The sequence below is a fragment of the Micropterus dolomieu genome, linkage group LG07 (genome assembly GCF_021292245.1).
Source record: "Micropterus dolomieu isolate WLL.071019.BEF.003 ecotype Adirondacks linkage group LG07, ASM2129224v1, whole genome shotgun sequence".
Lineage (NCBI taxonomy): Eukaryota > Metazoa > Chordata > Actinopteri > Centrarchiformes > Centrarchidae > Micropterus > Micropterus dolomieu.
Window position 1 is genome coordinate 30,691,891 of NC_060156.1, and position 140,963 is coordinate 30,832,853.

Below are 140,963 nucleotides of genomic sequence, written 5' to 3' on the forward strand. Positions count from 1 at the left end.
ATACATGTCATCACTGGTCAGATTTGGCAGGGGTCCAGAGAAAACTACGGTGTCCGATATTGTTTTTGCATATGTACACACCGACTCAACATTAATCTCAGTGACCTCCGATTGGCGTAACCGGGAGTCATTACCGCCGACGTGAATAACAATCTTACTGTATTTACGTTTATCCTTAGCCAGCAGGTTCAAATAAGACTCAATGTCGCCCGCTCTGGCCCCAGGGATGCACTTAACTATGGCCGCTGGCTTCGCTAAATTCACGTTTCTCAAAATGGAGCTGCCAATGATCAGAGTTGGTTTCTCAGCGGGTGTGTCGTTGAGTGGGGAAAATCTGTTGGAAACGTGAACAGGTTGATGATGCCCCGTGGACTTTGAATGCTTACGATTATTCCTCCTTCGGACAGTCACCCAGCCCCCCCCCTTTCCTGGCTGCACAGGGGATGCCGGGGGACGGCTACATGAGGCTAACTCAGGCCGTTCCGCACCGACTACCGGGGACTGGCTAGCTACAGTAGCTAAAGACTGATCTACCAAGGTGCGGAGCCGGGATTCTAAATCACTGAGCCTCGCCTCCATGTCTATAAATACACTACACTTATTACATGTACCATTACCACTAAAGGAGGCAGAGGAGTAACTGAACATCTGACACACCGAGCAGGAGAAAGTAGGAGAGAGAGAGGGAGAAGGAGAAGCCATCGCTTGCTGCTAAGCTAAAGTCGCTAACGGCTAAGCTAAAGTACTGTAGCGTCAGCTACCAAAACTTTAGAACAACTATGAGATTGAACAGCAGTCACTAAAAGATGGAAAGAACTGTGAGTGCTTAGGCAAAATTACTGTAAAGAATAAGTGTTTAGCGGACAGTTGGCTGCTGTAATCAAACAAATGTAACTGTTATTTAGCGAGAGCAGAACAACACGGTACCAACACACAAGCACCGGAAACGGAAATGAGTCGACACGCTTACCGCAATATGTCAGCAGTACGTCAGTCTCTCAGCAGTACATCAGCAGTACGTCCAAAGAGCAGCTGGCGGGAACAAGATACATAGTGTAAATAAGAAACAAAGGTGAGAGGTGTTTGTAGGTATTTTTTCACTTTTTACAAAGCCAGACCAGCTGTTCCTAACCACACCTGAATCAAACTGTACATGCATACATAAGATTTCTATAAATCTTCTTCATTTCATTTTCTTAAAAAAGTGAACAATCATTTTTTAAAAACTGTTTCTGTAACATGGATAAACCCATCACATGTGAGAAATCAGCTTCCCTTTCCTTCCAAAGGTTGTTGTCTCAAAGTAATAATCTCTAATTTCTGAGATGCTACTTTCTGTTTCCACACAAAAATCAGGAAGTGTTTCTCTGAGAGGGGAGGGTAAAAGCGGTGGAAGGTCTACCTCTCAGTGCTATCCCACACTGGTTCCAATCCAATGCCCTGGTCTTTTTTTGTTATCTTCCCTCTCTGCAGATGCCAGTCTTTCATCTTGAGAGTCTCTCTTTTAGTTCCCCACAAGACTTCAGCCCCCTTCCTCCTTTCTTCTTTTCCTCTCCCACTGTTCTCTTCTTTTTGACCAACATCCAGATACCCAGACGTGCACATCACCCACCTACCCATCCCCCAATGCTTCCCTACTTCTTCTGGGCTAGTTACAGTCTTCTACAGTTTGCTTTCAAGGGTTGCTACATAGCTAGCCAGAGAAAGATGGGATTTAGAAATATGGAACATATTCTTGATCTAGCATTTGTGGCTAAGATCAGAAAGACAGCAAATATCCAAGACAATTGACATAAGAAAAAAACGGCATAAGCCACAACATATATTCATGTATTTTGTGGAATAGTTAGCAACTAACAAGGTACAATGTGCTATTAACTAAGCAACTGTTACTTACAAATATTATTAATTTATACACAGAAATAAACTTTTATTCATATATATAATAAATTTTGCATTGTGCAGGGCAGTGGATACTTCTGTTTTGCTGTATTGCAGCAGGGTGAACAGGCTGTGTGGGGTGGTTACTGCTTCTTATCATCTCTAATGTCAGCTAACAATTAGAAAAACAGCAAGCTAACACTACCAACCTCGCAAACTTTACCGTTATTGAAATTGTTCAACAATATATTATAATGATTGGAAAAAGTTAGCCTAATGTTAGACAATTAAAAGGTATATACATACTGTTACTTTTACCAACTATTTTATGTGTTATAATAACCATCTTTATGGATACTGGTGACCTTGAACTGTTATGGCGGCGTGGCCCAGGTGCTAACTGACAGACACAGCACACTGTACGGATCTCTGGGAAGTGGAGTTAAAAAACACACCTTGCCATAGGTGCTTTTAAAAAAAGATCTTCAAGATTATAAACACCACTAACACCCCGTCTTGTTTTGGGTATAGATACTAGCAGATCAGCCTCTCAACACCACTGTCACATCATGTGACAGTAGATCACATTCTGTTCATGTGAGAGAGACGAGGGACACGCAGAATCAGCTCTCAGATGGGAGCCAGCAGAAATAATGAAATAATAAATAAGTAATAGTTGCCTATTAATGATACATTTACCAAAATATAAATTGTGAGTCATTGCTCCACATACACATGCTACATAATAATACTGGCCACTTCGTAACAGCAACGGTGATGCAGGCCTTGGTATTACTTGGTATTGCAGAACTGTTACCAGAATGCAATACATCACAACCACAGTAACATAAGTCAGTGCCTTGAAACATTTCCTTACTTCCTCTCTCATTCTCTCTCCACACTTCTCTTTTTCTTTCTTTATCTCACTTTCTCTTTGTCTTTCTCCAACTCTTTCACAACAAAGTCACACTGTTGTGTTTTGCTGAGAGGCTGCTTGATGGCAAAGTTCAAAGAGAGATCAGGGCAGTAGGCGGTAGCAGAACACCCCTAGGCACTATAGCTTTCCACAGCCACCATGCTCCATTTACTGCACACACACACACACACACACACACACACACACACACATATGCACTTTGAACTTGACCCATCTGTTGGACACTGTATATATTTGTTGAAGTGTCTAAATGGTTGCATGTGGTTACATTGTTTTCTCTTGAGTGTGTGTGTGCGTGTGTTTCTATGGGTCTGAATGCATCACCACAAATGCGGTTACAATAAATGTGCGTGTGTCCACATGTGCGTCTTATTCCCGTTGTATTCTTTCATTCAAGTGTATCACCATATATCTGCAAGTGTGTGTGCGTGTGCGTGAGTCTTTTTGTGTGCATGTGAGAGTGTTTATGCGAGACTTAATGCATCACTGCATTTGTGGGCTTAAATAAGCGCTTTTACTGTATAAGCCTGATGACAATTCCATTGAAAACAGGTGGCCATACTTTAGGCCACTACACTTAACTTGCTATAATGTATTTTCAGGCTTTGTGACAAAATGTTGTACAAAAAAAGCAGAGACCCCAAAGTCCAGATTCCCATTCACCATTCCAGATTGAATCTTTTCAAGAAAGTCAGATAAAAATAAGACATGCCAAAGGCTCAGAGAGTATAATGTCTCAAAGGATTATTTTTGGGCCCTACAGCTGTGATGGTATTCTATTTAAGACTTGAATCAAAAATGTGAAAAGTCTTGTTCTCAAGCCAGCACAAGTAAACACTGGTATATAGGGATCAATTGTTTTGTGAAATTGTATACAGTTTCAGTCTCTTTATGACATTTCGGTCATAAAATTAGTAAACAGATGTTGCAATGAAACTCAAGTGTAAAAAAAAATATGTCAGGTCTAACCTGTCAGGTTTAAAGTGCTTTACAGGAACAGTTTCCATTAATGTTATTCGATTAGTATTTATTTTGTTGTTGAAATAACGTAACATTTACGGACAGAAAGTCATCTGTCAAAGGTGAAGTTGTAATTTAATATTATGAGTTCCACACGCTCTGTACTAAATCCATCTGAACTAGATTCACCTATTCTAGTTTATTTCAGTTGGGGATGTTTAAGTTTACTATAAAAGTTTTTTGAACAAAAAGATCTGCATTTATTTCCCCCTCCCCTCTTACCTTACCCCATCCCCTCCTCCACCTTTTCTGCCTTTTCTTTACATTCCACCCCTCTCCCAGACACACAAATAACACACATGCAGGATCAAAACGGCTGATTTCTCTGGTAGGACATCTAGAAATAGCTCACCCTGTGGGTGATTTGTTCCAGTTCAGTGACTGATGGTAATAAGGGACTTTGAGTTTTTGCCTTTGCTTTCAACTTCAAAACTGTAATTAACACAGGCAATGCATCTTATAATTTGACATACTGGGCACAGGATTACATACAACCCCCCACCAACCACCCAAGCCAATTCTGGATTTTAATTTCAAAATGACATACATACATTAATATAAATGAAAAACAGTTATTTCACATTCACTACTTGTAAGAGAGACATATTTTCTAAATAGCTATTTAATAAGTTTCATGACTTCATCTTCATTTTTTACTTCAACAAAGTATATGGCAACTCTTCACTCCACCACAAATAAATTACATGGTTTTGCACCATATGTTTGTTCTGTGTCTGCAACGTGAAGGTGGCTACAACTTTATTTTCATTGGGCTGTGTACTGTAGAATGACAAATACCTTGAACCTTGAACATCATCCCTCATCAGAAATTAGAAAAGCAATGTAGATGACCTGTGCTCAGTATTGGAATAAAGCGGCACTACAGGAAAACTGTCAGGGCACCAACAAAGCCATTAGGATTCATCCCTCAACAAAATCTCATGATAATCCATCATCCATAATTGTTGAGATATTTCAGTCTTTTATATTCAGTCAGTATTGTTAGACCAACACCAACCATCGTTGCCATCCATGGAGACACGCGGCTAGCATGGCTAAAAAGCACCAACCTTTTTATGCCCTGCCGCTGTAGGAAGAACCAAAATCCTTACACCCGTCCTTTTCTGCCAGACCAGCCCTGGCCTCCAGTGTACGGAAGGGGCTACTGGCTCTTGTTAGCAGGTCTGGAGCCACTTTGTTTCGCTCAGTTTGGGACACGACAGGCTTTTCATGCTCCAGGGGGCTGCAGCAGATCGTCTTGCACCGGCTGAGAGCCGTTCTGGCTCACAAAGGGCACCTTTGTCTAAAGAGACCTTTATCTGTCCACCAGCATAAACTTACTCCTATGGCACAGAACCGACCATATAAACCCCCACTTTACACTTTAACCGCACACACACATAAAGATAGGCATATGCAGAATGCACACATACTCTGAGTAGTAAAGACTCAAGAAGTACCAAGGCACCAACACACTACACACACACATAAGCATTTGCATACAAGCACACATTGAAATTCCTGTATGTTATTTGCAGGTGTGTATATTACGTGTGTGCATATGTGGGTGTATCTTTATGCAAACATAAGGTGCATATTAGTAGAGATGTAAAAATTGTCGTTGCAGCTACACAGAAAAGCCCGTTAAATGTGGGAAAGCATATGGTCATACTGTGCAAACAATAAATCTCTGAAGTTCATCTGCCTGCACACATTTACATACACCCACACACCCTTACCTCTTCAGATGCATGTATATCATCTCCATGCAATTAACATCTACTGATGGGTGAGCATAGGCATTATTTGCCTCCTTATTGTTATTCCTTGGCTTTGTGTGTTTGTTCAAGATGGCGTTGCACCAACACAACCTGGAGAAAGTTGTCTATCAATTTGCTATGAGTTTACGAAGCAATTTGCACTGTTTTCATATGAATAAATATGATTTTGATTCACTTTATTACTTGTTGATATGGCACAATAGAGATTCAGACCACATCAAGTTAATAAAGGCTTTTACCACTGCAAGGTTTAGAATCGGCTCTAGTTCACGCCAGGGAAAACCAAATTTTCACTTGCAGTGGAAATGATGTGTTTATTGTTTCTGATTGTTTATGAACTTGTATAGCGCTCATTAGTTTTTTACCTTTACAAAATTCAATTAAACAAAAATTGTATTTTAAAAGTAGCATTTGTAATATTTTGTTTAAAGTTTTAGTGGGACTCAGCAGCTCATTTGTGCTTCCTATCATTAGTTTCTTTCCCCCTTCTTTTATAAGAAGCACTTTCAGAAATCGGGTTACACGGGACATTGGACAACCTGTTTACATGCAATGTAACCTGGTTGGTGTAAAATCCTATATGTAGTCACATTTCTCTCCTACACTCGACCTAATTTTGGAACCATGACTTGTTTTAAATTCATTAATGGTACAAGATACTACTTCCTAATTTTTTAATGTGTGTTTAGAGGCCTAAAAGTTATTTTCAAGTGTTAGAGGCTACTTAGTCTAGACCTGCTCTTTTATGAAAAGCACTCTGAGATAACTGTTGTTGTGATTTGGCGCTATATAAATAAAACTGAATTGAATTGAAAATTGAATACTTATTGTCAGATTCAGTTTTAGTCTGAATTTGTCTTTATCATGCACATGTGTACATGTAAAAAGTCAATTAGAAGCCCATATACATGTCCAAGTAACCGGCTTCCTTTTCAAGCTGGAAAAATCAGGTTACTCCCGATCATGACTATGAAACGGTTTTGTCATTACACTGAAGAATTCAGATCATTTCTGAGTCTCTCAAAATGACCTGTTTTAACCATAAACCATTGAATGCGTAAGGAACAGAAAAGCAAAGTGAACATCAGATCAAACCTTAAAGTTGTGGAAGTACAACTTGGTTAGCATGAGAAGCCAAGAAACATTGACACCTACAGGAACTCAATAGCTAAATTTCAAAAGAATTACTTTCATATAAGAAAAATCCACACCTCAGGATCAAATGCTAACTTTCAGTGCCAACACAGGAAGTACTGTATTATTTACGTTTGTTGCACTTATTAAACTCGCACCTATCCCTAACCTACCTTACATCTTGTCCTAACTTTAAACCCACATACATTCTTTTTTACTTTTCAAATTTTTGTCCACTTAGTGGCCACTGTGTTGTGGACACATTAACGAGATGACATCATCACTTTTAAATTGATATGGAGAAATACTTTGAGCAACATTATCATTCATTTGGGGTTGTGTTTGTGTCCACCTAAAGAATGTTCTAGCCCTAGATCTGTTTTTAGTCTCTGTCAACTCCTGAGGCTAAACTCACTCTAAAGCCGAAAGAGCTTCACAGTGTCACATTGTTTTCATGTTGTCAGTTGATATATTGTTGATATAAAAATTATAGTTGCTTTAACCTTGTTGCCATGTGTAAATATTGTAGAATGCATTTTTATTTGGATTTTGGGAGTCTTTTTGGATATGTTGAGAAATAAATAAGTTGAAAGTCGCTTTAAATCAATCTGTTTCTTTTTTTAAAAATCCAGTGAAAATCAGGTTAAAAGTATAGAAAAACTGTCTCATTAGCATGAGCACCAAAGCTCATCATGGCTGAAAAGACACCTACAGAAACTGCACACATAATGGGACATCAGGATGGGCTATGAGCTTGAAGTAAAACACATGCCACACTGCAAGCCCGTGTGGGTGTGTGTAACGTTTTTGCCTCTGCACACAAAACTGTGTGAGACTGTGTTTGACAGAATGACAGAGCGCAGAGACATAGAGACCTCTTTACTGGAGTTCCTCTCAGCTTAAAGTTAATTACAAGGATTATTCTTCTCCTTATTGTTCCTTTGGAGCCCTGTGGATCCAGGTAAGACTAGAGACCGTATATCAGGGCTAACACCGTGGCCAAAAGGGATCAGGTAGTGTCTGCTGGAAAAGAATGTGCCAATAACGCTGTCAGGTGGATTCCATGCATATAAAGAAAGGATTCTCAAGGTCTGGTTGCATGAATTTCAGGGACATTTTAGAGCCAAATACCCAAAGTTCAGTGCAAATTATATCCTGTTTTTCCAAATTGATTGGTAAATATTTTGTATGTGAGGCTAATATTTCATCTCATTTTAATTCAAATTTGATAGTCAAATTCCAAGTCTGGTTACAGTACATATTTGAAGCCAGGCCCTTGAAAGAGGATGGCAGCAGATGGTATGGTATAAGATTCCCTTTGCAAGCAGAAATTATTAAATGCTTTACAATGAGACAGTAAACAGGAAATGGCCATCATCTGCTAGTAGTATTTAAGCAAATTATCCAGTGTGTGTGCGTGCATTATGTGTGGGTGTACATTGTTGGAGCAATTGGGTAAATGGGCATTTAATTGGTTGTGCAGAGAGCACACATTTTGACTGAGATAAACAGATTTCTTTGTCTGCCAATGTCAAAGATGACAGAGCAGAGATAGTCAAATGGAGCTCCATTTGTTCGGCAGCACAGTGACTCACGCTGAGGCAAAACAATTAAGATACCAACGGCTAATTCCTGCTTCAAAAAGGATTGGTTTGTCTGCCGGAGGAGAGAAAATACTTGCAGCACTTTCTTGGCAACTCAGTGTGGAGATTTTGGAGTGTGCTAAGCCTGAGCCTTACACTGGTATAGGACCATATTTAAGCACCCGGCTCACTTTAATCAAGAAAAAGGGTTCAAACAGCTTTATTAACTCTACACACTACATGTACAGATCCATTACACAAAAAATAAGCAATGCAACCAAATAAACTAAATCAGTAAGTAAACATCACTCTTCTTTTCTTTTCTTTTTTTTTGGGGTCTGACAAAATAATTCTGTCAAACTAAAGGGAAGTGAAGCAGAAAGCTGAGAGATCAATACACCCCTGAAGTGCAATCTTATTTTGTCTCATCTGTGAATCTGTAAATTCTGTAAATTCTCACAATCTCTATTGTTTTACAGAAGGTAAAAAAAAAATGTCTTTTCCAATTTTGTAAACCCTCCTGTGAACATGTCCCAGACAATAATAAATAAGGCAAAATGCCATTTACCCAGGTCATCAAAGGCTGATCTGCGGAGGTTAAGTTCAAATATCAATATATTCTCTGTGTAATTGGTAGTGAAGGGACTTCGTTTGCTGTTCAGCAGTGAATCACATCCTTTAAAGCAGTGGTTAAATGTAAGGAAGTACATTTATGCAAATACTGCACAACAAATATATAATATAATAAAATATTTTATATTAGCAATGAATCAAATGACTATGTGAACAGTGAAAGGAGTTGGTTATGGTGACTCACAGATGCAGAGCTTTTTAGTATCGTTCAGCTCATTGTTTTGGTTTAATAGCCCAGCAACTCCAGGCTCTGACAAACCCACTTTATGCTACCTGCCCAGCACCAAGCAGCAAGGTCAGCAGCCAGCTGGTGAACATAGTGCAGCAATTGACCCTTCACTAAGCCACACCCAGAATACACAGGTCCCCGTGAATCATTGTGCCGCTAACGATGTAGCCTGCAAACCTTGCAGTACTTTCGGATAATTTATCACCGTTGATGAAGCACATAAAGAATATTTTAAATAACGTTTTTAAATAGCCGGTACTTGAAATAGACCCGCGAGGAACCGCAACGTGCATGCAGTTTTCGGCAGCAGTAATGCACGTAAAACTCTGCACAAGACCGGTAAATGACAGGCGAGACAGAGAGAGAGAAAAGGGTCTTCAAAAAGCCTCAGTTCAGCTGGAAATTTACAGTGTAAGTTGAATGAAAAGAGACTGCAGCTCTGCAGCTTCTCAAGATTAAGCCGAGCTACCATGTGTAACCTTTACTGTTATTTTGTATCCTTACGCGTAGCCTGTGTTTTACTGTGAGCCAGTTGTTTTATGGTGTTAGTGGACTGCATGTCGTTAGCTGCAGTGTTGTCGCTGTAGTACAAGAGGCTCGGGAGCACGGGGCTGAATTCCGACCTTGTGTCCTCACATTAAAAGTAGAATGGTGTCTGATGCAAACAACGGAGAAAACAGGCGTGTGCTTCATTTCTAAGTGAGTTTTGAGCCCACTGACAATAAGACAATGAAAATTTAATTAATTTCATTGAAAAACTTACATATAAAAAGCATATCAAAACCCAGAGTCCTGAGTTTGCTGATCAGTTTCATGGGGAGATTGTGTTGAACGCTGAGCTGAAATCCACAAACAGCTTTCTGATGTAGGTGCTGTTTTTCTCAAGGTGTGTGAGGGCTGAGTGGAGGGCAGTGGAGATGGCATCTGTAGATCTGTTGGTTCTGAAAGCAAACTGGTGAGGGTCCAGGCTGGCTGGGATGTTGTTCTATATGAGCTGAAGAACCAGCACTTCATCAGAATGGGGGTGAGAGCCAGTTTCATGGTTAACATTAGCTTATGAGCTAAGTATCTGTTGTATTCTAGCAGACAGCTTGTCAACTTCGGAGCCAAACAGCTGAGATCACATTCAAATAAAATAATGATTAATGAGGTCCACATGTCATCACCACTATGTCAGAGTTCACAGAATCTGGACTCACTCTGTCTCATCTCTTTGTGCTCTGTGTTTTGTTTCGTCCATCTCCCTCTGTCTCTCTCTCCCTGCTCTGTCACACTCTCTCTATCTCTCCCCCGCTGGCTGGCCTTCTGAGAGTTGAGGGAGACAGACTGGGTCTTTGACTCGGGCGGTGATGCTATCACTGCTAACTGCACAGGCCTGGCTTTGTTTTCTCCCTCCTCTCTCCTCTGCTTTCGCTATGCTCACTCGCCAGGCTTTCCATTGCTCATAGGATTTCTGAAACATGGAATAATGAGAGGTGCAAATCAAGACAGAGAAAATCAGCAGTTTTGGGAAATTCTTAGGGGAAGTCTGGGAATATAAAGGTTACAAAGAGGTCTTTTTTTAAAGAGTAGAGTATGCTTACCTCACCTTCTAAGCACTTGTAGTTAGTTATGGAAAGTTATGGATAATATAAGGAAATGTATATCAAGGCTGCAGTGGGAAACCTCCCTTGAACTTTTGCCGATTTATGCTGTCACTTCTAACAAACCTTAGCACATCTTCTTCACAGCAGACTTTTTCAGTTATTTGAAGCCTCCAGATTCAAATGCCATTGTCTCTGCGGGCCAAACTAACTGAACTAAAAAAGTAAACAATCCAGTAAACTGCCCCAAACAAAGGTGATGTGCATACCTCCTCAGTTAGAAAAATAACATTAATGTAGAGCAATGGGAGATTGTCTGAGTGGGTAGAGAAAGATGGAGAGATGCTAGACAAGAAAAGAAGGGAATAAAACTAAGGAAGCAAGAACCTGCACATTCTGCAAGTGTTCATTCACTGGGAGGATCCACTGTCATCACTGACTTCTCTGTATATTGAATAATCCAGGCTGTAGCAAACAAGCAGCTTTACTTCAATCTTTATAGCATTTAAAAGATTTCATAGTTTAGCTGGTTTTATACAGAGTTTATAGATTTGGCTACATGCTAAAATATGGTAATCAAATGCTCTTGAAACAAAGGTTGTATGTAATAGAGTGAAAACCTGATGCCCAAACTTCACTGGATGATATGCTGTTCAATAATTTCAATTCATATCATATAAATCTTCCTGCTCCATATCAGTTTATCTACATATGTCATCTGGCAACAAAGAAGAAAAAAAAATCCCCTTTTAAAGAGTTTCAGAATGTTATTACATGATGGAGTTAATCTAATTTTTAATACAAAAAAATGTAGATTACAAACTTGTTATAATTATAAATTATAAATTCAGTCTTAATTAAAGGACTATTATATATTTTCATACAGTCATAAAACCCACGAAAAGGTCAAGAAAAAGTTGTAATCCGTCTTTCAGTATCTGACTATCTTCTTTCTGAATTCCTTACCCTGTGTGTAGCACTCAGCCCCAGATCCACTGGTTCTGAAGGTCAATGTCAACTCACAAAAATATAGTTTCATTTTTTCTAAAGGTTCAGTAATCTCCTGAAACAGCTGGTCACTGTATATTTTGGAAAATGTTAATCAAACAGGAAGAAATAGTGCATTTGTTGGGGACTATTTTCATCAGCAGATGAATCCACATGGACTGTTCTAGTGGATATTTGATGCAGCAGGACGATGAATGTGAGTCAAAGTAAACTACAGTGTGTGTGTTTATTGTGATAAAGGAACATGTCACCCAGTGCAACAGTGAGGCTCACTGATGTGATTTAACAGTTTTTGGACAGCAATGGAGATCTATGGCTAAGAGCAAAAGAGATATCAGGAGATATCAGGCTATGCCCCCCCCCGTAAAAGACGACTGTCACTATGACATCATTCTCAGGCACGAAGAAGCTCCTCCAGAGCCACATGTTAGCATATTGACTTTGACATGTAAGTGCCCCTTTAATGGCACCGTTGCGAGTGTTCAACACATAAATCAGATGGTGGGTTAGTCTATAGTCTTCCGCTCACGCCATCAAATAGAAAGTCCTAGGCCTATAAGTAATTGTTGTAATTTGGGTTATAAGCAAGTGCGAACTATGGGGGAGTCAGGGGGAGCTTAGCTCCTCTTAATGAGACATCAGTTCCCCAGAAAGCATGATTTGTGATATTTTGGGGAGTCTCTAAAATATTGACAGCATGCTTTATTGACATTAATTTCTATATTTCTTTATCATCATGGATCTTGCGCAAATTCAGGAGCGTAAGACTTCATCCAGCCAGAGGGAACGATCACCGACCGTCCGCAGAGAGCCAGGCAGTACGGGTTGTGTCACTAGTACGGCCGATGGTATAGTTAGAGCACTGGTTATAAGCCTTGTAACATTAAGATCCCCTCTCTCTCCTTCTATCTCAGTGTTTCTTTCCCGCCTCCACTTTGATGCATATTATCTATATGTATGAGTGTACACAACCGGGTCATGTTGCCCCTCTGAGCCTGTTCAGTTTGGATTATACCAGGCTATCTGTGAAAACTGTCACCATGAGAAATGGTCTTACTTATTAGACCTCACATGCATCTATTAAAAGAAGGAAAAAAACAGGAACACTGAGTTCTGGGATTTGTCTTTATTTTCACCAGTTTACAAGCTAGTGAAAATAAAGACAAATCCCAATATACATATTGAAATTATTCCAGGAATGTTTTGATGCAGGCATTAGCATTTTGCAGTTGTTAATGCTGGACAGCATTACAGATTATAAAATGAGCGATATCCTCACCACTGGAACATCTGAATGGGAATTTAAAAATGTGTTTATTGCCAAGATCAGTAGTATATATCACTGTAATATTTTATAAGTTTTGCAGACATCCTCTAATTAAATAAATTGTTTAACCTGACTTAGTCTCATTTGCTGTGCTTCATTAGTTTATTCTATAACTCTTTAACTCATGGCTTGTATATCATTGTCTGTAAATGGATAAAATCTTGAGCAAGGCACGAATGTTACATTTATTGTCAAATTAGTTGTCAGTAACTTTGTACTGACAGCAGGTTGGCTGAATCAGCATTAGCACTGAGGACAATGAGATAACTTCAATTCAGTCAAGATTCCACATACCAGAATACTAGAGACACATATCAAAATGTGACTTCATAAAAGAACATCACTGTTCTGCTCATATCAGTGTCAAGTTTAAGTATAAACATCAGAACATTTGTACAAGAACCATTTTGAGTGTATATACAGTGGAAAGCCAATTTCTACAGCCACTTTTCCAGGAACCCAGACATATTATCAAGAACTCTTCAGGATTTCTACCTGCGTTTAAACCGGAGGACTCCCTAGTGTATCCATCCATCCATTTCCTTCCTCTTATTCCGGGGCTTGGTTGCGGTTGCAGCAGGCTAAACATCAGGATAAAAGAATTGCTACCACTCTGGAGATAAGAATTTTGGTGCTATCGATTTTCCTTTACACTTCTGAATGTATCCTTTGCATCCTCATCCTCATTTATTACAATTATTCAGACATTAGAGTCACACCACATTAAACTACAAGAAACAACCCCAAATCACTGTATTTTGTTGTTCTCGTCATCAGTTTAAGTTGACTTGCGAACAAAGCCATCTGTTGGACTAGTTTTGTCATTTTCTTCTTCAGCGGTGGAAATACTGACTGGAATGGACACTTAGCTCCTGTGTCCAATTTGTTGAAAAAGGGCATTAACGTACGGTCAACGAAAGTCTCCCACATCATACCAAAATAGGATATGATGTCACAGTTCCAATGTGGGCAATACGAGTAAATGTGTAACATTGTAGAAGAAATGGTGCATGACTTTTTGACTGACCATGCAAACTCCCAGGGCAACGCTGATCAAGGATGAACTTAAGCCTGCTATTTGTGCAGACTTGTGACTGTACCTTAAGACATTTTACCTTGCTTGCTCTTTTCTCAGGGCATGGCTGTGAAGAAGCCAACAAAAGACTATGTGGGAGGGCCAGTGGGCTCCTGCAGGATGATTGGCAGGTGTTTGATCCAATTCCACGTGAGGAAAGTCAAAGTCAAGTCATTAGATGTGAGGAGGTCCTGTAATCATGCTGGGCTGTCTGTGAGAGTGCAGACAGTGCTCTCCAGTTTTCCGTTTCTCTCTCACACACATGAACTACACACATCCCAGTATGTGGTCTCATTTGGAAAGTGTGTGAGTGTCTAGCATAGATTCGAATGTGCCAGGGTGGGTCAGGAGTAGAGAGAGAATCAATGGTTTAGCTCAGTCAGCCATGGCTGCAGACTGTCAGACTCCAACCTCTCAGACACTTGACGGAAAGACTGGGGTATCTGTTGGTGGGAAGGTTTCAGGTTTGCGGCCTTTTTCAGAACCCACCATGACCAAAATGTTTTTGGAGCATTAACTTGAGAACTCCTGTGATGGACCGGCGACCTGTCCAGGGTGTACCCCGCCTTGCGCCTGATGTCAGCTGGGATTGGCTCCAGCCCCCCCGCGACCCTGTACGCAGTTTAAGCGGTTGACGATGGATGGATGGATGGATGGATGGATGGATAACTTGTGAATGAGAACTTGTGAATGCTGCTTGAAATAAGAAACCTTTTCTTTTTAAACACCAGGTTGTTTTGTGTCTACATTTATCATCTTAATTTTAATGTTAGTTCTTGTTTTGTTTCATTATCTCCTGGGGTATTTTAATCTCACCTGAGCCAATTTGTTATTTTTCTTTCCTTCTGTCTGTGTGGTTTATATTTATCCATATTTTGTTGCCATTTCACTAACATTTATTTCACTGTGCAAATAAGCTAAAAACTAGGTTAAAAATGTATATTGACATTGCACAGAAATAGATTACATCAAGATGTGCAACAGCAAAAGGAACAGATGCACAGCCGTGCCTCAGGTGGACCACAGGTCTAAATGCTAAGTGCACATCATTGTATGAATGTTATAAGAGTCACAGTTATAAGAGGTACAATTTGGACTGATCTCTCAGAACTACTGACCAGATGATTACAGCTGCAAAAATCTATATTTGGATTAATGGATCAAATGACTCTGTATAATGTGAAAAATGTAGACCACAGTGACAAATGCACAGAGAATTATCAGCCAACCCTGCAGCTCCCCTCAGTATCTTTCAGCTCATTGTTTTGGTTAACTCGCACAGCTCTCATTAACCTTGTTTCAGGGCTTGAAGTTTTACCGGTACGCACCGGTATGACATTTTACTCTTTGGTGCACCGGGACATTTTTTTGCGTACTGGGACTTCTCCCAAGCTGCCGGTACTCTCCTCTGCCCTCTCCATACCAGGTTCTCTGGGCGCTACGTGACACTCACCTGTTCCCGTTCTGGCCTGCCTGATAATCTCTGTCAGCGGAGAGAGACGAGGGAGAAGAGAAGCTCGGGTGCCTCTCAAGCAGCCGTGTGCGGAACGTAGCTCGTCAATGTCACTTTTTGTGAACCGACCAGTCACAGCCTGGATGGGGCAGGACATTTAAAAATATTGACAGATAGGTGTCATTTATACTGGAGACGCTGGGGACAGGTCAGAATCAGAATGTCTCCATCACTTTTTGAAAGCTTTTGTTAAAAATGTTCTGAAAAACAGCAACAAGAAATGTTAAATAACAAATGAAACAATGCACAAGAAGAAAACATGCAATGCAACTCAAATATAGAAGAAACAAATGTGCATTGTCCAAAAGCTGATTACTGCATATACATTACATTCTATTATATTTTTATATTTTGAATTGTCACCTGCCACCTTAATTTTGTTTCCCTTCATATAAATAGTACTGGCACCTATTTTTTCCACTTCAAGCACTGCCTGAAGTGATTTACTGCTTTTGTTTTCATCGTGTGCTATCACTACTTTTGCGTTCGTGTTTATCAATTACCTTAGATCCCTTTAAAAAGGACCCTTGTTGCTCACAACCCTTTTGGGAGTTGTTTTCTGTTTATTGAGCGTTAAGAGACACTTTTTGTTAATTATTGTAAATAAATTACCCTATTCTTTGCATACTTACTCCTGTTTCCTAGTTTTCTTCTGCCCTGGAACAATTATTAATTGTACTAAACTCCTCCCCCTGGACTTCCATCTGAGGTTCGTAACAGGGAATATTAACAACATGTCATGAGCATCACTTTTGATTGTACCCCTAAATAACATGACAGCTAATCTATAACTCACAAATCTAGCCAGATTACTGATGCTCTGACTGCTCATGTTTGTTGCCTCATCAGATTTATTTTTAGTGATGTTGCTGTGTTCCCAGACCTAAGCAATTACTTTGGTGAGTACAACGTTATGAATAAATCCATGTTCTGAACAATAGTATCCCTAGTATTTCTGGAAGGTTACACCACAGGTTAAATCGTCAAACTGCTCCACTCAAAGAGACTTTGTGGTTACTGTGGCATTGCCAAGAGAGATTTTATGATTTTATTGTTAATCCAGGCACATTTTATGACTAGAATCTATTAGATCTTTAATAAAAATGGCACTTAATTTGGGGGGGGGATTGTAAGAGCCACGGTGGAAAAGCGCTCACACTTTCAAGCGCCAGAGCTTATAAACACAATTCAGACTCTGAGCCACACTGTTTATTAGAGAGAATCATCCCACCATCATCTGTCTCCCATCAGCCCTTATTTGACTGTTGTTGTTTCCCTTATTGGCTTGGATAAAACTCTCACAGTTTTCCTGGAAGATGACTGAAACCCACATTTGCAGGGTGCGGTTATTTGGAGGAGCTTTGGAGTTTGAAACCCCAACTCCTTGCTGTAAACGCACCATAACTCTCCATTCTGCCTCGAGATTGTTCTCAGTGGAGCAGCTCCACGTTTCATCTTATGTGCGAACTTTGGGTCATGTGGACTGCATCTTGAGGGACAGATGTTTATGTACTTAATAAAACAAACTGAACACAACAGAGTAATCTATGTGAACCCAGTGATAGCCTGGATCATTTTTACTTTAATATAGCACAGTCAGGTGGAAGTGATTCTCATTGCATAAGCTCTGGGAATTCTGACATATTAGACAGATTATTCCATAGGATTACATTCACTAATATGGGCCACACAACACTAAGGGTATTTATAGTGAGCCACATACAGAATATGACTACATCATTTCATGGCTGTACATCTTCAAGCACACTTTGGAGAACAGATAGCCTCCAGCACTGGGGACTGAGCTGTATGTGAAGTTATTCATACATAATGAATGCACGCAATGAGATGAAGACATGAACCCCCCTCTCCTCCTTCATTATTCTCCCTCCTTCTTTGTCCTTTGCAATCTTTTATTTCTCTTGTTGTAGCATAATGTTGCACCCTTTGTTATGCTTGTTGGATTTCTTTATTTGTGCTCTCCTTTCTGTCTGTCAAGGCTAGATTACCAACAACAAAAAGGAAACTGCAGGGACTGCTCATTCTGTAGACTTTGTTACCAAAGTGTGTCTGTGTTTGTATGAAAACACAGAGCTCTTAGCCTCATCACCTGAGTCAACTCGCAGAATCGGCCCGGATCAGTAAGTTCCCACTGGGATTTCTCCCCATCTGTGGAAAATAATGTTGGCCACACAAAATATTGACACTTTGGGCCCAATTTGGAAATTTTCACTTAGGGGTGTGCTCACTTTTGTTGCCAGCGGTTTAGACATTAATGGTTGTGTGATGTGTTATTTTGCGGGGACAGCAAATTTACACTGTTATATATATATAAGCTGTACACTCCCTACTTTACATTGTAGCAAAGTCTCATTTCTTCAATGTTGTCACATGAAAAGATATAATCAAGTATTTACAAAAATGTAAGGGGTGTAGCTACTCGCTTTTGTGAGATACTGTAGGGTATACACAAAATACAAAGGGTAGGTGGGTGGAAGGAGCCCAACAAGAACCGTTTCCCAGGGAAGCACTAATAGGTTGATACAGCTTTGTTATTATTATTATTTTGACATTATAAGTTATCCATCCTCCATATCACATCTTTTCTGATTTATTTTCCAAATCTCCACCATCTCCTATGGTCCTTGTCCACCATGTGTCCTCTCATTATTCCATCATAATATCCAATCGTCTGTCACCCCGCTTGTGATTAGCTCTGCATCCCAGCTCGTCGTGTATGTGTGTGCGCGTGAGACACCTCATCATCAGCCAATCATACGGATCAGTGCCGATGATCCGGCTGGAGCGTGAGGAAAGAACAGCTATTGTTTTTGGACTCACTTCTCCTTTTTCTATCTCCACCCCACCATGGACCAAACCTGTCATTGATGCTTTCGCTCTTTGAGCCAAAAGAGCTAATTCATCCATTTATATTTATGTATGCAAAACCGCTTCCACTCTGCCATTAAAACAATGCAAATGAAATTGAGTTGCTTTGTTAATTTGTCTCTCTTTCAATATCCCCAAAACCCTCAGATAGATGTGGATCTGAACCTTTGTGCTGTAGTCATGCATCACTGAACATTAGGAAATAACAAAACCACTGTGAGCTGATATGACTGACAAAAGAAGTCCATGATCCCAACATCAGGGACAGAGAAATCACTGCTGTGGCCAGAAGTGGGTGGGCGGAGAGAAAACAGGGACACAGTGTAACTAAACCTGAATTTAACACCAAAATTGTTTTTTCGGGTGGTGGACAGAGCTCTGAAACACATTTTAACAGTGTGAGACTGAAATCTGCTACTGATGAGGCCTTTGATGGGGTAAGTTAAATAAGCAAATAAAAAGTTCCAATGACATCAATTCTCTGTATTGACACAGAAAATTCAGGAACCTTTTCACAATGGAATGAAATAAGTGAATTAATTAGAAAAGAGACTGCCATTTAAATTAGCAATTTACAAGCAATGATTAACCTTTAGGGTTTATTCAACAGTCTTGGAGCATATACTTGCATTTCACTACATTCACTATGTTTGTATTACGGCTTCCCTGTGTATCCTGCATTCGTTTAGACTGCCGAGTGTGCACTTTGTCAGATATTGATGCTACACGTTCCCAAGATGCAATGGGGGCAGCACACTCTTAACAAACAATAACGACAATGGCCTAAAGTTTGAATAGCAACTAAATTAGCTTGTGGCAGCTGCCGGTGTTGCTGCCCTAATCTCATTAAAAATATAGTTTATACACTCTTATTGGATGTACTTTTTAATTTTCTGAGTACAAACAAAATATGCAGACAAGTCGCATACACGTTGACAAACGGCTTGTATCACAGCCACTTGTCAATGGGTTTCAATGTTTTTTGAAAGAAAAGAAGTAAGGTTTATGAACCAAAAGCTCTGAAAGTTAAATTTTTTTAACTTATTTGTTGCACTCAGTGCAGGCAAATGCAAAAGCTTCATACTGTTCCCAGCAAATACTCCCTTCCAGTCAGACAGCAACTCTCTCCTACCCCCGCCTACTCATATTCCAGATCTTTCTGTACATTAGCAAAATAACTACATGCAGTGATCATAATAGACATATTACAACCTTAATTAAGTGCTACAAACTTACTGCGACAAATAAAATATCCAAACCTTTCGGGAATAGTGGTGTAACTTAGGTCAACGATTGGATGTGCCAGAATTTTCTTCAATTAAACAAGGATAAAACTGAAGTTATTGTTTTTGAACCACAAATCAAGCCAGAAATCTTGGTGTAGTCATGGACTCAGACCTGAATTTGAGGAGCCATATTAAGACAATTACTAAGTCAGCCTACTATCACCTGAAGAATATATCAAGGATTAAAGGACTTATGTCTCAGCAGGACCTGGAAAAACTTATCCATGCATTTATCTTCAGTCGACTTGACTACTGTAACAGTGTCCTTACAGGGCTCCCTAAGAAATCCATCAGACAGCTGCAGCTGATTCAGAACGCTGCTACTCGAGTCCTCACTAAGACCAAAAAGGTGGATCACATCACTCCAGTTCTGAGGTCTTTACATTGGCTTCCTGTATGTCAAAGAATTGATTTCAAAATCCTGCTGTTAGTTTATAAAGCACTAAATGGTTTAGGGCCAAAATATATTTCCGATCTTCTGGTTCGTTACGAACCATCCAGACCTCTCAGGTCGTCTGGGGCAGGTCTGCTTTCTGTCCCCAGAGTCAAAACTAAACAAGGAGAAGCAGCGTTCAGTTATTATGCTCCGTATATCTGGAACAAACTCCCAGATAACTGCAGGTCTTCTGAAACAGTCAGTTCTTTTAAATTAAGACTGAAGACTTTTCTTTTTACCGTTGCTTTTAATTAAATATTTAAGATTTTTATTTTTACTGGTAACTTACACTGCACTGTAACTTTTACCATCCTGTTTTCTTTGTCTTTGTTTTTAGCTTTTTATTATTTTCCATTTTACTCTTTTAACCCTGATTGTAACACTGTAACTTTTATTATATTTTATGTTGCTTTTAAACTTTTACATATTTCCCTGTTGCTATATATGTTTTATGTAAAGCACTTTGAATTACCTTGTTGTTAAATTGTGCTATACAAATAAACTTGCCTTGCCTTATCAATTCTTCCTTTACATTTTGTCTTAGGTTAATATGAGTACAATGTGACTTGGCGTTCAAGCTTCCGCTCTTCTGAACAGATTAAAAAAGTAGACGAAACATCAGGTTTGTGTGGAGTGATGAGGCAACTGTAACCTTCCTCAAATTAATATATAAAACAAACATAATGGCATATTTTCATCATGTTTCTGATATGATTTTTCACGGTTTGTCTGGTCATCTCGTCGCACCCTCTTTTTCTCCCAACAACTACAGAGTTAGCGCCACCAACTATTTATCTCATGCCAAACTCTTAATATTCACATAAAAGTGGATGGAAACCTGCATTCATTTGTGTTGTCTTTTGTCAATTTTCTGGAAATTCAGTAAAAACAAGCACTACATTCGGATGGAAACGTGACTTGTAAAACTTATCCTAGAGGCCTTTTAAATGTATAGCAAAACTTTCTTGCCAAAGCTACATATAAAGAACATAAGGACAATTAATTTCATACATTTCATTAGATAAGGAAATAAAACAGCCAAAGCTGTGTTTGTGTGTGTTAATACAAAATAAAATAATAATAATAAAATATATAATAAATGTATAAAATATAAAAAATCCGTAAAAATAAATATAAGAAAAAAGTAAATAAGTAAAACAATGTGTTTGTTAGTATGTTAGAAAATGAAAATGAAAAGCGTGTGTGTGTGTGTGTGTGTGTGTGTGTGTGTGTGTGTGTGTGTTTAAAAATAAATAGATTAAACCGTGTGTGTATATTAATAGGCAAAAAAAATTTTATTAATTAATTAGTTCATTAAAAAAAAGACTAAAAAATGCCGATGTGAGATATAAAAGCACAACAATGACTAAAATATCAAACAATCAAAATAATAATAATTTGAAAATTAGTTATTATAAATAAGTTTCCACTGGTTGTCCTCAGTTCGTGGCATGATGAGATATATTTTGCAGCAATTAATTTACATTTGGGCATTTCTCCCAGTAAATAGGGGAGTTTCTGTGTGTCTGATATGAATTCAAATTCGGGGTATATTTGGGAAAAGTTTGCAAAGTGTTTTTGTCTTTGTGTTTTATATTTAGGGCATGAGGTTAGAAAGTGCAGCTCTGTCTCTACCTGTCCTGTGTCACACTGGGAGCAGAGTCTCTCCTCTTGTGGTAGCCAGCTCTGTCTGTGGCGACCCTTTTCTATGGCCAGGTGTATGTTGTCAATATTTTTCTTAGTTTAGGACATTTTATTGGGTTCAGGTAATTTGCCACTGTGAATTCTCATTCATTGCAACCCAAACCCCAAGGACCAATGGCTGTCACTAGCTCACTGTCCACTTGATTGCTCTTTTTGTTGTCAAGGCAAGGTATTATTGATTGATCTAAATTGGTCATTGGCTTAGCTGTCTTCAATCACAGCAGAATAGAAAGACTGTGATGATGAACTTGTTAACTTAGGTTCACCTCTAATCACCTGTCAAGCCTCTAGCTGGTCTACCCATCCTGCTTTGTTTGTCTCAGATTACTCAACCCACCTTCCCTTTCTCTTCCCTTCATCGTTTCCCAACTCATTCCTCCCTCTGTCCATCACTACCCACATCCCCTCATCTTTCCTCCCCTCGTCCGTTCATCCTCTCTTCCCTCCTCCCCTAATCCATTCCTATTCAATCCAGGGCATACCTCTCTTATGTCTCATCTAGGTACTGTTTGGGGGGCCCGTAATGAGCTAGTGAGAAAAGATGTCCAACTTCCATACTTAGTCTGCTTCTGTACATCCTCTCAGACCAGCATCACAGACAACACTGTTCTTCCACCATCCATCTATTCTCAAACATCTGTACATTCTGAATTTCCATTAAACTTTTGAATTACATATTGTAGTGGATGTGTATTCAATGTTGTCAAAGAAAATTCTTAAGGGTCTTAATTGAAGAAATGCTAAGCAAAATGTTCGCAAGCTCTCACCTCCATGTTCATTTTATTGTAAGCCGTGTCCTTTACAACCTGAATTGCAGGAAATTTCCATTTTACCTTTTAGACTTAGTGAAGAAAATTATTATCTTAGAAAGGACAACATCATAGTAAGTTTCAATAAAACAAACGCTTTCAAAGTAATAACAAACTGTCATCCTCAACTGATGATTTCAGAGACAGATGGTTGGTTGGTTGGAATTTTAGGTGTTAAGAAGGAAAGAAGTGAAGTAGAGGTGGGGGGGTTTCCCTTTTGTCAAGATGGCATTAGAAGTAGCAGACTAGGAAGATGTAGGTGAAGGGATATGATTATGTGTGGAAAAGGTAGTATGGGGTACTTTTTGAAGAGATGAGTTTTCAGCCTTGGATGAAAGAATGGGAAGTGACTCTGTGGTGCTGACTGGAGTAAGAAGGTCAATCCACTTTTGGAAATGAGGGGGAGAAGAGGCCGGGATAAGCAGCAAAGTGAAAGCTAAGTAGTCAGGCCGTGGCTCGAATAGCATTCCTTTTTTCCCCATGCTGTGAGATCATCCTCTCTGAGGTGATTGAGATTAGTTTTGGAATGGTGATGGGGTGAGGAGGTATTTCAGACACTACGCTGCAATCCAATTTTTTTCTTCTCCAAAATTGCAATGCAGTGGTCACATTCAAAAGCACTGGTGCCCAGGCCGCAGCTTACAGAAAGTCTTTAAATAATACCATCACACACTGCCCTTACATACTCTTATGCACTCCCTCTAAAATGAAATGGTCACATGGATGGTGCAATAGTTCCATGAAAGCCATCAGCCTTATACAAAGCCTTGATTTCCATTTGTGGAAACAGCACCAGCCCCAGGGTCCATATCAACTGATTGTATGTCATTTGGTTAATTACAAATTTCTTTAGGAATTTGCACCTCTAAAGTACAATATTAACAAATGGTGCTTTTCCATTACCAGTACCAGCTTCACTCGCCTCGCCTTGACTCGACTCTACTCGACTCGGTTTGGCCGCGCTCCATTTTCCATTGCAGATAGTACCCAGAGATAGCAGCCCTCAATGTAGCTGGTCGACGCCTAGTGTTGTAGTACTCGAGACCGGTCTTGGTCTTAAGACCACTTTTTGATGGTCTTGGTCTTGTCTCGGACTCGACCACCTTTGTACTCGGTCTTGTCTCGGACTCGGACATTGAGGACTCGGGATTTTATTTCAACCCATTTCAAATATATATATATATATATATATATATATATATATATATATATATATATATATATATATATATATTTTACATTACATTTACATTTACTCATTTGGCAGATGCTTTTATCCAAAGCGACTTACATTTGAGGAACAACATACAAGCATCAACAGAGCATCAAATACAGATCTACAACTGACAATACATACTAGTAAGAGCAGCAATAAATACTAGCAAGAGCTCATAGTACATATCACATCAATGGGGTAAATACCTAGGGAAGGAAGTAAGAGTTAACAAAAGTGCAATCAATATAAGATAATTGTAGGGGATAGAAGAAGAAGAGCACAGGAAGTGCATGTTAGAGGTTAGGAGTTAGATGTGTTATAAGAGGAAGTGTTCTCGGAAGAGATGAGTTTTCCAGAGCTTCTAGAAGTTAGAGAGGGACGCCCCTGCTCTGATGGCGTGTGGTAGCTCGCTCCACCATCGTGGTGTCACAGATGAGAAAAGCCGGGACTAGGATTGCTTTGTGTGAAGGGATGGCAGAGCCAGGCGGCGTTCGTTGGAGGAGCGTAAGGGCCAATAAGGAACATAAGTTTGTATTATGGAGTTTAGGTAGATGGGTGCAGACCCAGTAGTCACTCTCTATGCACGCATTAGTGACTTGAATTTGATTCTGGAGGCCACGGGGAGCCAGTGGAAGTCACAGAGTAATGGAGTGACATGAGTCCTTTTGGGCTGATCAAAAACCAGACGCGCTGCTGCATTCTGAACCATTTGTAAGAGTTTCACCGCACAAGCTGGAAGACCTGTTAGGAGGGCATTGCAATAGTATAGGCGAGAGATAACCATGGCCTGTACCAGAAGCTGGGTGGCGTACTGAGTGAGGTAGGGCCTAATTTTCCTTATGTTGTGTAGAGCAAAGCGGCATGACGGAGAGACAACAGCAACATGGTCTGAAAAGGACAGCTGGTCATCAATCATGACACCCAAGTGTCTCACCACCTTGGTTGGAGTGACGGTCGAGGAGTCAGTTTGTAGTGTGATGTTATGGTGGATAGATTGCTTGGCTGGAATGACCAAGAGTTCAGTCTTAGAGAGGTTTAGTTGAAGGTGGCAAGCCTTCATCCATGCAGATATGTCCAAGAGACAGTTCCTAATCCGCGCCGAGACGGTGGGATCGCCTGGCGGGAAGGCTAGGTAGAGTTGCGTGTCGTCTGCGTAGCAGTGGTAAGAGAAGCTGTGCGAGTGAATGATCGGCCCCAGTGAGGTGGTGTAAATTGAGAAGAGAAGGGGCCCTAGCACTGAGCCTTGGGGCACCCCTGTGGAGAGGCAGTGGGAGGAGGATAATTGTCCTTGCCACAAAACATTGAAGGAATGCCCCGAGAGGTAGGATTCGAACCACAGGAGTGCTTTACTCGAGATGCCCATTGCTGAGAGAGCGGATAGCGGGATCCTGTGGTTGACTGTGTCAAAGGCAGCTGATAGGTCAAGCTGGATAAGAACCGAGGATTGGGCTGCAGCTTTGGCTGACTTTAGGGCTTCTGTTACTGACAGAAGTGCCGTTTCAGTAGAGTGGGCACTCTAAAACCAGACTGGTATGGATCGAGGAGGTCATTCCGTGAGAGGAATTCTGAGACCTGTTTTAATAGTTCAATAGTTTTGGATAAAAATGGTAGAAGAGACACTGGTCGATAGTTCTCAACTTGAGTTGGGTCAAGTGAGGGCTTTTTAAGCAAGGGTGTAACCCGAGCCCTTTTGAAAGTGGTCGGGAAGGTTCCTGAAGCCAGAGACATATTTATCACATGAGTGATTGTCGGGTCCACGGTAGGAGATATGGCTTGGAGGAGATTCATAGGAATTTAGTTGGATGGCTACAGGTCAAGAGTTCTGATACTTCGCTGCGTTCTCACTACATTTGACAAAGAAACAACATCTTTTGTTTTTAAATAAGACCTGATGAATCTTTCTTATATTCTTAAATAAAAACACCTAAGCTTAAACCTACTTGGCTATAAAGCTGATTCTGATAAAAAACAATAACTCTATATTATTCTCTACTATGTTTGGTGTCAAAATATGATACCACTAGTCCTACTGAGTTTAATGGCAGCGTAAGATCTAGTAGACACTGATGAACTTACTGAAGGAAAAGACTGATAAAGTGATTATGCACAATGGTAGTGCTCTCCACTTCAGTAGACACACCTATGAGGAAGATTTACAAAGAAAGTAATTAATTTTAGTAAGCTGACATTTTTATACATTGGGTGTTCCTAGCAGTGAATAATTGTTAATTTCAGAATAAGAAGGAGCTTTATTGCTAAGTAGTGTTTTACACATACAAAGAATTTGCTTTGGTGATAAGGTGCTACACGTAGACAAACATACTGTTGACATTAATAGATATAGAAATATGTGGCATAATATGGCATAAACAAATGCAAGTTATATAACAATACAGAAAAATGAATTTGCAGAGAAAGAACAATGTGGCAGATATTTACATGTGCATTACTCCGGTTTGTGTTGTGCAGACATATTGCGACAGAAGAGGATATTGTTATGGAAGATTTTATTGGACTTTTTTTACTGTTGTACCTACTGTTTGTAGGAGTTATTGTAAACCCTATGTATAAGGTTACGGTCCTTAAAAGTACAGTCAATGTCCATTTTCTGTTGAGCTTTTGCATGAAAAACTGTAATTTTTGTAAGGCTCATGAGAAGGGTTTACATGACACCTCAATACTGGAGATCTATCTTGGAGTGCCGTCCCCAACCAACCCAAGGATGACATTACTGGGAGACCTCTTAGACAACATGAGGGGCAATGTTCACTTTAGCAGACTAGCCCTATTGCAGCTAATAAATGACTAGCCATTTGCTGGACCACCAGGGGTCCTTAAGGGTAATAAATAGTAAATTTAATAAATGTACTATTTAAAATTAAAAGGAAAATAGTTTTCACCATAATTCCATCCATAAGTAACCCAATGACAGAACATATAACTATTTGGGTCATGGGTTTCATACACTTTCTGTAATAAAACATCTAAAAGCAAAAATCGGATTAATCTGATAAGCATGTCTGGGACAAAATCTTATTAAATAGAGATCTGTGGTCTAATTTGTGTCACTTGTGTCATTTAGGTTGATGTGAAAAATTTGAATACTACTCAAGATTTAGGTAAACCACAAAAAGACTGAATGCAAGGCAAGAGAATAAATATACTACTGCGTACCTAATGCTTTGTCCTGTCAGTATGTATATATCTTGCACAAAGTTTCATTTTTCTCCTTTTTTGCCCATATTGACATGGTTTATTAACACTGTTTGTACTGATTGTATTTTACCTTTTTTGTGGGGAAGAAGAAATAAAAAATTTTAATCTTTTTAATCATTTCACATCAAAATGTGTTATAACTTAATTGAAATGCAGTATTCCTGATTGGGCTTTAAAGAATATAGAACTTCTCTGCTTTTCATATACTTTTACAGCTCTGACAGAAAGGTGTAACATATTACTACAAACACAATTTTCAGGCTTATATTTATTTAAATATAAATGTAAAACAAATACAGTGATAAAGTATTCAGTGGCAAACTATTTACACTTGTACAGAAAAATTTAGTCTGAGTAAAGTCCAGCAGAAGCAGAAGTTGTTGTCTCCTACAGATGACCCTGGGTACTGCAATGGATATTCTTACAACTCATGAGAGGCAATGTCGCTACCGCCCCCTGCTGGTGTAGCTAATACACTGCTCTCACATTTATAGATGTCTGTTTACAGATCTCCGCAGTACACATTGGACAAAATTGTGTCAAATGTATTAGAGTGGATGGGGGAAGAGCTGTATCCATCCTTAACGTTAGCATACAGCAGCAGCAATGTAAACAGCTACAGCAATGGCATGTGAAATTTCCCATGGCAGATAATATGGCCAGAGTCCCACAGCAAGCAGTTCAGTGCTACCGATACGCTGTTTAACCGTAATGTGACCGGGATTACACCATCTGTTGTTAACTAGAACGGCAAGCCCCCTGCCTTACGCTTACCGCTCTGGTGCAATCCCTGTCGGCCCAAACCGTCTGAAAGCCGTCGATGGAGATGTTGTGGTCAGGTATATCCTGATGTAGCCAATTCTCCCTGAAGTACATTAAACTACACACCTGGAACTCCCTCTGACTCCGAGCTAAAGCTGTGTGTCCTCCAGATCTCGGTGGGGTTGTCTGTGGCCTAGGCGTCATTCCGGTCGGCTTCAGCGCGATCAGCTGGTCCCAGGAGAAGTTTGAAAATAAGACGACGAAAGGGAGCAACTGCAACAAGCTGCATGCATGTTGGCGCATGTGCACTAGATAATTTATCGTTGATCTAGACTTACCAGTATTGTCAGCTAGCAATGATGGAGGTAGAGGTGGCGATAGATGGACCTGCTGTGAAATATTAAAAAAATGATAAAATAAAATGACTGAATTGAAATGACTCGTGTTCTTAACATCAAATCTGAAGGATCTTATAATGCAAGATAATCTACAAGAGTTTGATGCCATCTCCTTCTAACTTCAGACTTCCAACACTGGCAGCTTTGGAGGAGGCTCCAGAATGTTGCTCCAGAATCAGCCCTTCAAAACAGCTACCACACTCCCAACATGACAGATTTATATGCAAAGAACAAAGCATTACAACAAGTGTGAAATGTAGTTATCGCTATAGGTTTAACTAAAACTTCCCAGCAGTGTCAGCTTCTTGGGTGACACAATAAAGAAATGAATTGAACTTTTACTTGTAGAAGGTTATCACTGTAACGTTATACTCCTTTTATACTCACCAACAGAAGGAGCTGTGTTTACTGACACCTGTGACCCTCTTCCAACCATGATCTTTAAAGTGGTCCTGGAAAGGAGATGGCAAGAGTAACATTAATGTTGGCCCTTCAGTGTAGAGGTCAAACCTGGCCTATGTTGAATTGTCCTGTTGAATGCTTTATTAACACCAGATGTGAACAGCTCAGCTCCATGGCTAATGTTAGATGGATAATATAGACAGCTATTAAGGCTAATAGCTTAAATTGAATAAGACCCTTGTCCTATTACAATTACCTTAATAATACGGTTTAATACTACTATATTCTATAATACTACAGTGTTTCCCGTACATAGGCTTTACTTGGGCGGGCCGCCCAGGTAGATTAACAACCGCCCAAGTAAATTTGGCGACCTATTTTAAAATCGTTCTTGATTGCAGCGCTGCGCAGCGTATATTTGCTCCGCACATCGTCTCACTCTGTCGCTCTCTCTCTCTTTCTCTCTCTCTCTCACAAACAGGGACAACATAAACATAAATACCGCTGCACAAATCAGTCCAACACAACAATGTCAATGTTGGAGACCCATCTTCAAAACTGCTGTCGAAGTTAGCACGCTGTATAACTGGAGGTCTACAGGTGCGTTCGAGATAACTGGCTGACTTTCGCCAACTCGATAGATAGGGGAATAAAAACAGCGCCGTCAAGTCAGACACAATCTACCTCCGGTAGAGGTGTTGTGCCGAATTATGCATGCCTGCCGTGAATTGCATACACCTCGAGGTGGATGCAAATTTTGCCGAATTAAACAATTCACTTCTTAATGTCCTTTTAGGACACTTTGCTGTTTGAACGTGGTTATGCCACATGTTTTTGCTGAATCTCAAGAAATGGTACTTTTACTAAGTGTAATAATATATTAACCATTAACGTTCATAAAATATATACTGATCATTTATCACTATTGATGAACCCTACAAAGAATAGTATAGCGTTTAAAAGCAGAACTTTAATGCATTTTCCTACAATTCTCGGCAGGCATGCAAAATTTGGCATAACACCTGTGACAGTCGACTGCTAATCTCCCCCCTCCCCCATTTTTCACCATGTCCATCTATCAGGTTAACCCAACCAATACTGTTACAAGTAATTTGTTTTTAAACAGAAGACAAAAGGAACTGATTTCAAACTAGAATAGTGGTTAGATTAAAACAATCTACCTTTCCATCTCTCTACTGTTTGTGTCTTGGTCTATCATGAGTGTCAGGTGGAAACATCTTATGTTGCTTAAATGTCACCTTTCCAGGAAGTAAGAAAACAGTTGTGTTTTCTGCTTGATGGCACTGCATTTTTAACTCACCCACTGAGATTCAAAAGGATTTCAAAATCTAAATATGTTAAGAGGGTTTCTCAATGTAACAAATACCTCACTCTTGCAACAAAAACACAAAAATCTCCAAAACAGCAATGTGAGTGTGAGTTCCCTCTGTGTTTGTGTGCGTTTCACCACTGGGACAGCAGCAGAGCACGCTGAACTTCAAACAGTGCAGTGACTCCTTAGGGGTCCATTATGGTGGGACTGATATGGTTCTAATGATGCTGGTGTGACTCTGGCAACAATGGTAGCAGAGCAGTTCAAGGCAAGGAGAGCCCCATGACAACAGGATGACTGACAGCTCCCGGGTCGTCAAGGACAGCGGGAGGGAGGGATTCCTGCACCGATGCACCCCTTGATTTGTTGCCAGTGAGCTTGATTGACATGTGATGGTGACATGGCTTCAGCTCAGCTCTCCCACCTCCCACCCCCTAAAGGTTTGATTAATATATTAAAGGGTCAGTTCCCTCAAATTAAGGGGGAAACACACTTTCCCACTCACCTCTAATGGTGTCTAGTCATGCAGATAGATTTATTTTTGAGCTATATGTATGTATGTATATCCTGAAACTGTAATGGTTTTGGGTTGTTTGGGGGGGGTGTTCAGTTGTTTCCTGTGTTTTTATGTAGTTATGGGTTTCGCTAGTGTTCTGGGTTTGTTTTTCTGTCTCTATGTTCCTTGGTTTTGATGTTTTATTTTGTGACATCGCTCCTTGTGTGTTTCTGTAAGCTTCATATTTCCTGTTTCAGTTTGTAGTTTAGTCTGCCCTTAGTGTGTGTTTTCACATTTTACTTCCTGTGCTTGTCCCTGGTTGTCTTAGTTGTCTCACCTGTGTGTAATTAGTTTCTCCCTCACATGTTTATTTCAGTGGTTGTCTGTCTTGCATTCAGTGCCAGTTCGTTGTGGATTTTGTTAGTGTTGATTCAGTGTTGCTCTTCTCAGTAGTTTTCTCCTGTGTTTCCAGTGTTTCTCCTGTGCCTTTGTGGATTTATTTACTTTTATTGGACTTTGGAGTTACTCACCCCTTTGTGTCTTGGATTTTCGTGCTTTATGTTTTTGGACTGCACACACCTCATCACCTGTAAGTTTCACCGTTTTTGCAATAAACCCTGCTCCATCTCCGTGTCTGCATTTGGGTCCCAATCCTCTGTTTACTGTGTTCAGCTCTACAGTTGAAAGTAACAGAAACAACGACTTGGTCCACAGACCTCACTGTTATTAATTGGAACTACTTTCAGTTCGAGGCTCCTCTTTGTTCCTGCACAACAAATTAATTCTTTGGTCATTTGTTCAAATGCCTGAAAAAATGTATGTTTATGTTTAGTTATTTGTCTGACTAGGAGCTGTTGGTGACCAAGAGAATAATGACTGCTGTTTCTCAAAAACATTATGTAGCTTTGTTTTTATACCTGAGTGAGACAAGATGAAATACTAATATGAGGTCAGTACATAGTATACATTTAGCCACTCCTAGTAGTAGATGATCACACAGCTTCCTCTTACAGAAGTTGCTGTACCGACTAAAGGCCCTTTCAGACACGATGAGGTTTGAGCTGCGCTCGCTGCTGGGTTCAGGGCTCGTCTGACTAGGTCGGGGAAGTCGTGAGGACAGAGCAAAATAGGAGGGGTTTTCAAAACGTCTAGCGGGACTACATCATTTTGTTCGTGCTAGCAACAAAAAAAATGAATATATCCCATACTATGTTTAGTATATTGTCTACACAGCTACCTGGTAAAAACACACCTGATGTGCCTACATGTTTGGAAACTTGTTTCCAAGATGCTGCCTTCATCCTGAGGTCTCGGTACAAGTATGAAATTATGATGTACAATTCAGTGAACTCAGACACAGTAATAGCTTCCATGCCTGGCTGGCTGCCTCGTTTCTATTGGCTGAGTGGGTATTCATCACAATGTGCAGAGCCCAAAGTTCAACCTGCTGCGCATGCACTTTGGTCGAAAGCCGTCGTGGCAAAGTGCAAGGGTGCTGTTGAGCGTTGTCTGAAAGGGCTAAAACCTGGTGTGGTCCTTCTTGCAGCGTTTCACCAAGTCATGCATGTGACATTCAAATTGTATGACACAATCCAGAACTAGAAGGAAGAACGATCAAATTTACAGAAACGTGTAAGAATCAAGGAGACAAATCTAAAACAGGTTGGGAAGAGGTAATGCCAGTTGAAAGGGCATGGTGAAGGGATTAACTGATTTCAAAGCTGCTTCTTTTGTTCTTTTTTTCTACATGTGACACTGAGCCATATACTAACACGTTCCATTCATCCACACAAAGGAGAGGGGTGGAGCTTGTCTGTACAATACCAGAGCAGAGCAACAGATGAGGGACGGAATAGAAACACATTTTTGAGAAGTGCGTGTATGTGTGTGGTTGGGCTGCTCTCGCATTAACAAGGTGTTTACATACCTCTGCAGCATGTCAACAAGGTCAACACCCAAAAATTCATGAGTAAGAACAGTGGGGTTTGGTATGGTCCAGCGCCTTATACTGGAACTGAAACTCTGTTTGGTATGTATGGATTATAGTGTTTGATACCGCCAGGACAACAGATGTACAGTCTGTTTCTTCATGTAAATTCCACATTGATCATTGACAAATATTTCCCATGTGAGCACCCACGAGTGGAATTCATATTCCTGCATGAGTCACACAGCTGGAATCAAGATTCTGTGTGGATTATTTTCTTAATGTAAGATGTTGATGCACCCTTATGACTTATTTGTTTACTCCCTCCACATATCAGAAACTAGGGTGAGTGAGTAATTAACTTACTCATTGGAGCTTATCTGTGCAGATGAGTCCAGTGTTTCTCTCACGTTGTTTCTGTCTGCCCAAGAATGCTGCAGAGGATGCACAAACAGTGTGCATCTCGGATCACAGAAATTTTCTTCAGTGGTCGACATGAGTACACAGTATTTTAAAGTTGTTGTATTGGTATGAAAAAAGAGTGCAGTGTTCTCAGTTTTATTTTCTCACTACCACAAAACAAGATATGTACAGTATGCCAACACACAGGATTACATTCAAAGCATCCTCAAGAGAGATTTTGTCCTACCCATACTCCAACCAAAGCCCCATTCCCATTTGCCTACCAAAGACATAATAAACGATGATGCATTTAAGACACTGACCATTGTGTTCTGAACAATGTTAAACAGACATATGGAGAGAGGTTAAAGGCCTAAAAATCTGACTCCTCCCTGATAATAAACTCTTCAGCCTCCTGAAAACGAAAAACCCATTAAACACCCGCAACGCCTCATCGCCTCTCAACAGCACTCTGCGGTCCAAGGCATGAAAGCTAGGGAGATAAAGCGGAAACGTTAAATAGGAAAAACATCAGAAAGTTTTCTCCCCCCCTCTGCCTCCCACTCCTCTTCCTCATCAAAGTGTGTGAGGGAGATGCAAGGAGATGACGGACCACCATGAGAGAGCAAGCAATGGGAGGCTCAGAATTTGTTCTCTCTTTTTGTTTCTTGCTTTTTTTCATCTTTGCTTCTCAGGCATTTTTTTTTTCAGATAAACAGGCAAAAGCTGAGCCATGAAGATATTTTCATTTTCAACTGCAGCCTCATAAACAGGGCTGCGAAGACAATGTGGTTAAAAATGATGAATATATAGCCCGTGGCTTTAATATCTTTAATACTCGCTGCGGATGTGGCAAAGAATAGAATGAGTATTAGATAATGATGAAAGAAGAAAATACATGGTGAGTACTTTTAAACTCAGAGGTTTTGCGCTCCATTAAGCATTTTTAACTGCTGGTTTTAGCCATACTGCTTCTCTTAGGACTAACAAGTCAGTTTTTTATGGTAATGGCCTCGCTGAATGTCAAATACTGGGGTCACCACAATAAAAGACAGACCTGCAATGCAGTAATCCAACAAGGCAATGCAGGTGTTGATTGCTCCCATCCTAATCATCCAAAGCCACATTAGCAGCAATAGGAAGAGTGGTATGGCCTAAGGGAATCATTTTTGGCTGTGGCTCAGGAGGTAGAGCGGGTTGGCCGTTAATCGGAAGGTCGGCGGTTCAATCCCCGGCTCCCCCTGGTTGCGTGTCGAAGTGTCCTTGGGCAAGATACTGAACCCCGATTTGCCCCTGGCGGCTGTTCCGCCAGTGTATGAATGAGTGTGAATGTCAGTTTCCGTTTGAGCACTTAGGCTCAGTGTATGAATGTGTGTGAATGGTGAATGCAGATGTAGTGTAAAAGCGCTTTGAGTGGTCGAAAAGACTAGAAAGGCGCTATACAAGTACGGAGCATTTACATTTTTTTACATTTTACATTTTAAAACAAGACATGATTATCTTTCTCTCAGTCAAGTTTAGATACAACTCTGTACTAATGCAAGATGGAAAGCCGTGGATTCACACTGACTATTGATAATTAAAATGTTGATTAGCTGGGCAAACATGGCAAAATAGATGCATATCTCTCAGTAAATAATAAAGATCATGTATTCAGTCATGTATTCAGTCAAGTCATATAGTATTTTACATTTGAAAATGTATTAAAGGAGTTTTCTAGCAAGAACGGTTTTGATGTGTCCATAGCCCGGTGTCCACTGGAAGTGTCTCAGCTGCTTGACACAACTTGCGTCAAAAATAGACCTCCTACCTATTCTCTGCAGAGTGGAGCGGAGAGCCGCTTCTGGGACGCTTCGGGACGCGTCTGGCAGACAATGGCTGCGATTAGCACCGACAACCGCAGCGCAGCCGTAATGCCAATCAGCCAGAGTCAGTGGATTTTAGCCTTAATGGGACAGTAGATTGGCCACAGTCTTAATAGACTTTATGATGACTGAGTTAGTGTGCAGAAGTCCATTAAAACCAGCACTGGATTTTTTGTTTACATGGCTCACGAGTCACGTAGGAGGGCCCCATAGCAGAATTTTTCTTAGGTCCCAGGGAAGTCAGGACCAGCTCTGTTCACCCTTTCTGACATGGCAGTGCCAATAATAATGGGCTGAGCAAGGGAAGCTGGTAAAACATATTTCCAAAAATGTATGGGGGCCTGTGCCCAGTAGAGCTTTATGTCTAGCAACGCCCCTTCCTTCAACCTTGTTTGGTAAGTTTTAATCTCAAACTCAGTGGCTCTATCTATTTCAGAAAGTGAATACAGGCCCAGTGATGTTGATGCTAAAATAAAGCCAAGACTCTGACCGCCCTTATCTAGACTGGGCCAAGAATGCTGGATGCTTGGCTGTCACAGCTACAATCTTGCCTGTTGCTTGATACCCTGGCGTTCAGACTCTTTGGCTAAACAGAGAGTTATGGTGTTGAGCTGATGGGCTCTAAGAGCTGATTTGGTGGTTGGCTGACTGGCACTAGTTAGCTATAGTGGAAGGGATGTCTGGCCTGCTATGGCTGTGTCTTTGCCTGGCTAAATGTTGGCAGGCTCTCCTTCTGACTCACTGACAGCAAGGCTGGTTATACAGGCTAGTTGCCTGGATATATTGGCCGACAAAACAACAAGACTGACTCACCAGCTTAGTGACAATGTGGCCCTGTGCTGGTTCTGCTTCAGAGAACAATCATCATCCCACTGATAGGAAACAGGATCCCTTAATCACTGCTTTCATATTACATCAACAATGAGTGGGCCACACTACACCCAGCAGACACACCTTCACTACTCAGTGTCCTCGATACTTTAAGACCACATTAATCCCTTGTGTTGTACAATATGGTTGTAACTATGTGGACACCACCATCCACTTCCATGGTCTGAGGCTGTTTTAATAGTTTTGGCTCCTTAGTTTTAAATTGAAAAGGGTCATTCCACTGATTTACAATATCAATTTCAATGTACTCATTATGGGGAGTGCTACTCAGCATTTGAAAACTTGGAGAGATTTTCTTTTTTTGAGGGGTGAATTTGCTTTTATTGAAGATAGTACAGCTGAAGATAGACAGGAAACGTGTGAGACAGAGGGGAAGATGTGCAGCAAATGAGCCGAGGGTCAGATTCAAACCCAGGACTTTGCAGTAAGGACTCATAGGCCTAGCACATGGTGTGTGGAGCTAACGGATACCCGGGGACTATGCATTTTCAGTGGAAGGCTATGTTAGGAAAAGGTGCTCTGCAGGGTCCTAACATTGACATTGAGACCCAAACCCTACATTTCTGTGGCATTGTTATGTCTTTTATATCATAGGCTTCACAGGAACATATTTGTTAATTTTATCGCTGTTGTTAACTTTACCGCTGAGCCCTGCACATCCAGAAATGACACTAAAGGGGTACCCAGTGCATCAGTATGTAATAACTTGGGAGTGAGAATATGTTGGAATATCAGTTTCATCCAACACTGAACTCTGACTGGGAGCCAGACCTTATCACCCCACATCAGAGTGGACCTAACTGATGCTCTTGTTGCTGAATGGGTGCAAATCATTGCAGCCAGGTTCCAACATCTGGTGGAAAGAGTGAAACCAGACGAGTTGAGGCTGTGTGGATATCGTGTTGTGTGGACATTGTGTCGGCTGCTCACCCCTATATCCCCAGCCCTCTCTCCCTCTTTATTGCTGTCTCTCTCTCTCTTTCCCTCTCTCGCTCGATCTTTCTCTGCTATGTCTCTCGCTGTCTCTCTCTCTCACCCCTAGCCGGTCAAGGCAGATGGCCGCCCACCCTGACCCTTGTTGGGTAAATAATATCACAGAGTACGGTCTAGACAAAAGCGCCATGAGATAACCTTTGTTGTGAAATGGTGCTATATAAATAAAATTGAATTGAATTGTTATTGCAGCACAGCTGGGGTAGGCAATTTATTTCAGAAGCTTTTTTTAATATTTGTTGAAATTCTCTTTACATCCCGACTGCAATCAATAAATGAAAAGCTCTGATTCAAACATGAAAAAAATCCATCCAATCTGTGGCTGCAGGACTGTAAATAAGCACTGAAATGATTGGCTGGCCTACTTGTCTACCTGCGTGCACCTCCAGTGCACTCACTGCCTATGAACATGGTGTTTGTGTGAGTGGCTTTGGAGGGAGACCTAAAAATTTAGCTTCTTTTGCTAATTTCTCCAACATTGCTTACCCCAGCTTCAATGTGGGGTGGTGATGGAGTGGATAAGACGCCTGCCTTTGGTATGAGAGACCTAGATTCAATCCCCACTGTGAGACTTAACCCCTAATTGCACCTTAGGCGTGCAACCTCTGACATATATAGCAACTAAATGAATAAATGTAAATGTCCATGGATTCAAAATGAGATGTTCAATTATTACTGTGTAATATTTATGTGTCCATATACATATGTTTAATCATACGGTACATTTTCCCAAATTAGAAAATTAAAGATCATTGGTTTCTTATTTCAGGTAAATAATAATAATACATTTCAATATAAATGACAGCATGGCCACACTGGGACCGAGGTGGTGGATTGTATAAGGAGTGATTCTACACTGAGATAACTAATATCTAAACTAAGTAAATGGAACTGTCATACCAACTCTTTTACTGTCAAGTTACATTGTTTATTCATGCAGTATGAAAGCAGAACAACAAAGCCACACAGGCAGACAGCGTGTCCATAGGAAAAACATTTTATTGAAAAACATTTTCAGTTTGTAACAGACTGGTGGAATGTGTGTCATTTATCCTCACTTTGAACTTGTTTTAAATTTTTGAACGTTAAAACCATTTTTCACATCCTGGCCATCTCCTACTGCAAGGAAAGGGAGAATAGGGCTACAGCGACCCGGTAACCATGACATGACTAAAGAAAACCAGGGGTAGACAAACAAACAATGCAAATATAATACTGTGTTACTTTCAAACTGGACTGAAATTAAATCATAAACAGAACAACAAAAGGAAAACAGAAACTAATTCAATAAATATTTATGGTACACACTTATGGCACAAATATGCAGCAGTCAGTTTGGCAACTTTTCTCTCTTTTTTTTAAAAACCAAATTACCATGGAAACAGTGCAAAAGGGGAAGGAGTGGGAGGACACGGGCTTTCCATTGAGCGCTAGCTAAAATACATAGCAAAAAATTCAAATTTTATACAAAACATCTTACTTTAAGAGTTTATAAAAAAATGTTTTATTGGGTTCTGGTCAATATTTACATAAGCTATTTACCAAAAAAGTAGTATGCTCTGTTTTACTGAAGTGTATTCCATTTTTTCTGTACTTTTTTTTTCATTTACTTTCTAAAAAGGTGAATAAGGCTATTGTAGCAACCCAGGATCCATATACAATACAAACATTAATGTATTTACAGATTCTTACCTACAGAAGTACGGTGCAAAATTACTGAGTCAAGTGACCAAGGGCTGACCATACGAGCAAGGCATTTTACAGTAGCCTGAGGTGCTTCTCCTAGCCCCTGTGCTAAGACTCTCTCAGCATCACTACGACATTTCATAACAGGTTGAACCAAACCTGGTCAATGTTGGGAGAGTGTTAGTGGAGTGGAAGCTAAGAAAAGGACGTCAGATTCAAAGAAACTAATAAGATTGTCATATTCTGCCGCAGACAGCAACTAAACAGCCATTTCTTTGTTGTATGTGTGTGTCTTTTTTCATCTTTTCTTACATACCTGTTCAGGTGTGATATATATGCTTTTTAATGGTTTCATTTTTCACAGTTTACCTTTGTACTACGGCACATAGTTAAAACAGAAAAGGTTAAAATAAGACTAGAATTAATGCAGGAAATAAAAACTAACAGCAGGTTTGTGTGACGTACTTTGCTAGTTTTGTGTCATTTGTTTGTTGTTACATCTTTCAGTGGTTAAGAACACTTTCCATAGGTGTTTTTTTTCTCAGAATTGATTAAAAAAATAAATAAGAATTGCATATTTGCAGATTTTGTAGCCTCTTAGAGGCACAAACCTCAGATCATACAAGGCTTGGCTTTTCGGTGAAATTTGAAATGTTCTTTATGAACAAATGACGATGCTGATGATGAGCTGATACATGCTTGGAGAATGGCTTAAGTCACGATTATGATCTCAAGCCAAATATATTAATGAATGTGAAGTTACTGAAATCGAGACTTGCGTGCACACACACATGCACAGAGAACATGAAGGGTGTGTATGAGGAAAATAGGGGCACTGGGTGTTCATGGGAATTATCCTTTGGGAGATGGTACACTGAGTGAGTGTGGGAGACACAGGTACTCTGTCCTTTTGTACACCAATGTGAGCTTTTTTTGGGTCAGATAACTCCACTTTCCTCAGGGCCGGGGCCCAGGCTGCCTTCCACTGCCCTCCACTGGTTCTGCTCCCCAGGACCGACCCTGTGTCAGTGGACGAGCGCTCCTGAAAATATGGGACTCAAAGGGACCAAGAGATATCAAATAATCAAAAACCTAGATTGCATAATGTGAACTTATACCATAATATATTAACATTACTTCTTCTTCTTCTTCTTATCATTACCACCTGACAACACCTGTGCTCTATGTGTCTATCATAAATAAATTCTGCTTTTTATTTATTTTATTTTGTTCATCATTTTAATGTCCTTTTTTAAATGTACATCTACTTTGTACAAAAAAGAAGTTAATCAAAAACTCACACAATGGAAAGGCTAATGAAGACTGAAAAACAGTGACAATGTAAATCGATGTCCCTGTGCTTTTTTTGAGCAAGAATAGGAGAGCACCGGTCATGCTGATTTTGGGCCCTTAGGGCACCCTTAATCATCATTGGACCCCTAGGGGTAAACACTACAGTACCTAGAGCTGTTTCAGACAGCTATGTTAACCTCAACTAGATCTTGGCCTTCTTCTTCACCTGATGGGAAAAAATGGCAGTACGATGAATTGGATTTTTATTGCCCCTAACACTTTGTGAAAAGCCTCGGCTCTAGAGAAGTTGAGGCGAGCCCTCAGAACTAAATCTGACACAGCTACTCTCCCATCTCTAGCTACAACTGTGTCTCTCTCTGACTGCTGCGAAGGGTGGAGGTACCAAAAAGGGGTTCAAAGTGCTGCTCTATGTATATGAAAGTCCTCCACTCTTCCCAAGAGCCTCTAGGGCTGACCTGACATGCACCCTATTCCTTAGTGAGAGGGTGCAAAAGTGAAAAAACCCTTCCTCCTTTTTTCACACTCTTGCCACTCCTGTTGGGTCAGCTGTGTTTGAACGTCACATACGATATGACATGTCACTAAAGGAAAAGAAAACCTCTATCTGCATTTGAATTACACCAGGATATGAAAACCAGATACAACCGAAAACGATCAGTAAATGTTGACAGTACAAACAAGAAAGTATTTTTGTTTTGTAAAACATTTCAAGTAACATCTGAAAGAAGTGATTTGCTGAAAACATATCTGGGAATGAGGAGAAATGTAATCTACATTTAAACCCAAACCCACATTGACCGGTGAGACAGTGTGTCTGTGCGTGTGGGTGAATGTGTGTATATGAGATGGTGAGCATGTGGGTGGCAGGGTGAATGGGTGATCTCTGTGAGTCAGTCAGGAAAGTCATAGAGAGGATCGGTGTGAGAATCTCTCTCCTTTTTCCTCTTTCGGCTGGTAAATCCACAGAGTCTCTCTGGCTAGTGAGCATCAAGGGGGGGCAGCCATTTTGAAAGTTCTTGGTCAGCCCATATCTTACGTTACCTCTCCTCCTCACTCATTTTTTTGTTTCTTTCCCTCTGTTTTTCCAAGTAGTAGTCTCTCTATAGTTGAGGCCAAAAATTCCTTCCACTCCTCTCCTGCCAGGAAACCTTCATGTTAGAACATCCGTCTGACCGTCCCATCCGAGAAAAACAAAAAACACTGTGCACCTGTCTAACTTTCTGATCAAACAACACTCCCCCAAAATCATGGCCACAGTGCACAAAACAAAACAGGGAGCAACACTGGGGGAAGATGGGGTCCTCTCTTTTTCTCAAGAGCCCCAGAGACCAGCAGCAGTGGCAGCAGTAGCCTTCTCTCCGGCCCCCCACCCATTCCATCCACACATCCGCAAACCAGACCGACAAGGTATCAGCAAAACTTTGAAAAAGAAAAAAAACTGTAATAAAACATCAGAGGAGAAGTCGACAGAGTGAGAGATAGAGAGAGAGAAAGAGCGAGAGAGTTTGCAGGTGGGCCAGCGGTGCCAGCCGGAACCAAAAACCCGCACTGCCCGGTTTGTTCTAGTTTGTCTCTTGCTTTTAAAAGTTCCACCTCAGACTTTGTAATAGATGTTGGCCGGGCTCTGAGGCGGCATCTCCTGAACTATGTAGACCGGGTGGCCGTAGTCGCCGCTGACCTTCTCATAATGCGGGCAGAAGACGCTGTCAGCAGTCCTGAGCGGGATGATGATGTCACTGGGCTCCGAGCCGTTATTGTTCCCGCCGCCTCCGCTCCGTTTGGGCGTGGCCAGGGTGCTTAGAGACAGCGTGGCTGCATGCTGCGGTGAGTGCTTGCGATGCCGCCGCCGGTACTTGAGCAGCAGCAGGACCAGCATGATGATGATGATGATGAAAATGACGCTGCCTGAAGCGATGCCAACGAAGATGGCCACCTCAGAGCCAATGACGCTGGACGACTTTCCACCGTTGTCGCTTTCATTGCTTTCTCTAGACGCTACACCTGGGAGATGGAGGGAAGCAGAAGTGAGTAAAATGACAAAATGAGCCTTGTGTTTGCTGGCTTTGTTTCATCTAGTAGTAATTATATGTGAAAACTTGTCACTTCCATCATCAGAAAAGACCGATTGAGTTAACAAGGTCAGCTGCTCAAAACAAACTATTTTGTACCACATGCCATCCGACTGCGTCTGAAGGCAAAAGCATTCCAAATGGCCACACTTACTGGCAGAGTGAAAAGCCCACCATTACAGAGAGAGGTGAGACGTGATAATCATCCAAATGGGACAACAGCATACACTTTCCTCAAAGACGTTCATGGTGTTGCACTTGGTTGTGCACATGAAAAGTGAGTAAAGTTGTTGTGTCAAGAATAAAAAAAGAGCTTGAGAGAGAAGCTCACATCCTGGCCGATCTCTGTGTGAAGTGGGCTTGATTTAGGGATTGTTAAAAATGTTGTTCTAACATCAGGAAGTTGGGGGGGGGGGTCTCAGATGCTATCCAAAAAACACATACAACTTAGTGATCCCCTTAAAGGAAAGGAAGGGAGGTAGGAGCAGTGTGTCTTCTGAAGCCTGCCTCTAAGAGGCTTTTGTATAAAAGTCACATTCGATCGGTGGCTATTCAAATTCAGTCGGTGAAGACTGCAACCTTGAAACTAGGGCAAGCGGAGCCTGATAGGAGATACAATGGCTGGGGTAGATACAGGCAAAAGGCACTTAGATAAATTGCATTTTGAAAGACATAAAAAGTAACTTCATTTTCTAACTAACAACCCTAGAGGGTGGAACATAAGAAAGAAATATTTGATGTCATCATGAGACATCAATTATGAAAGCAAAACTATGCTCTGAATCCCAGCGGTGAACATTCTGGTTCACGTCCAACACTCAAGGGCCGGTGTGTTCTGTTCTCCCCGGGACAGGAGCATGTTCCCTGAGCAGGCAGGATTACTGTGTCTCCCTGTCTGCCACTGTTCTCCTGAGGGCCTCAAAGTGCTTTTGCTGTGATAGGGGAGTGGATACAGGATGGCATGCAGCCCAAAGCAAGGACCCTTTCGTTGTTTTACAAGGGGATTATGCTGCCTCAGACGCTCTGCCCATAGCACTCTGACGCCCGTATGCTCTTGCTAGCGGCTGGGATGGAGAGATTAGACATAAAAAGCATGAGAGGCCAGGAAAATGGAGAGAGCAAGGGGTTGATGTTTGCAGAGAATGGTGCCAGCGTGGATTTAACGGACAGGGTGGCAGATTTGCATGCTCGACGTTGGACAGATTTGGAAGTGAAAACAGAAAGTGTCAGGTGAGGCTGCGCCCTTAATGAACCAGGACACGGGGAGGTTTTACTTTATATAGGTCATCTTGTTTTTGTTCTTGGGCCTTTCCTGTTTCTTTTTTCTGAACACAGCTCACTGAGGAAATTGCAGGTCTGATTTTCGTCTTGGGAGATTTTTAACTGCAATATAATAGCTGAGATAAGAGTGGTCTGCACATAGGCGCACGTATGTCTGACTTGTGATTAGGTGCAGAAACAAGTGTGTGTCTGTACTAAGAACAGGTCGTTAAAAAGATGGCAGACAGTGATCAGATCATTTTCCTGAAAATGTCACTTAAGCTGCAGGTTAAGGCTGGAATGGGGCCACTCTGGAGATACCTTATAAGTCCTTGAGAGGCCAGAGATGCCTATCAGTTTTATGTGCAACATTCAATTACTGGCTGATGAATCGCTGACCTTTCTTTCCTTCACTTTCACACACACACCTCAGTGACTCTCGCAAATACACACTTACTTAGCGCTATCTGCTTTTAGATGGCCGAACAATAGTCCGCACAAATGCCAAACTGTTTCAATAAATCCTCCGCTCAATTACCACGTTCCCAGGATTTAAGCTGCAAATAGGTGATCTCACCTGGTTTCTCCAACACATCGTTAGGGTTGTAGGTGTCCTTCTGTCCATCTGTGTGCTTAGGAGAGTTTGGTACTCTAGTGGGGTTGTCTTTGGGTGAAACAGGGTCAGAGGGATCTGAAAAAAAGCAGATAAGAGGCATAGGAATGAATGGGGAATTCAGTCAGGTGGGAATTTTGTACAAAAAAACAAATAAAGGTTTTTTAGGAACATCTGAATCTGGCTTCAACTGAACTGTAGAATGCAATTCTGCATAGAAGGGGTACTATATTAATATTGTAAATTATTTAATATACTATATTAATCATTAGTATTGACATTAATATAGTCAGAATTGTCTTCACAGCTAGCATGTAGGAGCAATTAGAGCGATCGTTAACTCTTCCAATGTCCATATGGGCATGTGGGTATTACACTAAGATAGCTATCCTTTAATCGATCATTGATTATGTCATATAATCTTAAAAAGTAATTTCCTCCAAGCACCAAAAGCATCTCAAAAGAAAATTTAGACAAATAAACTTTAAATGTTTCAACCCTAGTAATTCATCATGCAGTCAAACTCGATCAACATAAAAGCCACCCGTTTCTCTAGATATGGCTTTTCATGACCCAGATATTACTGCAATCGACCTAAAGAGTAGCCAATGGCTGTTTTCAGTTCTGCAATGGGTCCAGTATTTCTCTTGTTTCTTCTAATGCTGAGCAGGCTCCAAAACACAGGCTAATTCTTTGAGCATCTGCTGTTATAATCACTAGTACTATCAAGTTCAACATCATGCTCAACAGTACTGAAACCACACTTTGTAGTGCATTTCATTGAATAAATCCACTGATTTGTACGCATCCCTTCTCAACACTGGAGCTGATTTTCAGAACTATTAAGGCACAGAACCCATTTACAGGCCTCTTCAGCATCTGTTCTTTTCTTCCTTAGAGTGCAGCAGCTTCGATTAATTCCCTGACCTTCAGCGATTCTCTGTTGTGCTGAAGCTGGTGCTGACGTGATGGCCAACCCCAGGAAATGACCACTCTGGGTGGCAGATGGGCAACTGATTTATGAACAATTATCTCTAAAAAGGGTCCTATCGGTCTGGTGTGACTGTGTGTGGGGCTTCAGATGAAGTGTGTTGAAAGCTAACTCAGGGACAGTGGGTGTGTAGGTGTCTCACATATATGGTCATAAGTCATTAGCAATATGTGTGCCTCTAACGTAGATTTGCATGTGTAGTATGCCTTCTAGTTGAAAGAGTGTATAACAGCAGATGCTTCCAGTACACACGTGCAGGCTTACGCAATTGTGTGTGTGTATGTTATGTTGCATTAGGAGTTCCGCTAGATTACATCTCCTGCACCTTCGCAGCCCCAGGTGTCATGGAGACGATCGAGCTGTATGCTGCACAGCGTCCTATAACCTTATTAGGGCATTTTCAGAGACTCACACAGTTTTGCACATTGTACGAACACTGCATTGTGGCTGCCTGCTCATGCCTGCAGGCGCTCACGACTGTAATTCAATAATACAATACTCACTTTGTCCCACTTTCATGATTATCTTCATGGACTTGGTCTTGCACACTCCCCCCTCCTGGTTGTCGATGCCCTCCATGGTGCCGTTAGATGTAGCTACAGCAGAGAGAGAGAGATGAACAAGGTTAGAATTAACTGTCGCTGCCAGCATCTGGTACAGAAAAGATGTGTTGTGGAAACTTTGTTGCCATATATGCCCTGAGCCTATCTCGGAAAAACAGCCAGTTCCCAAAGACAACAAAGGCACTGAAAGCCTTCCGCTGAGGAAGGATATGAGTCATACGCCCTTTAATAAAATCACAATTCACCCGTTCATCACCTCAGTCGCTCTGCTCCAGCGAAATATTTCACATCCCCAAAGTCAATTAGCTTGAGTAATTGTGACTGTAATATCTCTAACTGTGCTGATGGGCCTCATGAAGGAGGCAGTTAAGGGAGGTGAGGAGAGGGGAGAGACTGAGAGAGGGAAACAACGATGACTGCAATGACAGTGGCCATCTTGGCATGCCGCAGGAAATTCAGCGGCTTATCGTGCATTAGCGCTAACGACACTCCAGAGAGTGGTAGCCAGTTATTAAAGAACACACTTTTGGATTTTAAAAACCCCTTAAATGTTCAGATCTAAAAGCCAAACTTGCTGCCAGGCTTGAGGAGAAAGAGAGATCTGCTGACAACATGAAAAAATATTCAGGGACGTAAACAGGAGGGGATGGGAAATGGTTTTTAAAAATTAGGGCACTTTTCCAGAAGAGGCAGTGAAACAGAGGGAGGTGATAAATACCTCAATGGCCCTCAGATGAAAAGAGCTTAAAGGATCTAAAAACATTTAAACAGGAGAAAATAGAAGTGCACTGCTAAACACTGTTTCAGAGAGAGTAGCAGATGTTGGGAGAGGAATCTAGAGAGGCAGTGCAAGCCGTCCCACATGTGACAGGAACAAAACGGGCCCTGTAAGCAGATGTTGAAAGGCCCTTTTTAAAAACAAACTGCACTTTGATAAAAGATATCTGTACTTGTGTTGAAATTGTACAGATGTTGCCCAGAGACAAAATGCAAAAGCCAAAGCAAGCTGCCCTGCCAAAGCCCAATCAGCTGGATGCTTTCAAGCCCATTAGCTGCTGCTCTGCCTCTCTGCTTTTATCTGCGCTGCCCCTGGAGGCTGCTGGGCAGAACTGCAGCTAGCTTGGATCATGAGACAGGGAACAGGGAGGAAAGGGGAGGTGGGGGTAGTCAGGCTTGTGGTCTATCAGGTCAGTAACACAGAGGCTAACGAGCTGCCAAGGCTTAACAGCTTGGCTTCCCGCCAGCACGCAGTGGCCCGCATTCACTACGACTGCCCCCACCACACTGACCCATATCCCCTCCCCTCTGCTTCCTCTCCAGCCTCTTTTCCCTCCCTTGAACAACACCCCATCATTCCCAGTTTCCCCCTCCCTAGAGCTGCCACCTTGCAGCCACGATAGCTTCTTCCCTAAAACCTTTACCCCTGAGCACACTCAGCGCACCTCCCCGTCGCCACCTCGGTGCTCTTGCACACAAAGCTATTCCATCAACTGCAAGGGAATTGAAAGGCAGGTGCTTCGGTGAGATCTCGATTGAAATAGCTTTGAAAAATTAAGCTCTGCATAGTCTGCCGCTTTCTCTTTTTCCTCCTCCCAGTTGTCCCTTTTCCTTTTTTCCCCTTCCTTTCCGCCCTCCCAGCTACCATTCATTTTGATCTGAATCGCCTTGCTTTAATAAGACGGTGATGGGAGCGGACACAAAGAGCATGTTAACAAGGACTTCCTCCCTCCCTCCTTCCCACCCTCCATCTCGCCTCCTCTCTCCCCCGCCTCCTTCTCTAGCTGACCTATGGCTTTCCAGGAGAACTTAAAGCACAGTACAGACAAAGCTCCTTAAAGGCTTGTGTTCCTGTGCCAGTGTGTGTATCAGTGTACATGTACATGTGTGCGTGTGTTCATTTCATAAACCAAAACAAACATGAATTTTACAATCTGCAGGATGTCATTAACCATCCTAAAGCTGTTTACTTTGAATGATGACGGTGTGTTATGTTTGAGGTACTTGTGCCTGAGAGGTTAGAGTTCACAAGTTGTGTATTTAGGTCTCTTCCGGCACACATATCGTCAGTTGGGGCACCTCCTTTCTTCCTTTGCCCTATTAAATCATTTAACACATTAACAACAATCTACAAAGAAGGAAAAAAAAAAAACTGAAAAACATCTCCTTTTAAGCCTCTGAACACTGACCTTTTTAAAACTTGCAACATTTCCTTACGGTTAAAAGAAATCATGAACCTTCAAACTGGAGTAATTTTAAACTTTGAATTCTTCTTCCCCTTTAAATGTGAAGTAAAACACACTCACTATGCCACGGCTGTAGTCCAGGCAAGCCTGACTTGGATTTAAACAGAATGTGATTGTTGAATCGGCGAAGGCTGGCTGAATGACTTGACCCTCCATGGCCAAGCCAGACAAGGCCAGGCTGGACTGACTGACAGGCTAGCTGGCTAGAGTTAACCAGCTAATCCGTAATGCCGGGGGAACACGGGGGAGTAGGGTGGGATAGACCTGGTTCATACAAGACCCTCACAAATAGATTTAGTCACAAACTACTGTTAGCATTAGAGCACCCAAACAAGACTCACAGACAGGGAGGGGGGAAAAGGGAGAGAGGTAGGGGAGAAAGATTAACTCACTACTGTGTGTGACCTTCTGCATGGACCCAGAGAGAAACAATGTGTGAGAAATAAGAAGGAAAAGGAAAAAGAAAAGAGACACTGGATTTCTTCATCTTGACTGTGAATTACAGAGTCTGTTTCCTTATTGCTTTCAAACTGGCGATGTGCTTCTTGGAATGAAAAAGACGAGTCCCATACACACTTGTAATCGCATGCATACAGAATGCAAAAAACAGGTTCTGCAACAGGGGAAAAGGCCAGCAGCAAAAACCATGCATCTGCTGTGACAAATTACAGCTTGAGATCAAAGTGACAGCTTGAGTGGCTCTGTAAAAAAATGTTCCAGCACACACACACACCTTCAACCACACACATGTCAAACATAGCCTCAACAAAATGGTAGAAGTGTGTCAAAGAAGTGTCCTCACTTTGAGTGTCTGCCTGCAACACTCTGTCTGTGTTAGAGCCACCTGTGAAATTAGCACCAGCATACAATGACCGACCACAATCCCACCCCCACATCATAAAAACACCACTAGTCACCCCACCTCCCATCCATCCTCACCCTCCTTAACTTAATTTTCTCCTGTTTATCAAATCAAGAGAGTGGAAAATCACCCTGTGTTTAACAAGACAATTGTGAGCTTCAATCCAGAAAAGAGTGTGAGCTCTTAAGTCCATTTCCAGCTGTCTCCTAATGAATCTAGCAAACAGGAAGAAAAACCTCCAATACTACAGATAACTGTGGTAGCATTTAGTGCTAGTTTTAGTAGAAGGTAGTAGTTTAGCTAATATAACATTCATATAGTGGTATTAGCTTTTTATAGCATTTTTGTCATTTTGATTAACTCTAAGCTAATGTTTTAGTTTAATTTGATATTAGGTAAGACAACTTAACGTTCTTTTTTTTAATGAAATCTAACATTTTTATAAATTCTTTACTTACTTCTCATTTCTGAGAAGTGAATCTGTTGTCCAGTACCAAGAGCATGCTTTGCTAAAATTGCCAAATTCCATGGATGTAATTAATACACAATGTGCTGCCGAAAGACAATGCTGGGCCTCTCATAAATAGTGGAACAGAGCAAAGGCATGGCAACAAGAGGCATCTCAGACAGACAGATTGGAAGGGAGAGGAAGTGTACTGCACACAGCAAGAGAATGAACGCATGGACAGAATGAGGATGTGTCCCAGAAAGACAGAAAGAGAAGAAGAAGAAGGCAGCTATGGTCTAAAGGCAGAGCGTAATTGCCATCCGCCAAATTGCAGCGGAGGGCGAAGCCATCATCACAGTGCTGGCTTTATGGTTTGGTTAATACCTTCACCACCGTTTGGCCTAATCGCTTGTGACAGGGGGCGCCTTCACGTTTAGGGCCCCGGTGACCCGCAGAAACAGGCCTCTTGAAATCTGGGTCACCCCAAATACCGTTTAATAACCACCTCTACCAATCACCACTGCTCTCTCTCAAAAATATATAAACATTTGAATCCATTATTTAAATCCACTTAAGTTTAATTTACGGATTAAATTCCTGCAGCAGCGATAAGTGGCTAAATTAAAATTGTTAAAAAAACACAGTTCAGCTGAGAGATGTGGCAAAAATCCATTTGTTTTTGTGTTTCTTCCCACTTAGATATTTGCCACCACACATAGTAGCATTAACTATTAATGATTAATCCTGCCACCCTTTTCATAATGTGATAATAATGCCACCACCAATCTAATGCTATGAACCTGGTATTGGAATGAATAAACTGAGAGTTGATTTTAAAAAGAGGAATTTTCCCCCTCTCTTTAGATTCACATGACAATCGGAGCAGCAGGGAGGAGAGGGGACTGTTTTCTGTTGTGACTGAGGCAAAAGGTGATTAAAGGCTTGATGAAATTTCCCTGTGCATGTCTGCTCTGACTTTAAATTCAGCCTTGTCCTTCTTCTGCCCTCTTTAGCTCATCTCTCTCATTCTGTCTCTTGCTATGCCCCCATTCCCTTTAGCTCTATTTCCCCCCCCCCCCCTCTCTCTCTCCTCCCTCCTTCTCTCGTTAGCTCTCTTTCGCTTTTGTCACTCTTTCTGCCCCCTTTCCCTCCTTGTTCATCTCTCTTTTTCTCCTCTCTCGCCTTCTCTCTATCTCTCTCGACCCCTCTCTCTCTCCCTCTTTAGCTCATGTAATCATCTAGCTCACTAGGCTCTCGGCTGCAGGCCATGCTGCCGCAAACAATCACATCAAACTTATCTGCTCTCAACTGGAGCAGCATTGTGCGCAGTCACTTTGAAAAGGCACACAGAAAGACATACACACGTACACATATGGAATGCACAAATACACAGACCATATAACACATTCTTATTCTTTTTTTCATTAGTGCACAGGAAACAGATATGACTGCGTGTCACTCTTTGCTACAGGATAGTACAGGATGAGACAGTCAAATGCTGAGGACTGATGGATCAGCAGTTCAAATCAACAGAGGTGGTTTAGAGTTGGGGGGGGGGGGGGTACATAACCATCTAATCTAGGTCTAGCCTTGGCACAGTACTCAACACAAGGCAGCGCTAATCCAATTGGTTGAGACTCAGATCCGTGGCATTGATGTGGGGGCCTTGGCAATTGTGAGAAGAAATGGAGGATTAAACGCTGGTTAATTAATTACGTATCGAGTGCTCACTCCAAAAGACTAATGAAATCCTCACGGTGAACTTTCTGAGGCGGTGTCACACTCCGATGGATCTTGGACAGCACTGCTGGAGGGAAGGAGGGGGTCAGACACAGACAGGCACAGATAACAAGATGGAGATCCTTTCACACGCAGTTACACAGGGCAAGAGACCTATATATTAATTCCCATATGTTAGTCTCTCGACACATAGACACACACGGTTTTGCTTGCAAGCAAAGATTCACACATGGGCTCACTCCAACACTGCAAGGTAAAAACAACCATTAATCTGACTCCACTGATGGACACCTCTTGGGGGGGGGTGTTTGCGCTCTACTCCTGGTGTTTACCCATGCAAAGCTGGAGATTCTCCAAGCGGAATAAAAAGGAACAGCACTAAGTACACAACATAGTGCCACAATGCAACTGCAGTGGGCTGTTAAAGCTGCAGAACAGGGGCCCGAGCTAGCCAAGAAGAGGCAATTAACAACAAAACGCGACACACTCCAATTGCGAAACAGTTCCCTCTCTCCTCTCTTTAGGCTACACATTAGCATTTTGGGTAGCTGAGAAGAGAAGCGGGATAGCGACGGTGGCAGGGGGAGAGGGGTGGAGGAGTGAAGATGTCATTGGAAAGGGAATTTGCAAAAACTGCTAAATTGGATTTTCCAACCCCTCTTTTAAAAGTTACAAATTGAACTTTCACACTGCTCTTTCTGTTCTAAGTTGTCGACTCGACAGGCTGATGAAAAGGAGGTTTTTAGCGTGAGGCAGTGGGATATTTAAAGTTCTTGTCTGCTCAGGCAGGGATAGAGAACTACAGAGAGAGAGAGAGAGAGAGAGAGAGAGAGAGAGTGAGTGTGTGTGTGTGTGTGTGTGTGTGTGTGTGTGCATTATCAGTGTGTGCATGTTTGTCCTCACACATGTACTCCTACATGTACCTGCGATGGTCTATGCTGCTATAACCTGAACCTAACCCCTTCTTCTATTCTGATTCTGATCCACCACAATCCGATCATATTCAGCGGCAGGAGTGCACTGGGAGAACCAGGGTAAGTAAACACCAGCATCGGCTCATCAATAATTAACTTCAGCGTTTGGGTGGAGGGAGCCGAGGAGGACACAAGGGGAGGGGGATTGTGTCTGCGCCTCTTCATTCAGAAGCCTTTGTAGTCCTTGAGCACACACACACATATACAAACCACATCTGATGGCTCTGTGGGTGTGGCTGCTCATGTACATGCATTCTTGCACAGGTGTATTTGTGTGTTCATCCACCCAATCAGGTTGCCCTATAAACTTCATGTGTCACCAATATGTAGTGTTGTTTTGCACTGGTGTCAAGCATTTAGTCTGCTTTATTTGCTCCAACATATTTGCCATGTCTCACCTGAAGAGATCACAAAACCTGTTAAGCTCTGACACAGCAAGACATGCCCCACCATGCAAATATCCTGCAGCTATGACACATAAGTGACAGAGCAGCTACTGTTGCCTGTTTAGTTTAATACTTAAGTAGAACTGAATGATTGTGTCGGTGAACCTGTTTTTCTGAAACAGCTGCTTAACAGATATCTCTATGGGACCACAGAGTACTGTGGAGCTGACAAGAAAAATATTAATTCGCAGGAGTCGTGTACTGCAGTTTGAAGTGGGATTTATACAGTACAGTACGTTGTTACCTTGCACATTTGTATTGCAAAATTCAACTTCCTCTTTTACATTTGACTGTTTGGATAAGAAGCAGTATTTCCTGATCATCTTTCCTCCTCTCTTCACTCTCCTTTCTTCCCCTTCCTTCGACTCAGTCAGAAATATGGCCTTCCCCTACTGTGGCAGCTCACAGATGGCTGTGGCAGAGCCTCACAGATGGTTCTATCTGCGGCGCACCCCCCATCAGCACCACACAGATGGTTCAGTCCACCTCCCATGTTTCAAACCAGGGGGCCGTCTCTAAACCCCATCAGAACTTCCTCCCAGGATGGCGTTAGTACATCACAGGCAATCAGCAAAGCGGAGTGGCTACACCTGCTCCATGAGACTGGATGGTGCCAGAAAGGTGTGAGATGAGGGAGTTTCAGGTGCTGTTTCACAATCTGACAATCAGAACTACTCCTTGCAAAGTTTTCCTGCAACTTTGCATGGTTTGGCTTCAATATACTCATCTTTTTATCTGGGTCCTGCTAGAGGCTTGACTTATACAGGAAGCAAATCCCACAAGGGGAATCTTTGAAAACACTGCAGATTCCTTTGAATGGACTTTTACCACCACTTCAAACGGGACTAAAATGTTTACTTACGTACTTATATCTGTAGGATCTCAAGGGAAAAATCATCCTTTCAATAGTCTTAATCTGTGATGTTTAAGGAATTCTCTGAGTTTTCTGCCAATGTCCATCAAAAATATCTGGGGAAGTTGTATGAACTCACTTGTGGTTTTATGCATGTAGGTGGAGAGAGCAACAGTGAATGCAAAATAGACTGCAAAGTATGAGCAACTGACTGATGGTCTTGAGAGCATACCCCGAACTAATGTCAGTATAGCAATATGCTTTCTCTGTCTCACCAGACATTGATTAGAAAAAGACAAATGCACAATCACACAACAAACATGACCCAGAAAGTCAAGGTATGTCATCAACAGCTTGTTATTGAACCTTGCAGAACTGTTTAAGGCTGTTTTTCCCTTAGATTATACAAGGCCTAATTTATGGTCCCTACAGGGAGAGACATGTACTTACAGATGATGAAGTAGTCTTTCCCCCTGAAGAACTCCAGGCCCCATAGATTGGGGCTGAACTCCTGAAACTTTAGGGTGAACTTGACGTCCTGATCGGGCTTGACGCAGTTGAGGAGTGGTGTGTCGGCCTTGGTGATGGTGCAGCTCTCCAGCTGCTCCCTGGGCACCATGTACACTTTGTAATACTCCACGCCATCGCCCACTCCGCCATCTACGCGGGGGCACACAATGTCCAACTTATCCCCGATCTGGGGGTACAGTACCACGCCTTGGCCTGGCACAAATCTGAAAGGAGGTGCAGGGAGGCAGGGAACAAGGGCAGAGAAAGAAGGATGTTAGTTAGCTGCAGAAAAACTGATGATAGGTCATTCATTATGCATTTTGGATTTGAGTTTTTGCCATTGAGCCTCTCCATATCTTGCAAAAAAAGAGAAGTCAAATTAATAATTGATTTGGTAATTACTGATTGTGTCCATTAATTTTATATGATGAGGGATAATGGTGGAAAGTGTGATGCGCGTGCGCGTGCGTGGTGGAAAGTGACCCTCGTATCTGAAGATAAAATCACAGAGCTTTACTTCAGCATTGTGGCAGCGATGGAAAGGGAGAATAATTAACCGGATAAATGAGAACAAGGCGGCGCGGTTCCCTTATGCGAAGGAAATGTCAGAACAGCGTTGGCATACAAAATAGAACATTTAAAAAAAAACAAAAAGCCCATATCTGTGAGGCAAAATCACCACAACAGGAAGAGCAGCAGAAACACATAGACAGAGAGCCTGGAGGCGTTTGTCTGGGAGTGTAGTTGAATTTCCCTAAATTCTTCCCAAAAGTAAAATAATGTTGCCATTTAGTCTCCAAGTACTGAAAGCCCCTGCAGCATTCCTGTGATTGCACACGCTCTCACACACACACATTCACAGTTGGAGCTTGAGTTCCAGGTGAAACCTTGTATTTATCTGCTAAATGAATTTGCCCCATGCTTGAATACAATTTGAAATGTTAACCATGGATGCCCAGGAGGCTTTTTATGGCTTTCTGGTGCAAGTAAATAAACAGGAATGATTTGCAAATACGGGCAAATGGAAATGATGGGAATATCTAGCAGGACCGTTTAGGTTTGACATGTTGATCATTTACACTTACGGTACTGTGTGTGTGTGTGTGTGGGGGGGGGGGGGGGGGGGGGGTCTGTGTTTTGGGTGAAGATGAAGATTAATTTCTAGCAATGAAGGACCAAAACAATGGGTATTTGCCCTCATGACCAAGAGCTGAAACATTAACATTAAGATTAAGGGGTATCAGGTGCTGTTTCACAATTAAGTGATTAGTCAGTTGACAGAACATTTGAAACTATTTTGATTATCGAGTATTTTCCAAGCACAAATACCAAATATTTCCAAGTTGCACTCAACTGGGAGTGTTTGCTGCTTTTCTTTGTTTTATGTGATAGTAAACTGAAAAAAAAAATGTGCAGACTACAAAAGTAATGCATAGTTGTAGTCATTGTTCATTGGTTCAAAACCAATATTACATTTACAACTCTATAAATAAAAGAAAAAGAGCAACACACATTAGAGAAGATGGAACTAGCAATTGTTTGACATTATAATTTTTTTGTTATTAATAAATGATCAACATTATCAATAAGCTTCTGATTAGTTGGCTCTTGTTTCTCCTTTCCTGTTTGTCTTTCCCTCACAAACTTGCCTCCATCCATTCCTTAAAAAACATCATATATACAAATGTCTTTATGTGAGGGAAGGCCCAGCATCAAGTGTCCTTTGACCACTTTTCCTTGAATAAAGTGTAGAAGAGCCTGAGATTGGCATATCACAAGAGCAATGAGACTGAAAACACTGCACTCTTCTGCTCTCCCAGTGAGGACTGAACACCAGCGTAAGCCTTTAACTGTTTTTTTCTGACTACAAAGGCAGCCACCGCAGGGCAGCAGGGGAGCCTTCACACAGGAGACCGTTGGCAAGGCACAGTCGATTCATAATTAACAAAGAAAAAAATTAAATAGTGTGTGTGTGGGGGGGGGGATTCAACGCATATTCAGTTTTATATATATAAGCATACTGGCTGCTGGTTCGCAGAGAAACATTTTTTCTCACCCTATTTCTGTCTTTCAAGCATACAGATACAGACACATACATTATTTCTCCTTCCCTCTGCGACATGCACCATCTTCGTCGCTTCTGGCGTGAGCATGAGCACACGCACAAGCTCACACACGAGCATGCAAAGGCTAACTAGGCCGAGCGAATATTTCTTCTGCCTCCTGGGGACACACTCAGCGGTGGTACAGTGTGTCCAGTGACGGACATGGGAAGAGAGAGAGAGAGAGGAAGGGTATGTATGTCTATGCATTGCCATCTGGCATCATTGTATCATCTGTGTGTGTGTGTGTGTGGCTGGAGGAGGGGGTGGGGGTGGGGGGTCAGCACAGAGAGAGAGAGAGAGAGAGGAAAGGTCCTTAGAAAAGCCTAGGGGGCTTCACTTCTACACAAATACTGCGGAGCTGTATGTGTATGCATTAACCTTGTGTGTATGTGTGAGCATTCATCCATGCATGCAAGTGGGCATGTGTGTTTATACAGGGGTGCTTGTGTGTGTGTGTGTGTGTGTGTGTGTGTGTGTGTGTGTGTGCGCGCGCGTTAGTTTGTATGTAGCGTAGCTCATGGTAGCCATTACTTTTCTAAAGAGGTTGATCTAGAAGTGCTTTAGTGCTCTGCTTGCAAAATGACAACACAAAGAGGTGAACAGCAGTTCTCCATCCTACAGCTCCACGTCCTTCTCACCTTCTCCCATCATGCTCAGCTAGTCAGGAATTGGTTGATGACTTTGTATATTTTGGTCCTTATGCCCTCTAAACATCGATACCAGTATCATGTCTGTGCGTTAAGTTTGAAGCTAAAGTCAGCTAACTAAAGTCAGTTAGCCTGGCTCTGTCTAAAGTAAGAAAATGCACCTGCAATTTCAAACAATTCTAAACCGGACTAAATAAAACATATTATCTTGTTTGTTTCCCCGTACAAACACGGAAATGTATAAATGTATGTATTTTGGATGTTAGAGGCTGAGTAGTACTTGATTAACTGTTTTCCATAAAGAAATTATTTTTACACATAATTCCCTAAAACCATAATTTGTTGTTTTTTATATTTCTGATCATGTACAAATAATAAACATATATAAAACAGCTTTAGAAGTATTGACCTAATTCTAACCCTAACTAAGTGTAGTATTAAAAAAAGCACACACAGGCAAATGCCTTTCAGCTTTTTTCTGATAACAAATTTCATCAACACACTGACAATACTATCAACCAGGGCGTCGAAACTCGTGCCCTGCTAGCATGAATGCTATCTCTACCGGAATTGGGTGACTACCAGGAGATCAAACATGACTAAACCTACACAGGGAGAGCTGCATAACCCACACAAGCACACACACAGATATGGAAGAGCTAAAGGAAACATCGTCCTTACATTTCCTCATCTCTTTCTGTCACTGTTGCTCTCACATATAAACAAGGTTTTGTATTCTGTGTGTTTCTCCTGACAGAAAAGGATATACAGTGTCATAATGGCTATATCCTGTTCTGTCACTGTCTTTACAAAAAAGAGATCTGCCTTTGCCAGGGGCAAAAATATAAGACAAACACACCATCCTCTCTATTACACTCTTGTATTTTAGCCAGCTGGTTTACAGCACAGTGCTGTATAATGAAACCATTCAATAAATGCTGACAAAGAAGAATAAAACTGTTTGAATGTGGGTTTGAAGATAAGCTGCCAAATGGCTGATTAATGGCAAATATGATGCTATTCTTGATTGTCTCTTAGAAAAAACACAAAAGGAGGGAAAAGGAACAGGGAAGAGGTACAGACAGAGAGTTGGACAATCATTCATTTGTTCTACATCTCCCTCCTGCGCTCTGTCCTCCCCCGCCTGTGTTTTGCGATGGGTAAATGTGTATGTCGGATACCAGACACCTGGCCCAATAGCAGCACCAAGTACACAAGGTCACACACACAAACTGAGGAGTCTGAGGTAGCCACTGCCTAGATAGCAAGAATAAATAAAGGAGGGGAGGGGCAGAAAACAAACAAAAGCTTGCCCCACCATCTCATGATTGTAAATGCATTTGACCCCCACCCTCTACTGGCCCCCCACCCTGCTTTAAGGCACACTTGGCCCTTCACCCCTCCCGTTTCCCAGCCCTCCTCCTCAACTCTTCCTCAAACTAAAAAACCCTTCTTTAGTGAGCCTGCCCCCACCATAAATATTCCTGAACCAAAGAGCTGAGAGCATTTTATCACAGAGGACTGGAGACTGTATTAAAAGCGTTAAAGCCTGTTCAATCCGAATGTGGGGTAATGTAAAGGCATACAGAAACACATACTTTTGAGCATGTTAAGTGGCATGAATATGAGTTCCATTCATTTTCTCAGACTCATTTAAACAGTATTGATTGCTTAATTAAATACAGTTAACCTTTTAAATCCTACGGGACTCTAGCAGTATGTAGGACCTTTATGGACTGCTGCTAGTAATGTGGAAAATTACATGAATATGAAAATGTATTTCATATATTGATTGATAAGTCTTCTATTTTTATGTCTTAAAAATATTACATGGCAGAGTACACTGAAACCTTACAAAACATAACGTCTCACTACTTTCAAAGCAGTCCAACAATATCATAAATTTTTCAAAACCAAAAGTCCAAATTCATCACAAGGGTCTCACAATTAAAACTAGTCAATTAGTTGAGAGATTATTGAAATTTACATATCTGCTGACATGGATATTATTTTGTTGTAAGAAAGCTTTAAACTTAATGTTAGTTATACTTCAGCATAACATTCAAACAGTTGATTAATCAATTAGTTGATCAAATACATTTGAACATACATCAAGTAATTTATCAAGCAAAAATGCAAACTACATTGCTGGTTTTGAAAAATAATCTGCTATAGATAATATAATATTAATTAAACTAAAATCATTGTGAATTGACTGTATTCCTCTGATGTTTTCCAGTTTTCTTTAATGTCACACACCATTTGTCCTCCTCACAATGACGGCAACACACGTTCAAATAGTGTAACCCTGAGAAGGAAAGGAAGCGTCAGAGAGACAGCACTCCTCTTCTTCATCCTTCTCTCATCACTGTTTACCCCCCCCCCCCCCCCCCCCCCCCCCCCAAGCAAACACGCCAACTGCTCTGACAAAGCCAGGAGCAGAGCTAACAGAGAAGCTGAACGGAGCTGTCGGTTCTATCAGCCGGCCTCATTTCTCTCATCTCTAACCACACTGTCAGGCCATTTGGTGGGAAGGTGAGAACAGCCACAGGTGTCTGAACTCTCTCCACACAATCTCCATGTTCTCAGAGTTAGATAAAAAAAAATACTTGTATACTATACTATAATACTGAGTAGATTTTCATAATGAAACAGTAAAATCAGACAGCAGCAATTACCTATTTACTAAGAGCCCTCACAGCATTTCTTGGAAAAGGATTTTAAAGCAAAGATTCTGCCTGTAATTGCTCTTTAGTGGACATACTTGTCTTCCTTTGTGATAGTTGTAACATGAGTTGTAAATTTTAGGTTGAGGGTACGTTTCTAACCAAGTGAAAGTGAAATTAAAAGGCTGACTCTTCCCCATATGTGACAAACCCTGGTGATCCAGACACACAGATGGGTGATTCCTGGAGACTTGAAAGTAAATTTGCTGGGTGACATCTGTTTTTCTCGTTTATCTACCAACTACCTTTCCCCGCTTTTAAGTTTGGTATCTTTTTTAGTGTGAGTGTGTGTGTCTGTGTTGAGGGGTTTAGGGAGGAGAGAGGAAATGTTTGGGGCAAAAGGAGCAAAAGGAAAAAGCGGGGAGGTGGACTGCAGACCTACTTCCTGAGGTCGCCAGTAAAAAAACAACAAAAGTGAGATCTCTCATGTGTAAACCCTTCTGCCTTCTCTTTCTCTCTGGATGTTTTTCCCTGTGTCCCCCTTTGACTGCACATCTCCATATAACCCCCCCGTCTCTCTGTCAGACTTTCTATTTAAACCACTGGATTGTTGGATTTGTGTGTGACAAAACAGAGCCACGGTGGCCTCCCTGGTGTAATCCCCGTCCGAATCTCCCCTCCAAACTCTTCCTGTGGCCCTGAAGTTATGAGAAAACAAAGTGAAATGAGGGGATGGTGAATATTTACTGCAGATCAAGAGCAACTGTTTGACTCTGGATCCCAGCTGCAATGCAAGGATTCATTAAGGCGGCAGACAAAGAGGCCAAGCCGGGGCATAGTGAGGGTTAATCCACCCACAATTCTTTGCAGTGCCCCAGCTTTCTGCCTCTGTCGTCCGAGGGGACAGAGGTCTTTACGCCGACTGTCACCCTATCCCCCCTCATCCTCTCTCCAGTTCTGTCTGCACTCTGAGCCTTCGGCCCTACCTTTCATCCAGTAATCCAGGCCTATGGGATCTAAGAAGGCCTAGACATAATTACCCTCCTCGCCCCAAGGGGCACCAATGCTTTCTTCTCTACATCTCTGTTTCATTTCATACACTTTTTTCCTATTCTTTCGCTCCCTGTTCTTTCATTAAACAATCTTAATCATCAACTTTTCTCTTGGCAGTAGTCGTAAAAAGGTACGTCAACCTCTGCAGCCCCAGCAGTGTGAACTCTGCGTTAAACATGGCAGGATTTCACTTTCCCTTCTTCCATTTTTCCCTCACTCCCACTGCCGGTTGATGTAGCTAAATTAAAACAACTGATCTTTCTCTCTCTCAACTCCAGAAAGAAAGGGAAGAAAAGAAAAAAGGCAAAATTAGAGTCACTGCAGGGGTTTGGTAGGAGGGATAGTTGGAGGAAGAGGGAGGGCATCATAATGACATTCCGCACAAGGCCTCGTCAGTCATTCATGATGGACCTGCATCTCTATGCCCCCCGCCTCCCCTTTCTCTAGCCCCCCTATATTCACAAAAGGACCCACAGAGGTGCCCCTGTCACTGCCCGGTCACAAAGGGCCTTTGGGCTTCTATGTAATCTCTTAATGAACTGCAGTGGAAGAGAGAGAGCGCTCCTTTTACATAAACCATGTAAAGCAGGCTTCCCTTTTGTTTCTCCCTCCCAACTACAAAATGGATTACCACAAGGAGGAGGTGTGTGTGGTGTGATGTGATGTGTCTATGTGTGTGCATGTTGGGGGAGGAGGAGGAGGGATGGTGGGGTCATTCTCTTGTTTTTTTTTCTTAGGAGGTTCATGCATAAGGGCAGTAAAGTAGTAAAGCGCAAACAACAATGAGATTTAATCGACACAGCCGAGGGCTCTGTGGAGGGATTTTTTTTTAAACGCACACACACTCAGTATACATACACACACAGAGGGTGAGAGAGAGAGAGAACCTAGCTATTTCTTTATCCTCTCCCCCGGCCTACACACACAAAGGCATTAGACTGGCCCGCGGCCTTCACATTTCTAACATTCATCCTTCCTTGAATAGTCAAAGAGGAGGATTCACACAAACTAAAAGACAGACACGGAGGCAGGGACAACTTGGGCTGTTGAGCATATTGGTGACCTGCTGAATAAAGATATTCACACTTTGGGGTTCTCTGTTACACAGAAGAAATAACTGACACCCTGGCATGAAGACTTTCAACAAGCTGTGTAAAGGCATAACAAAAGTCCGAGTGTCATGTATTCAGCCAAAACTTATCAGACATTAGCTGTGAAAAATAGAGGTACATCTTCCATCCGGATCTCAAATATTAGAAAATCTACTAATTTGTCTGCTCTTCCTCATGAACAGCTCCTCCTTGGTAAAGAGTAATAAATAGAATGGATAAGTAAAAAAAGATTTCAGCTGAAGTCAGAGTGCATGAGTTCCTGTGAGAGTTGAGATTTATTCCAGCCCCAGAACTTGAACTACAAACTGCAGTTATTGTCCTTGCTGTGCTCCAAATAGAAGCCCCTCTTAAACGGGATATTTACTTTAAAAGAAAGAGGTGTCAGTCACACAATGATATCACTCTGGCCTTTTACCTCTGAACTCCTCACCCAGACAGAACGCAAAGAATGCGCACATGCACATGCTAATTCCGCGGAATGCCCGCTGGATTTGTGGCAGCCCAAGGCCTTTACTTGCTCCGAGGGTGGACGCACTTTAATTTCTTTGTTTTTTCCTCCTTTTCAAAATCAAAACTGATGGCCAAGTGAAATGTCACACTAATTTGCAAGCGCTGCAGTTCCAAAATGGAGGAGGTTTCATGTTCTGGCTCTATGGGAAAGAAATTTTAACAGCACAAAATTATTTGTTTGGCGATCCATATTTAGAAAGAAAGCTTTGCCAAAAATCAAACTGAAGTGTGTCATACCACGATATTTTAAAATATATTCTTAGCAGTGTTACTATTTGCTGTGATCTGCCACTTTGAAATGGCTTCAGACTAAAATCTATGTGCACATCACAATCAAGCAAATGTATCCTGCTACAGACATTTTCGGGTGTTTTGTCATCACCATCTACAACCGAGGCCAAAAGGTCCTCTAATGGCACTAGCCTATGTGCTGGCCTAAACCTAACTACTCACTGTATCACGGCTTTATATCGGACACACAGCACAGTGCCATTTGGGCTGGAATGTAGGTGTGCAAAGGGCAACCTTAACTGATATGAACCTTTAAAATGCGTTTTTAATGATGTTCTATCTTAAAATGAGGTACAAGTTAGTGCGACATTCGGTGCACAGTCTAGATTCAAACGCGCTGGGACACAGATGGCCCTGGCAGTCAAGAGGCTAGAAGGCCGATGGTGTTGCATGTCGAAATCACAGCTCTGTCCCAAAGACGACGCAACAAATCCTCTGTCTACCTATACTGAAATAAATGGCATAACAGATACACCAGGCCCGAGTGCGCACGGTTACGCACACCACAGTTAATGCACATTTCAAGCAGTTATAAGCCATGCAACAATAGACACCTGTTAGACCATCATAACGTCTCCATTGTGTGTATTTCACTGAGGAAAAACAGGAGATGGAGAGGGGCTTTCTGGCTGTGTCAGAGCCAAAATCTGAATTATTGAGCGAGCCGGAGTTTGGCGTGACGAAACGGCCACAAAGAGGGGCGCCCCCCACCGGGCTGAGACCAGGGGTGTAGAGGAGGAGAAAGACACCGTTTTTATTTGCAGAAAAGAGTTATACCGCCTTTCATGTCCTGTAGGAATATTTAGGAGGCAAATGGAGGGTGCAGATTATTTTGGATAGTTAAATGTAATTTACAAACAGGCAGGAAAAAGAGAATTTAGGTCTTATTGGGTCCGTGTTCGTCACATTTCCTAATTATCACAAACCGTAGGTCTTAGCTAATGCACTATTTTTAAACATAAATACAACTGTATGGGACATGCAGAAATGGCACATCCGAACGCACTCAGCGCCACATTTGTGACGTTTCTTTTCCACTCAGGCTTAAGACAAGAGCAAGAAATTGCTGTAAGTAGCGAGCGGCGGGTTGGAGGCGCACAACGGCCAATTAAAAGTTTTTGTCTCATATTTATAATCTGCCCCAAAATCTGGCTCATTTTTCAGTTAATTATTTAATTCTTTCCACACAAAGTGTTGGAAGCCGCAACATAGCATTTAAGGCCCAGTGGAGCGTCCCACCAGCTCCATGAAGCCTCCGCCTCGTCATGTTTAGCGCAACAAAGATTTCTCTTCATCAGCTCTCTTTATTATTATCTTCATCATGGGGGACACAAATAACATCCAATATTTGATCCTGTGGAAACACAAGTCCAAGGGAATAAACGGACCTGCTAATGAGCTCAATACAGCTTCAACTGTCTGTTATTTTAACTGATTCGGACCTGCTAGTCAGATATTAATTACAATCCGCCTGGTCGAAGTTAGTATTGACCGAGCAAGCGAGGCATAAAGTTACCTTAAAAAAATACTTCGAACAGCCAGCGCACAACCAAAATGAGCCACATATCTTACTAAATCCGCAGAAATATGCCAATAAACAACACGTAATAGATGAATCACACAATCTACCGAGCTGCTTCCTTCTGAGGCGAGTTTGAGCTGTTGAATGGTATAATAACGTACGGCCGCGCGGGCCTCGCCGTCCACTGTGCGTAAATATTTCCCAACTGCAAGAAGACACAAACATTAAATCTATCAGTTAAACAGTTAAGCAACGAGCAGAGCTAAATACAGCTTTCTTCATCTTGACAGGTGTTTTGGATGATGGCTTTATCATTTTAGGCTTATTTTACTGCGTGGTTTACCCCGGTACTTCTCAGTCATAAACACCCAAACTCAGTACAAAAATTGTGGCAGCTGAGCTACAAAGCAGGTAGAGGTTGGTTTAGGAGTTTTGCACATCATTAAGGTTCTCTTGGAAACTCGGCATACGGATGACCAGCTACAATGTATGCATTTTGACAAAATGTTACTTTCCAAACGCGATTCCAACAGATCGCCACAGCGTGCTGTCGCGGAAAGGTACTGTGAGAATAACAGGCAAAAATAAATTATATTTTTAAATCACGCTACCCCGAGAGCTCTTTGTTCCGCTCAACAAATGTTGAATGAACGAGGTGTTTCTGAAAAACTACTTAACTCCTATTATTTTTATGCATGGAGTAGCCTACGGGCGGCAGGCAAGACAACACTAAATGGACTGATTTTTCCACGGAGTCTGGCATGGAATCGCCTCCACACGGGAGAGCGCACGGCACTACGGTGCCAGTAATCAGCGCGGCACTTACTTGGTATTTGTTGTGTTCCAGTAGATGGACTCCAGGATGAGCGCCCGGCACAAGTCCACTTTGAAGGCAATAAACAAAACTCCAAAATAATATCTCCACATCGAGTCCCCCATGGTTAGGCTGCGCTCCTCCGAGTGGGTGCACAATCCTTATCAAAATAACCAAATATGTCCAGAAAAAATAAATCAGAGGACAAGCGCTCCAGAAAGGGCTGCCCGCTACAATTTCTTCACCTTATATCCCGATCCAGTGAGGATGCGCACGGACCACAAACCCCGATCAAACGTACTAGAGCATCTCCAGATGAGAGACCCGCTCCAAAACACCAAAGGCGCACGGCAGTAGTTCATTCAGCAGACAGTGCGTTAATATTCTCCCCTACTCAAAACGCAGACTTCCACCCACTGTAATACATCTCCCAGAGAGAAAAAGTGGTGGTGTCCGCTGTGGACCGGGCGGCAGATGGAAATCAATACAAATATAAATCCCCCTGTGTTATAGTCCAGCAACGCACGCCAAAATCCAGAGCAGCAGCAGAGAAAAGGAGAACGAAGGCTGGTGGTGAAATGGTGATATTCTCCTTTCAGCTGAAGCTGGTGGTGAGCAACAAACTGGGGGTGACAGCAGCAGAAAAATGAGAAGGGCGAGACAATGAGGTCGGATGGTCAAAATTAAGAAAATGATCAAAAATGAGAATAAAAGAAATCAAAGGAGTTGGAATGGAAGTTCTCATACTAGAGGTCCCCAAAACAAGCGCTGCAGCTAATTCCTGCAGATCCGTCCCGAACGCCCGCAGACAGCGCAGGGATGATGCCTCAGTGCTGCTCCGAAACCTGGATGGAAAGTAACTGCAAGGGACCGCGACTGGGAATATTTGGTGGAGCTGGTTTTGCCCAGGCCCCACCCCCCGCCGACGCTGATTGGTCCCTCGGCGGGGAAGTCAATAGGAGCTCTGCTGTCAGTCAGGGAGGGCAACTGGTTCAGTAGGGTGACTAGTGGTGAGCAAAATGGGAAGAATGACAGTCATACTTTAGACAATACGCGGTGGGGGAATAACATGAAGATTAAATTTTATTTTTGTCTAATCATCACGTAATGAACGTCTCATGATATTAAATAAATATTCGTCCAAAAATAAAAAATAAAATAACGGTGAATTCCACTACAATTCAAATGTCGGGGTTAACACTGAAACGATGACAGCAGGTTAACTGAATAGGGAAATGAGCCTGTTTTCACTCAGAGCATTACAGCCCCAAACAACGAATAACGTGCACTTCTCGCGCGTTATAAAATAGTTTCCGTGGATAGCCCTATAATGAAAACAACCAGAAAATATTTGCTCCCATAAGGCTCATACAGAGCACTGAATGAAGCCACAGTGCTGCAAGTGTCTCTGTGCAGTGAACTGCACTTCAAGTTTTTCCGAAAGACAAGAGCGCCCACTAGCGGAAATTCCGTTTCAGAGAGAGCTGAGGAACTTCAGAAACAATCTGATTCTATTTTATTTCACATCTAAATCAAACTTAAAAAATACAGAAATTGATTTATTAATAAGAACAAATAAAATAGAACATTATAGTAGTCTATTTAAAACGATTTCTTTCTGACACAGAGACCGTTTAAAATAGAAATCTTTAATCTTTTAAGTTAAAACAGTTTTTGCATTTTCTGTTTTTCACTGGATTCTGCCCCTAACCAGCAAAATGACTCAACTATTATTATTTACATAATTAGAGCCTTCATTGTGCTGTATAATTATAATAGGCCTATTCTCCGAACTATTAAAATATTATTTTAACATCGGCTAAGATCAAGTTCCTTCAAAGCCAAATTGAAAGGCACACATTCACACTTTCTACAAACACTGAATTTAGTCAATGGCCTCTAATTTGACGAACACACACACACACACACACACCTCTGACAGCCGAATGTAAGGTGTGAAGATCTGGCACTTTTTAACGACTTAATTCGATCAGGAGGTTTTTCAGAAGCGGCCGCTGTGGATTGTGCCTGTTTGCTTATCTGATAATAAGGCTGATATAACACCGGGCAGATAATTGAGGAGTCCGATCCCACAGCTCTCTTTTCCTGCTCTGGAGGAAATGGAAAGAGGGGCAGACTGGATGTTTATTGCGGCAGTGTGAACATTAGATTAATTGAATTCAAAGAAAAGAATAAAGGAAAGAATAAAAGGGCCTATATTAGATTAACAAGACTGACATGTGCTGCTCCGTGCACAGTTCCCTCTCTAAATATTTAGGTGTTCCGGTTTCTTTGCTGACTGGAGACAACGGAAAAACCCTAAAATATTTTTATATGGAGCTATGTGGAATGCGTTTGAATGGTCGTTTACCTCTTGATGTCAGGACTTGCAGCCTAATTTAAGATTTTGTTTCTTCCACACGGAGATCTGTAAAATCATTAGCTTAAACGTGGCAGAAAAAAGTCCAGTTTGTAATTTTTAAAAAATATTCAGACAGCATATGTCTGTTCTTGTAGTCCTTTAAAGTGCGTCTCTGGCGGTAGCTTCAGACTGCTCAACTATTGTGCAACTCTGTGCCACTATATTAGGCTATAATTCGTTGTAAAGTAATTTTGTTGTGTCCTTAAATGTATGCTTTAGTGAACACCTTTGGATGACAGCGCAGAGGAAGTTTTGAATGTCTTTATTTTTAAATCTCCTCCTTCCTGTCTCTGCCTGGCTGAAACGGTCTCTCAGCCCGCCGGCCGGGCACAGATCTGCGGAGCCAGACAAATGCGTTGTGGAATACACACACACACACACACACACACACACACACACTTAGGCTAACTGTGAATCTTTGTGCTTGACACTTGCAAACAGGATAGCGGTTTGGACTATTGTTGTTTATACAATGTTAAAAGAGTCTGGTAAGCTAAAATGGAAACCCTCCTGATGACAGACTGCTCATTTTATTCAAATAAACACAAAAGTAGGCCCGTTACAAAAAGTCTGAGAAGCTCACAAGTTGTGCTGAAAATAAATAAGGAGTGATGGGCTACAACAATAATAATAATAATAATAATAATAGGCCTGCTCTAGTTTTTATTGTCATTATCATTATTATATGCATAATAGTTCCAAATATCAATATGCTATTTATTTAACACTGTTTTCTTTCTCTATCTTTGATCAAACTATTCCCAGCCTTACTAATATTCCTCTGTAAAACTGGTTTGTGAAAATAAAAGTTTTCGAAGTCAGCTGGATTTTTACCAAGTAAAATGCCTCCTTGTTAGAATCACAGGACCAGGCTGAAGGGAGAGGAGCTGAAACAGACCGGCAGCAGCGGGACAGAGCGCACACAGGCGGGTGGGTGTCCGGGGGACCGGGACTTCCAGCTACTCTTCACCGAAATTCTAAAGATGTAGCTGATGGACCAGTGGTGTTCCTTCTAAACCACAGACGGCTTCACGTGGAGATGTTGCCATGGGAGCCATAATTTAAAGTCACGTGAAGAGGAGTAGCTCCTCTAATTCATTATATTAATGTGCGCATCCATCACTGCTTCACTCGCACCCTCAAATGTAGCCTAGACCCGGACAACAGTTAATACTGGACTCATGACTTTGGACTGGGAGCTGCAGAGGGCCGCTGAATTCCCTGTGTAGGCTACCTCCTGAGATCTGTCATCCAGTGAACAAGAGCACGAGGCCGTGCCTGCTGATCTCGCGCTAGCATTGCAGTGATCTCAGTCTGTCACATCAGGATCCACTTGCTGGAAACGGCCGCACAAGTCTTAAAGTGGAGCTGCCAACTAATTAGGCGCTGTTATTACAGGGATTTCGTTAACCTGACGTTGATGTATTGGTTCCACACAGTTCCAGGGTAGAAAATGGATCGTAGTGTACAATAACCCGCTGATAAAAGCCAAAACGGCTCCAGGAATGCCACTCAAATTTGTCACAGACCAGGTCAAACGACTATTATTCCAAATGACTTCAGTTTGAATTAAGACCAGGCCAAAAAGCTATTTAACTTATATGTGAGCTACAACTCTCAACAAAGATGAAGTGAAGCTCAGCCTGGTAAACAGGTTCAGCTGGGTTTATTCTACACTTCCTCAAATGTTCCTGCAGTTATTTTAGTTTAACCCTTGGTATACAAATGTAATCGGTGGATCAAAAACATCACACACACATCTGTGGAGGCATTCAATGGATTTATTGATCTGTTCAGTCCCTTCACAAATGGGGAAAATTACATGACAAATTGAGAATCCCACAACATAGTCATTATACCCACCTAAGGCCAGCCGTCAGCCCCACCCACACACACACACACACACACACACTTGTTCATTCACTCTCACATTTGCACTGCTGCTGACCTCAATCCTTATCTTACCTGAACTTGTCCATCCTCTACGAATCAAGACTTACCAAGTGAAGCGCCTTGCCAAGTTCATTAACTACAACAAAAGAACATGGACTGTGTGGTCGAGTTTCTGTACAAGTCACTGTTTTCCCAAAGAGTCTGATAAAACAAAACTCAAGTATTTACCCATTACTGTCACTTTTCTGTTCGTGGATCAATTTCATAACACAATCTGAACTGGGGAGAGAGGGTGAGTGGGAGTCAGCAAATCACAGCAAGGCTAATAACATTACATCATACAGGAAACGTCCTCTCTCTCCGCTGTTACCCACAGGCCCCATTTATCGTATCGTTTACACATATCCTGTTGTAGGTTTGTGGTCCAGTCATGGGCAGCTTGGGAGTCGAGGCCGAGTTCACCTGCACCGCACAAACTTCAAATCTAACACAAGCTTTCCATTTCCCCTCATGACAACATGCTGCTGTGCCATTTAGGTAAAAAAAAAATAAAATAAAAAATTGATAAACATATACATGGCAGACAGAGCCAAGGCAGAAAGAAAATAAGACTTACATGTTGAACACAACCTATGGGCAAAGGAAGTAATGAAGGTGGAAGACACAAACCTGTCAGCTGGACGGGAAGTTAACTGTGCAGTGATTTGTTACCATTGCCCCAGCCACTTTTGCAAATCTTATTTTAAAAAAGGACAAACTACAGGCCAGCTCCCAAGCTGCACATAAGCTTTTACAGTAAACTGAACTAGACAAAGTCCTACATACTTTTCTATAATAGGGTCTGCCGTTCTATTGTATTTTGCTGGCTGTGAAGACATGGAAGAAGGGCACAGGTGCACAGTTGCTTGCTGTTAAACCAGAGTTAAGACTTACAGGGCAAGGGACATGTTATATATAGCATTCTACATCAAAAGTTCAAGTTCCCTAAAAGTGAAAATAAAACAGAAAAAAAGCACAAACAAGAGTCATCTGTGCGGTTGGGATGAGGAAGGATGGAGGGAGCAGTCAGGTCCTTCAAGGGCAAAGAGCTGCCTCCTCTTCAAGGCCGGTAGGCACAACATGGCCCCTCGCAGGTACTAGCTAGTTAACACACCGGGTTGCAGCCCTTTCCTCGGCCTTCCATCAGCACTTCCAAAATGAAGCGAGCGTTCCACAGAGGAGGAGGAGGTGGGGTCGAATGATTAGGAGGGAAAGCTGGATGGGGATGAAGGCAGGGAGTGACATGTGGATGAAGGGGGAGCAGTCTCATTCGGTGGCCTTCAGCGAGAAGGAGAGCTTGGGTCTGGACTTGCCCTTGCCGAGGATGATTTTCTGCTCTTCCTTCTGTTGCCTCTGACGGTCCTGCTCCAGCTTCATGCGCTCCTCGTGAATCTTTCTCTGCTCCTCCACAATACGCAACTGCTCCTCAGCCTGTCAGATACACAGCAAGCCACATTGCAGCAGTAACATTAGAGAAGAACAGAAACAATCCCCCTCAACCCAAGTGCCCCCAAACGGCTGGCATTCTCCCTCTCCCTGCAAGATCCAGCATTAGTCTCTTGCTTTTCTTTTTTTGTCCAGCTGTTTACTATCGTTTCAGCTCGTTCAAATCAAGCCTGAATCAAATAAACACTGCTTTACAAATTAGTCACACTTGCGCTTATATAGCCAACAGGAAAAAACCCACTGGATTGTTAACCATGGCCGATAACCATCTATTCAAAGCCACTCAATTAAAGTGGTTCTTGGCAAGGACTGAGGTCTTCGGTCACGTTGTGGTGCAGTGAAAGACTTGAGAACTCAATCAGTGGAGGACAGACTTGTAATGAAAGACACATACGTGACATTAAAAGCACAAAAGCCAGACATGATGTGTGTCACTTTTCTTACTTCTCTAAGTTCATTTTAGTTACGGCTGGATGTGATCAAGACTAACGAAAATAATTTGTGGGATATAAATAATGCTAAACTGAGAAGTGAATCGGGAAGAAAACGACCCCATCCTGTATACAAATAGAATTGCTGTTCAGGGTTTTTGACAACATCTCATTCTTGTTTTCTAGAGGATGAATAATGATGGTCAGCTCGTGTGTGATGAAGGCAGCATGTAAGAATGTTCCAGAAACAGAAAACAGAAAAGCAGCAGCTTTGCTCTTCACAGAGCAGGGCGTACCAGCTTGGCCTGAGCCTCGGCGATCTTGCGGTTATTCTCCTCCAGGATTTTTTCCAGCTCCTCCCGCTTAGATTTCTCTTCCTCCTAGACGGGTGACACGGTTCCATGTTAGCGCACGAACAGGCTACAGCCACAACACACTTTATGTACAGACATACGCACACACGCTTCCCCTCTAATTGTCACACTCACTCGCGGGCACACGCACAAACTCATTACACCACAGAGAAGTTTCTTTAGCCTCTCGCACATGACCACACTGTGGAATTCTTTGTAGTCAGCCTGAATTGTTTTAAAAATACAAAGAGTGGGCAAAAAGCATAACCAAATTGTGGGGGGAAAATAAACCCGCTATTTTTCCCCTCCCTCCTTCCCTCCCTCTGCTGTTAATACCCTCCTACAAAAGTTTTAAGCTAAGCCACACCTAGGGTGCTCACTGTATTATTGTGAAAGAAGTAGAAATATAAACACAAGAATATAAAGGGGGAAACCCACTCATCACACTCATAAATAGAAGACAGATATAAATGACAGACAATACAATCTAGAAGAAAATACAATTGCTGTTTTTTTAACATCATTATAAGCAAGAGAAAAAAGGATACAAATAAAGGAGGGAATAGTTTTGGCTCACCAATGCACGTATACCTACGCATTTTCCTTGCCTGTGTACCTACACAACTGGTGAAAGCATTCGGCATTAAACGGTTGAATATTTACTGTCTCGTCCGGACTGTGTGGCCCCTGCAGAGACAGAGAAGCGCTCCCGGGGTGGGTGGGTAGGTAGGTATGGGGGATTCTGCCATACCGCGCCGCGGCATTCCTCTTTATAACTGATCTCTGTACTGCTTAGCCTGCGCCTGCAGCCACAGCTCACGTTCAATTTTTTGAGTTTTTCCTTTGCTTTACAGAGGCTCAGTCCCGAGACGATAGCAGAGTGAAGGACAGTACAGTACAAAGTGGTGTCTGTGTGTTTGAGGAGGACCGGACCACGGTACACTTACAGTACAGGACACAAGTCACGGGTGAGCTGAAAGGCTGCAGGCCAGCTCAGGGCTAGTTAGGAAGGTGGTGAGTTGTGTTTCCAAAATAAAAAACAACACAAATGTTTTTACAAATAAACATATTAAGCAGCAACCCTATAGGAGAAGCAAGTCATGAGTACAAACACAGTACATTTGTTTTTCTAGGGAGAAAAAAAACTCTTAAACTGCATAAAATAATCAATAAGAAAATATATATATGTATATTAACACACAAAGATTAGACCAGTGATAGTTAACCTCGTCGAACAGGAAACAGGAAATGTAGTGGTCCATCATTATGTATCCCAGAGCAGATTCCGTCTAACAGAAGATTCTCAAAACAAGGATCGTTAAAGAGAAGATAATTGGGTGGTAAAGAAAACCTGTACAGGACAAACTGTCTGTGAATTAAACAAATGTGATTAACATTTCTACACATCAAATTTGATTTAAAATGTCAGAGTAACAGAGACAGGAAATCTCCACTCATCTGTCAGAAGCGCCTGTGAGAGACTAATCAAAGACTGGACTGGGGGCCTTGCATCTAGCTGAAGCTTACTCAGCTGAATACTGTAAGGCTGACCTTTTGGTTACAGACGAGCCTCACTAGTTCTACCGGTCCCGTCGACAAACAGTGTCTAGGACTGAGAATGGGAGATGTAGAAAGAGTAGAGTGGCAGTGTACAGACACAGCAGAACGCAGAAGAGGGGGGACTGAAAAAGTCCAAGTAGGTAAAGGAGGCACACTCAGAATACATTTCTCAACCCATTAGTGCTGAGCCACTAGCTTCTCCCTGGGCAAGTCAGGGTCACTACGCTTCAGCTGCCCTTCTCATTCACAATACATTATTACTGTAGTGTCAACAAAGCCCTTTTCTTAATGACACCGGGAGGGGGGGGGTGTTTGTCAGACAGCTGTCTACCACTCTCTGAACACAAAAGGAAAGAAGGAAGCAAAGGAGCTTCAACTAACTTTAAAGAAGCCTGAAAAGGTTCCTTTAAGAACTGCATCATAGACACTAAGACTGCGGAGACTAGGCTTCTTTCTTTAAAAAAAAAAAAAAAAACTATGGATATGTTCAATTTGTCAAAAGAGTTCATCTAAGCTAGTTCAAGAGTTTAGGAAAAGTTTTTAAATGGCCAGTGACGAACAGAGATGGTGACTGTAAAACTGTGTAATCATAAAGAAGCGTTTTATTACAGACGTTAACAGAGATGCTTACAAATATGAAAGGAAAAGATCAAACTGAAACTTGAGAAAAATTATGAGAAAAAAAACAAAACAAAAAAAACACAAAGTGAGTAACTTTCTGAAACCCTGCCATGGCACAACTCTCACTGGCAAGTTAGGAACTCCCTGAGACACAAAATTAACGGTGGCAAAATTCACATTGCACCTTTAAGTCTGAAACTTAAAGCCTAAAGTGCCACTTCAGTTCCAGCAAGACTCCTGTTGTTAGAAACCCAGACTCGCGTACCTCTAGCTTCTCGGTGCAGAACCTGTTAATGGTTGCAAGAAGATAAAGGATATATTTTGTGGAGCCACGATTTAAGGAGACGTGACTGCATGAAGTTGGATTTACAGTTATTTGAAATTGTTAAAAATGACCATATACATATTAACAGTTACATTGATACTTAATGCTAATTAGGAATGATGCAAAGATGATTTTTGGCATGGCTCCTCTCACTATATATATTCTGTTTGGTACTGTATGTCTTTGTATGTCGTGTGCAGACACATTTATGGTAATACTCGGTCACCATTACATACATTGTTACCCTGCAGGACAGCCACTTCAGGCTCCGCACCTACCCTTCCTGCTGTGAAACTTGTACCATGGCTAGATTACGTTCGGAAAAGTAAATTGGGGGGGGGGGTCCCTCAACCTCCACCGTCCCATGTCCCGAAGAAAGGCACCAGTCAGAGCAGGTGACTGGGAGGGAGACGGGGACAGGGGAATAAGGGGTTGGGGAGGTATGCGGGGAAGGGTGGGGCTGCGTTCCAAACGACCGAGCGTTACCTCTCTGGCCTTCTGCGCCGCCAACTCGGCCTGCCGCTGCCTCTCTAGCTCCTCCAGCAGCTGCCGCTCCATGATGCGCTTTGCCTCCTCGACGCGCCGCAGCACCTCCCGTTCAATCTCATCCTTCCGCTTCTCCAGCTCCTCCTCCACCCGCTTGGCCACCAGCTCCTCCACTCGCCGTGCCGTTTCCTCCTCGATCAGTTTCTCCTCGATCTCCTGCTGCCGGCTGGAGGACAGAGGAATGAAGGAAGGAAAGCAGACATGCAGAGGGACCGTTTATAGGAAATTATCATAAAGCTGATCTGCTCTCATATTAAATATACAAATATTCCACGAAACTAGACTAACAACAAAACAAGAAAGTGACTTATTAAAAATCATTTAGTACTATATATCCTACTAGGAATGTAGAACTCAGATACAAAGTAGTATCGGTCACCTTTCCAGCACAGCTTTATCTGCAGCTTCATTATGTAGCTCTATCATGGCACTAAAATCACATGTGGTGTCACTGCAGTTCACGTTTGACTTCAGTCTATAGCGAGTAATGTAGTTTTTCCACTGGCATGGCTTTGTATGCATTTCCACTGCGCCATCGCAGCAAGGCTGACCACTGCCATTATACTGCGGGTCACTGTGGTCACTGGAGTGCAAGAGCTCACAGCGAGGCCTGTAAGAGAAGGCCCCAGGACAGATTTGTCCTACAGACAAACTGATTGGTTCAATGTGTGTGTGGTCAGGCAGGAAACTTAACAGCAGAATTTTTTAAAACGTTCACCATATGAAGCTGTCAGGACTTCTGTAGCTCCTCTGCTGTGCTATCAAGAATAAAGTTTAATCTGCTGCTATGTTAAGACACAGCTAATGCACACTACAGAAAATCAGACATTTACTGAGCGAACATCAGCTAGTCAGCACAAAGTATTAGCCACTGAGGTTAGCCAACTCCTGTCCAAAAATTATCTGCATCTAGACGAGCTGAATGAATACTTTCTGTTTGTGATGAGCAGTTGATACCTAGCCTCTGCCATCAGTGTATGAATGTGTGAGAAAGTGACATGTAGTGTAAACGCTGGTCAGAAGACTAGAAAGGTGCTATGCAGTCCACTGCCCATGTACTGTTGAATGTTATGAACGAATGAAAGGATTAAATATTATTAGGCAGTGTGTTCACACTGGAAATGTCTGTATGCAACTAAGGCCCCATCCACATTACTCTGTTTTAGTTTACAAACGGAGAATTAAAACAAATACGATCTCAGTCCACAGCAGCGTTTTAGCTGCGTATCAGAGTTGATTGTCTACATTAAAACGACTGAAAACGCACAGCTATTGGCCGTTCAGGTACACTGGGCATGCGCGTGCCAGAGTAAGCATGAAGCAGATGGTCTCTTCCGTAGTTACAGAAGATTTGGCGAAAGAATAAACAAATACTATTTTTTTCCATGGACCAATAACGAGCTGGGACTGTTACTGAATGTAACTCGGGAGTGAGGTGGCGGAAAACAGACTGGGAGTCGTCGCAAAGTAAACGGCGACATGCACAGTACAAGTGTTATTTGCACGGTACAGAATATTTTAATAAAAATACCATGTCAAAAGCCTGGTTAGCAGCATCGTGTTTCTGCTTTGCATGACTTCTAAGACCCAAACAGAGAGCTGAGCGTGAGCGGCTGCGTCATCGTTTCTAAAGTCCTCCATTTTGGCCCGTCTTCACTAAAACGCCCTCCGGAGTTTTGAAATGCGAAACGGGGTCGGCAGTGTTTCCACACTTCTCCGTTTTAGGTCTTCATTTTCGCCGTTGTAGTCTGGACGGGAGGTGCAAACGTAGCGAAAGGTCTTTTTTTAAAATCAAAAACGCAGTAGTGTGGACGGGGCCTAAATCAGCTTGACTTGTGTGTGCTGTTGATGTACACTGTCTCACAACATTCCTCAATCACATCCTCATTACAACTGCAAAACAAAAATGAAATGGAGGCTGCGACCAGAGAAAAGATAAGGAAGGTTTTTGTTTGGTTAGTCTATTTAGCTCTATCAGGTGCTTTTTGTTGTAACATTCAACTTTCCATAAAGTAGCTGGGCTCAACAATGTCACTTATCTTTTTTTTCGACAAACCAAACTTTTCAAACGTTGAACTGATTGTTCTGCATACATGAATGTTACGATTATTGACTAGTTATCACTTAGCATTATCAAATTAGACTGAAGCCACCATGTAGAGCATTTTTTCTGCACAAGCATTTAATGAATGAAAACGACCTACAAAAACGCTGTTAACTGCTGTAACTGGATTAGCTGTGGTAAGATATATCGTCTACTAATATGAAATTATAATCAATATAGTAACATTATATAATTAATATATTAATATTATATTCACAGTATATTATTAAATGAACATAATACTTTTTGTAATATTATACAAATACACGCATTTATACTAGTTCCTCCTCCAGGTTGTGGATAGAGCCTCTGCAGTGGACTTAGCCAGAGCCAGGACAGGGATCGGGTGGTTACAGTGCGAGGGGAATGCTATGCTATGTATATGGCCCATCCATTGCAGGTAACTCTAAACTGGTTGCCGGGTCAAAACAGTTTATGCTTGAAACTACAGAACAGTAAGGAACACAAAACATGCAGGGACTTATTCATCACCTGAAACACTGAGCACCTCCACACTTCTTGTCAGTGGTCATTCATTAAATCTATCATGTGCTGGAGTGACCAACTGAGTGCTATCAGTGGCAGTTAGTCTGGAGCCCTGGGAGTGTATGTTCAAACATGCAAAACATTCATATTAATTGTTAATTAACATTGGTGTGCACCAACATACCCTATTTATAGTAATTATTAAATCTAAGGAAAAGACAGATTTATTCACAATTAGAGGAAGATTACACTGTACCTTCAAAAATATATACTGGTACTATACTATAACAATTAGTTTATAGTAAATACATACTATACTTTTTATAGCATAGTATATACGTCCAGTAAATAATGTGGGATTGTGGGACTGAATTGTGAGATTTGTCAATGTTACATGTTGAAATGGGAAATATGCTAAATAAAGATGTAACCACGGTGAGCTGGTTATATGAAGAGCTTCAGGGGACTGGTGCTTATTGCAGACTGGGAAAAGCTCTAACCTCCAACACATCATCAGAAGATGCCAAATCACAGTTTGGCTGCTTTTACCACAGTCCAGGTACATCAAATGTGTGGAAAATGTACTGACTATGGGTCTGTCCAGTGCAGCAGCAGACTGAAGGGTTAATGCAGATATAGCCTAGGCCAACTGTCATCCTGTTTGCCTATTGACAATTCTTTTAAATTGTCTTTTTTTTCCCCCCTAACCTGCACTCTGAGCAGGAAGCTATTTGAAGGTAAGAGGTGTTTTGTCGCTTCTGGCACAACTTTTAACACACAGCATACCCTCCATGGATTTGATTTCATTCTGTCAGCCACAGGGAAACTGGAGACCTTACCCAACTCAGGCCCAAATCCTTCCTTATCTACCAAGTCTTCGGGTCGTGATATTTGCATTTGTATGCCTGGTTAAGTGGCCCTGGGGCTATTAAGCAGTAAAAAAGAGCCACTCATGAGGCCAACAGAACCTGCAAGCAGACAATAAACTGCCTATGGTCATTATGAGTGGCAACCACTGAAGTGCTTCAGGACACAGCAGTGACATGTAGCTCTTATCAGTGCGTCCTAAAGCAGTCACTTCACCGCTGCAGCAGCTGAACTTAACCCCAAACACTTACAAATGCTTTAGCTAGTTGCTCAATAAATTATGTACACAATTATTAAGCTATAATTTCCAGACCACTGATTGATAAACTGACCAATGGTGTGAGCACTACCCAGCCTAGCATCATTAAGGACCAGTGACCAGTCTTGCAATCTTTTGCACTGACAATGTAATAAAGACCAGTGAGATGGAAGTAAAAGACAGAATTCCTACAATTTAAAAAGAATTGTAAAGATGATTACTTTGTTGCTTTTAGGTTTTAATAGTAGTAAACAAATTAATCACACTTTAACAACAAGTCTGTACAAGTTGTAAATAATAATTGAAGTTCGGAATTGTAATATATCAGTCATAATTAAACTAAAACTTGAAGTGCCAGCTGGAAAAGTGAGCTGGCTCCTCTTCCATGTGACAGGGATGAAGTCCTTCTCTGTACAGACAGGGCCTGTAGAGCCTAGCTGACGTTAGCATGCTCTGGCGGCTAGCTTGTTAGCATTACCTTGCTAGTGCACGGAGCAGACGAAATCTATACAACTGAGTGCAGCTAGCCTAGCATTTAGCTTAGCACATATTGCAGTCCAATACGGGTAACGTTATGTAACGTTATAGGAGAGAATTTTATTAACATATACTTACATCTTCCTTTGTCTTTCCATTTCTGCCCTTCGTTCCTCCTCCTCCTTCCTCTGCTTCTCGTCCAGGGCATTCCTCTTGCTCAGCGTCCTGCCGAAGATGTCAATGCGCTCCGGCGGCGAGGCTGCTCTTTCTCTGCGGGACGAGGCTGTGGTGGACCGGGAACGAGAACGGGACTCTCTGCGACGGTTCCTCTTTGATTCTCGGGACTTGGATCGCTTCTTGGACCTCTCCCTGTCTCTGGACCGCGACCGAGAACGGCTCCGTTTCTTACTGTGCTTGCTGCTTTTAGAGTGTTTGGACCGGGACGAGCTACGGCTCCGAGAGCGGCCCATGTTGACCACTTCTACTAATCGAGCGCTCACACCAAACTACTGTGTCTTATGGCTGCTATGTGGCCAATATCTGGAATTCCGTTCCACCCGCTCCTATTCTAACGTGTTATTTACAACAGCTGACCAAGAAGATTTGCTTCAACGGTTGTATCTTGGAGAAATAATCATTCAAAACTGGTTGTTATTTTGCCTTCCTAACTCGCTGTAAAGAAAGATGGCGATGTGTCGAGTTAGTAGTTTCCCAGCAGGCTCCGCGGCTTTCGGTGTTTCCCGGCGGTCTTCGGGATCGGCCAGTCAAATGTGTCCATGAAGTTAAACATCCCCAAACTTTATTTTCTCAAGAGAAATTGATTTGGAAAGTAGTCATTAAATAATGTACTGGGCAATATGAGTCTGCACTGCCTTGGGTTGGAGCAATTTGTGATAAATGTGTGCATACTTGGGGGACTAACAAGACAACAGTAAACGATAGGCTAATTGACATTTTATCAGATTTATCAGATCAGAAGTCATGTCAAAGGTAACATTGTTTTAACAGGCAAACTGTACCAGTAGGAACTGAAGTTACAGAATGTTGAGGAGGAGCACCAAGAGTGTTATCAGCAGACTAGCAGCTGTATTTTGGTATTGCATATTCAGCCTTCATATTAATATTGCAAGTTATCACAACATTACATTTGTCCCCTTAACTCTTATATATATTGGGTGGATTGCCCTAATGTGGGACACCTAAGTGTTTTTATGTCCCCCATAAATACATGAATGTCCAGTGAAACTGGTTAGACAAAGCTATGGTGTCATGTGATCAAAATCACATGACCTCTCAAATGTCCAGTCAAGTATGAGGGTGAGGCAATCATCAAACAGGAGGCACCTTGTGTAAAGACCACCCAATTGTCAGTGACAAGAGTTTTGACAAACTTGATATTAAGGAGTATTAATTAATTTTAAATAAAACAATCCTGCTATTCTTTGGCCTATTGTGCTTATAAAATGTTTGTCCATCAAAAAATAGTAGAACTTTGTATGTTTAAACTATATATTTTATTTCAAATTTCCAATTGTCTCACTTCAGGAAATGTGGTTTTGAAAAGTGGGACAGTATGTTTAACCTAATGTGGGACAGTTCTAAAGTACTTCAGTCACTCAAAAAAGTGTAGTGGGGCATGATTTGTAGGGAAAAAATGGTTTTACTTACGCACTATTAGAATGCTGTACTACATGTTTAAGGTCATGGGAAATTGTTATTCTTGGGGATGGTGGTTTGAAGGCTTTTTGTGGTTGTGTCTGTGTGTGTGTGAAGGATGATTGGTGTCTTAAAATGAAAAAATTGCTCTGAATTGAAAAACCAATAAAGCCAGTCCACTTAATTTTATGCATCTAATGATTAATTCAGTTAAATATATTTCAGATCACAATGGCAAAGCAGAGAAAGACTTTAGCAGAGAGATTTTCAGACACCGAGCAAGAAACAGAATCAGGGAAAGGATGAGAGAAAAGGCAGGATAAAAGGCATTGCTTGTGTTTGTTGTGAAGTAAAATAAACTAGAGTCAGGAATTCTGATTGTGCATTTAACTCTTTTCTATCTGCATAACATAACACAGGCCTGTTATAACAGTTGCTTAATGTCTGTCATAACTGCATCAAAACTATCATATTGTATTATTTGTTGATGTTCAGTTATCAATGTTTCATTCATCCAGAACCAAGATAATTACTAACTTAAGAAAATTTTAATATTATATATATATTATTAATATTATATTCCCACATCAGGAAGATGCTGATTTTCTTATAGCACCAATATGTCTGTCATTTCTTTTATGAATGTGGTATCTGCATTTTCTCTTTTGATTTGACTAGGACATATCCTCTGGTTTTTAAAATGGTGTTGGGTGTTGATTTAATACATTGGCTTCACATCGCAATATGCCACAGAAGTCTGAAAAGCACAAAATGTCCCACATTAGGGCAATTCACCTTTTTTGTAGTGCATTCATTTCGCTTCCTGGGCACCATCATCTTCCAGGACCTCAAGTGGGAGCTGAACATCACCTCCCTCATCAAAAATGCCCAGCAGAGGCTGTACTTCCTGCAGCAGCTGAAAAAGTTCATTCTGCAAAAGACAATGATGGTGCACTTCTACACCGCCATCAATAGGTGTGTTCATGCGGCGGTACGCAGCGCTCACTTAACATGATGCATGGTGGACTTAACATAAGGCATACTGGTTAGAAATTGTGTCCGATACATGTACGATAGTCAATGGCAAGAGACAACAAATTTTTTTTATCCCGTTTGAATTGTGCTCTGAATTACACATATGATGATGGTCTATTTTAAAATATACATTTAAAAATAAAGAAAGTCACAGTTTGATGTAAAACTGTTGAAGTATAAGACATAATTACAAAGACCACAAACCCAAAAGTCGCATATGTGACATTGTAACTTTTTCTCTCAATGACTGAAGCTAATGTTACTGAAGCTAACGCCAAAGAACTTCCATGTGTCGATGATGTGATAAAAGGACTGAGAGTCGTTGGATCAAACACATCAGGTGAGATATGTTTCTGCATAGAACATAGCTAAATTACCTAGCTAGCAGCAACCAAGCAATAACATTAGCTAGCATTACCGCGTTAACATGTTGGTGACATATATAGTACGAGACAAGAGATGTAGGTCATTGAACTATTTTCACACAAAACGACATGCAACTTCGTCAAACTGTGACTTTCTTGACGGACAAAATAATTTTTTTAATTGACAAACATCAATATCAGTAATTCAGGGCATAGTTCAAACAGGATCAAAAAATAAGTTGTCTCTCACCATTGACTACCGTACATATTTTTTCTTAAATAAGGTCCCAAGGGCCGGAAGCACACTTGAGTGACTTACTATACATTCAGACCAAAAGCGAAGCGAGCGTTTGGGGCGGTGAGTTTACATACAAAGACGCGTAGAGCCGCGATTTTCTGTCGGGCGGCGCAAAGCGACGCGAAGGGGGCGGTGCCGGCGTGAGTTGAAAATTTCCAACTTGAGCGAATTTGCGCGGGTTCTAATCGCCTTCTCGCGTTGTGTGTGAACACTTGCAGCGAATGTACTCACGCGAGGAAAGCGCCGTGAGAATTAAATTTGCGTTTGGTCTGAAAGCAACATTAGGCTCTCTATTGTAAATTTTTGCACATTGCTTGTTAATGGTCTATATATTTTTTGCATTCTTTTTATTTACATTAGTATGATAGTATTATTGTATTATTTTGTATACTTGTACATTGTACATACCTGTCTTTATTTTATCTAGACAATATTTATATTTCTGTATTTATATTCTGTAAAGCACCAATATATACCAAGGCAAATTCCTCGTATGTGAAAATGTACCTGGCAAAAAATCTGATTCTGATTCTGATTCATGTACAGTTGTGATGCTACACTGGACATTGTTTCAGCAATACTGGCTTTGGCTGCTACCAAGTACACATAAACCACATCTCAGTTCAGTACAAAGTATACAGTGTCAGACCATGTATAGTGTAATCTAAATGAGCTGCTTGGGGTTTAATGCAAACATTATGATACTTGGACAGATATCCATTACATTATTGAGATTTAGACTGCTGTGTATATTAGTAAGTTTAAGTAGAAATTGTGTGAAACAATTATTTTTTCCTCCTACACCTATTGCACTAAACCCCCTTTTTTTCCTTCCACCTTAAATTTAAATACATAGCACATGGGTCAGTGGCGCAAAATCAGTTATATATAATTTTATTTTTACTGAAGTCCATGAGATAGCTAGATAGTAACTGTATGCCAGCCTTGTCTTCTTTAGTATTCCTCCTCTTCAGTCCAAATCAGTAACTGCTGGGAATGTTTTTGAAGTAGTCCCTCAAATGTGGCGAGTGTGTCAAAGAAGGTTCAAGATTTAATATATCCAATATTAGTATAATAAGGGATTTCAAAAGATTTTACTCAAAACACACACTAGAAGTTCAGCAAAAAGAGCTTCTTAGGCTAATCTTATTTGCCATGCAAATCATCCAAAATCATATCCAGTCCATAATATGTGTATGTACTGGATTATTTAATTTGACATCAAAATGAAGAGATAAACATGTAGAGGAAATGTGTCTTAAAATGAACAACTGAGAGAGAGAAAGAAAAGCTCAGTTTAACTTCAACACTGCCTAAGCTGTGGAGTAAAGTTAACCTTAGAAGTGGAAACTGAAATGGTTAATTGCATGAATTGCTCTACTGCCTTTTTTGACAGCGAGCAGAGCAGAACCTTACTCTAATTTAAATTTTTGTCTCTATTTGACCTATATTTAACTTTGCCTGTGTCCATTTTTAAATTTTGTTTTCATACTCTATCAGGGGCTAAAATGATGCTTTTATCAGAGCTTGTAAATATAGTGACACGAACATCAGATAACCAACCGAAGAGGGAGAAAAAAAAACACAACTGACAATGACACAGTCCTGCACTAAAAGATTGCCATCCCACTCTGGTAAAATGAGGCCATTGTGATAACTCTCCCTGGAGTCCTACGCTCGAAATAAACTGGCATTACTATATTTAAAAACACATAACTCAAAAGCCCAGTGATTCAGCTTTAAAAAGGTCACACCACTCAAGCTAAAAATGAAAGTCCTCCAACTTAAAAAAGATTTTTTTTGTCATTTCATTTTTTCTAATTACCTGCAGATATCAGTATCTCGGAGTCTAATTTTAGTAGAAAGATATAATTTGTTCACATGGAGTCATGCTGTGTGCAGCTTCGATTGTAGATCAAGAATAGTTTTAGTTGTTGCAAACTAATAACAGTTTTCAGATGAGTCACTTTCATGTGCACACAGATGAAAAGGGCCTTTGTGTTCATCCGTGGGCCTGGATTGTCAGATTAAGTATGAGCACCACCATGCAAATACACATTTCCACAGAATTAAAGTGAAGACAAATGATGTGATTTTAGTGCCAGAAATTGAGGGCTAGTCTAGGTTCATCCATCCAGGAACTGCCCACCCTCTCTCACTCCCTCCGTCTCTTTCTTATTCCTCTGCTCAAAGCCAAAGAATTGATTTTCTTTTCTGAACTTGTGGTTGTGTTTTATTTTAATGAGCCACAAATTCTGTTCCCAGAAGATGAGAGGAATCAGCATTAAAGAGAGATGTCTTGTTTTTTGCTTGTGTAACAGGGTTGGAGAGGTGCTTAAAGCCCCTTTTGATGAATAATAGAAAATGTTTCATGAGGTGGAGAGGAAAAGAGTTCCAGTGCCGATCTGGTGGGAAAAAATAAGTTGAATTGAAGAAGCAGTGGTTGTGTAAATGAAATAATTTGCAGTTTGTCTGCTTTGCTCCTGGGTGGTTTGGGGTAAAAAAGGAGATGCAATAATATGAGCTGGGAAGATGAGCCCAAAGAGCAGGTTTTGTATTCTCTAATCTGTATTTGAAAGGGTGCCTTGCAGAGGTAATCTCAGGAGAAACAATTTGGATATATCATTAATAGTCACATGTGTTAAAGGTGTACGTGTCACAGGAGTACCACCTAGTCCTTTGGTGGGAGAAGTTGTAGCTGATTGACTTGGTCACATAATATCAGTTTTGAAGGTTTGAATGAATGAGAACTAACACTGAATTTGTGACGTTGAAAAATAGGCATTTTGTTTATTCATATCGAATGCCTCAATGTGCAACAAGCTAACAGGTGACTTGATGTTTAATGTTTAATAGTTTGAATATTTGATGTTTAATAGTCACAAATGTAAGTCGCTTTGGATAAAAGCATCTGCCAAATGAGTAAATGTAAACGTAGCCAGAAAACCAGCAGACCTTCATTTACAGTTTTTCCTCTATGGTGTTGAATTCCAAAATGATTGCAGTTTACTACATGTTCAGTCTGGCTCACTACTTTTCTCTATTTTCTGTTAACAAAGAAATCAACAACGGCCTCATTTACTGATATGTAAATAAATGCCTTTTGCCTTTTATGCAAACTGATATGCAAATGTATATATTCTTTTAAAAGGCTTTAAAATTCTAAAACAGCTGGGTACTGTAGTTTTTAGCAAACGTTACTCATACACGAGGAAATAAATTTGTTGGGGACTACTTTCAGCTGCAAATGAATAAAAATGTGGTATTTGGAGCAGCAGGACGGTGTATGTGGGATTGAATCAAAATAAACTACCGTGTGTGTGTTCATGTTAATGAAAGTCCATGTCACCCAGTGAAATAGTGTGACATGGGGTGATATTTAATAGTTTCTGGACCACAATAGAGCTCCATGGTGCAGATGAAAGTTCAGGTAATCCACAGCCCTCGCAGGTTGCTCTTCAGAGTGTGTCCCAAGGGCAGAACAGTGAGTGGTAAATTTAACAGCTGGTCTGTCTAAACTGCATGTTGTAATTTAAGTATTTATAAAGTCACTAATTTCATATTAGACAATTAAATGGGATTACACAACTTCCTGTTTACACGCATCCACCTCTACAACAGTGAAAACAGTGGTCACAAAGAAGATGTATATGCCGCTACTTTTGAGAGGAGCTTCTACTGATCCCATTGACATCCATGAATTAAGATAAACCTCAGTAATGTCATCAGTCAACATCATTTCAAACTGCACACAGCAACTCAAAAAGCATTCATAAGTCTGACAAATATTACAGTTCCACCCATTACCAAATCTTTAAAGCACTTTCAGAATACTGTGGCAAGATTCTCAAAGAACGTCTGATTTGAAGGCTACAGATAGGCCTATAGGTTTCTTATTTTAAGTTTCATCTTGAATCATTTTGATGAATTATCATTTGAACTCAGATTCTCTGCACTCTAAAACCCAAAAAAACAGAACCCAGCTCAAGTTAATCAAAAAATCCATCCCTTTCACATTGTGTGATCAAAGTTGGCCCTTTTCTTTCACAGGCACTTTTCAGGTCCCCTGACCCTGCCCCGTGGTTGCTCTTCAGGGGAAAAAACACTTAACAAACACAGGATCTCTTTTAAAAAGCCCCGCCACATTGTCACATTGTCATGTTGATAGCCTAGGGGTCCTGGCATAAAGAGCTATTGAGGAGGGAGACCTGAAAGCAAGCTTTCCCTCTACACTGCCCTGAATGAGAAAGGTTCTTTCACCTCGGGCTGGGTATGGGAGAGGTGAGGAGGAGATGGACACAAAGGGGTAGCATGGTGGAGGTGGAGACTTTTTAGGAGAGCAAAGAGATTGAGGATGTGGAGGAGAGGAGAGGGCGTAGTTTAGGAGGTCTGTGGAGTGTAGATGTGCAGGAAGTCTCTCTTGTCTGCAGCACGGAGCAGTGAAACATACACCATGTCCTCTCTGCTTTTCATTTCTTTCCTTGAGTCACTTAGTTGACAGCACAGGGCTAGGCAGTCTGACTTTCGCTTTCAGTACTGCAGACTAATGATATAAATCACTTTTTAAAACTTTCCCTCATTATTTCAATAGAGTGTGATTTAAATGCAGCACAAGTCTCTGGGATACCAATTATTTATTTACTGCCTGAAGTTACAGTAATTATGCATGAATTATTAACATACTTTATAGTGGTAGGGAGTTTCATACATGCTGGAAGTTAAGAGCTTATCACACTGCACAGCTAATAACGTGCACGTATCTGTGTGTGTGCTACACTTTCTCAAGACAAATGCAGTGTAGCTACAGGAATGTGTTATGGGCTAAATAGTTGTGTTTCAAATTTCTAATGTTAGAGGTCTTCACTGATCCAATCAGTTCCTAGTAACCAAGATTCTGGCCGTGGGCAACTTACTGTATATTCAGTCTGGTTGGGATGGGTAGGGTCTTAGTTTTTGAGGGGAGACAGAAAATTGTGAAGTGCAGGAAGAATTACACGTCGCAGCTCTTTTCAACAGTGTCAGTGTTGGTGTTCTCTCTTCTCTCTGTTCCGGGTTGAGACATTTTGAAGCAAATCTATTTATTTACTTGGGTCCATTCAGATCAAGTTTGCCTGTCCTAAGGTCCCTTTCAGGTGTGTATAGACTAAAGCTGTTTTATTTTGATTTCCCTAAAAATATTTCTGCTTGGCCACAGTCAGAGAATAAGTTACAATCACGTCACGACATCCTGTCCAAGATGCTCACCAAACTGTCTTTCCTCTTTTCAAAGAGCTACATTGTGTCCAACGGTTAGGAATCTCAGATGATGATCAAAAGTTCCAAATACTGAACAGTGAAATTATAAAATTAAGTAATAGCAAATGTAAGTTATGTGCATGATTTGTTATGTCAAGTTCTTCATAGATTGTGTACTTATTTGCTCTGAGAAAGAAGGCATGTTTTCCGTCATCATCACACACTATGTGCTACCATGTGACCCCAACAAATGCCAATGAACCACTAACCAGATGTCCTCCTCCTCTAACTGACCCTTACTCAAGAACGCCCTTTCCGACAATTCACTCAATTCAAAATCACTAAACCTTAAAAGTGCACCCCATTCATTACAATCACCATATGCCTAATGTCTTCCCCCTGACAATTTGTTTGTGTCAAGGCCAGGGAAGAGCTTTGGTCCATCTCGCATGTGTCAGTTATGTCCCCTCCCTCTTGAGAGATGTAATTAAGTGTTAAAAGAGCTTCAGAAATAACCTTTGTGACAAAAGACTGTGAGGGAACTTGTCTGTCGCCACCACATATACTTGACAAGTAGTGGTCAGCGTTAGTGTTAATTTTGTCAGCCATTTTAAAATATAGTCTTAGTCTTAGTCCTGTGTCAAATGTCCTTGTAAGTTTTTTTCATATTTAGTCCACTGTATACTATTTTTTTAACCTAGTTTGACTAAAAGTCTGGGCATTTTAGCCAAGCATTTAGCTTAGCATTTTGGTCTAACCAAAATAGAGATATGATTCGAATGTTAGCTTTGTTCTCATTTTATTGCAAAGGAGACATTAACTGATCTCAATTCCCAGGTGGTTAGCCTTGATATGCCGCTTCAAGTTTGTAGTGTTTCTTATAACCACATTGCTTGCCGTCTGATATAATTAGGCACTTTTTGTCCACCTCACTGTATTTGACATGGCACCACATATCTTAGCGCCTCTTTCTCCCTAGCATGTTGTGTTTATCACCAGAGTTTGCGTCCTCCCCAGTACAGTAACGTTTTCCTTGCGCACCAGGCGTCGCCCCGGTCGCCAGCATTCAAAGCGCAGTAAGAAAAAAACACTGCTGAATGAACACTGTTCAAGTGAAAATTTAAAGGGAGAAAATATGGGCTGTAATATTTTGTCGCCTCATTATACTGACAAAAAGAAAGAGATTTTATTAACATTTTTAATTTATGGATTACATTTTAGTGTTGTCATTTTTCGTCAACAATATTGCATGTTACTATAGTCACAGTCAGCGTTTAAGGACATTGTCCCCGTCTGGTCTTCTTGTTTTAGTCAGGGAAAAAAAGGTTGTTGACAAATATATTTCGTTTAGTTTCGTCTGACAAAAGTAACACTAGTCAGCGCCAAAGATCATCTTTCACGAGAGGGCTGGACGAGAAGAGAGAGAAGAGGACAGGTGATTCTGACAGGGCAAACGCAGACATCAAGGGTGGGGTTTGAAATATTGGCCGGCAGGGAAGCTGATCTGGTTAAGCTCTGCGGCCTGCTTCTCTTCTCGTCTTGGTGCAGCACCCCGGAGGTCCCTCCCTTCCCTGCCATTCAGAACTAAAATGAGCAAAGGTTAGGCATTAGACCAATTATCAGCTGAAATTAAAAACTGTGAGTGAACACAGAAGGTGCGCCACGTTCACTGTGGAGGCTGCCAAACGAGGAAATGAAGAATCTGACTTTAAATACTCTCCAGCCCTCCCAAGTGTGTCTTTGGCATATACTTTGGTCGGAGGGGAAAGAGATTTACTCCTGTGACTCTTTCATCCCCTGCATGTCTTTTTTCTTGTGCCTGATTTTGTCCCACAGCGTGCACAGAGAAAGCATGGCAGCGTGTGAGCGGGTGTGTGCAATTCACAGCATGGGAAAAAGAGCACTCCTGAGAAACCACAAACAGGAAGGTAGACACATCCATCACAAGCATGCACCCCTACCTCCTCCTACCACCAAACACACACACAGTTCACAATTCACTCTCCTTGCTTGCCACTGTTCCCCACTGTAACAATGGTTGTTTCCTGGAGACCGGGGTCACAGTGACGTCGTGAGCGACAAGCCGGTATGTGAAAGCTCAAGAACCGGTGAATAGGAAGAAGCCAAGGTCTTACTCAACATCCAACCATGACTCAATGGACCTGCACAACAAGAGAACTGTTTTCATATTCATCAACAGTTTCCTCACTCAACACTCATCATCCTAGCATTATGCAAACATTTTACAAGGGAAGGTGCAACTCACTGGTTTGCTGCTTCTGAATACAGCATGACTCAGTTTAATCAGCACCGTACAAATACACAGCACTGATTTCTATCTATTTACAGGTCGGAACAGCTTCACCTCTCAGATATGGACCGTCTGGCTTCATTTCAAGAATCACTTCATCGTGACTGTTCACTCTCAGGTTAGAAGGAGGGATAATTATTCATTCTGAGATGAAAGCATCAACAGGTATCAGAGTGAAAGAGGTGTTGTGCCCCTCAGGCTTTGTCAGGTTTTTCCCTCTCTTTGTCAGGCTAGCTCTCATCTACATCAGCACTGGTCTGGAACACGAAAGCTAAAGTCTAAATCTGAGCTGGAAAAACATGATATAACTGCTCAGTGACATTCAGGGGATGTGTAAGTGGAGCTAAGAAGACAATCTTTTTGTAACTTTGTCTGTCATGATTTTCAGGTTTAGCCAACTTAGTGTGGACGTAGTCTCAGTCACAGCTGTGCAGCTCCCACAGTGATGATATAAAGGGTGTGGATTTGTGTGTGTGGCCAGGGCTGCTTTTTGGCTTTTTGGCTGTTTGTGTTAGCTTCCATTAGTGCTCTCCTGTTGGAAGCCATGGAGGATGGGGTTGGGCTAATTTCACAGTGTGTTTATCAAGCTTGGTTGTTGAGAGGGAGCGGTTGAGAGGTGGTGATCAGGGACTGACTGAGACTCTTGCCAGGGCACCTCACATACTGCTTGCAGAAATCAATACTTCTCTGTCTCCATCTCTCTAGTTTCTCTTCATTTTCTTCACTTAGGAATTTCCACACCAGGCCTGGGTGTAGTAGATTATAGGGACAAAGTTTACATAAAAGTGTGTTGTTAATCAGAAAGGTATTGAAATGACTGATTCAAAATCAAACACTACAAGCTGACATCACCAGTAAAACACAAAGAAAAACTTACATACTCTTAAGGTCGCTGACTGGATCAGAGACACTGAAATTGAGTAGCCTTCGAACAGCCAATAAGAGTGAGCTGACTGGGAAGTGTCACAAATGTGGTGTGTATTTGCTTGCGCTATAAAATGTGTAAAGCATGCTGATTCCCTCTTTCCAGCCATGAGCTCATGCTCTGCAGTTTTATTCCCTTTTATTTTCTCTGTTTTTCTGTGCAAAACACAGCAAACACAAGTGCACTAGCTGATGACGACAGTCTGCCTCCATGTTTGTTTGTGTCTAAAGTCATGTTTGATCATGTGAGTTTCTGTGAGAGTCCCTGGAATCGCCACTCTGAAATTATTTAGTTTAAACGCCATTTGTGTGGTCCTGCATCTGGACTAAATCATCTGGTGTGTGCATTCTTAAGATTAAAACAAAAAATGGTTTATTCTGTTGTCATGTCTGTGGTATCCCACATTTTTCAAATCAATTAAAATTTGAAAATCACCTCTAGTGTGCACCAGTCACCAGTGTGTGTTTGTATTTTCATTATGTCAGTAACCATTCATCCAATCAACTTCAAACGTGGTGGGTGTGTTGCTGTGGACCCAAGGGAGTGCAGTGTCACGTTTGGTGCAATTTGAACACAAAACACGTTCAGAATTAATAAATACAGTAGAGAATATTTTTTTATGTTAAGTTCTAAGGAAGCGCTAAATATCTAGCAGTATCTCCACCATTGTCATGTTGTTTCAGTGTTATTAATGCTGTTGGACAGAGGTCAGCACATAAGTTTGATAATTTAAATGTAAAATTGTTGGGTTCGTGGTTAGCTTGGTCAGTAGTACACGAACATGTGAAAATATTTTCTTCGCTCTTCAACAAATTAACTATGAAGAGACTATTTCACATGCGAGTGTGCGTTCTGGCGATAGGTCCACATCCATCAACCTATGGACGCTTATTTTCATTTCCCCAGCATCTCCTAGCAGAGGAAATTCCTGCGCTTCTCATTCAGGGGAATCACGTTTCAACTGTCTTTCATTAGGAAAAACAGAACAACTGCGGGAATTTAACAGTGGGTAAATAATGATGATGTTACAGGTCTCAGATGGAGAACCCATAAACAGATAAGATTTTCCTGTAAAACAGGAGAAAACGTGAGAAAGGCTCAGAAGATTGAGGAAACAACAAGTCCGCTAACAAAGAGAGTCATGCGGGAAGCAAAATGTCACACTGCCCCCTGTTGACAACACTGGAATGTCCACAGTGTATTACAGAGCCTCTTAACTTCATCAAAGAATATAATAAACGGCTCAAAACAGAATATCTTAACATTGCATAAAATGTAACAATACATTTTGTGTGTGTCACAATGATCTGGTATTCAATTTATTTTATTTAATTAATTTTATCAGTGTGATGCCTGTCACATCTGTCTGCGCAATGTGCATGTCAGATCTCTCCTCCTTGGCTGCCATCTTCATCTTCACTAGAAAACAAAAAGGGGAAAAGAGCATGCGTGTTACTTTGTGACTATAATAACGCTGTTGACACAATGTCCACTATGCCCTGCAGCTCCTGCTGTAACCTGAGAACCACACAAATGAAGGATTTAATGTTTGTATTAGACTATAATCAAAACTTGTGCTTAGGCCCCATCCACACTACTGCGTTTTCGAATTAAAACGGAGACCGTTTGCTACGTTTCCACCTCCCATCCAGATTAAAACAGCAAAAATGAAGACCTAAAACGGAGAACTTTGGAACTTGCTGCTGACCCCGTTTTGCGTTTTGAAACTCCAGAGGGCGTTTTAGTGAAGACGGGCAAAAACGGAGGACTTTAGAGACGATGACGAAGACACTCAGGCTCAGCTCTCTGATTGGGTCTTAATAGTCATGCAAAGCAGAACCACGATGCTGCTGATAGAATTGGTATTTTTATTAAAATATTCTCTACCGTTCAGATAACACTTAGGTCTATCTGCCTACACTTGTGGGCTACTGTGCATGCTGCCGTTAACTTTGCAACGACTCCCAGTCTGTTTTCCGCCACCACCTTTCGCAAATCTTCTGTAACTACAGAATAGACCATCTGCTTCATGTTTACACCAGCACGCACATGCTCAGTGTACCTGAACGGCCAATAAATTTGCGTTTTAATGTAGACGGAGATCAACTATGATACGCAGCTAAAACGCTGGTGTGGACGAAGATCGTATTTTCAGGACAAACGGGACAGGAGTCGGGACAACTGCTCATAATTCGGGACTGTCCCATATTTTTCGGGACGTCTGGTCACCCTAAAGGCGTCACATCGGCCCCTGTAAATGGGCACTGCACTAGTGCAAGTAATGTAGCTTACATTAGTTAGGTTGTGGGTTAGCAAACATTTGCTACTGTGAAGCTAATATGCAGAGAGGACGTGATGGTCCCAGAGCCAGAACATCAGCTCTAGACAGCGAAACTCACAACTCTCCTGCTGCTAGAGGCTGTATGAGGACTCTTTTGTGGTGCTGTATGCTTAAGTCTGCAAATACTTAAACTGAATTCTCTAATGTTGAGCTTCTGTTTCATTAATTATTACTGATTTACTTATTAAACCACAGGTAACTACTGTTAGTTGTCAGCTGACTCAAAATTACACAAAATTACACAGAATTATATTTATTACAACTAGCTAACCTTCTTGTTGATCCCCAGGAATTTTGTTTTTCTTCATGTCTTCCTGTGCTGACAGGACTGCACTCTGAAAGACCAGCATGTGTTTGTTACCAATTTGAATATACAGCATTATCACTCCATCAACCCATAAACATTCCCATCAGGGGTTAGATGTGGTCATAAAGAGCTTCTAGCTCTCCCCCGCACTCTCCTCTCACCCACGCCTTCCCTGCCAAGTTACCCATCAACCCACATTCATTTTGGTGACTGATGTCCTGATTAAACAGAGAGGGTGATTGATCCATCATATCCATCATTCTGCCTGTCTGTGGCACAGTATGGTGTCAACCCTTTACTCTATTGTCTAGAATTCCAACCTTTGTACGGCACACGTGTGTATGTGTGTGTGCATACGTGTATTCACAGCCTTGTGTGTGGAAAGCATTCTCTATTCACATGTGATAGTGTGACAAATATAATTTGGTCATCATCGTCGGTGGTGATCTAATTTCTTATGCATATGTGTTTGGGGACAGCTTATGTTCATTGTGCGAGAGCAAGGGAAGTTGGGGGATTGTGAGATTTTGTGTCCACGTGTCAAACACAGTCAGAGATGTCATCTGGCCTAAACAGACTCTCCCTCGCTCTGTGTTTCCCCCCTCATCCATCTCACTGACAGTGGCAGAAACAGTAGCCTCCCCGAGCGCTCCCTCAGCTAACAGTTGGAGGCCCTGCCTGCTATGTATGGAGGCCTTGTCCACAGGAAGAAGCCTGTTCACAGTCGGGTTAACTTGTTGAGGACACCCCACCATCACTGGGTTGACCTCTATATGGAACTGAGTTGAGCTGCCAGGTCCCAAACCCATTTTTCTATTGGATATTTTGACACCTATTCGTGGCCCTTCACATTTTTTCAGAGCTGTAAATGATACTAATACAAAGGAGCTCACAAATCTATCCTTTGTGCTGTTAAAGTAATCATGAAATATGAAATTTGTCACTTTGTGCAAGTTGTCACAATGTCCCTCTCTGCCTCAAGCTGATGTGTGGTGAGTGTTCTGGCTACACATTGGTGGTGGTTAAGGTGAGTCCCCCCCACTTCACTGTGAAGCTCTTTGAGTTTCAATGATAAAGCGCTATGTAAATGTCATTCATTATACACTGTATAAATAAGTAATATTTTTCAAACAACTGTATTTCTTTTACTCAATATAGATGCCGTATATTTAGGTGTTATTTTATGGTGTACAAGTACATGTACCTCGACACCAAAATATGTTTTTTTGAATAATATGCAACCTGTAACATCTTTCATAGTATAACACAGTATAACTTACCTGCAGGTACCTGTTCATTTGCACTAGTATATTGTATACTGTAGATTCTGTATGTTTTTAATGGTGTGCTGTGTCATGTGCATTGTATGAAGGAAAATCAGCAGATCACCAAAGTCTACAATTCATCCTGTTTTTTTGTATTTATTTTTTGTTGCATTAATGCTTCCGTGCATGTGTGAATTAATGTTTAGAATAATGCCTCTTAAAGGAAGTTTTTCCTTGCCTCTGTCGCCTAGTGCTGCTCTTGGTGGGAACTGTTGGGCTTCTGTAAATAACATCATAGAGTACGGTCTAGACCTGCTCTTTTATGAAAAGTGCTGTGAGATAACGGTTGTTGTGATTTGGCGCTATATAAATAAAATTGAACTGAATTGAATTGAATAAGCAATTCAAAGATGTACATATTCTATAATCAAATCTAAGACTTGCATTGAAATAACATTACAACAGAATAATCATCTAAATAATCGAGGATATTTAAACCTGCAGAAAGCACTGCTATAGCTGACTGGTCAAAACCCCACAAGTGAAAAAACTAGCACTAGAAAAAGTAGCACTTTGGTGCGTCATTCAGCATTAGCATTAATGATGCGTCATGTTTCACATACTGTAGATATCCACCCTGTCTGTCTTTAGAATCAGCACCTGTCAGGAATCCCTCTGTGGACAACGTTTGTTTTTATCTCAACTCCACAATTGATAGTGGGTTAGTTTCTGCTCTGTGTGCACAAAAGGACACCCTGAGATTCCGTTTCAACAAAATAAGAAACTTTTGGATTTACAGGCAAAAAGCCCCCAGGCAGCGTACAAACCAATATAAATTCTGAATACATGTACATAATGTGCAGCCTCACTCTCACTGCTAGATGCTTGTCTATATAGGCTATTGAAGTTGGTTTTAGACTATTTAAGGTGAAGAAGTGTACTATTTTATTTTATGTGCCACTAATTTGCAATCTTATAACCAATTTCAGACTAGTTTTTCAAGACTGTAACACTGTACTGTCACTGTCAGTGAACTGTGTTCCATGCAGTGAACAGACAAACTTGGATTCCCCTGGAGAAAATAATATAAACTGTGTGTCAGATTTGATGTTATTCCTTCTCCACCTCTACAAAATCTAAAGTCAAACTAAGATTTGTTAGTGGGTGACAGCCACTGATTTAGTGGAGGAGACTGAATAAAGAGAGATGGAAGGAACATATAGAAAGACTTGGGAGCAAACTTGGGTCAAATCATGTCTGCTTTGTTTGTAGCATTCTGGGTGTTTGTTTTAACCTGTCTGGAGTGCCAGATGGGTGGGGTTTCTGAAAAAAGAAAATGTATGTGCCAAGAATTGAGACAATCACAGGAAAGCAATAGAAAATTATTTTGGCAGTTTTTCAGTGATCACACACAAATTGTCCTAATGCAGTTCTCCCCACTCATCCAGTAGGCCACTCACAGCAGGTTAAAAAATAATTTGATCATCATGTATGTGACCCTGCTGTGTTTGGGGAACATGGGTGGAGAGAAAGGCTTGATAATGAGTTCCATAAGACTGCAGAGTGAGGTGCAGGAGGACAGGGACAAATGGAGAAAAGGAGCTGCGCAACCTTTGAGAACTGTCAGCACTCAGCACAGAGTTCAAGGAGGCTGAAAACACGTGAAGGCAAATTCACTGTTAGAATTAACAAGAGGCGTTGTCTTTAAGTATGTGTAGTAATCAATCAACATGCACAATGAAAATGTAGCTCAAAGTTTTCTTGTCAAGCCTTTCTTTGGACAGATCTCAGTTTGAGCTTAATTATCATATCAGTAGCATGCAGCTAAAGCATTTTCATTTTCAAAATCCCTCCCTGCAGCAGGAGAGAGATCAGCAGGGTTGATACCAGGAGACCCAGAGGGTTGCTAACTTCAGAACATGAAAGACAACCTATTCTTTTATCCAGACAATAGAGGTGGATGGGCCCCCACCCTAATTCACATTCTATATGGAGCTAGCTGCTCCTGCAAGAGGTGGCTTCTTTTATCAAACTCTCTGGTGAAACACTCACTCCCTCTCCAGGGTGCAGCTAAACTTAGCTGACCCTTGACTCAGAGTGTAAAACCTTCTAAATTCCCGGTCATATATGTGGCCCATCCTGGTCTTGTAAAGATTGTTAACTGGAGAAGGAAAGGAAAAGTGAAGATCTGGAAGAAAAAAAAATTGTACTCTGGAGAATTGCTAGCCTAAGATGTTGATGATGGGGACAGTAAATTAATTCTTGTGTTTGGAAAAAAGCTTCAAAGTTGTCCATGCGCACCTGTATAAAAGTCTTGGAGGGCAGATGCAAAAGTTGCTCTTGAGGTACAAGAAAAAAAATGCTGCACAGTGTCTGACAACCAGAACATTATATTTACTGTTTTGATCCAACAAGGACCTCCTTCAGGTCAGCACACACTTTTTTCCTTAGTTTTGGAGATTTTTATTGTTTTGGAACAATAAATCCATTCTCTCCCACCTGTCTATATGCACATTTTCAACATGCGCATGAAACAAACAAAAACACTATCATGTATTCTACATGGTTTTCTATTGTTTGAGGTTTGACTGAAGCTCTTTTAATTATCATCTCGTTGCACCCTCTTCTTCTGCTCTTCTTTAAATGCCCAATGCTGGACAATGTGTCAAACATTTATATGGCATACAACTCCTAATATTCGCATAACGGCGGATGGAAATGCACATTTCATTTTTCCAAATTTCTGGAAATTCAGTTAAAATGTATGCATGTTGCTACTTTTTTAGTAAGCGTCAGGGTCAATTCTTACTCCTACTAGGTGGGACTCAGTAACAATAAGAGAGCGATAACGTGCAGATCCTTCTTAAGAGTACTTAGTGATCATCTTTTAACATCTTACAGTGCCTGTGCTTTATAAAATAGGCAGCAAAATTTGATGAAAGATGAAAGATGGAATTGATTAGGGGATTCACTTGTGACAGTCCCTCATGCTCATGATGGACATTTAAACATCAATTTCCATCCTTCCATCAAAACTTTCCAACTCAGCGGTAACGCTGCTCCCTCTCGTGTACCAGGTGCCACATATTGTGTGAGAATTGTGCTCTTTCGGTAACATGTTTTGTTTCATGTTTGAATAAAAAACTGCTAAAAGCAATGTTAGAGAATCCATGTCTGGAAAGTGCTTGAGACACCTTTAAAACTATTGACAAGAGTGCATTGATTGTTTTGTTGTTCAAGCTCAGTAAAGGCTGAGTAATGATCTGAACCATTGCTGTCAGGTCTTCAGTGCTTTCTGAAATGACTGTATCCTTGGCTTATTATTACAGACTGGGAACCACTGACTAATTCATTCTTGTGCTGCAGACCTCACACCCCACAGCTCACACACTCCCACTTGCACTAATCATTCCTTTCCCTTGTGTCCTCAGTGGTCCCTTGCCTTCCCTGACCTATTTGGAACCCCCACAGGACGAGGTCCCAGATCCCAGAGCTTGGCGCTGGAATTTGATTAGTCAGTATTTCCCAAAGACCTCATCTCACACTCTTCTCCCAGCACATACACATAAATATGTCAGAAACCAACCTCTCCCCTCCCTCTTGCCTTTTTTTAGGTGGGGCTGTGGTGACTGACAGCTGTATTGAGCAGGATGAGTGGCGGAACAGAGGCTCTTTATGTGTGCAAGCCTCATTTGGGCACGCCCAGTGGCCTAATGACACCCAGTGAAATGACCTGGGTGACTCTGAGCTATTTAGTGCTGTCATACCACTAAATAAGCACTCAAACACACACACTTGCACACAAATAAATGATCACCAAACCTCCAACTAAACTCTATATATGGTTCATTCACACGGTTCAATCTTCTCTTGACAGTCAAACATTTAAATTTTGTTTATATTGTTTTCATTAAAATAACACGACAAAAGATAACAGTACTTGACAAAGATTTGACATAACAATCCCCTCTAATCTTTCAAGGCGTAAACAGTTCATCAAATTTCTCATCCAATGAATATAAAAAGGTGGTTGAGTAGACTTCCAGCTGATGAGAATAAGCTGTTTGATAATTACGGTGGAGAAGATCAGAGGGTCTTTCTGGGAGTTAGAGAGGGAATTATTCTTGGGTGGAAGGCCAAGAAGAGCGATGAGAGTGGAAGGATCAATGGTTGTTTTCAGTGTTTTGGAAATTTAGTCAAAAATTGGCTTCCAGAAGTTGAACAAGAGCCAAAACTTGTGTAAGTGTGGCTGGAGCTTGCCTTGGTCCTTTATGTTGGATGAATGAGCTTAAGATGACTAAGATGATGGCGTGCGCAGATGGAGGAGGAGTGGATTCTATCCAGGACCTTGTCACACTCCCAAAACACATAGTCAAAGTCAGTCTCACACTGCTGCTTCACCAATAGATCTTGAGATGCTGTGAAGTTTCCAATAAGGTCATAAAGATGGGAATCAATCCATTTGTTGTGGACACCGGTCTCCAAAATGTTATCTAGTAAGGTTTTTGGAGGAAGTGACAGAAAATCTGATTAGATTAGATAAGATTTTTCCTTAAGAAAATCACAAACACATAATTTTGAAAAATGCCGATTGACTCCACAACAAATATGGCCATTTATCAGTTTAGGACCGAGGCCCCATCTATAATACTCCAGAGTTTTAAAACGAATACGATCTCCGTCCACACCAACGTTTTAGCCGCATATCAGAGTTGATCTCCGTCTACATTAAAACAACTGAAAATGCAAATCTAGTGGCCGTTCAGGTACACTGAATGGACCAATAACGAGCTAGTTAAAAGCGACTGTGGCGGCTTGAAAACAGACTGGAAGTCATTGCAAAGTAAACGGCGATATACACAGTACAAGTATATAAGTTTATTTTCATGGTACAAAATATTTTAATAAAAAACACCAAATCAAAAACTGTCAGTAGCATCATGTTTCGGCTTTGCATGACTTATAAGACCCAATCAGACCCAAACTTGAGCGTCTGTGTCATCCTTTTTTGCCCATCCACACTAAAACAATACTCGGAGTTTTAAAACAAAACGGCGTCAGTAGCATTTTGAAATTAAGTCTTGGTTTTCACCATTTTAGTCTGAACAGGAGGAGCAAACGCAGGTCTCCAATTTGAAACGAAAACGTAGTAGTGTGGATGGGGCCTAAATCAGATATAACACCTTGCCTTTGATCAATCATGCCACTTTGGCCGCTTCTCGTTGTATACTCTTGGCAAACACAAGCTCAGAGTTATCTAATTAGTGAGCCAAACCTCTACAGGCACACAGAATGCCAGGCAGTGCTACTGTAAATACCCTTTCACCATCTGGAATGTGTGTGACTGTGTCACTCTCTTTTCTCTGTGACCTGAGATAGCTTCTTGCTAGGTGGTAACAGCATGCCAGGCTTCAGGCAGCTGTCTCTGTCTCTCCTTTCCCTCCTGTACCATGCCTCATAATCAGCAAGTCATCGAGAAGTTCTTTTATTTCCAACAGTGAAGAAAGTGACTGTTCTGCCATCTTTGCTGTTGACTTCTCACCACTGCAAATGATGTATACTCTTCCTCCTATAGTCTTCCTCTGTTTTGCCCGCTGGGCCCTCCCAATTTGTAGCCTTTTCCTACTGTAAGGCGATCCACACACATTCATGTTGCATTGATTGGGCAATATTCAAACATTCTGACATGCAGAGTAAATAAAGCGCACATATGTTTGGGGTATGCTAAACATTCAGAATAAATTACATAAATCATTGCATTCATTTTTGTCATTAAGAAGTGAGAATTGTTCCAAATTTCAGACTTGCCTTGCTGTGGTCTTGTATTGTATAAGCCTGTGTGATGGAAGCCAGCGAGACTATAAACCTCACTCCCGACACTTTAAGAGACGTGCTGGCGACCGACGCCAGTGGCCACAGGGTTTAGCTCCTTGTCACCATGTCCGTCTCCCGTACCTGAGGTTGCCACTTCGAGTCAGGCCCGTGCAGTACGTTCTCGGGAGCAGCCGTATGCACTCACGTTACTCTTCTTTCCAACGTTTGTTGACTCCATCTTATCAGCGCTACTGTGGGACCCCCTGTATATTTTTTAACCGCCCGCAGCAGAGTTAAAACCGCCCGCTCCCGTGTGATTTGTGTTCGAGATCCCAATCCCAATGCAGCTCTCTAGGGGCAACACTAGCCCCTTCAGCCACTTTCATGTCCCAGTTTAAGCCTCGAAAATACTCGGGACACGGACTGCTTTTGTTAATATTACTTTCTGCAGTCAGCTTGGCGGACACGTTCCACACATGCACAGTAGATCAGTTGGTGCCGCGCACAAAAAAAGGGAGGCACAGGGACATCCCACAGACCCAGACCCTAAGCGTATGCCCTCAGATGATGACTTTTTCGTCACGCGGACCGGACCCTAGCCGACCTTCACGGACCTTCGCAGACGCGGAAAGTATAATACTTGCCTTAGCTGCTCAGCCTCTGGAGAATGTCCACCTCCCAGTACTCTCACATCCTACAGCAGATAAGGCCCTATCTGACCCAGATGGCACATTCCACAGGTGTTAAATTAGGAGATAACAAGCACTCTTTCATTAACACTCTGACAGGATTGCCTGATAACAGTTAGAAACCTGCTTACGATGACTTGTTTGGCTTCATCTCAGCACAGTGGATGAGATGAGTCAGGATATAAAGAGACAGTCTCTACCCTGCAAAGGGAAAAGCCAATGACTTCAAGTTGAAGAGGAAAATACTATTTTTTGATGATGTAGTCAGCATGAGGTCAGAGTCAATATCATTTTAGAACCATCTCTTGTGAAAACATATTCCCTTAAACATGCTTTAGTGCAAAATATTTTCATAGGTCAGGGAAGTTTTCTCAGTTTCTCACACTCACTCTCACACCTTTAGTCAGATTGTAACCTAGCGTGGGATCACAAATATCTGACCTGTTCGCTGATTCCAATTGCTGTCCACATCTCTGTCTTTTTCATATTGAATGATGATTGAACTAGGTTTAGTGTTGTGCTCACTGACAACTGTCTCCACTGTTGGAAATAAACTGAGCCAGTCAGAGGTAGGAATAAAAAATGTGGCAAAGCTATATGAATTGTGGAAGTCCACTTACAGGAATAACAACTCCTGAAAAATGTCAAGTTAACTGCTACGAGCATTCAGTAGGGATAGGCGGGCCCGTGCCACCCATTTAATAAAACATATGAATAAAATGAAGTTAGCGGAGAGGGCACCAGTAGAGGGCACTTAATGAGCAACAACAGTGCTCATGATGTCAAACCTATCGAAGATAATTGACGGTGGATAAGCTAGCAAACTTTTGTAAAAATGGCAAAATAATCTGATTCCTCCCCAACTCCCCATGCCCAAACAAAGCTCAGAAGAAAGAAGAAAGTAAGGAACATTCTAAAAGCAAATCTTAGAGGTGAACTGTTGTCGGTAAATGAGACCACCTGTCAGCACAATCTGAAATCATTCCCTCCTACTAGGTCATTAATTGATATGGCAAGACATCTATTTGTGTATTTTGCAATGAAAGGTCTTACTGTCCATTAGGTCAATAGCCATTGGCTGGCTGTAAATGAGTTAATACAGCTGTCTAAGGCTTGTGCTGTTCTGCTGTTTCTGTTTATGAAGTCTACTATTCTGTATCCTATTATTGATTTTCTGACTTGTCACAAAAAGAACAATTCTCTGAGCGATTTAAGTAAAATTTACTTACTTTTTACAGTCTGTTGCGCGATACAATCCGTCACAGTGCAACTTGTGTAAACCATTTATATGCTATAAAATAGCTCAGATATGTTTAAATGTTTATGCTCTATTTTATTTGACAGAATAGAACTAGGTCTAGGCTTTTTTTAGACTGATATATTTAAGTTGCCCTTGTGCCTGGCTACGCTTATGCCGCTATCGTGTTGATTAAAATAACATTCGCAGGACAGAAATGTGATATACTGAATGGTTAGGGAAAAATAACAACTCCTCCCAGACAACAAATGGCTGTAGTATGCAATATCAGACTAAATACTGAAGTAAAAACAAAATGGCAATTCAGTGTGATTACATAGGACATTGTCAAACAATAGCCATGTGTAATTTTCAGCGGCCTCTAGCAATGAAGTTTCAGATTGCAACCACTACCTTTCCAAGTAGATGCTCATGTGCATGCTCAAACTAACAGCATCACACAAAATGCTGGAAACTGAGGTAAACTCCCACGGCAGCGTTACAATAAAATTTTTATCAGACGGGCACAAGGACTCTAACAAAGTCATTTTTGTGTACATTTGAATATTTTTTTTAAATCTGTAATTTTCTTTGTACATAAGTACATCTCAAGTATTGTACTTTGCTAAATTTCTTATAAGTAAAATATATATAATTCATTAAAATGAAGCCTATCCCAGCCTGGAGCCTGGAGCCTATCCCAGCTGACATCGGCCGAAAGGCGGGGTACACCCTGGACAGGTCGCCAGTCCATCGCGGAGCAGAAATGTTAAGTGACCCAAATAAAACAAACTAAAGATGTTGAAATGCCAGCTAATCTTCTGAAAACACCTAGCTGGGAGCAGTTACATTACACACACCTCTGAATCAACTAGGGGTGTGTCATAGTGGGGAGTTGAACCCAGGTCTCTCACTCTCAAGGTATGCAGCTTATCCACTGCACCATCAACTCCTTAATGACAGTTGCCAGGTGTGGTATTTGTCGAACCCAGGACCTTCTTGATGTGAGGCCACAGTGCTATCCACTTGTCCACCATGCAATGCTGTTAGCCTGAATGAAATCCACTCCCCCCAGTCACATTAACACTCAGATTCCTCGAGGCACCGGTCGAGGAGGTGGAGTCGCAGCTATCTTCGACTCAAACCAACTAATCAGCTGTAAACCTAAACTTAATTATAATTCATTTGAAAGCCTTGTTCTTAGTCTCTCACACCCAACCTGGAAAATATTGCAGCCCATTTTATTTGTTATGGTGTACCGAGCCCCTGGACCATACTCTGAATTTGAGTTTTTGTCAAGTTTAGTTCCCACAGAATCACTTTTTATCTGACTACTATTTAATAACTTTTGATTTCACATCACTGGACCGCATGCCATTAGGCAAAAATTTCTACACTAGATATCTATCTTGAGATGTCTGCCACCAAATGTGCCAGAATAACCGATATGTTTGCTACCGGGGCTGCAGTAGTTTTAACATCAGCTGCAGTACCCGACATTGTACAGTCAGAGGCACTTGAAGGAGTAAAGGAGAGCTGTGGCCACTGCCAGGCAGAGGAGGATGTGTGAGACAGCGAAGCAGAAGGACAGAGAGAGCAGGAGGATAGTGGAGGTGAAGTGTGGAGTAGCTCAACCTGTAGGAAGCAAGCAGGGAGGTAGGGTCATGCTGGGGACATGCACCTACAACTTTTAGAGAGCATTTTTTGAAAGTTTTCGGAAAAATAGCTTACAACAAGAAATTTTAAATAACAAATGTAAATGCTGTATTTGCACAATAAGAAAACCTGCTATTCAATGCAAAGATAGAAGAAATAGATCTAGCTTGTCCAAAAAAAAGTAACTTAGGCCAAAAAAATAAGCTACTAATTACTGCATTATATTCTATAATATTTTTTATTCTCATTTCCACCATTTATTGGTGCAGAAAATGTCTCCAGAATGCAGGAAATTAAGTGTTTAATGCTCATATTCTTCCAGGAGAGGACCCCCAGACCACCTATCAAGTACTATTAGAGTATCTTATTATATCCTAGAGCAGACTGTGGAGTGGACAAGACTCACAGAATGCCGTTCACAGGTGACACACATTCTGATTGTTGTAACTCACTGTACAGAGAAGAACAACAACAGCCACTGAATTGCTTAGTAACGTAGCGTTGTGTGTTTATTTATTTATTGGATGGTTGTATTCATGGTCTCCTTGAAATGTCATGTTTGTATCCATAAACTCACAATTAAGAAGTAGAGACACTTTATTAATCCCGCAAGGGGAAACTCTATGTTTTCACTCTGTTATTATTATGTTAGTATTTACACACAGGTCCGAAAGACACACATGCACCCATAGCAACACACAGGGGGCTGCCACTCAGTGCGGCGCCCGAGCAGTTGGGGGTTCAGGGGGGTTCTTGCTCAAGGCCACCTTTGGCAGTGCCCAGGAGGTGAACTGGCACCTCTCCAGCTACCAGTCCACAACCCTCCGGTTCCCAGCCTAATCCTTATGGACTGAGCTACTGCCGCCCCTAACCAACAAAAGCTAGCTATATTACAATTAATTCTATTTGTAGGTCTTTAATGAAGCATGTTGCGGTCACTAATCCTTGTAAAATCCTGTGCTGTGCTGTTCAATGGAAAACCTTTTTTACCCTCGGGGTAGTACATGGTCTAATCACGGTTTTATATTGCCCAGCAATATGGACAGTTTCCATTATGTTGTTACAACATGGTTGGTCTTATTTCAACCTGTAACCGAGTAACGTAACTTATTGTGAAAAGGGCCCATACTCTGAAATGTTAAGTTTGAAAAATGTAACTTTAAAGCAGCTTCCTTGGTCTTTCAGTTAACTTATCAGTTGGAGTGCCCACAGTTTTTAATGCCACACAGCTGATGATCACTCATTCATGACAACTGTGAAAGACTTCACTAATGATGGATTGTCAACTTTAAAACAGGCCGAGCTTTGCCAAGGCTGTAAAACATTAGGTTTTAGAGCTATTGCATTTAATGCTCATGGTGTAAACCTGCCGCTGTTGTTTCATAATGTAATTCACATAAAGCTACGCCATTATAGGAAACTGATGAGATAGTAAAACAAGGTAACCCCAAATGAAGATGGTATCTTCATCTTAAGCATAAGGCACTGTTGCATACAATGCTGCCTCCACTTACATTAACTGGCATTAAGTCACAATATTGATTTCCTCAGTGTTGGCAATGGATTTTTTCCTGCAAGATCATCAACTCTCTGACTTTGGGCTGCACTGAGAAAACTAAAATGGGCAGAAAGAGAAAGTGAGAATAAGATAAAGTGAGACAAAGACATGAAGGAATAAAGAAGGCAAGAAAGGAGTGATAGAGGGTATAATGGAAAATACAGCCAAAGCAGAAAATCATAAAATGAAGAAGGATAAAAAGTGGAAGATAAAGACAAACAGAAATTGTGAGAAAGAGTGGGAAAGTGGGAACAGGTGACAGATGATGCAAGAAGGAGGCGTTTGTGTGTAAAAGAGGACAAGCAAACGAGAAGGAGCGGATCGATAGAGAAGGCATCAATCTGCTGTCCAGGGGGGGAAGACTGATCAGGATAAGGTGAGCATTCATCATGAGACAATCCTGATACACACACACACACACACACACACACACACACACACACACAGAAGAAAGAAAGACAAGAAATTAGAGGTTAGACTTCCGTTTCACAGCACAAATAGACCTCTGGTTTAACACTTAGCCAGCAAGAGGCAAAATAATTGTGTCTAAAAAAGAAGACCTAACAAAAGCCTCAGTCCTCCTGAATCTACTACTTTGTCCCATCATATTACCTCATCAGCAGCTGGTGTGTGCTCCTAAAAATTCCTGTTTTCACAACCTGACAACAACCTCCTCAGAAACAATTAACCAGACGGATTTACAAGATAAACAAGAGTGCTCGCCAATCACAAAAGCTTGCTTGACCTCTCTGTGAAAACACCCCCGCTCTGGGTGCAGTGGTAAGTCCCATACCTGCAGAGGTTAGGGAGACAGACACTATCCACTGTCACAACACGGGAGGGTCCTGAGATAACATTTAACAGTGAGGACTTGTAGCTCACATCTGTGTCAGGTCTCACTGTGCACAGACTGTTCTTCCTTCTGCTCTTCATCAAGGTGGGTGGCCATGTTTTCTACTGGCCACCAAGGCAGGCTGACCCATGAACATTTGCATTTACGTCCATTAGTTTCTGTTTGTATCCACAAGAGCCTGAAATGAAGTGTGCAACTAAAGCTCAAATTATATTATTACATTATATTTATATGTAGCCAGGTGAACCAGGGGTACAGAGTTCAATAGTGTTATTTGGGTTATAATGTTATGTAATTACTAGAGGGATTACTGCAGCGATAACGTTCCTCTATTATAAAGGCACTGTCACTTTAAGAGTACTGCATGGGATGGATCGCGCGAGAGGGTAGAGTTTCCGATGGGACACGGGGAAAAACGGAAGTGTCGTGCCCCACGGTGTAGTGAAATGGCACAGGATGTACTTTTGGGTTATGGATACGGAGGATATCTCCATAACCCATGGTAAAGTACAGTAATAATCCTTGAGATCGGCAGACGGAACAGTGAAATAACTAGCGGACCAAGGAAGATGCATGAAGACCTGGGTGTCCCAGCTGATTCCTGACGATTGATACTGAGAGTGTGTGTGTATGTGTGTGTGTGTAACTTCGCCACCAGGGGAAGAGACTCTGACCAGCGGCGACAGTGTGAGTGACAACGAAGTGTATTAACAAATAAAATCACATTATATTAGTTTATACTGACACTGTAAATAAACAATGTTTACTTCATACTGTTCCGCTGACTTAGAGGGGAGATACACGTGCAGAATTGCACATTAGAACAGCGAGTTGCTGATTTCATTCATAAAATGTTAATTCTGAGTTTCTGTTTCTGTTTTATGGTAAATTCAAATATTTCACCTTGAGTTTATGTTTTTGCATTGTGTGGCTAAATGATGCATTTATTTATATTTGTTTTTTATTTTCTCTATTTAGAAAAGGCCACTACTGTCTAGACTGTTTTATAGATTTTATTATCAAGAATTTAATGTTTAGTGTTCCTGTTAGCAGTAACTGAAGTCTACAAGAGTGAGTGTAAACTAGTTTATGGCAGCTATTAACATATTGTGGTATGGTTAAGGTTTACGGTTAAATCACATAGTTGAGGTCAGATGCAATAAGCAAAGGACGAGTAAGAAAGTTTAACCACCAACTGCCTTAAACCCTTGACTTTACATCATTAATGATGTTCTCATTTGAGTCCAGTCGGGGTTTTAAGAATTTATTGTATGTTTGGCCTCATCATTCCTGGTCTGGCCACATATATTACATTATTATAATTATACTTTTTGCGAGTGCATAGCCATCAGGGTCCTTGTGACATACATTTTATCACTTGCCCATATCCATGTATGCCATTACACCCCGACTGCACATGAATACACATAAAATCTGCGAACATTCGGGCTGGGTATCTTAATTTATGATACCAGTACAAATACCAGGACCAATACCAATAGAGTACTTCATTACCTTCATACCTTTGTTTGTTTTGTACTTCATTAGATATGCATCATGCTAAGGGAAGCATTCAGTTGAGTAAAATGCCAAATTATTTTTGCACAAATACATTTGAAAGCGGTGTGTTTACATACAAAGTTAAATACTTTCAAGTCAAGCAAGAAAGTCGCATGACGCTGAGTCGGAGAGCTGCTAAACTTGGGGGAGTAGAGCCGCAGCAGCGCTGCAGATTTTGGACAAATTAACACCCGTAGTCGGACTGGATTATGCTCTGACAACCCTGGGCGTAAATCTCAGCTAACAGTAGGGGGGGAAAATGAAAATAAAATTTGATAAGAGAAATTTTTGAGGGGGACACAAATAATACAGCCAAAATTGTACTGGTATAGGATATGTGCACACAGAGAGAAGTCTTAGTACTATTCTTCTGGCCAACAACACGAAGCAATAGTTTAAATATGACTTAAATTCATAGGTTCACCACGCGGTCATATTATCCTAAATAACTTGCTCCTCTAGGCTACATAGTAAATTAGATTTCTTCTGGGATAGAGGATGTCTCTTACATACACAGCCTATATATGTTAGATATTTAACAGCAGCAGGCCAACTGATCTGCCACTTAACATCATAATGCGCAAGACCCAACACAACAGTAGATCTACGGTATCAGCCTAATATCAGTACACATACAGCATTATCGCTGTAGTAAGAGATGCACAGATTACAGTTTTCCTGGCTGGTTCCAGTTACTGATTTTTTAAATGGTCTGACCTGCTGATTCAAATTTTGTCCGATTCTGATTTTATTTCTTTCTAGGATCTATAACTGACAGCATACACAAACATTTTTGTAACTATTTATTGGAAAAATCTATTTTTATTAGGGTCCCCATCAGTAAACTTCTTCATGTAGATAAAATACACTAATGAAATCCTCGCTCATTTAAAACATTTACATTCATATTTAAAAACCTCTGTAATCAAGGATTTGAACTTTTCAGTAGGTACCAGCCGGAGTCCTTCGCAAGGAGTTCCAAGTAGATGGGGCACAGCATGAGAAAGCAGTCTTTCCCTACATTGAAGTAATCATGGGAACTTATTAAAGCAGCAGCCAGCTGGACAGAGTATGATGACTATTGACTGCAAAGCTAAGGATGCTACTGATGTAATGTGGTAGTTTGCATACAAGTGCTTTATCTAGTCTGACATTTTTTTTCTTTGCTTGAAAGAAGCAAGACTTGAAAATAAAAACCAAGTTTGGGCCTGAGTTTCTTTAAAAGCCTATCTATGTGTATATTAAACGCCAATATATCGTCCTGCCAAATACCTAGATACTTGTAGCCTTCAGTGAAAGTTACCCTTTCAATGACTGCACCATTTAGTGTGCTAAGGCTTCTCCTGATTCTCCTGTGAGTGAGCTCTAGTGAACATTATGAACACTATGTTTTTGGGGGGGGGGGGTGTTTAAGACTAATTTGAGCTTGTGCAATGAGAACTGCAATGCAGAGAACACATCCTGGAGTTTAGAGACAGCCTGAGCCACAGTGGAAGCACAAGTATATAGAACTGTGTGATCTGCATAGAGATGCAACTTGGCTCAATGCAAACATTTTCCTATGTCATTTACAAAAATGGTGAATAACACGGAAGCCAAGATTAAGCCCTGGGGTACACCTCTGGGGTGCATTTATTAAAATCAGGTCCAAGAATTTAGTCTTGTTTTCACATATATCAGTTGTGTAAGATTCAATGAGTCACTTAAGTCCTTAAAACTGATGTCCAGTCCCGGTTCAAATCTCCCATTAGAATAAGTTAAGAGTCACTTAGTTTGTGCAGTACATCGGAGAGTGAGTAAAGAGCCTCACTCAGGGCAGAGGGCGGCCTATGATAGCCCACTACAGTGCAACAGACATTCCCTGACACTTTCACTTTCACTAAGGGGGTTTGCATAAACTTGAATTTACTCTTTGTTCAAACTATGCCATTTATTTAGCACAGTAAAATAATTGCGTGAAATTTTCAAGTTTTGCAGGTAAATGATTATGTCTGATTATGATTGCACTTTGTACAATTTAATTTGCTGGCATAAGTTCATTTCTAGGTGACAATTGCAAAAAGGTGTCATTGGAGTGTTGGCTGATTCTGTGATTCCGGTGCTGTGGGCCACCCTGCCGATGACAGGTAGCCACAAAGGAAACAGCATTAAGGGAGCCACACAGCCAAGACGGGTGAGCGGTAAAGAACCACTACTCGGCGGTCCACACCTACCTGGAGAGCCTGTGGGTCCATGGAGGAGCAGCAACGCAGCAGACACAGAACCACCAGGACAGCCCTACAGGATGATGACACACAGCAACAACAGAGCCGTGTGGGATCCGAACGGTAGCACAGTAGTCACAGGTCCATCAAGAGAGCCGGGTGGAGTGGAGGTACTACTACTACTACTACTACTACTACAGGTTCAACAAAGACAGAGACGCGACATGCTGTCTGTGGCCATCAGGAAATGAGAAATCCCCATCACAGGTCGCATTAAATTGAAGAAAACTTGCGGTAATTGGATGCGAGCAGAACCATACAAAAAGTGATTTTTTTCCAGATCTGGTGACAAAGAGGATTGATAGCAGAATTTATTTTTTTGGAGCATATCATGGCATTAGGGATTGCTGTACATTGCTGTTCATGCTCACACATCTGTGACACATTCCCTGACATATAGCATGTGTTAACTAGTTCAAAATTGAATCTGCAGGTGTATGGTCTGTATGAAACTTTTAAAATACTTGCCTTTTTCCAGCATTGCCTTGGCAACAAGTAAATCTTGTCAAACACGTAGCAATGCTCATAATTTGTGTGGCATAGCAGCATTAGCATGAACAATAAGATAGAATGGTGGAACAACCTAGTTGACTTGACTCAGGTGAAGCAAAATCAGCTGTAGCTACAGAAGAAGAATAATAAAGTATAATCATGCATATCTGTTAACACTAGTAGTGATGTAATAGTATATTGGTACTGGAGCAAACAGAAAAAAACAACGTTAGCTCATTGACTTGAGCTCTACATCTAGAAAGTATATACTGTAGCCTATGTCTACTGTAGTGCCTGGCAACTGTTTAGAAAATGTTAATATGTCACAGATGTGTTTACTGCTTTTTCAGCTTCCCCCAAGTGGCCAAAAAATTTTTTATGCTGCTTTAAAGTTTCAGTGAAATGGCAGTTAGAGTACCATAATCATCTGTAATGTGACAAAAGCTGATGGTCCATACCAAGAAACAGCTACACCAACAATTAAGGTAGGGGCACGGTATAAGTGCATTTTTTTCATTTAACTGGGTTTTTAAACATTATATGTGTGCTGATGTTACATCAATGGGTCGGCATTCAATTCTGATTTGAGCTGTGTTGGAATTGTTATGCAAATGTTGAGGTCTAACCTACTCACACTGCTGTCATGACATATGGAAGTGAGTCAGAAGTATGAGACCAACATATGAAATTGCCAGCACATTTACATAAAGAAATCCAAGTCTGAAACATGTTTTTTTAGATTCACCTGAGCACCTAGAAAACTTATTTTTTGCACAGTATTATTTCTTTCTTATGTTTCCAACTTTCCTTTTAAAAGAAATGTATATAAAAAACAAATTTTGTGCTGCCCTGCGATGGATTGGCGACCTGTCCAGGGTGTACCCCGCCATTTTCACCTGATGTCAGCTGGGATTGGCTCCAGCCCCCCACGACCCTGAATGCAGGATAAGCGATTGATGATTTTCCTAGCAGTTAAGGTGATGTTCTACAAAAAATCTTATATCAAGGTGAGTTGTTTTATCCAGCAGTGACCCAACTGCCTCTCTAATTCTCACACACAAACACAAGATCCACCTTCCATTTTTGTTGCGGCTTCCAAAAAGGGAAGCTTGGCAAGTGATTCCAGAGGACGAAGCCTTTGGCCTTGTTTGACCAGTTCCTACCTCGTTCCATGTGTTTAGAGCAGTCTGACGGCATTTCCTTTTCGGCCGTCAAAGTCTCAGCTGATGGCTAATTATAGCAGCTAGCATCAAGTCTTGCCCACTCACCTCTTCTCACTCATCTTATCTGATGTTTGATTGTCAGTACACAACAAAACTCGTGCTTCATGTGTTTTTATTGCTTTTGCTTTAAATTATAGAGTGGTCTTTAGTTCCACTACTGCAAAATGTGTCATAGCTTTTTGCTGAATTATAGTCCAGCAAAATATGACAAGAGTTTAATGAGTAATTTAAATCCTGATTAACAAAATGACTGACTTGCATCCTCTGGTTTCCAGTTGAGACTAACAAACACCAAAACGTTTCTTCAAATGTCATCATTCAGTATCTCTGCAATCTTTACAACTTAACAATATTATATATATATAAGTTTCCCTAAAATGGTAGTACAGCATCTTTAAAACAAACTTTAAAATATGCCACAAAGAATTCTGCTGATTCTTTGTGGGTGATGCAAGAGTTTTTTCTGCTCTGAATGTAGAAAATGTATTCAGCACTCATAAAATGTTTTTCCCATCACTGATTCTATTTAAAGATGCTGTTTGAATGTTTTGGCTATGTGCCCGATGTGTGTAAACTATGTGAGGGAGATATTTATTTCTATCTGAACAAGCGTTTGATTTTCTGATTTGAAGTGGTGCAGCAAGAAGGTATGACCGTTACCCACAGATGCTTCATATTTTGGGCCCGAACAACTATTTCCCTATCACCTTTTTCCTTAATAACTGGAAATTTGTAACAGAGAGGTTAGCATCATCATCATTATCTGACAATATTTATTAAAACTATAATAATTAAATAAAAATTAAAGGCAACACTGTCAGTTTGTACTTAAGAAAAACTTGTCGAAAAAAGTTTGTTTCTAGAATGTGTCATTACCATTTTGCAGACAAAGTAAACACAAAATAAACTGCAGCCACGAACATGCAATCATATGTGCGTGCACAAAATGAAAGTCCAGCAGCAGCAGGGCTCTGTTAGTTGATTTCTTGCCTCAAAACTTCTCAGAAGTGGATTTAGTAATGATATAATATAAAATATAAAACTTACTGTTGCTGGCCTGTCTGGCACATGCAACGATGATGCAGTGAATAGTGACAATTCTCTCTGACCAATCAGTGGTCTGCAGTGTGCACAGCAGAGTATAGGGCAGGTAGACTTAAAAGATCTTATGAATTCTCATCAAATGATGACGTTAGTCTCTTAAAAGTTTTTTTCTTTCGACATGTCAGAGAACACAGATGTGGGAGAGATTCTGAATGTGCAGAAATTTTGAACATGAGCAGAAAACCTGTTTTTTACTTTAATTAAAATTAACTTATTTGAGGTAAAAAGGTGCCACATGCACACCCCCATGCAAAAGACACAAAAGAGGAGGGAAGACTGAATCATGCCTGCATGTGTGCTGACTCAGCATGGATTTTATTAAATTAGAAAAGTTGATCTACAGGAGAAATATTGGCTATTTAAAAGCAATAGCTACAGAATATCTGAAAGCCTCAGTGCATTATATTCTATACTCTTTATTTAAATGAAGACTTTTCCACCATAAATTGAGGCAGAAAAGGCAGAAATGTCACCAGAATGAAGGAAATGTTTTGCGTGAAATTTTCAAGTTTTGCAGGTATATGATTATGTCTGATTATGATTACACTTTGTACAAATCTTTAAATTTTTCTGGGGGAGGACCCCCAGACCCTTTTCTTCAAGCAAGGGTTATGCCACCAAATATTAAATGTTATTTACTTTAAGATTCTTTGTTCCATTGCTTTTGCCCTAACCCTTTTGGATCTGCCACCAAAAAGGACAGGAGCAGACTACAGTTTCTTCCCACAAGCCATCACTCTGATGAACAGCTGACTTCTGCCTCACAGTGTCAGGAACAATTCCTGTGCAATAACCCAGTAACTCTGTCTTTAATCAGCCACCTGTTTACTGGTTACCACTTATTATTTATTCATCATTTTCTGAGCTGTTCATACTGATCATATTGTCACTCTTTATTTATTGATGGCACCGAAATGCGGTATTAAAACGGGCCCAGGACTGTTTATCATCAGGCTGCAGCCTCTGCTGCTCTCTGTTAGCTCCTACACACACACAGCGCCCTGCGCCCTGCAGAGAGAGACGCAGACGTCTTTCTGTTGTTGAAGTTAAGTTAGCTCCAAACTACTCGAGTTGCCGACGGCTACGCTCGTTATGTGCAATAAAACCTTCGTGAGTAAAAAGACAATACTTTATCATTACACCTGTCTGTAAGGTAAACATGCAGAAAGGGTTCATTTTAAACTGCTCTGTCCTCAGTCTGTCTGTATGTTATAAAGAAGCACAGCTTACGTTAGCTTGGCAATTAGCCAAATGTTACAAACAAGCTAAATAGAAAGCTGTCTGTCTGTAGCATAGACTGGTCTTTGCACATTTGTTAAAAACTCAGCTGGCTGGGACAAACCAGCTGCTCCTTCTTCCACCAGGTAACGTTACCTGCAGGCAGTGAATAACAGCAGAGACGAGGAGGAGGAGGGACTGATACAGACTGATTTCTAAATGTCACTCACTATTGTGATGTCAGATATTGACTTTATATAGTGACTTTGCTGTTGTAAACATTAATGTTGCTGCTCTAGAAACAATATTTAGCTGTATTTAAAATATTAAATTTTAATCCTGTAATTAATTTTAAAACAGGCAGCTATGCACACAAGATTATGTTTATTTATCGCAAGTCATATGTCATCTCAGTATATAACAACGTAATCGCACATTGGATATTTTCCTCATATTGTGCAGGCCTACCTCATGCCCGTTGGGTCTGGTCTTACCAAATAACCGACACCAAATAATAGTAAAGGATCGATGGTGGTATCGATAAAGAATGGGATCATTAAGCAGTCTCAATAAGGGTATTAATATCAATAAAAACTAACGATCCCCATCCCTAGTGTGTGTATATATATATATATATATATATATATATATATATATATATATATATATATATGTGTGTGTGTGTGTTCTCTATACTGTAGCCTGTGTCTGATTTTATTATTGTATTATTATTGTATTGTAAGTAAGCACATTGTGAGCAATGTACAATCCTGAGTCAAATTCCTCGTATGTGTACACATACCTGGCATATAAAGCTGATTCTGATGTCCTCTGATATTAGCCCCGTGTTTTTAAAATCAGCATGTGCTTAGATATACTCGCTACAGCATGAATTCAAGACATAGCATTTGTATATTAACGTGAAAGGGGGACATAGCCAATACATGCATAGCACAAAAAAACACACACACAAGCAAACTTTTGCATGTATCTTCCCAGCCATTGTTGTGTTGCCTGTCAGCTTTTGTTTATGACTATTTAGTGACCTATGGTGGGAATCTCACTGTCTCACTCGCAAGAAAACAAAAGACAGAGCAAGAAAGTTGCTGTTGTCATCTTCGGGTGCCGCGGTCATCCTTTGGTCAGTATGTTATTTTCATTACTGGACTGAAGCCAGCTGGCCATCCAGAGACAGCGGTGTGCGCACACACACACACACACACACACACATGCAGAGACACGGGGTAGTCCAAAACAATAGACATAAATATAGCCGCCTCTGGGAAAAAGAATACAAACGCCTCGTCCATCCCTGCACCGAGGAGCAACGCCCAGTCCTGCGTTTCCTGTTCTCCGAACCCCATGCAGAGAAGTGCATAGTGGTAGAATGGACGCCCCCAACCTCTACTCCCCAAGACCTGAGACAGAAGTCAACCACCCCTTACCTTTAGTTGAGAGAGGACCATCGTTTGTAACCCTTTTTCTTTCTTTCTGTTTCTTTACCAAAAAGATATTTGTTATCATTAGACAAAGGGCATTTTCAGGCTTCTGTGTGTGTGTGTGTCTGTGTGTGTGTGTCTGTGCTTGTACTTGTTTTCACACGTGTTTCAGGCTACTTGGCAGTACACCTCGGCTGAAATTTTAACTGGCATGTTCTCACAGGCAATAAGGTGGGTTTAAGGTGAGAAAAAAGGCCCATATTGGACTTTGGTACCCGTAGTGTGGGCCTACAGGCCTGCAGGTAGAACCTCACAATGCACCACAGACTGGTACTGGAGAACATCACGAGATGTAGGTTCCAAGTTGGAAATTTCAATGGGAACGCCCCCTTAACCTCTTGATACCAGACCGGTTCTAGCTGTTTTCCGTCCAAAAACAGCGGCCCTTTGTGTCAACAGAGACCGGCTGGCAGGCCGCCATTTTGGTGAGATCATCAGATTGAAGTAGAGAAGAAGAGTTTGCTTAGGCGGAGGCGGTCTTTATCGGCCTCTGCTGACGACCCGTAGGAGCTACACAGACATGCAGGATATCAATCGATTCGTGTCTTCAATACGAAGAGAAAGAGCCCTTTACAGCCCTGTAGGATGTTCTGTTATCAAGCTGTGGCCTGTAAAGCATGGGAGTGTTTTTGGTCACAGGAACATTGACTGTTTTTAATCGATATTTCAATGTTTTGGAAGCTTTATGTTATTTGGAATGTGGTTGTATGGAGAGAAATAATATTTTGAAGATAACTCCCAGTAAAAGTGAACATAAAAACAGTAAATATGGTCAAAACATGGACATTTGCGTGGTAAATTGTGAAATAAGTGTTGTATATTAGTTTCTTTTCATCAGATTTACAGTTACAGTTGTATTCCAGGTGTATTAGAAGATATTCAGGTGCATTATAATCTATTTTATGATGGTTTTGATGTTTTATTGCATTAAAATATAGCTTTTATTTTCCAGACGAGGATGAAAATATCATATTTTTTCTGTATTTCATCTCCATGTAGTCTGTAATGGTAAAAAAAAAATATATGTTAATGTACAATGGATTTATATTCCTTAGCTTCTGACCTTTCAATCTGCATCTAGGCCTAATGGTTGAGGAGATATTACTGATTTATTTTGGGTATGTTATTTTAGGTGTTTTCCTGGAAATAGGTGCCAGGTACCATGTGGTTAAGTCTGATTTCCAACTCGGAAAGTCGGGAGAACCTCACCAACCATGACCTCAATATTCTAGATGGTCGCTACAGGACGACGGCACAGTTGTGCAGTGGTTAGCACTGTTGCCTCACAGCAAGAAGGTCGTGGATTCAAACCCCGCTTACCCCGGCCTTTCTGTGTGGAGTTTGTATGTTCTCTCCAGGTGCTCCGGCTTCCTCCCACCATCCAAAGACATGCAGTCTAGGTTAATTGGTGTCTCTGAAATTGTCCTTAGCTGTGAGTGTGAGTGGTTATGTGACTATGCGATGGACCAGGGTGTACCCCTCCTTTCGCCCAAAGTCAGCTGGATGGATGCTACTGGAATCAACACAAATCAAGCTGTAGTATGTCATTTTTCCATTACCAGCTCGACTCGACTCGGTTTGGCTGTCCTCTGTTTTCCATTGATAGATAGTATCCAGATGTGGTGGGGAGAGATTCCACATGTGCAGGTTCAGGTGTGGTGGTGTTGAATGCAGCCTTGACTTAACTCCTCCCCTGGCCAACCTCCTTTTTAGGCTTTAGGCTTACGCTATATAAGACACCTGTATTCCCTTGCTTGTATGTGGAAGGAATAGTTTCATGCACATCGATGGTTCAGTTTATGTTGCTTACCTGCACATACATTCTAAAACAACAATAGGCTTCTACCGCTTCGCGGTTTGAACCATAATAAGCGGTATGAAAACCTTACAGCTGTGTTTTCCTCTGCCGTTGTTGCTGCAGCGGTCTGTCAGTGGGACCAGAGAGCTCTGTGAGCAGCTGGCTGGCTGGCCTCCCGAGCTCCTCCCCTGGATTGGCGCAGCCCACCCCCCACTGCCACTTGCGGAGCTCCTCAACTCAACAAAAACATTCAAGCACATGTTTGTTTCGCCATCAGTTTTGGTAAAACTGTAAATATTCGAAATCTACAGTTTTGTCACCTAAAAAATTCTAAGAAGTGGATTTGGTGATGAAATAACTAAAATTGCACAACTTTCTGTTGCTGGCCTCTGTCTGGGGTGCGCAGTGATGCAGTGAATAGTGAAGATTCTCTCTGACCAATGAGTAGCCGGCTGTCTTTTCATGTCACATTTTAGTATTGCCCCAGCTCGCTTGGAACCTTATCACCTCTGTTGGGAGGTGGTACGAAAAGTACCTTTCTCCCACTAACTTAATATACAGCCTATTACAATATACATTTCAACATTTAAGGCTGTAAATAGACATGTAAAAAACTTTCAATAAATGTTTTTGAAGTGCATGGAATAAATCCAAAATTGTAACCTTAACCCTGGGTCGTGTGCACATGTGTAGTGGCAGTGGAGGAACATTTGCTGAAGAGACGGAGCGGAGCCCCCGCTTCACCAGTGTTGTGCCGAGTTGTCCGCACCATCTTGCTCTTTCGGATAATTTCACTGATTAACAACACAAAGAATATTTTATCGTATAGCCGGCTACTCAGTCGACTATAGGCAGGACTTGACGATTCTGAATCGACTGTGTAAATCATTAGTCGGGGACAGCCCTAAATCTTGGTTTTCCGACTTAAATCTGTTGTTCTACTAGAACGCCGTCAACTTGTGTGTGATGTCATTCCCAGCTCCGACCTCCAACTTCTGAGGTAAATGGAATGCAGCATAAAACTTGAAGAGGAATGCATTAATTGAATCCACAAAGACTCACCATGGCTCCTGTTCAGGGTCGATTTTAAAAGGATTACTTCCTGGGAAAACCACTACATTTTGTTTTAGATACAGAACTGAAGATGTTTATTCATATTGTTTGCTTTTTCTCATTGAATATACTGTTACATTATATATTTAGTAGAACAACACTTTCTCAAGTGTACACTACTTTCGAGGTGAAAAACACAATGCTAACCCAGAGAGACATTTTATTCTGTTTTTGCGTCCTCTAGCCAATTTTAATGTGTGAGTGATTATATGGGAGCATGGCAGTATGCAGTGTCAGGAAAAAGAACAGCTGCATGATAGCATTAATGAGGATTTGTCTCAGTACAATAGAGCCAAGTATGCAACCACACAGACACAAGTACACACATGCTAAAATTCTGGGTTCCTGCGGGCATTTCCCCTGAAAAGAGAATCGATTTTAGCAATAATCTTAGGAAATACTGGGATCTCAGCACTCACTATTCAACCCCACTGCTGTTGGCTACCTCATTGTACAGCGGAAAATGTATTCAGATAAAGTAAAAGATGATCACATACACGTGACATATTTTGTTATTGTTACAGAGTATTTTTTTTCATCAACACAATAACAGCCAAACTGGTTTAATTCCCGTTGTTAGATCACTGGATCACACGTCCTTAGATCGCATCAATGACCTTCCCTTTCCCAAGAAACAGACGCACAATGTTCACACACCCAGAAGTCTATAAAGCTGTGTGCATGCTTTGTGTGCACACAGCTTCCTCTGCCACACTCTGCGAAAGATGTCTCGGGAAATCTGAAGAATAAGAAGCAGTGCCTCTGATGACGAACTGAGGTCTTGTGTGTATTTAAGAGTGGCAGGAAGGCAGTGGGGAGGGTGGGAGGATAAGGGGAAGGGGAGAGCTGAGATCAGGCCAGGTGGATCTGTGGGGGTGGCAATGGGCCCTCTGGGCTGTAACCTTTGCCTCAGCAGGTTACAGGTTCAAAGCCCAGGTGGAGTTGAAGAACGCACTTCAGCAGACATGTGCAGCCAGCGAGCCCCAGGGCCAGCAGCCACAAGACAGAAACATCCAACATGCAGACTAGCAACAACAGACATATATGTTTGGGAAAGCAATTGTTTATGGTATATGTCTGAACTGAGGCATCTCCCCAAATACCAATCAAGTTTTTGGGTTTCTTTCCTTTGCTGTGCCTCTTGTCTCATGTTAAGCTGCTCAGCCAAGCTGTTCTGAGTGCACGATATTTGTCTCACAAATGATGTAAGATTCACTGTCAGATTACCATTCAAAAACACATGGCTTTAATAGAAGGATGTAGCCAATATCCATGTGATATATCAGAAATTTTAAGTGCACCTTTTTCTGTTGACTTATCAGCCCTTTAAGAATAAGGATGTTGTTATTTTATATTTTCAACAAATCCCACAAAAAGACAAAAATCAACAATGTTAGTCAATCACTACTTCCCAACTTCCTTATCTCATCTGTGGCGAGGTCACAGGTCACAAAATGTAGTTAGTTTTTTTTAAAGGCTAAACAATCTCCTAAAAACAGCTGGGTACCAAGAGCATATGATTTTAGCCACCATCCGGAGATTTACAGTGCTTGTAAACTGTATATGTACATAGTTTCTGCCAGATGCATTTAGGTTTGGCCCAACGCCTGTGGGTATCACTATTTACATTACAGTATATTTAAAGCAGGAGCCCATCTGCATTTTCATTTACTCATTTGAGGCAGTTCGTGAAAGATAAATGTGCTGCTGAAACTAATACAGCACTTCCAGAAGTATTTCATAATGAATGTGTTTTAGTGTCAAGACAGTGGTAGTGGTGTGGTGACCATTACTATGAAACTCCCACAGGAAATGCAGCTAATGCTCGTAAGGTTAGCTGAGAAGCTATGACTCTTCACTCAGAAGTGTATCTTAATAAATAAAAAAATCAGCATTTTTGCTGAGAAAACAGACTGTTAACTGTTGTCTGTTATCACCTCTCTTTCAAAGCTAGATGAAGGAGAGCAGGTCAGACAACAAAGACTGACTGAGCACTGACAATAAAGAACTTTTTAATGGAGGCTAAAGCTGCACCAATTCATATGAATGCTGACATTGCTGCGTATCTGCTCGCTGTGTAAATGGGAAACTGTTTGCTAAAGCCCGTTTTCCACCACTGGTACCAGCTCAACTTGATCGATTCAACTTGACTCACTTTTGGCTCCTCCTCCGTTTTCTATTGCAGATTGTACCCCTATAATATAGCACACAACTGCTGCGACGTAATGTTCACCGGGACCCACACACACTAGTTGACTGATTGATCAGTCAGTAGTCTGCAGTGTCAACCTCGAGGGAGATCATGTGAAAAAAGTACCAATGGAAAAGCAAAAGAGGTGGTTGAGTCGAGGCGAGTGGAGCTGGTACCATGCGATGGAAAAGGGGCATAACATAAAATCCACTAACACCAGCTAACATCTGGCTTTTGCTTTCAGTGTGAAAGGGTACAAACAGCGTTCATTCCCAGGTCTAATGATTCTGCAGTAGTCACAGGTATTTATCAGCTTCTGATGGAAACATGACACACGGGTGGACATGTTAATTTTCCCTTTTCTGATGTGATTCTTTCATCTGTTTCTATCTAACATCTCATTCCATATGTTAATGTAGTATTAGCATGCTAGGCTAACAGTTACCTGCCCAGCATGATGCTGTTAACAGTTAACCACAGCGGCTACGCCTTATTTTACAGTCTATGGCCTACAAACAGCAACCACCGTAACATCGTCACAGGAACCTTGCTGCTTTCTGCTGTTTACTAACCCTGTTTTATGGTGCTTTTGTGACATTATATGTGACACATCAGGGGAAAAAACAGAAAAGTAAATCATCTACTGGCAATGTGGCCTATTTTTTAAAATGTGCATATCTGCACTAACTTTGTTGTAAAGAGGGTATATGATAATATGCTAGTGTGATTTCAGCCTGTTTTGCTGCCCCAAGGTAGCCGGAAAAACATTTAATGCAGGTTTAAGATCAACGCATTCGAGAAAAAAGAAGAAAAAAAGGCATCCACACAGTGGTTGTTTGTAGGACAGAGACATTTTATCGTTTATACTGGTTTATATGTCTCAAACCAAACTGACCAGTGAAAGAGGCCCAGTCCTTCCTGAGTGACACAAGAGGTGTCACTTGGTTTTATTTTTGTTTTCGAACTTTTGTATTGAAACTCAAACTAAAGTATTTTGTGTTCTGATCCAGAAGAGCTTCTTGTGGAGCTTTGAACTGTGGTGAACTTGTTAGTTGTCTGTCGCTACCTTTGAAATACTTGGTTGTTAGTGGTTGTTAATTAAGTTGGAGTGTTGTTGCTACATTTATTATTATTATTTGGAATTCTTTCCCCAATACTTAATATGTAAAACTTAGCATTCTGCAGGCAGAGCAGTTATAGTGGTACAGGATTTAGAAAATAAACATCACGTGTCACATGAAAGAAACAGTCAGATTTTTTAACACTTTTTGCAGCTGCAATATGAGCACAGCCAAAAAATTCAATCAATGGATCGTAAAACTTTTCGTCAGCTTTTCCGAGTCCACTCTATTTTTGATCTTGTTTACCACCACTAATTGTCTGATCTCTGTGCATGTTTACACATATAGGAAAGTGTGTGTGTGTTTGTATGTGCGCATATCTGAATGTGTACCTTTGCAAAGGAAGCTGTTGGTGTTATGAACCTGAAGAGACTTAACTTTGGCTCGTTGGACTTTGTGTCTCTCCGTCCCTGTGTGTCTCTGTCAGAGGAAGATCATTGTAGTCTAAAATAGTCCCTTTGTTGCCTGAGGAGGAAGTCATATTGTGGCAGAGGGGGCTGAGAAAATAGTGAGGTCATGAGGAGGAGAAATGACCTTGGAGACTATCACACACTCAGGTTCCCACTGGCCCACACACAGCAGGACACACACAAACACACACACTTTCCCTTTGCCACACACACAGCTATCATACACCCATAAACACACATTCATGTCAGATTTAGAGATGTACAGTTCACAAGCTGTCCCACTGACCAGCTGAACAACACTGACACACGCACCACTAACAAACATGGTTTTGATACCAAGGCATTTACATGGACAGGTTTCAGATTCATCTTTCCCTTATTATTTTGTCTCACATGGGAATTTGACCTCAACATTGTTAAATTCTGCCCCCGGATGATTTAATCCAAGGACAGGCTTCAAAGCATAAGGTTATGACTAAGCAACATGTACAATATCATTATTGTAATTTTTGGATTGTATTCACTTGGTTGAATGAACTTATTGTAAGTTGCTTTGGATAAAAGCATCTGCTAAATAAATGTAATCTAATATATAGTAACAATATTCTCCATTAACGGCATCTGTGTGAATTTCTGCCCACCTTTAAAGGTACAAGGTAGATTTGTTTTATCATTTTACAACTGAGGGTTGTATAACAAGATTAAGTTGTAAATAATTTATGTATATATCTATCTAATCTCTCCTGGGAAGGCTGTCCACTAGGTTTAGGAGTGTGTTCATGGGAATTTTTGACCATTCTAGAAGCGCATTTGTGAGGTCAGGCACAGGTGTGTGTGTGTGTGTGTGTGTGTGTGTGTGTGTATATATATATATATATATATATATATATATACACACAGATTGTTCCATGGAGAGAAGACAATAAAAAATGTTAATTTCATAGTGTCAGTTAGACATGATCAAATTCAGCTGTGCAATCTCCTGCATATTATTTGAATAATTACATTTCCAGTGCAAAGCCAAGCACTATAAACAAAAGTTTAGACTTTCTTTACTAGAACACATTTGTATTGTGCTTCATAGAATCTCTGTTTAAGAACTATTCTTCCACCTCCAAGTACACTCATCTTAGACAGGATCCTTAGAGGAACCATAGACTTAACCTAAGTCTCTTCAACAAAACCACAAGACTCCAAAGCTGCTGGCTGTGAGTTCAACCTTTCACGTTATCCCAAAATTAAACTACAAAATAATCACAAAAGTACTACACCTGAAGTCACGGCATCATGGTTCAACACTCATGGATCTGTTAAGCAGTGTGAATGTGTTACCCTCGTTTCTTCTCAGGTGTGTACTTGAAGTGAGCGCATATATAGGTGTGTGTGTGTGTGTGTGTGTATGTGTGTGTGTGTGTGTGTTGGAAAGGAAGTAGGTGTGTTCGTATCCAGGACGTTGTCAGGCTATATCTGTCTCCTGCAGCGACGGCCCTGTCACTGTTCCCTCATCGACAACGCCTCCCCCGCCATGTTACCAGCTTTGGAGAGCAACCACCTGCTGTGATGTTGCCATCTGTGACACATTTACCTGTCAGCGAACACACACACACACACACACACACACACACACACACAGCTGAAGGGATATCTGTACATTAATTACAGAACAAAATAAGTATTACAGAGTCTATGAAGAACATTTGAAAGCTTAAATGTTTTTTCTTTAAAATGTATTTATTGCTAAGAGGAAGTTCTTTTTCTGAAAATAACTAATAATAAATATATAATAAATGAATGTATGACTAATAAGTAATTACATAATACAAAAAAGCAATAACCTCATTCAGATACACACACACGCACACACACACACACAGAGGTTGTAATTAGGGACATAGAGGTGATGAAGAGGGGGACAGATTTACACAGAGCTGGTCTGACAGCTTTATCAGTTCCGCTGTGGTGAGGACAGATGGCTCAACCCTCTCCTTGGTCTTATTGTAACCACACACACACATAACGATGCACTCATGCACGCACACACACGCACTCACAGCAATGCATTCATGTAGTGTGTTTGGCAGGGCACACTCAAGCCCCATCCTCACTACTCCGTTTTTGTTTAAAAATGGAGTTCAGTCAGGACAACTTAATCAAATACTTTATTGATGCAGTAGTAGTAGTAGTAGTAGTAGTAGTAGTAGGGAGAGCACCTCCCTGCCTATCCATGTGCATACATGGGCAGGGGCAGAGAGAGCGGCAGCAAAGACCCCCCCAGGGTACAGAACAGAGCAGCATCATTAAGACAGAATAAACAGGAATAGACTTACAGGAGGAGCTGGGGTGGCGGTGGGTAATGAGCAGCTCGCAGAGAAAGCAGCAAGGGTAGGCAGTCAGGGCAGCCTTATCAGTTCTGCTGTGGTGAGGACAGGTAAGGCGCCTTGTATGGCTTTGCCAGTGAGCACTTCGAGGGAAATCATCTGAGCTGTCAGCTGATGTAGCCTGACTTGACGTGGGTTGCTATCAGGTGACTCCGTTGCCTGCCTGAACTAACGCTCTGCTTGATTTTTGAATCGAATACGATCACCGTCCACAGCAGCGTTTTAACTGTGTATCAGAGTTGATCTCTGTCTACATTAAAACGACTGAAAACGCACAACTAGTGCCCGTTCACATACACTGGGCATGTGCGTGCCGGTGTAAACATGAAGCAGATGGTCTCTTTCTTCCGTAAATACAGAATATTGGGCGAAAAAAATAAAGTAATGCACCAGATATTTATCGCGTGGATCAATAACAAGCTGGGACTGTTTCTGAGTGCAACACGGGGGTTAAAAGTGGCTGTGGAGTGTGGAGGCGGAAAACAGACAGAGTCAAAGTAATTATGGTGACATACACAGTAGTAGCCAACAAATGTAGGCTATTGCCTACGTGAGAGTCTGCGTTTCTAATGTACTCCATTATTGCCCGTCTTCACTAAAACGCTCTACAGAGTTTCAAAACAAAAAACGGGGTCGTAAGCGTTTTCAAACTTCTGTTTTAGGTCTTCGTTTTCACCTTTTTAGTCTGGATGTGTGGTGCATACAAAGCAAAAGGTCTCAAACAAACAACAAAAACGCAGTAGTGTGGATGGGACATCAGAGGATACATGCATTAGTAACAGTTTGCTATACACCAAGCTTATACAGTACAAATATACACAGCTTATTCTAACTCTTTTCAGTAGCTGCAGAATCAGACTGTACTGTAGTTCATTCTGTCTGTGAGAAGCACATGGTATGATGGGATACCTGGTTAACACAAACCAGGAAAGGTGAAATATAATGAGAAAGGAAACCGAACCTGGAGACAGTTGGACTCCTTGATGTGTAACTTTATATAAGGAGTAACTTTAGTTCAGGCGGCTTACACAGCATGATAGCTTGCTACTCTATGCCCTCAGTAGTAAAGAAGCCTGGCTGTTAAAAATCTGAAACCATGAGTCAAAGCCAAGATAACCCCGGCGACATCACTGTGACATAATCAATGATTATTTTGTAACTTTCATTATCAATGTTTGTCTTTTTTAACAGTACTGTCCGTGACTAGTAAACTAAACCTAAAAGGTTAAAATCAGTGGAGTTCACTTCACCTACTGTAAAACTTCAATTAAAGGCCGAGCCCCAAATAAACAGTAAGTCCATTTTACTGGCTGGATGGTTTTTATGGTTCCTTGGATATATAAAACCTCTTAAAGCTCAATCGCAGCTCCACTTTTACAGTACATACAGTACCACCTGCAGCAACATTTTTATTCATAGAGCTGACACATTTACCAATAGAGCAATAGAACTACCATTGCTCTGGTAATTACATGGTTTTACATGGAAATTTTATTATAATTTCTTTAATACACATTTTAATGGTAATGTGGAACAAAAAGAGAAGCATAACCATGTTTGATGCTCTGATTTCATTTCAATGAAATCTTTCACTAATAATAATTAATGTTTATATTTTTCTGAGCTATTGTTTCATATTTATATGCATAAAAACAAAAGTGAAACAAAGCTTTTCTTAAAATTGAGTTTACTCACATTTTTAAGACAGCAATTGAAGTTGAGTTTTTAAGTTGAACCACCTAGATAATTTTACAGTGCAGTGGCACCGGACCTTACATGTTCAAGTCAGCTGTTAGCCAAAAAGCTAAAGGAAGAATGGAGAACGAGGGGGATAGGCGATACTTTCCACAGCTGTAAGTATCACCATTATTGTGTCACAGTCTAAAGCTGATGATACACAGAGCAACTTTTAGAGCAATGGTGCTGGGCAATGTTGCGGTCAGTGGTAATGAGTAAAGATTACTACCGTAATCTCCTTCCCCCATCACTCCACCACCCTCCCCGCACCACCACTATCCATTCAAAACATAGTCTGTTTTGCCACCAGCAACATCGCTCAAAAAGTTGCCCCGTGTATCATCAGCTTAAGATGCAAAGAACATTGTTGTCCGTTCTAAACTCTATGCGACCAGCAAAAAGCTTTCAACGGCAAAGAAAATTCTTCACCTAATTTATTGAAGCATCTGCTGAAGCAGCTCAGCAACGTGAAACTCTGGCCGTTACTGCCAGTGACTCATCGGGAGAGAGTGGCTTTAAACAACGTTTTATGTTTTATAAAAATACTGAACACTTGAACACTTATTTCAGCCGGTGGCGTTACATGTTTTACACTGCTATGACTATGATATTAGTTAAAAAGTCAGGAGTTGGGAGAGACTGCCTAGTTTGGGGCGAGGGGGGTGGTAGTGAAAGGAATATAGTAATGTATCGAGTAATGTAACTAGTTACTTTTATCACCCAGTTATAAAGTAATATGATTACTTTTTTAAGTGGTACTTTTTTAAGTGGAAGAGTAATAGGTAACTAATAACTTATTACAATTTCTGAGAAACTTGCCCAATACTGCTGATAACAGTCTGTATCAAAAAGAGAATGTATTCAATGCATGTTTCTAAAATACAGTCTGCCGGTACTGTTCACATTCACACGATTAACTAACATCACGCTTGATGGAAATACTAGATCAATGATAATTTCCCCCAATTGCAGAGGAAACAACCCCTGATGCTGCTCACTTGATCCATGGCACAGCTGTTAAACAACTATTTTGATATGGAAATGGCCTTCACTTGAACATACAACAGCGATCTTGAGATAGCAGGCTTAGCCTTTCCTTGACTCTGCGTTGTGGATATCAGGAAACAAATCAACATCAAAGGACACACAGCACCCCAGCACAATCAATCACAGATGGTCTCTGAGCCTTTCAGCGGTTTGAGAAATGTTGAAGTAATTAACAATTAGCAGTTCAAAGAGTAGGTGATGGGCAAGAGCAGACCAACCTGAACATGTGTACTTGTAGAATGAGTGACAGTGTGTGTGTTTTAACACTCACTTTTCAAAAGCTGAATGCTCAACTTAAGTGCCAATACACAAGCAGCTATTGTATATCAGGGTAATACTTCAACACATATTTTAACTAGTGCTGGGCAACAATTTCAAATTTTTAATCGCATTGTTACGCGCAAAATTGAATAATGAATTCTAAAGTAGTGTAATTGCGCACTTTAAATGTACTGCTATATACACACAAAAGTGCAATAACATGGTTTGCAAACACTTATAATGTGCTTTTTACCAGCAGTATTCCCTTTACACAGCAGCAATAAAATATAACCTAAACCATTTTTCCCTTACCTCACCTGAGTACACACTTTATCTGTTCTTCCAAGTTTAAATATGAGTACACCGTTTTACATTTATTTTTTACATTTTGAGTCATCAATGAAGAAACAACTCAATACTGTTATTTTGGGATATTTTTCAGCATGTTGCACTTTCTCTCATTGGGGCAAAATATTAATAAAATATACAAGTATTAAGAGCACTGATTTTTTTTAAAGTGAAACATAAGGTTCCCTCCCAATGCAAATAATTTTTGTTCAGTGACTAACTGAAATCACAGCCATTTTATTTAATCATTTTCTTTTATAAATCAAATTTTCACACACCTGCAGTGCAGACTGTGTTGTCTTTGTGCAAATATTTTTATGTGCCTTACTTAAAATGATGTACAATGCCAAATTGTTTGCATGTTACTAAAATGAACAGAGGAAAAACACCTTGTACACTTTGTATGCATCTCTCAAGCCATTTTCTCATAGAATCAGGTCACAACATTGTCCACAGTTGCCCTTTCACTCACACACTCACACACACACACACACACACTCTACACAACAGTAGACTATCTGTGTCAGATGCATTCTCACCTGCTGGAAATGCTCTGGTTTAAGCAAGGCGTGTAGCCTGGGTAGAGCGTGCAGGAGGCAGGATATGAAGCAAAAGGTGCACTGCAGAAATCAGTGTTTTGTTTACAGCACATCAAAGATGGCAGATGAAGCTATCAATACTACATGTATTTGGACGTATTCACAGCATCAATGAGTGGAAAGCAATATACAGGCAAGAAGCAAAGAGAATGAAGCCCTGAAAGTACTGTAAGGGGCTGTAGACAATCATTTCTGGTTAGAGCTATTATTTATGTAATACATAATAAAAATTAGCTTGGGGGTGGCAATGGCATGGACATTACTATAATGTTGTTGCTACTTGCTGCATACTACCCAATGTTTACAATTTCTGTATCACAATAGAGCCAATGTACCATTTAAAGATTGGACACATTTGTCCCCATGTGGAATCTATAATAGACATACTAATTTGATATCTTAGAATGTTCTATTGTTGTGGTTGTAATCCTATTTCCCCCTTTAAATGAATACTGGCAATTTCCCTTTCCTCCTCTACAGAGCTAATGCTGATGACTTAATTGTTTTCTTGCTGGTTTCAAACTGCCCAACACGATCTGCCCCTGGGAACCCGCCATGTCTACCAATAGCCTAAGGGCATGGAATCCGGTGACACAGCGTGTGAGTGTGGTAATGTCTACAAGTAAATGTCTCCATGTGCATTTTTTTGTGTGTGGATTTTTTCAAGTTGGGTGTGTATATGTGTGCATGTGATAAAGTGTGCATATTGGTTAAAAGTGAGTCAGTGTGTGCACGAGCTGCTCTCACACATCTCCCAACATGAGTGGCAGGCGTGCTTAAGCCCACTTTGTAGAAATGTGTGGGAAGCCAGCTGAGAGGGCTTCCTCCCTGTTTTTTCAACGCCAGTGATTACCAGCCGCGGAAATGCTAATGGCTGTTTTGATAGTCACGGACAGGGGCTAAAGCATTTGTTTTACTATGTAATCCATGTCTGGCTTGCAAAACCCCAAGCCTGTTGATTTTAAATTATGAGGGGATATTGCTGCCTCTGCAAAAGTTACTCACGAATCACCAAAACTCCCATGTTGCTCTCAAAGTGCTGAGTGATTTGAATTTGGAAACTTAGCACCTGATTTATGTTTGAGGCGGTATCATTACAGAACACTTGAGAAGGACTTCAGTAAGGCTGTCTGTTTTTGCCATCACTGATTAGCTGCATTATGCTCAGGTCTTTAAATGAAAAACATGTTGTCTGTTGTCATGGGCCACCCCACTATGCTAATGTATATTCCTTGTTGAGGCCAAAAGGTGCTAAGTTGAGTTTAGTGACACATCAGAGATAAACAAACAAAATGTGGGACTATTTGTTTCTGTTTTCTGAGAAAGACAGCCTGTCTGCTTTTTAATTAGGCAAGAAGAGTGTTCCAGACTGGCTGCTCTTTGACCAGTGGCTAGTCTTCCAAAGACTGCACAGACCACCAATAAAAAAGATGCTTGTTTTGGAAAATGATGATGTTTGCACATCTAACAGTTCCCCTGGCAAGATGTAGTGGGATATTGAGAAAGCTGCATTCACTGTGGTTGAGGTGGTTGCCAGCAGCAACATACAGTAGTACTTTGATTCCAAACATTAATTAACAAACATGTGTGTTCAGCCTTGCATGTTCCCCAAAATGGGAGAAGTGGGTATGTGCACAAATGTGTGCCTCACTAATGACTGTGAGCCTCTGCAAATTCACTCTCATTCCCGCAATTCCTTGTGTGTGCTATCCATAATAAAAGCGGGCTTAGCCAGCTCTGGACTTGAGAGAGCATCTCAAGGGCAACTGCATGTTTAGGACCTCAAAGGCCTAAAAACTGCCATATAATCTGTAATATAATATAAGTGTTCAGCCTGTCCAGATGTTAACATTCACTTTTGTGTCTCGTCTATCACTAAAAGGGGGTCAAATTGGATTTTTGTCTCCTCCATCATATCATTCTACATCTGCATTAAAATAATCCCTCTAAAATAAACTTCTCTTAGGAGAAGAAAAAACATTAGGATTTTAGTTTCCTTTAGCTGTAAAGTATGTGCCCACAAAGGACTTTATTTAGAACTATTTAGGACTAGGAAATAGATTTTTATGAAACCGCCATTATATCCAAGTTAGAGCTTTAAATTAAAATGACTGTATCTTTTAATGTAGGATCAGTGCTATGTGTGTAGTGAATTTCCATAAACTAATAATGTAAATGAAACTGTCTCTTGTTTGCGACTAATTGTCTAGCATGCACATGCTAAATGACCACAGCTTCACACATGTAGCCTAAACAATCTGCCATGTGCAGATTAATAGGCATCTAGTTTTCTTGGTGAGCAAGTTTCTCTGGAAGTATAGGTCATCTTATCCAGGGGTCTACTCTGTTTACTTTCAGTTGGACTTGGAGAGAAGCATTTAAAATAATTTAAGTAAAAATGGAGTTCATTTGTAAAGTTTTGAGGCTCATGTTGCTTGCTTGAAGTAGATCCCCATTAAGCCATGGCTCATCTAGGGGGCTGTGTGTACTTTTTTTTGGACTCTGAGACAAGTGTTTGATAGGATCTTTGTAAAGTTAAAGTGTATTTGTAAAGTTTTGGAAAGCTTGTTCCGCTTGTCCCAAAATGTGTTGTTTTGCCAGAGCCTGCGCTTCCTGCACCACTTAAACTTCAGATGGTAGGTGTAAAGTTAGTATAGCTCCTTTTCCAATGGTAGCAGCTCAACTCGCCTCTACTCGCCTTTTTGGGTTTGTCAATGGGGAAAAGTTTTCCCCCGTATCACCTCCGTCAAGGTTCCAAGTGAGTTGATACAAAAGCCGCTTTTAGACCAAAGGTAAAGACTTTTAAGTCCCCAGATCTCTTTTCATGGAACTAAAAGGTTCCTTCAGCCCACTGTTGTGTGTGTTTCCACCGTGGTCCTATGAAGATTAGCCAAATTAACCAGCTGACGTAGGCTGTACGCCTGTACACCATACAAAGCGATGCACAGGCATTATTATTTGTAACTACTATCCATGAGCAACATTTATAAATGAACATAAGATTTGACTGGAATATAATGAAAAACTATAGGCTTTTCTTGACCATTAAAACAGCTTTTTTGTGTGGGAGCTTCCTGGCTGATTAAAACGTAAAACAACAACTTTGGACCCAGTATTTAGTGTTACTCCATCAGCTAACACACCGCTGCAGCTGCTGCTATTTCCAATATATTTAATGCCAACATACGATCTCAGGCAACATCGGTGAGACGTGTGGCTATTTGACTGTTGATTGGGATTTATTGGTTTGCAAACAAAGGTGAACAAGAAACGAGCAGTCGCAGAAAAACAGCCAACATTCTCCAGTTAAAGCCAGTAGCCTCTACTCGCCCATTCAGAATTTCACTGCAAGGCATGCCCCACTCACCCAAAGTACCAGTACTTTTCGAAAGCACTACCCCCCGAGCAGGGACTTTTTGGGGGGTAAAATGAAGACCCCAGAACTACATTTAGACCCCGATCCCTTCACAGTGAGTTCCTCCAAAAGTTTCCTAGTTCCAGGGTATAGTTCCTTTGGTCGAAACAAAGCTTAAATGTGACGTGACAACACTGCAGACCACTGATTGGTCAGAGAGAATCGTCACTATTCACTGCATTATAATTGCGTCTGCCAGACAGAGGCCAGAAACAGAAAGGTTTTTTTTATGTTATTTTGTCACTTAATGCACTTCTGAGAAGTTTTGAGGTGAGAAATCAACTGTGTAGATTTCCAATGTTGACATTTTTACAAAAAGTGATGGCAAATCAAAACTGTGAATGAACATTTTCACAGTTGAGGAGCTCCACTGATGCAAAGCTAGATCAAGCTATGGCTTTTGGTTTGTGTATGTGAATCAGTTCTATTAAGTGCCTGTTTTACACTGTAAGGGAGTGATTTGTTCATTATTCAAAGGCCATTAGATGACTTTCTAATGGGCTGTAGCTGGGAGCCATGGTCTGTGGAGTCCCAGGCTCTGGAGGGGGAACCGGTAATAATGTGTCAGTCTGCATGTTGAAAAGTCACAGCGTTAACACTACCCGGTGATGAGTGACAAAATGGAGTTAATGTGGCATGCTGAGTACACAACTCGAGCAAAGTAAACATACGTACGTGCACATGTGAGTGTGTGTCTTTGTGTGGGGGTGTGAGTAGCAAAAATAAGGTGGCGGAGAGAGAGAGTATTTGGAGCTGGGAAAGGGAGTGAATGAAAGCCAGAGAGTGTGATTAAAAGAAAACACAAATTAACTTTCAGATAAGCTCAACTGTGCATAATTAGACAGATGTCTATAACTTAGAATGACATGTATTTTCTGTGTGATTTCCTTTTCCCCAGTCTGAAATGCAATTTATATATAAATAATTGTTTTAACATGTATGTGTAATGGTGTAATGTATCAGACGCTGCAAACAAAGACACAAAAGGACTATTTCTCTGGTTCTTACTGATGTCTGAGGATTATCCAGACATTTGGATAATCTAAACACAAGATACCAGTTTCCTGACAGAGATGAAGCTGAAAGCATCAAATCAGACTGTAGTAAGTGGGCTACTGTAAGATCTGCATATACATGTGATCAGTTCTCCCCACAACCTTGTTTTGGAACCATGGTGTATTTGTTTCTGTATTTTAGTAATACAAGACGCTTTTTCTGTGTGTGTATGCATGTGTGGAAGTCTTTGGACTGATTTGCAGTACGAGCACAAGCTCACGTTCAGCTGTGGAGACATGTTCGGCTGATTTAGACTTAGAAGCTACTTCCAGTACAAGTTTTGATTTTCTTCTCTTGTATCATGCCACTCTGCTGTCATAGTGTTACCTTTCTTGCATGCCGTCTTTCTAAAGCAAATACTCACATTTAAAATAAAGATTTGAAACCTGGTTACGTGTATATTTGGCTAAACATTTGCTTTCTCTGGGAGAAATGTAGCTCGGTAACCAGTTTTCTCTAATCCCCTCCTGATTACGACAAAACAGGTTTCTTGTATATGACGGAGAAGACATCAGATTACTGCAGAATGCGAACTTGAATCCAGTTATGAAGTGAGGTCTGTGGATTATCCAGAGTAGCTGGGATATTATTTTTGAAAAGAAAGTGCAGAATCAAAATCCTCCCAATCTCTCCGAACCTCAGGAGATAAAATGCAAATGATCTACATGGCTAGATCCCACTAGAAGTAAATGGGAAAATATATATTTGCAATTTTGGTGAACTGTGCCTTTAAAACAAAAAACAAAACAAAAACACTATTAACTGTAATTCTCTACCCTGACCGAAAGCTGGCCCCAGTCTTCTTGGACAACAGCATTCAACTGATTCAAAGAGCCTGTCTGATTGAGCATTTGCTTCTGCGTCTCTGATTTCATCAACAATTACGTTAAGTATACTTTTCAGGACACTTTTGTGCGTCAGTGAGCAGCTGACCAAATCTATCATTACATGATGATAATGTTCTCCTCACACCCCCGTTAGCTCATCCTTGGCTCATCTCAATGTAGAATTGTTTTACATTACCATTTAAAAGCACCTTCTCTCACACAGCCTTGTCAACCAGTGAGGGGCAGCATCCAGTTCTCCTCATGCTATGCCTACTCTCCACATATGTGAGTGTGTGGTAGGCCTCACCAGTTGTCTCCCTCCACTCCTCAATCAACCCCCTCCCCTCTTGAGCCTAACCGCCTGGTCCCATTCAGGTGCAAATAGAGGCCGTGGCATGCAGCAAATTTACAGCCTGGCTTTACGACGTCTAGTGGTTTTGGCCTCTTTCTCCTCTCTAGCTGCAGCACTTTGAGTGGCTCAGGGAAACATCTGGAGGGGACAATGGCCCAGAGACAGCCGCTCTCTATCAATTCAAAGTTGGACATTTTTACAGTTGCATTCAGTCACACACAAACACACACAGCAGAGACAAAGAGGGGAAGACAGAGTGTGCCCAGGAACAGCCAGATACAAAGTAAATGAGACTAACAGACTTTAACTGGTGAATTCAATACTCCTAATCTGGCCCAGATTCTGCCAAAATACAGGGTGTGACAATGACATCATAACTGCTGAGCAGCCAGGCCTAATGCTTATTTGTACTTGTGCGACATCCATATTTTCAGCATTGTAGACAGTACGTCAGAACAGGAAGTTGGAGGAAGCTTTTTGAAATGTTCTAAACATCTGTGAGCGGTTTCAAATAAGGCGCAGCTCAGGACACCTTTCTGTATGGACTTGCATGTTTCCCCCATGGTTGTGGGTTTCCTCCAGGTGCTTGCACACATACATACATGTTATGTTTTTGAAATAATCCTGCAATGCCCTTGACCGAGGTAGTGATCTCAGAAATTATAATTAATAGCTCAACTTTAATTTTATTCACGAATGACTCATTAATGACTTCACCTGTCATTTGATGGAACCAAGCGGCAAACTTACTCTTTCCAAACTGAAGCCAGACCAGAAATGCCTAAAACTGCAATTCATCAAGTGGCCACTAGAGGCTGGCTCCAAAAGGGAGTCAATCTCCATTGACCCCCCATGTTAAAAATGCCCATCTTTACAGAAGAATAAAACATGTTTACAGCCTGGTACAAGAATGGTTTTAGTTTATATAGCTAATTTTGCCCTTCATGACAACTGTGAGGGGGTTTGGCTACCAAAAACGCCAACCAGACAAGCCCCGGGTAAAAGCTACTTCTGTTAATGCAGACTGCCAAGATGGCAACGGCCAGCTCCACCGAAAACGAGCTTAAAAACGGCTTTTCAGAAACCAACAGGTGACATCACAGACACTACGTCCATTGTTTTATACAGTCTATAGAGGGAACATTACAGGCACGCCCTTGTGACGTTATATGCAAGACTACTACTAAGTGCATGGCACATACTCAGAGAGGCTGTGCAAACGCCCACAACCTCTCTACAAGAGACATACAATGCAGAACTGTGAGTCACTATGAACAGTCACAGAATTACTTCATCACAGTTTGTGTTTTCAGGTGATGCAACCCAACCTCTGGTGGCCGTATTTGTGTGCTGAGCTTGTGTGCAAGGTAGGGTTAGCTGGAATATTTCTTTCAGGCTTCTATCATTCTGGAATTAAAAATCACTGTCATTGTCTGCATAGACAACATTAGGTGATTGATGGTTGATAATGCTCCTTGTGAGTCATAAAGTGACTCACAAGGAGCATTTCAGAACATGACTGATCTTAATTTTCTGTTGTATGTGCTGCAAATGGAGCTAAAGATTACACATAGCAAACCTGATAAAATAGTAATCAGTTTAAATAAACTCAGTTTAGGATTCGGGGTCAATGAAGTTTTGTTCCTACCTGCAATGACAAAGCATTCTGAATTTACTACAACTCTTTCATACGTTACTGACTCATTGTCTCAACCAACCAACGGAGGCAGCAGAGGCATGAGTATTGTATTTGAGGTAGGAGTATACTGTATGCTTGTTTCTGAACACATCTGAAGTGTTTAAGGTGTTCTGAGGGTCCACATTCAAAGGACCTGCCTCCATAGAGATAATCATTTAATGTGGGATAACTGCACACAGACTACCACTGCAAAACACATTCATACTTGTTAGTTGTATGCAAAAAGTGGTGGAAATAACTGCAAACATAAGCTTGAGAGAAGAGTTCAAACCTGGTCTGCTTCAGTTGAAGTATAATGACAGCTCTTGGCCAGCTGATGTTGCATAGTTCAACCTCATCCCACTGCTCTGCTGGACTGTCCTCATTCAAATGAATGAAAAGGGCAACATTTTTCCACACAGGGCTCAAGTCCGTCTGATGCTGCCTTAAGCATGATTTATACTTTTGTGTCGAATCGATGGTGTAGCCTACGTCCGGTAGCCCTGTACCCTACGCTGTAGCCTGATGTGCACCACCTGACTTGTTTCACTATCAGAATGTGATCCCTTCGGTCGATAACATTTGAAAAGTCAGCTGCACGTATATAATTTTACCCCCATTCAAGTTAGCAGAGGGCTAAGCCAGAAGTTAGCCTGCTCGGCCGGCAAAAGTCAGCATGGTGGACGCTGAAGCGTGTAATTGCTGAACAACGCAGACACCGAAGTATAAATGCATGGCTACGTGCGTATCTGACGCCGTAGACCCCCCCCCCCCCTTTCCTTTTTCTGCAAAGTGACCTCAATTTTGGGGGCCTAAACATACTTGAAAACCCACAAACCCATTGATGTTTAAAAGTTGTATAAACGGTTATTACTAGTCGGCTAGTTTGCCCATGGCGTGCCATCAAAAATTTATGGATTCGCCATGAAACAGGAAGTTGTTATAACTTAAAGTATACATGCTCACATCTGCACCAAACTTTACATGTTTGATAAGAGTCCCACCCTGAACACATCTACAAGCCAAAATTCACCCATAGTCACAGCGCCACCTGCTGGCAACAGGAAAGTTACTATGTTTATGTTGTGAGAACCACTTCTTGCAGGTTGGCTATAGCTTCTTCAAAACCATCTCAGAAAACTCTTAACACATTGATGTATTGTTGTAAAGCGCGTGAGTTTTCCTTCAAGGGCGTATCCTTGGCGGGGTGGCGAAGTTCCATGCTTCGCCGTGAAACAGGAAGTCGTTGTAACTTAAGTATACATTCTCAAATTTGTACCAAACTTTGCGTGCTTCATAACTGTCCCACCCCGAACACATCTACATGCCAATATCCACCTGTAGTCGTAGCACCAAGTGCTCTGCAGCGCCACAAAGTGGACACAGGAAGTGATGATTAATACCTTCTTGCAGCATCTCAAGCGCATAGAAAATTCATAGCCGCACGGACAGGTCTCCAGAATCTGCAATGCGGCTGCCTTACACCTTTATGTGATATTCCATCTCTCTAAGTGGATACATAGAATTACAAGGAACCAAGAGTTCTTTCAGATATGCAGGACAATCAAAGTAGGCACATTTGAAAATAAATAGGAACCAATGGAAGTCTCTTCTTGAATTAAGCTGAAGCCAATTTAGTGATGCATACATTACATAATGATGAGTTTTAAAAGGACACCTCAGAACAAATCTACATAGAGAGTTAAATACAACATTAAGTGGCTTAAGAACAGTGTCACTAGTGTTCATGTAGATGATATCAGTGTAGTCAATAATGGGAAATATCAACTGAGAAATTAACCTTTTCCTGACTTCAAGTGTGAAACAATTAACAGATCTATACAGTGAACTGAGAGCCATATATTCTTTTTGTGATGTAATCAACGTGAGGTTTAAAGGTAAGCTCAGAGTCATCCACAGTGCAAGGTATTTAAATTTTTCCAATTTCACCATTTTCAAAATAAAGTTGCAAGTTTAAAACAACATACCACAGGACTTTTCCATATTCAGCAATAATTTGTTATTGTGAAGCCATTTTTGAGTCATAATATTGTCGGCTTGTAACCTGTTCTGGATACAGTGAATATCAGAGTCACCAGTGTAAATTACGGTATCATCAGCATAAAGATGAACCTTACAGATTGAGAAAACGTGCGATAAATCATTAATGAAAATCAAGAACAAAAGGGGTCCTAGAGTGGAACATTGAGGAACCCAGAGGAACCCCCTTAGCAATCAATAAATAATCTGACAGTGAACCTTGAAAAGCAACACACTGCTGTCTATTGTGAAGATAAGAATTAAACCATAACAGAGCACTTTGATTCAAACCTATTGCATAAAGCTTGTCAAGTAGAAGGTAATGATCCACCATATGAAAAGTTTTGGAAAGGTCAATAAAAATAGCACCAATTAGCTGTCCCTTATCAGAGGCGGAGAAAACGTCATTGGTGAACTTCAATAAAGCTGTGGTGGTTGAAAAATTAGGCCTAAAACCAGATTGATATGGGGATAAGATGTTATTCTGAATAATGAATTTTGATAATTGATTAAAAATCATTTTCTCAAATATTTTGGCAGTGGTGCATTACAGGGTGATAATTTTATCACCCTGTAATGCCTCCTCTTCTCTTTCATTCCCTCTTACAGAGCTACCACTTTCCTACTTTCTCTTGTTTAGTGAGAAACGTGAGCTCTAGTTTGTCCTGCCAGCTAGGATTAGAGTTCTATGAGATATTCTGGTGTTGAACTGCCCGTGGGAGGAATGTACATGTAAAATTCTGTACATTCTTCATTAAATGCCATGTGAAATCTCTTTTCCTCTCGTCTCCTCAATTCGGGTGTGTTTCCAAAACATCTCGCGGACTCGACTCGCAAGCATCGGAAAGCACAGATTTGATTGGCTGAGCAGCGTCACATGAGACGATTGGAGCACATGCAATTGGTCTGTGAGTTTACTGGGCCACTAAACCAGTACAGTAAATGCTAGAAAAGCTGCGCGGGGTAAAATAGAAATGCTCTGTCACAAGGTAGTAAGTCTCAATAATAAATCGGCTGTAGGTCGGCGGTCCGGAGAGGACAGAGGCTGGGTCTAGATCCGGACTACGGAATCTCAGAACCCAAACCCTCAGAATCAAAACCCAAAACACAGCACTCAGGAAAGGATCGTGACAGCAACACAGAGCAACGTTCATGAACATTTGTTTTGGTCTTCACCAACTCCTGAGAAAAACTGAGGTGAACTGCACAGGTAGTAATGATTCTCTGTGGGTTCATTACTATGACTGAAACCTTTCACATTATACAGTCATTTAATATATTGCATCTTTAAGTAGACCATACTGGTATTAAACCGTGTGTTAGCATGATGGATATGTATCGTTACCTTGAACATAGTCTTTCATCTTCTCATATCTTGAATATCCACTTATTGTTTTACACTTACACAAGTGCCATTTTTCCATGAGTATTTGAGTACTGAATTGAAATAAAAATTCCAAGCATGATCTTTCAGTACTATAATGCTCACACGCCGGGGAGCAATTCATACCCACATATGAAGGTGCAGAGGGAGACACTAACTCACACACTCAGCACTAGGCCTCTAATCTGCTCTTAATTCAGTTCTGGTCTAGGGAGACTTTAACTCAATTACACTGTACCCCCCTACACACACACACACACACACACACACATACACACACACACACACACACATTAATTGAGCTCTTCCTCCTTCACATACTTGAGCAACATCAATCAGCATGAAGTAGATTCCGGAGCTTTTCTGTGGGAAGACAATTCCACTTGTCCACAGACTGTCTCAAGAGGGACTTGAAACACAAAGGGAAGCACAACAAAAATAACTTTTTTCAGATCCACCTCCCCTTCATTAGTCAGTAAAAGAAAGTGAAACTTTCTCTCAGTGCATTACAACACAAAACACCATGACACAACAGTACAGTTCCATTAAAGGTTGAGTGATCATTCCAGATGTGATTTAGGCTATTAAACATTAGAAAAATTTGACATCCAGTCTAATAACCCAATTGCTAAGTAGAAAATACCATTCAGAGATTCAGGGAATGACATCGAGACATTTTTAGCAATCATATTACCTGGTTTGAAAATTAGTGACATTTGAGAAATGTAATTTTTCCCTCTCAAAAATGGATATACTTTATTTAACTCCTGCAATTTCTGCAGGTTGCTCAGGGGCTGTTGATGTATGTGTGGGCACTGAGATCTTTATTTCAGGTCTTGGTGTGCCTGTGCTGAGAGGAATTTATCATTGTAAATGCCAGGCGGTTCACTGGAGCAGTAATGAGAGTTAATGTGTTGGTGGAGAGCACCCATCAATATAATGTGGAACACCTGATGTGATGGACCTTGTGTTTTGGCTGTAGGGCTGAAAATGTGTTTGGGGATTATTTTGCTGTTGTTTTCAAGAAAAAAGTGGAAATGGAAATATTTCCGAAATGACAACTTCACAGAATAAGTGCAATTGCTTGCTGATCATTTTCGGCGTTGTTTAATAAAACATCTTTCTTTGGTCATTCTCATGTTTTCATTTTAGCAAACTAAACTAAACTAGTTGTGGGTTTTGACCGTAATTGTCAGGACACAGAGTAACCAAAACTCTACCAGATCAGGTCTAAATCATTCCCTAATTGCCAGGCTGCTGACTGAATGCAACTATGCTATCAGACAGTCATTCTCAGTCCTCAACCACTGTTGGGCTGACTGAGATGAATTTATCTTACAGAATTTCATGGTCCTCTCAGGATGAAGCCTATTGACTTTGATGATCTCCTGATTTTTCCTGTAGCAACACCAGCAGTTCAAAGTTTTCCTTATCATGGGAAAAATATCGATTGCTAAAGGATAGATTGCCACAAAATTTTGTACAGACATTTATGTCACTGACTTGATCGTGACGTGACTTTTCATCTAGCATCACCATAGGGTCAAAACATTTTTGTCCTATTCTTTGAAAACTCACAAAATGTTGTCATATTCTGCCTAAATATGACATTTGTGACTGATATTAATTGACATTTTTATGCTAACTTATTATTTAGGCTTTTCATATTCTAGTCATAGCTATACTGGCAATAACAAGAAAACAACAGTAGGCTATTAATAAAATCGACAATATAAATATCATGTAACCTAATAACTTTATTTAGCTTAAATAAGTAACTGTTTTAGAGCAGTAGCAACATTTTAGAAGAAAAAATTAAGAAAAATAGGTTTAATCTGCAAGTAGCTTAATTTCGACAATTTAATATTCAATTTAATTTTAAATTAAATTTTATTTATTTAGCGCCAAATCACAACAAGTTATCTCAGAGCGCTTTTCATAAAAGAGCAGGTCTAGAACGTACTCTGTGATGTTACTTACAGAAACCCAACAGTTCCCACCAAGAGCAGCACTAGGCGACAGAGGCAAGGAAAAACTTCCTTTTAAGAGGCAGAAACCTCGAGCAGAACCATGGCTCAGGGTGGGCGGCCATCTGCCTCGACTGGTTGGGGTGAAGGGGAGAGAGAGAGAGAGAGAGAGAGAGAGGGCAGGAGAGGAACAGAGAGAAAAAGAGAGGGATGGAAGGAGAGAGAGGGGAGGGAGGCAGCCTACACAATATACACACACAGAGGTACAGACAGTGAAGGTGATGTTGCTATAGACTAAATGAAAAATGGTACAGATATTTATAGTAGTGTTATTGATAACAATCGTAATGTTAATGATTATAATAACAATAATAACAATAGGACTAGTAACAATAGTTGTTGTAGCAGAGGGTGTCGAGCAGGAACACGGGGGCAACAGGTGACCCGCAGCCACAGATCCAGACTCCACAGCTCCAGAGCCAGAAA

General features: G+C 41.1%; 2 protein-coding genes across 2 annotated transcripts; both read right to left on the bottom strand.

The window, feature by feature from the left end:
- Nucleotides 1-37,710: 37,710 nt before the first annotated feature.
- On the bottom strand, nucleotides 37,711-64,856 carry efnb2a (ephrin-B2a). The gene is made up of 5 exons (XM_046053843.1): nucleotides 64,034-64,856; nucleotides 53,242-53,525; nucleotides 45,166-45,258; nucleotides 43,636-43,749; nucleotides 37,711-41,730 (listed from the first exon to the last, which is right to left on the bottom strand). The coding sequence occupies exons 1-5, from the start codon at nucleotides 64,144-64,146 to the stop codon at nucleotides 41,324-41,326; spliced, it is 1,011 nt and encodes a 336-aa protein (XP_045909799.1). The 5' UTR covers nucleotides 64,147-64,856; the 3' UTR covers nucleotides 37,711-41,323.
- Nucleotides 64,857-68,206: 3,350 nt separating this feature from the next.
- On the bottom strand, nucleotides 68,207-78,877 carry arglu1a (arginine and glutamate rich 1a). Its single transcript, XM_046053716.1, has 4 exons — nucleotides 77,989-78,877; nucleotides 73,598-73,823; nucleotides 70,549-70,632; nucleotides 68,207-69,806 (listed from the first exon to the last, which is right to left on the bottom strand). Exons 1-4 carry the CDS (start codon nucleotides 78,318-78,320, stop codon nucleotides 69,642-69,644), a joined length of 807 nt encoding a protein of 268 aa, XP_045909672.1. The 5' UTR covers nucleotides 78,321-78,877; the 3' UTR covers nucleotides 68,207-69,641.
- Between the last annotated feature and the right edge of the window lie 62,086 nt (nucleotides 78,878-140,963).

Coding starts and splice junctions, on each gene's coding strand:
- arglu1a (XM_046053716.1), bottom strand. CDS start 78,320: ATGGGCCGCTCTCGGAGCCGTAGCTCGTCCCGGTCCAAACACTCTAAA. Junction 70,633..73,597: donor CGGCGCAGAAGGCCAGAGAG/GTAACGCTCGGT, acceptor TCACCCGTCTAG/GAGGAAGAGAAATCTAAGCG. Junction 69,807..70,548: donor CCGAGGCTCAGGCCAAGCTG/GTACGCCCTGCT, acceptor TGTATCTGACAG/GCTGAGGAGCAGTTGCGTAT.
- efnb2a (XM_046053843.1), bottom strand. CDS start 64,146: ATGGGGGACTCGATGTGGAGATATTATTTTGGAGTTTTGTTTATTGCC. Junction 53,526..64,033: donor TGGAACACAACAAATACCAA/GTAAGTGCCGCG, acceptor ACCTCCTTTCAG/ATTTGTGCCAGGCCAAGGCG. Junction 41,731..43,635: donor CGATGTGTTGGAGAAACCAG/GTGAGATCACCT, acceptor TCCATCTCCCAG/GTGTAGCGTCTAGAGAAAGC.